The sequence below is a fragment of the Myotis myotis genome, unplaced genomic scaffold, assembly GCF_014108235.1.
Source record: "Myotis myotis isolate mMyoMyo1 unplaced genomic scaffold, mMyoMyo1.p scaffold_m19_p_1, whole genome shotgun sequence".
Taxonomy (NCBI): Eukaryota; Metazoa; Chordata; class Mammalia; order Chiroptera; family Vespertilionidae; genus Myotis; species Myotis myotis.
Window position 1 is genome coordinate 210,736,356 of NW_023416313.1, and position 144,179 is coordinate 210,880,534.

The 144,179-nt window shown below is 37.2% G+C and overlaps 1 long non-coding RNA gene and 1 pseudogene across 14 annotated transcripts; both read right to left on the reverse strand.

The window, feature by feature from the left end:
- Window positions 1-8,591: 8,591 nt before the first annotated feature.
- LOC118658860 lies at window positions 8,592-115,773 on the reverse strand. Of its 14 annotated transcripts, none has more exons than XR_004968396.1 (13): window positions 112,596-112,738; window positions 102,840-103,027; window positions 100,546-100,742; window positions 98,972-99,055; window positions 77,892-77,973; window positions 75,576-75,682; window positions 49,573-49,696; window positions 48,254-48,400; window positions 35,601-35,662; window positions 32,412-32,467; window positions 32,185-32,237; window positions 30,836-30,875; window positions 8,592-8,717 (listed from the first exon to the last, which is right to left on the reverse strand). It is a non-coding gene; the product is annotated as an uncharacterized LOC118658860 (long non-coding RNA). The 14 variants fall into 14 exon arrangements; XR_004968400.1 differs by having other exon boundaries at window positions 48,293-48,400; window positions 112,596-112,731; XR_004968392.1 differs by lacking the exon at window positions 32,412-32,467 and having other exon boundaries at window positions 48,293-48,400; window positions 112,596-112,727.
- Window positions 115,774-141,038: 25,265 nt separating this feature from the next.
- The window catches only part of LOC118649105, a 20,235-nt pseudogene continuing 17,094 nt past the window's right edge, over window positions 141,039-144,179 (reverse strand).

Sequence of the window (144,179 nt, forward strand, 5' to 3'; positions counted from 1 at the left end):
AAAAAAACCCAGAAACCTGCTTTACTCAGCCGGGCTTCAGTCAGCTGGACTGCAACATTGTATCAAATACAGACGGTAAACAAAGGCCAGAAACCTGTTTTCAGCAGCCGAGGCCTCAGAGCTAAAGCTGGCCCAGACTAAAAGAAAAGAAAAAGAAAAAAAGGAGCGGTTGGGAGCTTCAGTCCCAGCCTGAAAACAGCCCTCAGTCCCTCACCCAGACTGGCCAGGCACCCCAGTGGGGACCCCCACCCTGAAGGGTGTGTGACCAGCTGCAAACAGCCATCATCCCCTCACCCAGGCTGGCCAGGCACCCCAGTGGGGACCCCCACCCTGATCCAGGACACCCTTCAGGGCAAACCAGCCGGCCCCCACCCGTGCACCAGGCCTCTACCCTATATAGTAAAACGATAATATGCCTCCCAGCACCGGGATCAGTGTGACAGGGGCAGTGCCCAAACCCCCTGATCGCCCTGCGGCTCTGTGTGTGACAGGGGGCGGGGCCCCAACACCCCCACCCCCCACGGGCCCTGCTCTGTGTGTGACGGGGTAGAGCCATAACCTCCCCATCTGCCCTGCCCTGAGTGTGACAGTGGCGGTGCCCCAACCCCCTGATCGGCCCTGCTCTGTGGGTGATAGAGGGCAGTGCCCCAACCCCCTGATTGGCCCTGCTCTGTGCATGACAGGATACGGAGCCCCAATCCCCCTGATGGGCCCTGCTCTGTGCCTGACAGGGGGTGGCACCGCAACCTCCCCCGACCCTGCCTTGAGTGTGACAGGGGGAGGTGCCCCAACCCCCCAATCGGCCCTGAGCGTGACTGAGGGTGGCATCACAACCTCCTAATCTGCCCTGCTCTGTGCATGACAGGGGAAGGCGCCCCAACTCCCCAATCGGCCCTGCTCTGAGCCCGACCAGGGGCTGCACCTAGGGATTGGGCCTGCCCTCTGCCACTCGGGAGCAGGCCTAAGCCAGCAGGTTGTTATCTCCCGAGGGGTCCCAGACTGCGAGAGGGCACAGGCCGGGCTGAGGGACCCCCCCTTCCCCCGAGTGCACAAATTTTTGTGCACCGGGCCTCTAGTATATAGATAATTGTAGCAGATTATAGCTATCAGAGAAAAAGATCATGTAGAATTTTGCTTTCAGAGAAAATTTGTTACCTACAGGTAAAACAAGTTCCAATGGTAGATTCTTGTTTACAAAAGCTATGAAATAATGAAAATTTTGCCTAATATAAGAATATATAAACAGAACAAGTTTAGTAAAGAAAAAATTATCTCAATAGTAATAGGAGATATAAGTTCTAGAGGCCCAGTGCACAAATTCGTGCATGGGTGGGGTCCCTCAACCTGGCTGGTGATCGGGGCTGATCAGGGTTGGCCAGCGGGGGTGGGGACTGCAGGAGATTGGCTGGCCATGAAAAGTTGGCTGTGGGAGTGCACTGACCACCTGGGGGAAGCTCCTGCATTGAGCATCTGCCCCCTGGTAGTCAGTGCATCATCATAGTAACTGGTCGACCAGTAGTAATGGTTGCTTAGGCTTTTATATATATACTAGAGGCCCGGTGCACAAAAATTTGTGCACTGGAGGAGGGTGTTCCTCAGCCCAGCTTGCCCCCTATCACATACTGGGAGCCCTAGGGGATGTCCTACTACCTGCTCCCTGCTCCCCTTGGGGAGTGGGCCTAAGCCACAGTCTGGCTTCCCTTTGTGGGAGTCGACCAGGCTGATCAGGGGAAGGCCGCAGCCCCATCACTGCACTGTTGCAGCCACTGCCAGTCACGGCAGCCACCAAGGTGTTTTCATCAACACCGACTCCAGTCCCTTTACCATGAAAAAATGACAACTTTCTTTAGGCATTTTCAAGAAGTGTCTTTCATAGGATATGACCTTCCTTCCTTTCTTCCTTCCTTCCTTCCTTCCTTCCTTCCTTCCTTCCTTCCTTCCTTCCTTCCTTCCTTCCTTCTTCCTTCCTTCCTCCTTCCTTCCTTCCTTCCTTCCTCCCTCCTCCTTCCTTCCTTCCTTCCTTCCTCCCTCCCTCCCTCCCTCCCTCCCTCCCTCCCTCCCTCCCTTCCTTCCTTCCTTCCTTCCTTCCTTCCTTCCTTCCTTCCTTCCTTCCTTCCTTCCTTCTTCTTTCTTCTTTCTTTCTTTCTTTCTTTCTTTCTTTCTTTCTTTCTTTCTTTCTTTCTTTCTTCTTTCTTTCTTTCTTTCTCCTCACCTGAGGATATGTTTCCACTGATTTTTAGAGAATGTGGAAGAGAAAGGGAAAGACAGAGAGAAACATCAAAGTGAGAGGAACACTTTGATTGGTTGCCTCCTGCATGAGCCCTGACCTGGGCCCGGGCCAGGGAGGAACCTTCAACATAGGTACATGCCCTTGGTCAGAATTAAACCCAGAATCTGCGTTGGGCAGGCCGAGGCATTACCCACTGAGCCAAACCAGCTAGGGCAGGATATGACATTTCTTAACCCTCCAGCAGCAGACCTTCCTTTTTTTCTCCAAGAGTGTAGTAAAAAAAACCCTAGATCACCTATTTGGACTCTCATTACCCAAGTTACTAAGAATATTACCAGTGGCATACAGGGAGCTTAGCCAATCAGCAGTCAGAAAAGGTGTTTCCTCTGTAGTTCACACCAATTGCCGGTATGGCCCCTGCCTGGGCCTAACGCCTCTGGAGAGTCATTAGCCCTGGGCCGGGGCACCCCCAGCTCCCCGCCGCTGCCACCATCAACGATCACTGGCTGGCTCCTCCTTGGCCCAAGCTTAAAGCCTCAGGCTGCAGTGTTAGGCCTGGGCCGCCATCAATGATCGCTGGCTCAATGATCGCTGGCTGGCTCCTCCCTGGCCCAGGCCTAAAGCCTCTGGCTGAGGTGTTAGGCCTGGGCCAGGGCACCCCCAGTTCCCTGCCGCTGCCGCCATCAAGCATAGCTGGCTGGCTCCGCCCGGTTCCCCGCCGCTGCTGCCATCAATGATCTCTGGCTGGCTCCTCTCTGGCCCAAGCCTAAAGCCTCTGGCTGAGGCGTTAGGCCTGGGCCGGGGCACCCCCAGTTCCCCCCGGCCGATCGCTGGCTGGCTCTGCCCAGGCCACAGCCTAAAGCCTCAGTCCAAGGCTTGGGGCTGACATATGCAAATTAACCGCCATCTTGGCTGTCAATTAATTTGCATATCTCACTGATTAGCCTATGGGAAGGGTAGCGGTCATACGCCCAATTACCATGTTTCTCTTTTATTAGATAGGAATAGAGGCACATTGTACGAAGAGATTTGTGCAATAGGCCTTCCCTTCCCCTGGCTGCTGGCACCAGTTTTCCTCCGGCAAACGGGACCCAGGCCTTCGCTCCGGCCAGAGCTTTCAGTCTTCGTGACTCTGGATGGAGCCTTTAGTCTTCGTGGCTCCAGACGGAGCCTTCAGTCTTTGCTCCACTGCTTCCCTCCTACTTCCGCAAATTAACTGCCATCTTTGTTGGGTTAATTTGCATACTCTCCTGATTGGCTGGTGAGCATAGTGGAGGGACAGTTAATTTACATGTTTGTCTATTATTAGGTAGGACTAGAGGCCCAGTGCAAGAATTTGTGCATGGGTGGGGTCCAGACAGCCTGGCCCCAAACAGGGCGTACTGGGGCTGGGCCTGTTGTGAGGAGGAAATGGCTGGAGGTTGGCCAGCCAGCCTGCCCAGATCAGGACACAATCAGGGCCCCCAATCAGGGCCGGGCTGGCTGGGAAAAGGGGCCGTGGGCGATTGGCCAGCAGTCCCTGCCCCCGATTGGGGTTGGGGGGCCAATTGGGGGCAGGGCCGGCCATGGGAAGGGGCTGTGGGCAGTGGGTTGGCTAGCCCCGCCCCCAAATGGGGTGGGTGAGGGGTGCCAATCAGGGGCAAGCTGCCTGGGGGAGGGGCCATAGGTGGTTGGCCAGCTGGCCCTACCCTGATCGGCGTGGGGGGGCCGGTCTGGGGTGGGACCAGGGTGGGAAGGGTTTCAGGAGATTGACCAGTCAGCCTCGCCCCCTATTGAGGTGAGGTGGCGATCAGGGGTGGAGCTGGCCAGGGGGAGGGTCTGCGGGCTGATCAGGGTGGCTGGGGCCCATCGGGGGCATGGCTAGATGGGGGGAGGGACTGCAGGAGGTTGGTGGCCAGCCCTTCCTCCTATTGGGGTGGGAAGTGTGATCAGGGGTGGGGAGGCCAGGGGGAGGGGCTACAGGGGGTTGGCCACCCAGCCCCACCTCCTATTTGGGTGGGGAGGGGGCAATCAGGAGCAGGCCGGCTGGGGAGAGGGGCTACGGGACTATTGTGGTGGGGCGGGCTGATCAGAGGTGTGGCTTGCCAGTGGAGGGGGGGAAGGAGGGGGTAAGGCCCTGATCTTGATTGGGGTGGGAGAGTCCGATCAGGGGAAGGCTGGCAGAGGGGAGAGGCCAAAGGTTGGCCCCCGCCCCCACCCCTGATCGGGCTGGTTTGCTGCCATAGTGGACATCATAGCGACTGATTGTTAGGTTATTATGGCCATTATGGCCATTATGGTAGCTGCCTTTTCATATATATAGATTATATATATAGATAGATATGCATAGCCTATGGACACAGACAAAGGCCTGGGGCTGGTGGGGGAGGTGGGTTGAAGGGGGTCAATGGGGAAAAAGGGTATATCTGTATAACTTTCAATAATAAAGATAAATTAAAAATAAATAAATAAATAGTGAACTTTAGGGGCATTCACTAAGGCCAGTGTCACAAAACATACTAAGGAAAGAGTAGCCCATCCAAGCACATATTTTACAGAAGTAGAACAGAGACCATATTCACCTATTCCTAACTGGAGAATTGCTATCATCTTCTTTATGATGTCACATCAGTAGTATAAACTAAGATTGACAATATTTTTTATTTCTAACTTTTATATACAATTCTAATAAATCATGAATCTATATATGTATATATAATATGTAATTCTAATTCTGGCAAATATATTTTAAGGGCTTCTCAAGCAATTTATACCTGAAATCATGTGCTCAATGGATTAGCCCATGGTTAATTTTCCTTGAACATCTCTCCAAGGAATATCATTTTACTCAAGGTCCTTGCAGGCAAAGTGAGGCTATATATTTGAAATAGACACAGTATCTTTGATTTAAATGTACATTTAGTTTAATCACCTTTTCAATGATTACATTTGTTTTAATTGCCTTTGCAATAATTATATTTAATAGGCAAAATGATAAAAAATCGGGATCCTTTGAATCAAATTGTCTATATTTTTCTGTGTGCTTTAGAGATATTCTTAATTTTCTACTACAAAGATTAAGCAGTTACAGAACAATCAATTTCAGAAGAATACAAGAATCTGGTGAAAAATAAAAACAAACTTTTATCCATTTGACACACTCAGGGGCAAAGTCAGATGATTGACAAGAAAAGGAGTACTTATCATGGTTTTAAAGAAGCTTCGTATTTTGAAATGTTTATAGCACACCTTATATTTTTGTAATAAATCATAAAAATATAATTAATGAATCACAGGAAACATGACCTTTTTTAAAGGACTTGTAAATATCACTCTATTTATCTCTGTCACTTTTCTCTAATTTAGAAAGATAAATAGAACATAAATATTGCTGGGATGTTAAATCAACTAGTCATTAGTATTTAGAGTGTTATTGGTTTTTCTCCTAGGATAGCAATACAGTCCAATAATTTTACATATCTATCAATTGCTTCCAAATATTATATTTACTTTTTAAATTTGTGTAATGAGATTCTAATTTGAATTAAATGTGCCTATTTTTGATGATTGTGTCTGAAATTTGGAGAGCATTTAGTATATTTTTTCTGTGATATGCCATGCAAGTTGTCAAATTTAGAAACTATAGAAACACTCTCTCTGTTCCCTATTTTTATGTACATATGTACATTTGTACTATCTATGACCAGGAGTAACCTTAAAACATAGATGAATCAATTGATTGTTTTTCTCTGGACCAGCAGTTTATAAAATTATGCCCATGTAAAACTCTATCTTGCAGAAGTATTATTCTGTACCTACTTTAACATACCCAAATACCTCCTTCCCAATGACAAAACAGTTGTTCAGTTCTGTTTATGGTAACCAAAACTTCCCAGCAGGTCTGTCAAGATGCTCTTAGATTAAAAGAAGATAACAGCCCTAGCTGGTCTTGCTCAGTGGATAGAGCATCAGCCTGCAGACTGAAGGGTCCCAGGTTCGATTCCGGTCAAGGACACACATGCCCACATTGCGGGCTTGATCCCTAGTAGGGGGCGTGCAGGAGGCAGCCAATCAATGATTCTCTCTCATCATTGATGTTTCTATCCCTCTCTCCCTCTCTGAAATATATATATATTTCTTAAAACGAAGATAACATATACTGAGATCTTTAAGATAATATGGATTTCAACTGCTCGTAAGTTTCATGAATACTTTCAAGTTAATCTTCTTCTTTCATGATGAATGTCAAAGAAGATAGGGTTTATCTATGTGATTGACAAGATACTAACTTCTATATACATAAAAGCCTGATATGCAAAGTGTCCCCTCAGGAGTTCGACCAACTGGGAGTTCGATCGCTCGCTATGATGTGCGCTGGCCACCAGGGCGTTGTGTGGAATGAAGGGAGGCCCCAGCTGGCAGCCGGCAGCCTCTAGGGCCCCTACTGGTGCATAAATTTTGTGCACTGGGCCTCTAGTATTTTATAAGAAAACCATTCTCTTTATGTATACCTCTCTTTCTCACCCATGAGCTAATTCTTTTTAGAGCAAAGAGTCAAGTCCGATAGAAAACCATGCATAACTGAGTAAGAACATCATCCTATGTATGTCTGGGATCACAAATATAAAACTGGCACTTAATCCAATAGCTAATATCTGCACAGCAAACATTTGTACCATAAATAAGACATTGTTGGTAGACAACAATTTTGCTGTTTTTGTTATGGAGTTATGTTACTCGGTATGTTTCCCAATCCTGCTTTAATTTCCAGGAGACAATTAATAGCAAATTAAGATCCAGATTGCTGGTAGCATTTATTCCTTATGTATGTCCTTATTGTTATAGTTCTGTTTTTATCTTTAATTATTCTTTCTTACATTGTATTTATATGTCTAGACACCCTTAAATCATTTTGGGTGTTGATTTTTAAAAATTAATTATTAATATATTCTCTCGGAAACACTCAAGGTAAAAATATACTCAATGTTGGAAGAAAATAAGCCTACTGAGAAGATGTCTTTCCTCCATATCTTTGCAAATGGACATATTAATCACTGTAAGAATGAAAGTCATAAGGGAGGAAAAAGTGGTTTGGAAACTAAAATGGGAGATGACAAGGATCATTATAAAAATCAATATGTTTAAATGATGAAAAATCAAAGCATTATACTTCTAAGAAATGTACAAATATCAAATAGAGTAGTTTAGTTTTCAAAGTGCAGTCTTATTCTACTCTAGGGGAAAACATAAGATTAGGTTATAAACATGATAATAAGGGACCTGAAATGAAATTTAGTATTTGCAGAGTGGAAATGATGTTGCGTTCCAGGAAAGAGAGAAAATTGTGATGGATTACAACCTTCCATTTCAGAGTTTAGCTGATAGCAATGCATTATAAAATCTGTATCAGTATGTATTTTTGTACATGTGTGTGCTTATACATGTGCTTATACAGAAGAAAGAGGTAGACAGATCTAATTATGTGAGTCTACACAACCCTGTTTTTTTAAAAAATCAACAAACTTTAACATACATGAATTCTAAACCACATTTGTTTCTGGCCATATTTTGGGGGCTCCCAACCTCATGGTCGCAAGTCAAGTTCCCACGACAGAAAAGAAGACAAACAAGAAGGCAATAATTGTCACCGGAAGAGAAAGGTCTGACAGCAAGTGGGTTCCTGAGAGGTAATCCATGTCACCATTCAAAGACCTAATTCTTAAAAATGTTTTTGCTTGCCAATCTGAATTTGGAAAGGAAGGGACAGTGAAATTTTACGTTCCTCTCTTGACCAGGCACCACAGGTAGAGACCTGGGGGTGCTGACTTTGGTAAGAATACTCATTCACCCATTGCTCTTTTTTGCCAATTTTCCCAGGATGCTGACTTGTATCCCTGGTTACCAGCAACTGTAGTTGGAAAATGGAATTTTCCCTCTGTTCTCCATGGGGAGTGCTTGGCTCTGACCCCTTTTGTGAGTATCTCATAATAGACAAGCTTATCTAGTTTAAATGTAGTCCACACGACCACTGTAATTCAAGATTAATTTTGTAAGGTTAACTGTTCGCCATTAAAACAAAATGTTATTCACCTCAGGCCTCACACTGGACCCAGAACAGCTTAAATCAGACCCAGTCTCAATATGATCCAGCCCACCTCTAAATCAGTCGTAGTCCAAACAGACCTGGTCCTCTTTCTAAATCCAACCTAGTCCAAACCTGGCCCAGGCTGGTTTCTAAATAGGATCCATTTTGACCCTGGACTGATCTCCCAGTCTGAGTCAGCTTGCTTCCAGTCCCATTCTGGGGAGAAGCATGCTCAAAGTCTGAAAGCTTCTAATGCAAAAAACGCCAGGGCTAGGATCAGAAAGCAACTTACCCACCACCTCCAGAGGCAGGCAGAGGCAGAGAGCTCAAGGGGCTGTGCAAGTACCTAGGCCTCAGGTTACTCTTTACACTCAGGGACCATGGTAGGTGTGTGGGGGTCTCCTTCAGTTCCCTCTTGTGGCACTAGAAATGTTAAAAGAAAGATCGAGGCATATTAAAAATTTTAAGACTTTATTTGAGCAAAACTCAGTTAGAATTAGGTATCATCCAATTAAATAGATAGGATCTTTGAGGAGCTGTACAAAATGAAAGACTTTTATAGGCAGAAGGGGCGGAGAAAAAGAAGTTTATACTAGACAATTCCTGATTGACTGGTTTAAAATTCCATTTCTAGGAAAGCTGAAACTACACTTAAGTCTCAGCTTGCTGATATAGAAATTAGCATAAGGGACTCTTTTTTGGGTCTGTTGTCTTTTTTGTTTATTTCTAGCAGAGTAAACAATCAAAATCAGTAAATGAGAAGAATGATTGTACTGTTTGACACTGCGCTAAGTGCTGTGAAAGATACAGAAGGAAGTATTGTAAAGAGCTTCCATTCCAGTTGAGCATGAGGCCTAAGAAATTTGAAATAACAAGTACAAACCATAATTTTATAATGTGTTCATTAGTGTTGGGAGGAGAACCCATAAATGTAAATACGCATGGCTTATTAGGCTCTCGATAACTTGGCCTCTACTCAATCCAACATCCTCAGTCCACAGACTTCCACTGTGTTTTTTCTATGCTACTATATTAATGAATCGTTTAATGTCACCTCCATGAATAATCTGTACCTTGTTAAGGCCACAAGTTCTCTCTTATAGGAATGCTTAACTTGTCCCAACCTGGTCTTCCCAGAAATTCTTAACTATCCCTTCAGTTCTAATTTAAATGTCACCTCCACTACTAACCTTTTTTAAATCTGTTTATAATTTTGATCTATCATTTCTTTGGATACCTACACTAAATTAAGAAACTTTGTTCTATTTACTATCATATTGAATTGGGAGATAGAACTCTACAATTGAAATTCTTGTTTTAATCATTGCTCTAAAACTAGCCAAATGTAGGCAAGTTTGTTAAACTTTTCATGTCTTTGTTAAATCATCTATAAAATGAATTAAAAAGTTTTACCAAAATCTTAGTTCTATCATTCGTGTTATTCTTATCTGCAAAATACTGAGAAATCTGAGATCCAAGGAATTAATAAAATTATGTAGCCAAGTCATGATTTTAAGGCAGATAGTGTTACTGCAAAGCCTATACCCTTAGCCTGCACAGAAATTCCCATTTTCTAAATATAAAATAAGATACACAGATATCTATAAAATAAAGTAAAAAGGGCCATACTTTAACTTTTTGTAATCCACTGTCAGACAGTTAACTTAAAGTTAGTATATTGTTGTTTCCTTCTTTTGGTTTTCATGAATGAGAAAATACTGCCTTCCATTTAAAGAACCAACATTTATTTCTAATTCTCTTCTGAGATCATGAAATTGCATTATGTCCCACTAGTTAGAAAATAGACACACTCTTATGCTTGAACATGATCAGGCTTGAAAAGTCAAATTTCTTATTTCTTAATAGGCATCACTGAATGATTTAAAAATTCACTCAACTGTAATGAATTCACTGAGGAAAATTAAGTCCTTTAATATTATCTAACCTGAACTAAAAGAAATTCATCAACAGAGTTATTTTGCACATCAATTATGCCATGTTTTACATGATCATGCAAATTACTGTTTTATCTATCCATTCTATGTAGTGAATGCTATTTAAAGTAATTCTGCGCTTGTTGTTAAGGTTTAAATTACAAGGGCATGTGGTATTATTCTTATGGTAGATATCAAATTAACAAAGTTATCAGGCACATTTAGAAAATGCATATACTAAACCATTTAGTCTCTTCTTAAGGTAAACTTAATTTCATAAGCCATGATAGAGAATACTTACCCTCGAGCACAGAAATTGATGTGGGAAGACACTGATTACTTTCTGAGACATGTGATTCATTTTACCATGCTTAGATTGTCAAACAAATAAATAATACTAAAATCTCTGTCACTTTCTAGAAACATATATTAGACTGGAGTTTAACACCCCTCTAGAGATGTCAAATATATGTATGTGTACATAATATTTAAGCTAAATGAGATGGTATATTTATTTAACATAATTACCCTGTAGTCTAAATTTTAGAATAAATAAGATATAGTCATGGATCATAATTTTTATTGTCTCTGTATCTCCCCCTCCCTCCCACTCTCTCTAAAATTTAATGTAAAAATATCCTCAGTGAGGATGGACAACAAAAACAAAGAAAATATAAAATTAAAAGGACTTTCAGTAGGCAAAGACTAATTTGCTGAAACGGATACTCATCACATGTGTAAATGTTTCTTTTCATCTCCCACAAAGCTTTCTCAGAGATCTTTGCAAATGTTGGAGTATTGAGCAGATGCTTTCCTAGCAAGAGATAGAAGCTTTCATTATTTTAGTAAGCCAAAGCCAGTGGTAGGTTTTAAATATAATATATGCAACTCTGCATTGAAAAACAATTATTTTAAGCATGAAATTTATTCACAATCTAACCAAGAAGAAGATGATTGAAAAAAATAAGATGAGAGACTTTTCCTGAGAAAGATTTATGGCATGTGCTTGCACTTTTCCTATCAAATTAATTTACTCTCCTCTCAAGGGGTTCTGGTGGGGGGAGGGGAGAAATTTTATGTATACAATTGCCTAATGCATATCCTGGCTTTATCCTATATATTTGAAATTGTGTGACCCAGTAAAATAAGAAGAAACAATATTAAAGTATAAGGAAATAGGACAATAAAAATATCCACATGTAAATAAGATTTTTTAAAAACAGTTTTTGTCATCTCTGTACACTACATTTTTATTCTTTCCAAAGCCAGAATATAGAGATTAGGAAAAAATTAAATGACAACCTCAGAATAAGAAAAAAAAACAATAGGAATATAGGAGAAAGTGTAATTGTGTATAGCAATTAAAGAGAAGGAAGATGGGTGAGGAAATAGTGAAAGAAAAACCAAGTCAAGAAAAAAAAGGTGTCAGGAAACTTGGGGTCAAGGGGTCAAACTGCACATGTGAAACATATAAAACTGACTTTTTGTTATTAAATGTAAGAAAATTTGGGTATGGTTTTGTATATATTGAATTCTGTGGCAGGACATTGGAATTCATTTCATTGTATGTGAACTGTAGGACTTTTCACTGTTGTCATAGACTAGAGTTACTATTTTAAATTTCTGGCAAATTTTTGTGACCACCATAAGTTCCAAGAATTTTACCCCCCCCCCCCCCCAGAAGGAAAAACTACACCTTGTTGGTCGTTTGTAAAAAACCGCTGCAGAAATTAGAAAGGTATACACACAGGTATTTCTGATATGATAAAGACAGCTACATCCAAAAATATCAATAACATTTGTCAATTACATTGATTTTAAAACTTTTGACAAGAGGTTGTGCCCAATTATATTAAATGGATAAATGGATCTGAAGAAACATATTTGTTTCATCTTGATTGGAACGGGATGTTTCAGTTATGTTTTAAAGAATATAGTTTAAAAGCTTTCGAAGGGTTAAACATGAACTCTCAGAAGAAGAAAAATTATAGCAAAGTGATGAACCTAATGAAAGATAGGCCAGAACCTTTCTCATCATTCATGCTGCAGTTGTTAAATGGAACCCCATATTTTGATTTGTGCTCCAAGTTCATTTCCTTATTTAAGTGAAACCTCCTGACACAAATGCAACTCCGAGTTCATCTGCACACCAAAGCCACGGAGGAGTAAAAAGTGGTCTGTCACATTCCCGACAGTGCTGATTTAAGGTCTGTGTGCTGGTGCTCTTTCTTCCTTTCTCTCTCTCTTTCTTTCTCTCTCTTCTTTCTTTCTTTCTTCCTTTCTCTCTTTTCCCTTCCTTCCTTCCTTCCTTCCTTCCTTCCTTCCTTCCTTCCTTCCTTCCTTCCTTCCTTCCTTCCTTCCTTCCTTCCTTTCTCTCTCTCTCTCTCTCTCTCTCTCTCTCTCTCTCTCTCTCTCTCTCTCTCTCTTTTAATTTCCTGGCTAAAAACTGGCTTTTTCTTCTTACTTCATTCTTTCTGAGGTTGGAACATATAATATGCAAAACAGTAGCCACAGCATTAAGGCATCAATCTTTATTTAAGCTTCCAGCAAACAAAAGCCCGGGGCCAGGCGGCTTCACAGGGGAGTTTTACCAAACATTCAAAGAAGAACTAAAACCTATCCTCCTCAGGCTATTCCAAAAAATTCAAGAAGAAGGAACACTTCCAAGCTCATTCTATGAAGCCAGCATTACCCTAATACCAAAACCAGATAAAGACAACACAATGGAAAAGAATTACAGGCCAATATCCCTCATGAACATAGATGCCAAAATCCTCAACAAAATTCTAGCAAATCGGATCCAGCAGTATATCAGAAAGATCATAAACCATGACCAAGTAGGATTAACCCCGGGGATGCAAAGATGATACAAAATCCTCAAATCAATAAATGTGACACATCACATAAACAAATTGAGAGAAAAAAAAAAAAACGCATAGTCATATCAATTGATGCAGAAAAAGCATTTGACAAAATCCAACACCCATTTTAATAAAAACTCTCAGCAAGGTGGGACTAGAAGGATCATACCTCAACATAATAAAAGCCATGTATGACAAACCCACAGACAACACCACACTCAATGGGCAAAAACTAAAACCATTTCTCCTAAGAACAGGAACAAGACAGGGATGCCCACTCTCACCACTCCTGTTCAACATAGTACTGGAGGTACTAGCCATTGTGATCAGACAAGAAGAAGAAATAAAAGGCATCCAAATTGGAAAAGAAGAAGTAAAACTGTCCTTATTTGCAGATGACATGATACTGTACATAGAAAACCCTAAAGACTCCATCAAAAATTATTAGACTTAATAAATGAATTTGACAATGTAGCAGGATATAAAATTAATGCCAAGAAATCTATGGCATTTTATATACCAATAGTGAACTTATAGAGAGAGAGACTAAAAAAGCAATCCCATTTACCATTGCACCAAAAAAATTAAGATATCTAGGCATAAACTTAACTAAAAAGGTAAAAGACCTATATGCAGAAAACTATAGGACACTGAAAAAAGAGATAGAGGAAGACATAAACAGATGGAAGAACATACCGTGTTCATGGATTGGTAGAATCAACATCATTAAAATGTCCTGTCCATACTACTCAATCTTTATTTAACACTAAATCTTTAAGAGTAGATATTTGTTCCAAATTTACTCAAGAATAAATGACACAAATGATATCTTTTAAATTTGATAGCTAGAATAATTTTACAAATTTTGTAAGTATACTAGAGTCTCAGTGCATGAAAAGTCATGCGCTGGTGGGGGGGTGGGGGGGGGTCCCTCAGCCCGGCCTGCCCCCTCTCACAGTCCGGGAGCCCTCAGGGGCAGGAGGCTAACAGGCGATCAGGGGAAGGTGACACCCCATCACACCTCTGCTGCTGCCACTGTTGGCAGAGCAAGCCTTAGCTGGCCCTGGTTACCAGAGCCTCGGGTGGCCCTGGGCGGCTGGGCAGCTGACATCCGAGACTTGCCTGTGCCTCAGGCATTAGCTGGGCAGTCGACATCCGAGGCTTGCCTGCACCTCGGGCCAGCCCTGGGTGGCTGGGTAGCTGAGGGCAGATTCAGCCGTACCATGCGCCTGCTGCCCCCTCCAGCTGGAATCAAACCTGGGACCTTTCAGTCTGCAGGCCGATGCTGAAAGGACTGTGGGAATCTGACAGCAAGTGTTAGGAGTGGGTGTGGCTGCACTGCGTGCCTGCCACAGCCCCCCCCCCCCCCCCACACACACACACACCCTCCCCCGCCCCGGTGGGGCTGAAAGGACTGGAGGACTCTGGTGGGGCTGAGGGGATTGGGTGCTGCCATCTTGTGGCTATGGGCGCTGCAATTTGCATATTCCCTCTTTATTAGATAGGATCTGTTACTTTGAAAAATAAGAGTAATCTTAAGGCAAAACTCAATTTTTTTTCTCTCTTTCTTCCATATGAGTATCCCAACAACATTGTAAGAAACTACCTATCTCACCTTGCCACTTAAATTTAAAACACAAAGGTGAGGAGTAATGTAAATAATGTCATTTATAATATTGTGTGTGTGTTGTTTTTTTCTAACTTCCTAGGAAAAGGCAATTTACATTTACACTTACTGGAGTGCTAATGATCAGTAAATAGGGATGCCTCTCTACAGAGACAATATTATGTGTCCCAATTTCTTTTTTTATATATATATTTTATTGATTTCTTACAGAGAAGAAGGGAGAGGGATAGAGAGTTAGAAACATCAATGAGAGAGACACACCGATCAGCTGCTTCCTGCACACCTCCTACTGGGGATGTACCCACAACCAAGGTACATGCCCTTGACCGGAATCAAACCGGGACCTTTCAGTCTGCAGGCCGACACTCTATCCACTGAGCCAAACCGGTTAGGGCTGTCCCAATTTCTATTAGTTAATGTTTCCATTAACAAATATTCTTACTATTTCTTATTATGAAGAATTAACCTGAGCCATTATAGATTCTATATGTTTCACTGGACAGATACTGCAAACTTTTTCAAATATATGTTAGTTAGTAATATTTCCAAATTGCCTTTTAAAAGTTTTTTAGATATATAAACTTACGCCATAATTTCCAACTTTTCCCCTGATGAGTATCTAGAGGTCTTATTTTCCCCATTGTATTATCCTACGATCTCTACTAATGATGGCAATGTTTTTTTATCAAGATCTTTGATAATGTCCACATATTACAGAAATTCTGTATTCTTGAGATATAAATAAATTGGGGTGTGATGTCTCCTAGTTCCTGGCTGACAATCTCATCCAGTTTCTTTATAGCAGCTCAGTTTTAACGAATGACAATGTATATCACTATTTTAAAGATTTTTAGAGCAATTTTAGGTTCATAGTAAAATGAAAAGAAAGATACAGGAATTCCCATATACCCTTTACTCCCACAAATGCATAGCATCCACTATTATCAATATCCTCCATGAGAATGGTATATTGATTACAATTGATGAACTTACATTGGGTCACCATAACCACCCAATGTCTACAGTTTACCTTAAGATTCACTCTTGGTGTTCTGCATTCTATAGGTTTAAACAAATGTAAATGAATGACATGTACCCATTATGACAGTACCATGCAGAATAGTTTCACTGCCCTAAAAATGTTCAGTGCTCCATCGATTTCATACCTCCCAACCCTCCCAGCCACTGATCTTTTTTGTTGTTTTCATAGCTTTTTCCAGAATGTAATATCATTGAGACCCTACAGTATGCTGCCTTTCCAGATTGGCTTTTTTCACTTAGTAATATGCATTTAAGGTTCTTCTGTGATTAATATATAAGTACTATCCCTACTAATGTAAGGTTTATTATAGAAAATTAAATGGCATGACCTCTGTAGAGGCAGAGTTATGTATCTGCAAGTGAGGGTGAATAACTAACTTTATTTATACTAGTATAACTTGGAGAAGTATGTGTCTTACTTTGTTCCAGCTGCTATAATAGACTACGGTAGATTGAGTGGCCTATAAACACAGAATTTTGTTGGGAAGTTGAAGATAAAGGTGCTTGCAGATTTAGTGTCTGGTGAGGGCTGGCTCCTGGTTCATAGGCTACCATCTTATTGCTATATGCTCCCCTGACAAAGGGTCAAGGGCATTCTCTGGGGTCTCTTTCATCAGAATACTAATCCCATTCATGAAGGTTCCATCCTGATGACCTCCTCATCTTCCAAAGGCCCCGCTTCCATATACCGTCACACTGGGATGAGGTCTCAACATATGAATTTTACGGGGACACAAATATTCTATCTATAATAATATGTAAGAATGTTATGTTAAATGCTATCTTATTTTCCTTTAATGACACTCATTTTAAGAAGTTTCAGGTAAGTTAGATTAATCTAATTTACCTTGAAACCATTCATTGTTTTCTTGGGGTTTTAAAAATGAGATTTAAATCTGTGGAAAACTAACCATATTTCTAAAGTTTCTAAAGATTTCTCAACAAGTTAATAAATCTGATAAAACTATGGTTTTATGTCAAAAATTTTATTACAAATATAAAAAATTTGGATGCTGGTAAACTTTCAGAAAACCACCACAAATGTCATTCTGTCATTGCTACTTTGTTTAAGAAGGGAGGGAATTTTCTTCGTTTAGAATATCTCCACAGAATATAGCATGGCATTTATGATTTACATGCACTATTTCATTTAATGTTCTTTAGAACAATGCTCTTTATAATAGCTATTAAAATATGATACAATGTCTCAGGTTGCAGTTTCTTCCTGTTAGAGGCAGAGTTTGAAATTATTTTAATGAGATTCTAAATTTGAAATGTTTTCCAGTAAAAACAATTTTGTTTTGTAATTCACTCATTTTTTTCTTCCCTCCTTCCCTTCTGCTCTTTGTATTTTCTTTCAACAAATGTCTGTTGAGTGCCAATGAGGACCAGGCATTTATGCTAGGTAATAGTATAAAGCAATAACAACAACAAAATAGAAGCACCTGATTTCATAAAACAAGAGTTCAACCTAATGGAGGAAAGAGATGGTGATTTAAAATTTAAAAAAAAACTACAAAGTGCAATAAGTACCTGGCTATGTCAAGCAAGGTCATAAAAGATGTGCCCTAACCTTTGAATACACGAAAAAACATTCCTGTGGAAGCATGATAAAGTAGGGAAATGGTGTGTGGTGGGCATGGTGGCAATCCAGGAAGATGAACTGGAAAAGGCAGAGCCCTTGAAGCAGTCAACGAAAATCACACTTCAAATTCTAAGCATCAGCGTGGGTGTCACAAAGGAACGGGTGATGAGTCATGAGGGTGGAGGAGGCAGTATATGGCATGGTAAGGATTTTGCCTTGATCTTGTGAAAAGTGGTATATTTTAAGTGGATGAAGCTGGAGAAGAATTTGGTTTTGAAACTGCTGCATTTTAGATACCTTTGAGATATCTGAATAGAGGTATAGTTAGATATGTTTTTCAGAGATCAGAAAATAATCATGGAATGGAACACTCACAGAGAGTTAATGTAAATGTATATGACCAGAAACGTATTTAATATACAAATATCATACTGTTATGGTGCGTATGCATGTTGTGTGCTAAGAGACATAATTAGGAAGGTTTCATAGCAAAACAAATAAAGAAAAAAAACACACCCAGAAATAAAACAAACAAAACAAGCCAACAAAATAACCCACCCACTCTTCTCATCTGACAAATGAATCAATAATTAATTTTAATAGTTGTTGCTGTTTGATATTCTTGAGGCAAGATCCTAGAATTTAATGGGTTTTTATACATACTAATACATTTCTAATCTATATATATAAAAGGCTAGGCGACCATTCGACATCCAACTGGTAGCTATGATGCACAATAACCATCAGGGGACAGATATTCTGACCGGTAGTCATGATGTACACTGACCACCAGGGGGCAGATGCTCGATGCAGGAGCTGGCAAGCTGCGATGACTTGGCAGTGGCGATTCTCGGGTGACACTTCCCAGAACCAGAGAAGAGGGAGCCTGATCTGGGTGTGTCACCCGAGAACTGCCCTCTCGTAATCCGGGACCCCTCAGAGGATGTTGGAGAGCTGGTTTCAGCCCAATCTCCACAGGCCAGGCTGAGGGACCCCACCAGTGCATGAATCCATGCACCAGATCTCTAGTATATGATAATTCTATATCTTATACAAAGTGTTGTTTGTTATTGAAAAGGAATGTTTGGAACCAGTTTCACAGAATACTTGTCTATATGGGAATAGTTTAAAATCCCTATGCTTATTTTACTATTATAAAATTGTTAGTTAATACATAAACATATGTGAGATCTATCTATCATCTATTGTATATCTATATTTAGATTCCATAAATGGACCTACCTTATCAAATATCTGCTGTGGAAAATGTGCATGAAAATGAAAAAAAACAACTTTAGCTCCATACACACAAAGCTAGGTACGAGTATTCAAAACTGCTTAAAAGCATGCTTTCCCTTGATAAGTACTACCAGAAATATTATAATAGTGGCAACTAACTTATCCTACACATAGTAACAATATCAATTTAGAAAAGTATATTGTCAGAAGCTTCCATTTCCAGAATGTAATAGATTATAGTAGGCTAATGCTTCTGCCCCATGGGCTAGAAAAAAGGTGGATGAATTTGATGTACATACATATTTAAAGGTGTTAAGTTCTCTGGATGAGCAACCTTCCAGAAAGGGTAAGGCTTCACAAAGTGAGCAGAAGATCGCTGACAATTTTCTCACCTTTGAGTGCCAGAGACCAATTCCAGCATGTCATAATTTCAAGAGTTTCATCAAAAGGTTGATGAGACTTGGGGACTCAACAGGGTTGAGTCACACATGTAGTCACCTGTTGGGAATGGCTAAAGGCATTTCCCCAAACCTGAATAGGATACATTAAATTAATTGTGGCTGCCAGACAGTTAAAGGGCATCTTAATCTATATATTACTGCCTCCTACTAGCCAAACACCTGAACAGCTGTAGGCTAATTCTCCCATTCTGACAATGGACTCTGTACTAAACCCTGACCCTTTGAAGTGTATATCTCTGCCTCGCCTCAGGACAAGTTGTGTTAATAAAAAGCATGGAGTCCTGGGAACAGAGAGAACCTAAGACCTTAGACTTAAGATCTTGGATCTTAGCTCTTTAGCTAAGCTACTCTGACCCCCAATGCCTTTTAAAATTATATTTCATCCCCGGACTCTTTATTAGTCTCTGGATTCCTATGTCATCTATGCACAGCCCCTTCTCCAGATTCCTGAACCCTTCTTGATACTGGGACAGGAACCCCGGCATTTGAGGCATTTGTGATAGTAGATCCAGGGAGTGAGCTGCTTTCTGAAATTGCTGCTTCAGTCAGAACTTCATGCTTTCATTGTACCTTTTGAGTAACCTTTGCTAACTTTATATCTAGTTAGCAGATGCTTTAATTTCTCTCTGTTAAAATCATCGCTATAATTTATATTTCCTAACCGGACTCTGACTAGCACAAGGGTGAATTTAAGACATTGTATATAAAATTAGGAATTGTATATAGTGAGGAGAGACTAAAGGTAGAATCCTGGTAAATTTCTGCAGCTGTACGTATCCCCTACTGAGAACATTGTATGTCTATGAAGGCAACCATACGGGATAATTAGTATACATACACTCATGAGTTTTCTTCTGTTAATATTAACCTAAATGTTAGTATTATCACTCATATCAAAGGCTGCTTTAGAAGACATACATTTTCAGGTGTGTTTGAAAAAACAGTGGTGATGGTATCAGCAGATGCCCTGTTTTGTGGTTCCCTGGGTATGAGGGAAAGAAACAGGAAGTAGGAGAAGTAATTATAAGGTTTAATAAATGTGTTAATTAATGTAAATGCCTTTTGAATCATATGCAAATGAGCATTATAACTATTTTAATGATTATAAATGGCAACACTATTTATTGGTTAATAATATGATCCACAATGAGCATATTAAAAAATATCCTGATATAGCAGGTGTCAGGATTGTAAGCTTAAGGATAAATACTTACATTAAGGAAAATATAAAGGATTTTATAAACTAGGAAAACATAAAGGATTTTTATTGCATTGTATTTAACTTTTCTTAGAAATAGTTTAAATAGATTTCTGAAAGCTTATTTTAAGTCATATATTATTGATTTTATTGTATCTGCATACTCAATCTTTTCAACCAAGAACAATTCATCAATTTCTTCTCCATATTTAAAGTGGTCAGAGTTTTTTGTCACCTCTCTATTTTCTCCATAAAGTAATAAAAATCGTATTAAAGCAGCAGAAATGTATGAACTAGAAATAAAATATGTTTAGCTGTGAAGACAGAGCAAAGTAGCCACTTTTGGCATCCAAGTCACTGAGCTTTTCAACATATGTTCCAACATCTCATGACTTGTTACTTACAGCGCAATTCACTTCACTTTCCCCATCATAAAAATGAAAACATATAAATCATTCATCTTTCCAGATTTCAGACATAAACCTGGAAACATCTGTGGCTTTTTGGTTCACTATGCAATGTTCAGACTAGTCATTCAGTGTTTGACTTTTTTTTCAATTCTGAAATCTGTTTTCATAAGAACTATTACGTGCAACAAACCTGAATATTTTGACGAGAGTTTTCAGTTACTTTTTTAGTTTTTCCTTGGTAAGTTTTACTTTTCCTAAGCATTATTTTTTTTTTTAGCTCTTGACAACTCTGACCTAGCTGAGGTGAAGAACACCAGGATAATATTTGAGGTTGATGCATCTAATACAGAAAATATGAAATATCTTACCATTGAAAAAAATGCAAGATCTGAAATTATAAACTGTGCTAATAGTATAAGGTGACTTTAGTTCTAGTTGTGTTACTTTTTATTAGTGATGACCCTATTCACTATTCACTGTCCCAAAGTCAATGACTGAATCGATTCATAGAAACTTTTTGTATTATGGCAATGAGGTAGAAAATTATATCAGAAGCATTGAGGATAGAGGCAGAAGAAGCTATAAAAAAATGATAAAAATCCTATTACCAGCATTTTCTTTTCAAGAAGATAGCCTTAAAGTTGAGATCTTAGTGTGATGAAGATACCATGTTACCTTAGGGACTGAATAGGTTTTCAGAGCCCTTTGTTGTAATCAGTTATTTATTTCGAAAGTGCAAGTCTGTACAAAATAAGAAAAGGCTTTCAGATTTTTTCATTATTTCTCTTCTCATCACCATAGCTGTAAATCTGGGTGTCTCTCTTAATGAGGCACCCTGCAGCTTCAAATTTTCATAAAGAATATCTAGAAAAAAAAATAGATAGCCACAGGCACATTTTTTTTTCCCTCCTGAGTCTCAAATGGAAACATTTCCTCCAAAAATGCAAATCAGAAAGACCAAACTTCCAGAAAGGTATGGTGCATATTTCATTTATACATTCATTTATTTAATCCTTCAACAAAAACAAAACAAAATAGTTTCAAGAATCACATGAGAAGAGCTAAATTTAAAACATGATATCTCCCATCCCTAAAGAAAATTACATTGCTACAGAGAGAAGTGATATGCAGATGGCCAATAAATTATATTCATTAAAAGAAAGGTCATTGCAAGGTAAAACATGAGAATGAAGAACATATTGATGAAGGCCCCCTGATATAAAAGTATGGTAACAAGGCTTCACTTCTAAGATAATACTTTCTCTGGGTCTTTGATGATGTTTTATAAGTTGACTAGAAGTTTACCAGCCAAACAAACTAAAAAGATATTGATTTAGAGGACAAGATATATGAATAAAACCAGAAGCATGAACTAAAGGAACTAAATACTATTTCAAACTTTTGTTAGAGTAGGGGTCAGAAAACTACACTTTTAGCATAATCCAGACCTCCACCACATTATACATTAATTGGAATGTAGCCACACCCACCCATTACTACTATCTATGGCTGCTTTCTTGTTATGAAGGCCGAGTGAAGTAGTTGAGATAGAAGACATATGGCCCTCAAAGCCTTAAATATTTACTATCTGGCCCTTCACATAAAAAAAAAAAAAGCTATACTTAAGTTAGAGAAGTCATTCATAAAAAGAAGACAAAGAGAAATTGATATGGATTTAATGATGCATTGAGGGCATTTCAACCTTTGAGTAATTTGAGCAGCAATGGATTTCCAAGTGATGAGTGGCAGGTGTGTGGAGACTTGTTGGGAAAGGAATGAGACCAGTGTCTTGAAACCATTGAAGTGACTGTCACCACAGCCTCAGATAAAGATAAATTATACTGATTGTCTGAGTTAGAGTCCAGTCCAAAAAAACAGAAATTATACCGTGCTTCAATAGAGAGAATTTAGGGTAAGAACTTCACTAAAAAATGTTGGGGACCTAAAAAGCCAAAATATTTCAAAAAATGAAATATTGAGGTAATTCAAGAATAGTTATTGCATGAAGCAACACACCTCTGCAGCCCTCCACCACCCTCCTAGAGTGATTGATGTTGGGATGGAAGAGAAGAGGATGAATATATTAGAACCTAGCAGCACTGAGGAGGGATCCCCAAATCTGAGACACAGACTTCTACAGAGGGGGGCTGCCTAACGGGTGCTCGTGGCACCTCAGTAACTCAGAAGAGAGACCATAGAGAGTTAGGGTTCTGAAGAAGCGCCCAACCCAGGTGATGAAGTGCCTGTGAGGGGCACAGTGAGGCTGGTTCTACCACTTTCCAAGTAAGACCTGATTTCTCTCTTTCTATTGCTTATTATATGCATTTTGCACTTAGCACATTTAGGCACTAATAGCTAGTAGCTTGTCAATGGTGTATTATTTCATTCATTCAACTGATTCTCTTCCTCTGTCTCTCTATCTCTGAAAAATCACACATAGTACGTTATGCTTCTCAAAACTCTCCTCCAGTGGGATCAAAGTGAGAACATTTTTGATATAATTCATCTTCTATTGGTTGATGGATGTTAATGCTCCATATTTTCCAGTTACACATTGAAAAGGGTTGGGAATTTACCTCACTGCCTCTCCCTACTTTTGGGGTTTGAATAGGAATTTGATAGGTGTCTACACCTCTATATTTTACAAAATGCAGATGGTGGTGTTAATTGCCTACCACCCCCCCCTGCCCCCTGGTTTATATGGTTTATAATTGACTGTCATATCAAAGGGGTAGAGGAGTCAGCTTCATTGTACTCCACTTAGCTTTTTTGGCCAAAATCAATGTTGTATTTTTCCAAGTTACTATACCAATTATATACCTGGGTACTGGAAAGTAGCCACAGGGTGAGTCCATAAATACATTAGAGCTACTGTATTAGGGACTTGAGCTATACCCCATTTATAACCTGTACTCCCAATTCTACCTGGAAAACTACATTGGCACTTTTAGTCCCTTGGTATCAGTGTCAATTCAGATGCCATGTCCAACAGTCTTCAAAGAGTTGGAATATTTCACTTTCATCCAATACATTGTAAGGCATTTCCTCCAGCAACTCAACCTCCCCTTAGGCCGATGGGCTCAGAAGCAGGGAAACTTACATTTACAAACAGGTTGAAGGGTTGCTATTTTTCACCATGATCACAGATGTCAGCTTTCTACTCAATAGCTCTCATTTCTTTTCCCTAGTTACTCAAGTCAAACAACACCTATTTAGCTGTCTATCTTTCTCACACTTGGAAACACTGGAACCTATTAATCATCTTCACAGATCTCTGCAGGCTATAGCAACCCAATTACCATTTGACCTTGTGAGCCCTTCTGGTCATTAGTGCATCTCACTTCTGCCCATGGAGTGCTGCCACCTGGTCTCTGACATTCCAGAGCCTACCACCTCCAATTCCACTCAATCGGTATAGCCCTACAGGTAACCTTGCCCTGAAGAAGAGTGCCTCCAAGCTTATTAAAGATGCCACCTCACATATACATTTCTCAGTGCATTAGCAAAGAGTATTTTCTGTTCCCTTCCAAGGAAACTGACTCCTTCCTCATACTTTAAGTCATCTCCACTTCATCTGCTATAGGGCAATATTTCTTAAATATGTTACTAATTATTTGGGGTTTGATAAAATACAAATTCTGGTTCAGTATATCTGATGAGAAATAAAAATTTATATCTATATATATAAAAGACAAGGGACCAAATCGAGGGAACAACCAGAACAACCGGAATGGCCAGTCGCTATGATGTGCACTGCAGTGACCAACCGATGGGATCAAGGCCCCAGTCAGCTCCCCCAACCACCCACAGCCCCTGCCCCCAGCCGACCTGGCCACTGACCAGCCCCCTCCACCCTGATTGGGGGCAGGACTGGCCAGACAACTGCCTGTGGCCACTCGCCCTGGCTGGACCCACCCCCATTCATCCCCCACCCCAATCAGGGGTGGGGCCAGCGGCCAACCTCCCACATTCCCTCCCCCCTAAGAGCCTGGCGCCAATCGACCCTCATTGGGATGGGTGTCTGGACCCCACCCATGCACGAATTCGTGCACCAGGCCTCTATTTTATAACATGCTTCTGGGCAATATTGAAGTCACTAATCAGTATATGACCCTTTCAGTGACAATGCTACATCTAACCTGCAAAAATGTGTTCCATGAAAAACACGATTCAAGTGCTTCGAAGTCAATAAAATTCTCTTTTACTTATGACCCACTGGACTAATACTTTATATTTTTCCTTCCCATATTTTTCCTTGTTTCTTTCTGGTACCTATTGGTGGTCCTATAATTTCTTCATTTGTAAACAGTGTTCTACCAGAACAGAGACAAATTTTACTGCTGGACTCTGCTGAGCCCTGGTCCCTTAAAACAAGAGCGGAGAACAAAGAGAATCAAACAGAGAAAGAAGAAAAACCAAACTGGTCGTCTGTGATCTTTGGAGGAGATTTATGAAATGCTGCTCAACCTTCGCACTCAAAGAAATAAATGATTTCGTCCTAAATGTGTGAATGATGGCTTCACCAGTTAGAACTCCCCTGAACTTCTGAGTTGTGCATGTATAAAGAAAGGCTGAGGGACTTTTAGTGGACATCCTATGTAGGGGTTCAGGTAAACAGTGGGGTGGGAAGCAAGGGGCTTTCACATTGCACAGGGCTTGTATGAAACTCTTTATTGTAGTTCTGGCTAACAAAAGGGGTGGGGCCAAAAGAATCTGAAATGGCACAAAGGAGTTGTCCATTATATCTTCTATCCAACTTTCTGATCTCACCTCCTTGTAATCTTTCCTCCCCATTCTTTCTTCTACCCACTGCCATCTGCCAGCAGTAACTACTTCTGTGGTTCTCAACCTTCCTAATGCTGCAACCCTTTATTACAGTTCCTCATGTTGTGGTGACCCCAACCATAAAATTATTTTTGTTGCTACTTCATAACTAATTTTGCTACTGTTATGAATCATAATGTAAATATCTGATATGCAGGGTATATTTTCATTGTTACAAATTGAACATAATTAAAGCATAGTGATTAATCACAAAAACAATATGTAATTATATATGTGTTTTCCAATGGTCTTAGGCAACCCCTGTGAAAGGGTCGTTCGACCCCCAAAGGGGTCGCGACCCACAGGTTGAGAACTGCTGAACTGCTTGATTACTAGATATAGCCTCTCAATACTTGCTTTTTCTGATAACAGCCTGTCTCTTCCAGACCCTGCACTGTGAAAACAGTTCTTAACTAGTCCTGCTGGATTAGAGTTCTAGAAATCAGAACCCACATTGAAGTCAAACTCTTCCTCTCTCTACCCTTATATATCATTGTTTTCTCATCTGAAAAGCAGTGGTAGCAATAGTACTTGCTAATGTGCAGAAATTCAATTGTGATAAAATGAACAAAACTGCTCTGAAAACAATAGATCTCTAAACAGAATATCATTCATTGTTTTACATAGTAATTAATTTGTAATATGTAATGAGGAGAAAGTTCTATTAAATGCTTACAATATGAATACCTCAGGATTATTTGCATTTAAAAGGAAAAAATATAAAAGGAGAAATAAAAATGCTTAAAATTAGAAATTCTAACATTCAGATGACATATGTGCATTGTAGTGCTGGAGAGCTGCTTCTCAAAATCTTTTAATCCAGACCCGGCCAGTGTTCCTCAGTGGTTGAGTGTTGACCTATGAACCAGGAGGTCACAGTTTGATTCCTGGTCAGGGCACATGCCTGGGTTGTGGGCTGGATCCCCAGTGTGGGGCGTGCAGGAGGCAGCTGATCAATGATTCTCTCTCATCATTGATGTTTCCATCTCTCTCTCCCTTTCCCTTTCTCCCTGATTCAATAAAAATATATTAAAAATATTTTAATCCAGGTTATTTGCCTCATATTTTGCCTCTTTTTTTGTTGTTGTTTCTTAATAACTTCCAAGTAACAGTAGACACATACAACCACCGTTTTCTGAGCATTCACTTGGTGCCAGCTATCTTGCTATATTTATTACTCATAATAAACTTGAGATAAAGGTATCATTATGATTCTATTTGTCATGTAATGCCATATAATGGTATTATGATTCTATTTTCCATAGTTTTTAATATCTTAAATTATCTCCTAGTTAAAGCAGAGTTAGTAAGTGGGACAACCAACTCTTGAATCCAGGTCTGTATGAAAAGTCTCCTAAGCTCTTTATTTTTCTCGTTAGATATTGATCATTAACATGATCATACTTCTTGAATTGCTTTGGTCAAATCCAGTTTGTCTATTATCCTGATCTGAATATTAATAGTCCTTTCACTTCCTAAATTACCCCAGTTTTCATGGTACATTATTTGGTTACCCTACTGTTAAGAATTTTCATTTATGGAACTCTTGCCTTTTGCAACAGCATGGATGGAACTGGAGAGCATTATGCTAAGTGAAATAAGCCAGTCAGAGAAAGATAAATACCACATGATCTCACTCATTTGTGGATTATAGAGAACAACATAGACTGATGAAAAGGGACAGACTCAAAGACTGAGAAACAGCAATCAGGCTATCAATCCCCAGAAGGAAAGTAGGGGAGGGCGGGGGTAAGGGGAAGAGATCAACCGAAGGACTTGTATACATGTATATAAGCCATACCAATGGACATGGACAACAGGGGGATGGGAGCATGAGTTTGGGGTGGGGGGAGGTTGGGGGTTAATGGGGGGGATGAGGACACATTTGTAATACCTTAACTAATAAAAAAAAAATGTTAAAAAAAAGAGAAAAAAAAAAAAGAATTTTCATTTATTATTATTATTTTTTTAATCCTCACCCAAGGATATTTTTTCATTTATTTCTTAAGAATGGAAGAGAGAGGGGGAAAGATAGAGAGGAATATTGATTTTAGAGAAACACATTGATTGGTTGCCTCCTGCACACACCCTGACTAGGGCTGGGGCCAGGGAGGAGCCTGCAATCGAGATAAGTGCTCTTGACCAGATTCAAACTTGGGAGTCTGATTTGCAGGCCAATGCTCTATCCATTGAGCCAAATAGCTAGGGAAAGCATTCTTTTTTGCCTTGATTTTAAATAAAGTTTATCAGTATATAAATACTTCATATTTTTCAATTTGTTTTGTCAGATAATAACATAGTTTGATTCTCTAAATATTAAATACTACACCTCATTACCAATTTGGCTTCTTTTTTCTCAATGGCCATTATAATGAAACTAGAAGCCTGGTACACAAATTCATGCACTGATGGGGTCCCTCAGACTGGCCTGCTCCCTCTTGCAATCCAGGACCCCTAGAGGGGTGTCAGACTGCCACTTTCAGCCTGAAGGGATCAGCCCGAAACCGGCAGTCTGACATCCCCCAAGAGATGTAGTAGTGGAGTTGAGCTGCTTCTGTTCATCCTGGCCCCACTGCACCTGCTGCCTCTGCTCAGTAGCATGCTGCCTGTGGCGGTGGGAGAGGCTTGCACCACTGCAGCAGCGCTGACCAGCCCTGAGCCTGGGGTCTGGCGCCCATCAGTCAGCTGAGTGGTGTTCCCACTGTGGGAGCGCATTGACCATCTGGGGGCAGCTCCTCTGTTGAGTGTCTGCCCCTGTTGGTCAGTGCACATCATAGTGATCCGTCAACTGGTTGTTTGGTCTTTCGGTAGCTTGGGCTTTTATATATATAGATGGTACAGTCATAAATTGGGGTTCAGAAACCCTGATTACTGCTTCTTACTCTCCCAATCCCACTTATTGGATGTGTAACTATAAACAAATTACTTTAAGGCTCTGAGGTTCAATTTTATTTCCTTTATAAAAAGACATGAAGTTCTTCTAGATTCTTGGTACTGATTTTTCTAGTGCTAAAATTTCAACTCTCTCCTCCATATCTTAGAAAATGGGTCAAGTCTGATTATAGCTGATGCTCCATTCCACACAAATTTATGTTAGGAATATATTAAAGGGGCCGAGACTTCAGAAATGAACGTTTCTACTCTCTCCAAGGTTTAGGGGTAATTTGGCATCTAATCTATATTCTAAAAGCCACATTTGTTAAGAATCCATCTTAAGTTTTTAACCTCTGTTTATAATTGGTGTTAAAAAGATAAATTATATATAGTTAACATAAAGCTCAATTTGCTTATTGTGGGCAGGAATATCATGACTCAGTTAAATAAAATGCAAACCTATATCAAATTTTCATGGCCTTAACAGAAGAATGGCCTTGCAAAGATATCCATAACTAATCTGCAGAACCTATTACTATGTTATGGTACATGGCAAAGGGAAATTAAGGTTGCAGATGCAATTAAATTGCTAATCAGATGATGTGAAAATGTGGAGATTTTGCTGGATTATCTGGGTGGGGACAGTGTTATCACAAGCATTCTTAAATGTGGAAGGGGGAGGCAGAATAGTCAGTGTAAAGTGGCGACATGTGAGAAAGATTTGAAAGCAATTGTGATCTTTGAAGATGAAAGGAAACCATGAGCAAAGGAGGTTGGGCAGCCTCTAAAAACTGGAAAAAGCAAAACAAGGAATTGCCCCCTACATTCTCCAAATTGGAACGTCCTCCTGACAACAACTTGTTTATAGTCTATGAGATCCATATAGACTCTGACCTCCAAAATTACAAAACAATAAATGTCTGTTGTTTTAATCCAATATATTTATAGTAATTTGTTACAGCAGCCATAAGAAATTAATATAGTCATTAAAAAAACAAATAGACTCATTACTGAGCAAATACTCTGGGAGACAAGTGACTACACGCTTAATTGTTAACGTTATTCTTAAATAATTTCCCAATGTCATAATAATCTTTTTTAAATTATGACACATCTCATTATAAAATATTGTATGTACAGTAGAATGATAATCATGAGACATGAGAAACATAAAAATGTAATATACTCATCAAAATAATTCAAAATAGCATGTATTATTATTGCAATTATAAAATGTGAATGCATGTGGAAAAGTTCTGGCAAATAACATGAAACAAAAGGTTATAGTAGGGTTGAAATATTAGTTTTTATATTGTATATATTTTTATTATTGTCATGTGTTTGTGGTTATTGATGTTGTTGCTTGTACAGTTGGTGCAAAAATAAACAGGTGGGTCCCGCAGGGAGCTGAGCCTCCCCAGTCACCCAACAGCAGGGTGAGGTGGTGCAGGGTTAGGTGGTACTCTGATGATCCTTTCCCCAGTGTCAGTTTGGCCCAGTAGGCAGCTGATCTTTCACTGAACCCAGTATCAACAGATGGAATGAGTTTGTCCAAGGTGAATGTAGTTGGCACACCACTTTTCCCTCCCATTACACTTTGTCATAGTTCACCTCTGGTGTCAGATGGATTCCAATCCAGTAGCAACAAAACAATGAAAATTGTTGTAAGAAGGCCCAGAGTGAAGCTGAGTTTATATCTCAACCTGTACACAATGAGGAGCTAGAAATAGGTTCCTCACTTTCTCTGGTAAAGTGTCAGCAGAGCTGAGGGGGAGGTGAACTTACAACCACATCCATCTGCAAAGAGCCAGTGTGCAATGCTCCGCTTTTGTTGTGTGTAGAAGCACAGCGGGAACCTAAACATATGCATCCACCTGACACACCCTGTACCCCTCCACAAGGAAACACTGATTAACAATAAAGATGAAATAGGATACAGAGTCTCATATTATCAATCCAAATGTTCAAATATAATTGAGAAAGCACTCATGAGATCAAGAGTCATGAAAACCACAATGTAAAGGAGAAAAGAGGTCAACAGATACCAGTAGAGACACAAATCAGATGTTAGAATTATTGGACAAGTATTTTAAAAGATCCATCATAGCCCTAACTGGTTTGGCTCAGTGGATAGAGCATCGGCCTGCAGACTCAAGGGTTTCAGGTTCGATTCCGGTCAAGGGCATTTACCTTGGTTGCGGGCACATCCCCAGTAGGGAGTGTGCAGGAGGCAGCTGATCGATGTTTCTCTCACATTGATGTTTCTAACTCTCTATCCCTCTCCCTTCCTCTCTGTAAAAAAAAATCAATAAAGTATATTTAAAAAATTAAAAGATCCATAATAAAAAAAAACTTCAATTAGCAATTTAAATTCTTTTGAAACAAAAAATAGAAAATCTCGGCAAATAAGTAGAAGTTATATTGAAGGGGGACCAAATAAAACACATATAACTTGACAACAAATCACTGAAGGAGAATAAAACTCACCAATTGGACTTCACTGATGACCGAGGATATAATTCATGAACTGGAGGACAAAGTAATAGAATTTGCTTAATCTGAATATTTGAAAGAAAAATAGTCTAAAAATATCAACAGATTCTCAGGGACCAGTGGAATAGTAACAAAAGAGTCCACATTCTTTTTTTTATATATATATTTTATTGATTTTTTATAGAGAGGAAGGGAGAGGAATAGAGAGCTAGAAACATCGATGAGAGAGAAACATCGATCAGCTGCCTCCTGCAACACCCCTCACTGGGGACGTGCCCGCAATCAAGGCACATGCCCTTGACCAGAATCGAACCTGGGACCCTTCAGTCCACAGGCCAAAGCTCTATCCACTGAGCCAAACCTTTCAGGGCGAGTCCACATTCTTATCATTGGAGTCCCAGAAGGAGAGAATGGAGAGAGTAGAGCTGAATAAGTGTTAAAAAAAAAAAAAAATTCTGGCTGAAAACTTCCCAAATTTGCCAACACACAAAAACTTACAGATTCAAATGCTGAATGAATTCAAATAGGATAAATACAAAATAACTCAAGCCAAGATACATTATAATTAAACTCCTGAAATTAAAAAAAAAAAATCTTAAAACAGCCATAGATAACCAAAACATTACTAATAAGTGAAGAAACACCTGTTCAAAGGACACCAGATTTTACATCTGAAACCTTGGCAGCTAGAAAAAAAAAAAAAAAAAAAAAAAAGACACAACATTTTTGAAATACTGAAAAAAAAATGTCAACCATAATTTCCATATCTGGAGATAATGACATCAAGAATGATGGTGAAATAAAGACATGTTCAGGTGGAATATTATGTTGGGGTTATTTCCCATCACACACACAAAAAAGAACAATTACAGTACAGTTTCCCATTTAATTCTAAGTTTCTAAGGAGCAATCCTGGCAAAATGAAGAGAATGGTCCTGAATTCTTGCTGTTAGCAGTTGTTAATACCTTTTTGGAAAACACATTTAACGTGTTTAGAACATAACTATTAATTTTTGTCTATTGAACCAGTTCCTCATACCTTCTTCCTACCTCAGTAAATGACAAGCCTATCCTTCCATTTGCTCCTATCAAAATCCCTGGACTTGTCTTGATTTCTCCCTTTCTCTCACTTCCACAATATAACCAAATCCATATGTCTATCTTTAAAACCACCTTTTCCCACCAATTGTGCACTTGAGTCCAAGCCATCATCATCTCCCACGTACTCTCCTAGCATCGTTGCTCAATATGTTTCAAGTGTACCAAGATAACAACTCCTCTCACATTCAACGAGGCCTGAAGGAATTAGAGTAGCTGGGAAGTAATAATGTGCATTGACCCACCTCTTATTTTCCTAATGTGCCATACGGTCATTCTTAATTTCTGTGTGAGCTTCCTAGAGTGAAAGATATTGATAGAGAATTAGGTTTAAACTATGGCAATAACCTACAATAGTTTTCCTGTTCTACTTTCTGCCTTGCTTTAGTGAATTTCTCACAGAGAAAAAAAATGATTTTTCAAAAATATGTCACATAATGTCTACACCTACTCAAATACACCAAAGCCTTACCATCTGGTATGGCTACTCAAAACTTGGTTCTGATGTCAACACTGACGTTCTCATACCTATTAAGAGGGATGGAAAAGATATGTTACTCACATAAGAAGGTTTTATGGGGTCCAGCTGGCATGTCTCAGTGGTTGAGCATCGACCTATGAACCAGGAGGTCCCAGTTTGATTCCTGGTTAGGACACATGCCTGGGTTGTGGGCTCGATCCCCAATGTGGGGCATGTAGGAGGCAGCCGATCAATGATTCTCTCTCATCATTGATGTTTCTATCTCTCTTTCCCTCTCCATTCCTTTCTGAAATCAATACAAAATATATTTTTATAAAAAGAAGGAGGTTTTCTGGGAATAACAGAAAACTGCCAAGGAAATCTAAAAATGCCTTAAAAGAGGAGAAAGATGCTGGCTTGAGGCTTTACTGTGGCTAGGCCTTTGGCCTGGGTTGAGGATTTCTGCTTGCAGATAGAAGCTTGGGTAGTTTGAACTCCTGCTGGCACCAAAGAGAAAAGCACAAGGATGTCTTAGCTTGTCCAGATGGGAAGCACAAGGGGAACAGAAAAGGGTGAGGCCTAAAAGCTCTTAGCTGTCATGTCACATAGCAAAAAGATGGAGTCATTACATCATCTTACTGAAATCATGCCACATCTCTTTACCATGACCTAGAATATCCTACAGGTCTACATCCCTGAATAACCTTCACCACCTCCCACCGCCATCATCCACTTTGCTTCACTCACAGTGGCCTCCTGTTTCTCTGACAGTCCAAGCAAACCCTAAGAACTAGAACAGAGCTTAGTAAATATATGTTGACTGACTACTAATTATACCAAGAAATAAAATATTAGCAGAATTCTAGATGTTTCCCTCATTTCCCCGCCTAGTTAGTAACTATGTCTTTCTCCCAAAAGCTATCCTGACTTTTTGCAATATAGGTGATAGAGCTATTCAATTCCATCTTTTTAGATTTTCTCTATCAATGTTATTAATGAATTTGCAGCAGAAGTAGGCAGGGATTTAAAGTGTTACTACCTCTCTGGGATGTAGATCCAGATGAACATTTCCTAGACCAGTGGTTGTCTGCGTACCACTGGTGAGGTCCGAAAGGTTGGCAACCATTGGTCTAGGATGGAGGACAGCTTAGGAAGAGCTGCCCTGGGCTAAGTAGTCTACATGGAGGGACAGCTGAGGCAGAGGTGGCCTGGGCTGAGTGGTCAAGATGGAGGACAGCTGAGGGCAGAGCTGGGCTGGGGGTGAGTGTTCTAGATAAAGCATGTCAAACCCGAGGCCCGAGGGCTACAGGACTCATTTATCTGGCCCGTATTAGCTTTGATTTAGATCAGTGGTTCTCAACCTTGGCTGCACATTAGAATCACCTGGGAATCATTTTAAAATTCTGATTTCTGGGCCTCATCCTCCAGAAATTCTGTTTCTTTATTACTAATGTTGTGGCCCCATCCCATAACAAAGAAACAGAATTTCTGGAGGATGAGGCCCAGAAATCAGGATTTTAAAATGATTCCCAGGTGATTCTAATGTGCAGCCAAGGTTGAGAACCACTGCTCTAGATGGAGGACATCTGAGGCAGAGCTGGGCTGGGCTGAGTGATCTAGATGGAGGACAGCTGAGGCAGTGCTGGGCTGGGCTGAGTGGTCTAGATCAGTGGTCGCCAACCAGTGGTCTGCAGACCACTGGTGGTCCATGAGGTCCAAAAGGTTGGCAACCGCTGTCCTAGCCAATACTTGTTTTCGGAGCCCTCTGCTGGAAGATTCATGACCAAATCACAGCCCTCAAGCCTGTGTGCTTTCACTTGTCTAAAGTGGTACCTTGGAACCAGTCTTGGATAACAGCAGCCAATAAACCTGACATTAACTGTTGTCGTGTTTATATGGACTGACAGTATCAGGTTTAAAAGCATTTACATCAACATGAATCACGACGACATGATTGGCTATTAATTGTTCACACATGCTATTTTAACTTTCACCACGAAACTTCCTTTGGCCTCATTTTCAGAGATATACTAGAGGTAGGGAGATCGATTGGAGTCTTCTGTGTGTTTTGCAGGTTAGCCCTGTCAGTCTAAATGGATGCCATTTCTGTTTTCCAGAATACTATTATAATAAGTGACTTGGGACATTGCACATGTGTCTGTGTGTGTTTTAAAAGAAATCTAAAACGGGTAAAAATCATTTTGATTCGACTTTTTTTTTTCTATGTAAACCCTAAATGGGGCTCATGAGAAGTGTCAGGTGAACGTGGCCCAAGTTTCCAGGAGAACTCACTCCTTCCCAAAGGATATAAATAAAAGATTTATGACTCCAGGTGAAAAGCAGAAGAAAGCTGGTGACTGTAGATGGCTTTAGCTTTGGGTTTCTGGTTCATTGGGAGTCTAAAATGAAACTTGGCCATTGCAGAGGGCATGCCTTTATAAATGAGAAGAAAGCCCTTGCAGAATCTGCACAAAACGGGCCTCAGTCTGTGGCTGTCAATTCACATGCACTATGTCTCCAAAGACTCTTGCGTTAACTTGTAGAAAGTAGACTCCATTTTCATCTTGAGCTAGAATGTTGTCAACGACATTTTATGAATAGTTTGCAATTCCAAGTTTCCTCAATTAAAACAAACCTTGATAACATTTTGTGTGACTCACAGAGGCGACTGAAACACTACCCTGAAATGGACTTGGTCCACTTGGCAGTATGCTCTCCAGTATTCGGAACGGGAAATCAAGTTATGTCTGTCTGTGTATCTTGCACCACGTACCTAATTCATTAAGGAATTAGAGCTCTGAGTTTTCAGAGTATTTTTCCCTGCTATGGAATTTTTAATATGTAAGCTGAATCAGAGTGTCTGTTTGTGATTTTAAAAAACCCCAAATTGAAGACTTTTGCAGGTGCATATTGGCATGTGGGTGGGATCTAGACCATGGACGAGCTCACATTTCAGCACCAAAGTAGAAAATGGGCATGGAATGAATCCTCTCTTGCCCCATTAACAACTAGCTTCATAGGCAACATCTGGAGTTTGCATAGGTATTTTATGACTTAAAAATAGCAGAAGTCACACCACCATTGGCTATAGTACTCCTGACCTAAGAACCACAACAGTCATTGAAAGAACAGTCTTCTCATTGATTAAAAAGGCTCAACCATTTTTCACTTCTAATTTTTGAGGAATTATGCAAAACTTACTTTTACAAAATGGGGTCCACCTTCTGTTTCTAATTTAGTGCATCATAGTGCTTGATTGTCTCCTGCCAGGAGGGAAAGAGAAATGCTTAATGCTTCTAAGAAACATCCTCCTTTAGTTGGCCCCTGGTTCTGCCACCCTCCCACAGAGATCTCCCAACACATGGACCATCCAGCAAAGTTAAAAGATGGTCAAGATATGGCTTTTCTGCTCCCCCAAGATATGGATTTTCAGAAGGTAGGCAAATTGACTTTAAGACAATATTTAACACTGTGTAGGTTCCTACATTAATGTTCTTAAAAGAACTAGAGACCCCTTTTCTCTATTACTCAGATCAATTGGGTTGGGTGAGTAGAGTATCCATTTCTCAAAAGAGATTTTAATCCTTGAATACAAGAAACTGATGACAATTAATATATACATTATATGTTAGCATTTTTAAAAACTTTCCATGATACGTGTTGACCTGATTTTGGAACACTACAAAATCTATGTGGGAACTAGAGGACTGGTTTCCCCTGGTATTGTCTAAAGTTTAGACTCTTCTAAACCAATGTATGGGATGAAATTTCCTTTTTGTGAAATTCAGAAACAGGTAAAAGTAATAGTGGCTGCCTTTGACAGAGAAGGATTGATTGGAAAGGGAAATAAGGGCTGTTTGGGGTGATATAAAATGTCCGTATACAGAAAAAAACAACAACAACTTTGTGTTTGGGTTCCCAGGAGATTTTAATGCATGATCAGATTTGAAAGTCACAGTTATGAAGAGAATACCTTGGTCAAGCAGGTGACTAGGAATCACAGAAACAAAGTAAACAAAAGAAATAACAAAACCATTGTGTGTAGGACTATTTGGTCAAGTTTAATTATCTAGGCAGAAAGTGCTAAAACCAGTGCTATACACATTTTAGAGCTCATAAAAATATCTGGGAAAATGTTAAAAGGGTGTGTTCCTGGTTTCCACACACAATGATCCTGACTGATTTAGTAAGTGCCGGGAGCCGGTCCATCCTTGCTGTTTCAAGGGACCTGGCATATATGGCATACTGTTCTTAATATGTTTGCTCACTTTCTTGGCACTATGTGTTTTAACCAAGATTACCTCTCTGAGAAAGTTTGTTTCCCCAGGTAGGGATTTTCCCCTGAAGTTAGGGAGGGAATAAAACCCCTCAACTAAGTGCCAGGCGGGTAATTAATCACTTTAACTACGAACAATCATGCTTAAGCTACATAATCTTTACTCCCTGGAATGGAGATAAGAAACGCCCTAACCTTTGGAATAGAGATTGATAGGATTGAATCAACTGGTATAAATACAGATGTAACAAGACAGCAAAAGACAGAACTTAGAAGACAGAACCTACACAGAACCTAGAGACAGAAGAACTTCGCTGGAGAGAACATGGCAAAAGATCCTGGACTGAACCTGACTACAGAAATTGGCAAGAGAACCTGACTAGAACCTGGTGACTGAACCTGGCTGGAGAACCTGGACAGAACCTGGCTGGAGAACCTAGTGAGGGAACATGGCTACAGAACCTGGCTGGAGAACCTGGAGAACCTGGTTGGAGAACCTAGCAAGAGAATATGGACACAGAACCTGGCTGGAGATCCTAACCAGAACTTCGCTGGAGATCCTGACCAGAACTTGGCTAGAGATCCTGGCTAGGCTGCTGATCAACTGAATGCTGTCTCCATGTCATTCCTTCTTTGCCGACTCCGTCCACACCTTTGGGAACCCCTGGACCTGCTGGGGTTGGACCCCAGCAAGTAAGCATGAGGATTGCTGCCTTTTGTGATTGTGAGATTGCAAATATATTGATTTAAACCTTTATTATAGCTCAGGCTCTGCCCCAAATGAAATTGCAAGCTTAAAAAAAATATTTTATGCTTTTCAGATATTGAATACATGGATAATAACTATCAGAAGTTTAGAAATTAAGATATGTATACTATTGAATGCATACATATTTGATTTTTCTGTGTATTGATTTATTTACATGTGTCACCTGTCATGTGGGAGTTGTGAAAAGTACATTTGTCCTGAACAAAGAGAGTTCACAGAGTAGAGAATTTAATTGTCTTAATATGACACTTGTAATAATTACCAGAACTAAAGACTACTGTCTCACATATCCACTAGAAATCTGTTAATATTGCAAATATAATTTAGTTATTTAAAGCTTTTAACAATATACTGGAAAATTGTTATTGAATTTTATACTCAACCAGTACATTTCTAATGCTTTTCTAATTGGTTCCTTTTAAAAAAATGTATTTTTATTGATTTCAGAGAGGAAAGGAAGAGAGAGGGATAGAGACATCAGTGATGAGAGAGAATCATTGACCAGCTGCCTCCTGCATGCCCCACACTGGGGATCAAGCCCACAACCCAGGCGTGTGCCTTGACAGGGAATCCAACTGTGATCTGCTGGCTCATAGGTGGACACTTAATCACTGAGCCATACTGGCTGGGCTCCTAATTGGTTTTTAAAAACCATTTGATTATTTTTAAAATGCTCCTACTATTTAACAGTAATAAATCCCTTAGATATCCCACTTTTTAACAGTGGCACAGCATGTACTACTTAGAGTAAAACTATAAGTGGGAAGAAAACAGTTCAATAATCTCAAATCCATTTTGAAATCAGAAGTTGTTCTGACTGTACTTGTCGGTGCATGTGCGCCTCTAGGCTCATTTGTCTGTGTTCTATCTCACCGACTTTCATCCAGAGAGCTTCAAAACTCAGGTGTTTTATTAATTACTCATTTTAGAGCCTAAAGAAGTTCTAATCTTCAATTCTGAACAATTAATAGAGAGAGAAAAAGGAGTCATGCAAGACATGTTTAAAATGCTCATAAATGTAGGACACAAAACAAATTTGTTCCTTTAGTGTAAACCTGGTAGTGCTTCCTCTGTAGATCTTTGTGGTCTCTGCTCTTCTGAAATAGCAGGAAATGTTTTAACAATTAGAGTGAGCAAATTGTAAAGGGAAATATGGTAGAGAGTTACCAGCCGGGTCCTTAAATAAAACATTCCTTTCCTAATGTAGTCCTGATGCCGCTCCGTCTTCTGTTAGTCTGGGCCCACTGCGCTGCCATAGGCAAGAATCAAATATACAGTAGTTTGATAGTGGGAATGCATGCAGCAATAGAACAGAAGCACAATTATGATAGGAGCAAAGAAGGCATGAACTGCATTTACCTTGAGGCATCTTTTTAGTTTCCCTTGAACAAATTAAAATGCAGACTAATTTCAGTGATGTGTGTTTGTCTCATTTGCATTCTTTACAAAAGTTCTAACTTGTCTAAAATCAGATATTATTTTTATTTATTGTACCAAGCTTAGAAAAAGAAATGTTGGTGCATGAGTTACCCATTTGTTTTTAATTCTGGAGGAAAATAAGTGTATGTATTTGAAAAAAAAAAAAAAAAGCTCAATGAATAGAAAGAAGGTTCAGGGAATATATATATTTTAAAATTTCTACTAAAATAATAGAAATAATTTAAAATTAATTTTCATATTAAGGTGAATTAATTCTTCAAAGCTTCATTCCATGTAAGACCTTAAGAATTTATTTTCTATGGTATCCCCCTATATCTACCATATATAAATAGTGATGTTATACATGGTGTTAGATGAACAAGCCAAAGACTTAATCCAAAAGTTTTAGTTGAGGTATTTTTGCAATATATTGGAGGAATTTAATTGTAGGAAAGCATACAATCCCCTTTGAAAGTTATTCTATATGGTGCTCTTAGATATTAGATTTTATTAAGAACATTTTTAATACTTGATAAAATTTAATGTGTTATTTTGACTGACAATTATGAGAGAGAGAGAGAGAGAGAGAGAGAGAGAGAGAGAGAGAGAAAGAAAGATTGAGAGAGAGAAAGAATGTGTGAGTATACAGAAAGATCAAAGTTAGTAGTGAACTTGAATTCAAATATGCCCCATACTCACATCCCATTATAGAGTATTTGTTAAAACCTGAGCCTGGTGTCAAATATCATTGGTTCAGGGTTGTACTCCATCATTTCACTATCTCTGTGACCTCCAGCAAATGTTTATATTACTAAGGCTCAATTCTTTAATTTAAAAAATCTAGAATAATAATATGATCTATTTTATTGGATTGTATTAGGTGGGTATGAGAAAATTATTCTAAAGCATTACATAATGTATTTGCTTTCATATCATAGCCAGTTAATGTTCAATTACTTAAGAGCAAGGAGTTATGCATTTTGTACTATCAAATCTACCACACTCTTCTCTAGCCTTCATTTTAAATTATTTTTCTAATTTGAGCATGTTAACCAATTTCTTTCTTCCTCTGGTATTTTTCTCACCAGGCTGCTTTTCTCCATAACCCTGTTTCTTTATTATCAGTAGCATAAATTAAGTACTAATATATTTTTTATTGCTAATTATAAATGTGCATTCTGTTTTAATTTCTACTTTTTAACTCTTTGAATCCATGGCATTTGCACCATTCCAGGCATATATTTTGCACTAAATAAATATTTATTACTAGTAATAGGTATGTGATCATAGTAATATATATGTGATGATAATGCTTTAGACTGAGCATTACATTTATACGGTGTCTCAAATATAGCATTCAGAATGCTAACATGTTTTAAAGATTTTAGTTATAGGGACTTTCTAGACACCTATAAATAATTTGATTAGGAGTAGGGCATAAGTATCTCTGGAGAGACAGCTACTTTGGACCATTTACTTGAAACACATAACTGTATTCATCAGCAAACAGTGAATTTATCGAGAGTTAAGGGTGCATTTAAAATAGTGTTAGAAAAAAAGGATGAAATAAAAAGTGCATTAGAAGTTTAACCAATCTGACTCCAAGATCTGAACTTATTCTACATGTGGAATCCATCAGGCTGACTTTAGTGGCACTTGCAAACTTCCCTTTTCTATAACTGTTCCTCATTAAACTTGGAGGGATCGAGGATAACTTTTTTTTCAGTAACTTATGACATTTGTGTCTATTTGCAACAGTTGTAAAAATATAGTATGACCAGGAAACATCATAAAACACTCATAAACTCTTCTAAAGGCAGCCAAAGAACTGGAGTTTCCACAGCAGTTAATGATGCAAATGTGAGTGAATTATCCCTCGGCAGTGGCTGTGTGAAATCTGTGAACTATGTAATGCATTTTAGCAAATATTTAAGGCATAAAAATACAAACAGAACAGTTTTGTATAAAACAAAACCTATATAAAAGAAAATTCCTCAACTGCTCTGTCAACCTCAAGAATGAATTACTGTGGGAGAAAGATCCATTTTACTGTAGAATATCTATTCTTATCACATTATTTTAAAATGTAATGTTCTCTGAGAGGTTATAATTTACTTCTTAAAACCAATGACTTCAGTTTATTACAGGTGGAAAGTGAACTGTTTTCCATATGGAAAATGCAGAGTAATATTCTACAAATGGACAATTTCAGAAGAAAATGAAAATACAAGAAATATATGTTTATAAAATTACTGATACATGGGTATATGCATATATCACCTTCTTTTAATTTTATTATAAATGATACATACATATTATAACTTTTTAAAATAATATCTAAAGAATTTTGGTGCTATGAGAATTCACACATTTTATAGTTCCTTGCAATGCTCCATGTGGCCATAATTCCAAAGTAATGTTAGCAAAGAACTTTTGATAGCAATTAATAATGCTGGCTGAATTCAATTTATTTATTTTCTTTTTATTTTCTGAGTTCCTGATAGGTCTTTGCCATTATTAGAATATGTGAGACCTGTTCTTTCCAAACCATAGAAGAAGCATCTTAGAGTTGGATTTCCATCACAAGACTGATCTTTTTCCCAGAAACTAGACTGTTGGGAAGATTAAAAAGACATGAAGTTTTAACAGTTATGCTACCTGTTTGAATCATTCCAAGACTAAAAAGAATTAAAATCATGTCACATTCTAGGTTAGCTTGGCATAAGCAGCACATTTCCCACTTTTATTATTAGCTGAATCTCTTGGGGGTGCCTCTTTCTGGAATTCAGAGAGTGTTCAAGCCCAATGATGAAACTCTTTTGGCACAGAGAAGCTCCCTAGTTCTAATCAGAAAAAGGAAGAAAAAAACACACAAAAGGATGGTGATGATAACTTGGAATGGCCACTAGCCAGACTAACTTGTTCTGGAAGATTCCGTTCCCAAGAGATTCAGAAAAATGAAATATTAGAAGGAGATTTAAGCATACTGTCAACACTATCTGGCAGTCTGCTAAACATAGCAATAGTAGTATGATCAGTCTCAGAGATAGGACAGCAAGATAAAATAGGCACTTGAGGACAATGGCCCTGATACAGAGTTATGGACAATGAAATACATTTAGTTGACCCATATCCTCTTCACAACTCCCACACCCAACAAATGCTTAGTCTTTGAGCTTACACCTCTATCACTGATGATTTTAAGATGTGAATTGTAGAGTCAAAGAAACACACAGAGCAGTGTAATAGAGATGGAAATTTCCCAGAAGTGACAAGTATAGGAAAAAATAAAAGACAAAAAAGATAATAATGCTAATTACTCTTTTTTTTCCTAAATAGGAGTTACTCAATGTAGAGATGGCATATTTTCCCATGATTACTTCATCACAAATATTTAGATCAACAGATATATTTAATACACACACAACACATAGCCCTACATACATGTATCTGTGTCACTTGAGTTTTAAAATTTGATTTTATTGAAAAAATGAATGAGAAAACTAATTGAAAATGAGGATGCACACAATCCAAATGTCCTCTGTAAACTTGGTTTCTTTGTTCAGGCACCAGCAATATAGAGTATTGACATTAGACAATGTAAACACATTCATGACACTTACATCATTATGTCACATGCTGTTAATCACCTAGCATGCTGTGAAATCTGCTAACCTGTTATAAAATACACACATTTCCTTATTTGGAAATGTTTCAACTTATTGCCTTTCTTTCTAAAAATGACCTGAAATTGATGTTTTCAAGACATGGCTAAACATTTATAACATCAGTCACAGAGGAACACCATAATTGTGTACATGCTCACTCACTAGTACATCCATTTAATAACTTTCTGCTTGCCTATATGGCGTACCTTCAAACTGGTTGCAAACTGGGAACTCTAGTATAATGGACTAAGAAAGTTCTTTACCCTGATTAATCAAAAATATGTTGAACATTTCAAAGACAAAGAGACAAGGAGGAGGTTGTCAATGGTGAGATCTGTGTTGCCGATTTTGCTAATAGTAGCTTGCATGCCACTCTTTGCTGTTGTTGTTGTTTAAACAATTCTTCATTGTTCAAAGTATTACATATAGTATTACATATTCCTCCTTTCCCTTCTACCCCCCATTGACCTCTCCCCAGCCACTCCCACCCCCAGCAATATAAAGTGAAAATAGGATAACAGCTAAGGTATTTTACTAGCTCTGAAGGCGGTTTATTTTCTTGATTCTTTGTGTTATTTCCCTAGAGTCATCTTGTTTCTAAACTTTAAAACATGAAAGTGCCCAAGGAAATCGTTTAGATGGATATTGTGTTTGCAATATCCTGATATTCAAAAGCAGGTTTGATGTGACCAGGACACTGCCAGTGGTCGGCAAACTCATTAGTCAACAGAGCCAAATATCAACAGTACAACGATTGAAATTTCTTTTGAGAGACAAATTTTTAAAACTTAAACTATATACGTAGGTACATTGTTAATAACTTAATTAGGGTACTCCTAAGGCTTAGGAAGAGCCACACTCAAGGGGCCAAAGAGCCGCATGTGGCTTGCGAGCCGCAGTTTGCCAACCACGGCACCATTCCTCTTGTCTTTCTAGCTTTCCTGAGCTACCATAGAAAGTATATAATAAGGGTGATTTCTGATGATATCCTATTGAATGAAATGAGTTCTCACCCACCTCCTCAATCTCATCCTCACCCCTCTCCCTCTGCCTCTTTATTTATTATATGAAAAAAAAATCATATGCTTATTCTCATGCCAACTCAAATACCATATTTTCTTTGAAGTCTTTTCTAACTTTCCTAAGCAAAGTAATCTCACTCCCTAATCTTCCCATTGCATTTTGTACATAAATATTGCAACACTTATTACATGGTCTTGTTGATTTTAGATCTGTTTCTTTGACTAATTTATGGCTACCCAATGGCATGGTTAGTCCCTTTTATCTCTCTCTCTCTTTTTTTTTTTTTCTTTTAAGTCTTTGGAAACTTGCAACAAGAAAGTACTACACAAATGCTTGTTAGTCTCCTATTTTAGATATTAAAGTCATTTCTTTTCCCAACCACTATTTACTTAAATACTGTCTAATAAAAATGCAGTGACATAAGATGGTTGGTTTTAAACACCATTTTGTGTTAGTGGAACAGTGAAAATGAAGCACTCAGACACTGGGGCACAGTCTTCAGACTTTTAAAAAGTCTGTTCCATGGGATTTCAGGAAATGCTGTAAATGATATATGAGTCAGTCTCCTATTTGATGCCTCTTCTGCTTTTTTCTTCTATGATTACTTCTATCTGGGATGGAAAATTGAAAATATAAGGAAGTAGGAGATCACATAACTTTATTTTGGCATAAAGAGAGAATTTCCTTTTGGGAACAGAATGTTTAAAGGCAATATTTGTGTTTCTTTGTCTCCAATAGGCTAATTCTGCTCTGTACTGACCCACGTGGGGTGACAGACTCCATTACTTGGATATAAGCCATCCGTCCTATGATGATGAGTAGGGAAAGAAAGCAATTAAATAAACAATATCAACTTATATTTAAAGCCTATATTCCAACTTAATTAGAGGAGAAACTTGGTGACATATACTTGAAAGATAATTGAAGAAGCACATAAAGACATTGAAACTATTTTAAGTCAATTAAAGAAATTTATTTGTAAAATTTACTGTTCTCAATAAGCTGGCTCTTAAAAAAGGGAATAAAAATGTGCCAAGTATAATTTTTAAAATTTAAAAATTTAATATGAAAAGGTAATATTATGATTTCAATAAAATGTACTATAATTGTCCTTAAGTTATATCTCAGGTATGATGGCAAAACCATGGTATAGATATTTTCACATCCCTTTTATAACAGCATAGATATATAAGTAGTACAAATTTAAAGAAATCCAAAAGGATTATTGTAATTTTTAACTGTCATTTTGATAAGCTTAAATTGTATTTTATGCAGGATCTAGGTTCTAAAGTGAATAACTTTTTAAAAAATGCTCTTTACTTTTTGTCTAACCTGAGTGTATACATTTGAATTATTTAATAGGAGCTTAAATTAACCTTTTGAATGCAGTAAGTGGGATTGATATCCCTTTAAGGTTTTAATTTAGAAAGAATACACACATATTGATGGAGAAGCAAATAAAAAATAATAGCAATGGATAGAAAATTAACTCAGTTGAAAAAAGTATGTAGAGCATTTTATTTTATAAAGAAAGACAAAGTAATAAGGGAAGTTAAAAAGTTTATTGTATACTATTTCTTCATTAACAAATGGGAGGAAGACAGAATAACAAGGTTTAAACTGAATAAATCACATTTAAATGGGAATAACATTAACGCATGTCCCTGGGCAGAAATACTCACAAATGCCCTCTTGCCCTCCATGAGAATAAAAGTCATTTTGAGGTCATTCCATACTACCTGAATAGATGGAGCATATTTGCTGGAATCAATGCTTCCCAGTGTAGGTAAATTTAAAACTTTGATGTAGTGGATAGCATGCAGGGCCAGGTCAGACAGATTTGCTTACAATGTATCTCTTGCTACTTACTACCCGAGTGAACTCCAGAAAGACACATATTGAATATGTGTCCTTACTATATTTTTAAAAGTTATCTTTATTATTGAAACTATTACAGATGTCCCCCCCCCCACATTGACCCCTTCTAGCCCACACCCATGCCCCTTCCTCAGGCCTTCACCACACTGTTGTCTGTGTCTATGGGCTATGCATATATACATATATTTACTTTGGTTAATCTCTTCCTGTGTCATTATTTTTAACTGTAAAATATGAACAGTAATTCTTTAAAATCGGGGCTTGGTTAAAGATAAAGTGAGATTAAATGAGATATACAATATAAACCATTTCAGATTCTCATAAATCACTAGCCCTCTTCCTAACCCCCTCTGGTATCTCCTGAGACATAAAACTTTAACCATTTAAATTGATTTAGGACCTTTTGTTTCTATCAGAGTAGTAAGATAAAAAAAAATCGCTTTAGAAACAACTGGAAAAGCTAGATAATATGTGAGAAAAATCCGTTTTAAACCATCTGAGGGCTCCTGAGACAGCCAGAGTTTAGAGGTTAAGACCATGGAGCAGAGAAAACTGTAAAGAGATGCGTCCATATTCTTCAACTGTATTTCTCATTGCAGCATTGGTGATTTCGGTGCAGGGCCAATATTTAAGAATCCAGGCACAGTGTAAAGATCCAGCAGACATTCCCTCTATGTTGTTGACGTGGCTTACAGAAAGCAGAAAATTTGAAACATCAAGATATATACCACATGAGTGCCCATTGTTCTGGGGGGAAGGGAACTGTAACAAAGTGTGTAAAGTATCAACTCTTTTTACTTTCTTTTTTTTTCCTGAGGCACTTTGAATTCTTAAGCTTTACAAAGCTAGAGGCTAAGATGTCAACCAAAAAGCCACTGAAAGCACAGTCAGGCTTTCTTCTGTTTCATGCTTAGACTAATTTGTAATTCAGGAACTCCTGGGAAGAAAAAGGTCTTAGTCTACTTCTCAGTCCTTCAACTGAGAAGCCTTGCAGGCTATACCTCAACAGCAATGCATAGTTTAGCCTATATTGAAAGAATGCACCTAGACTCAAATAAATTCAGTGTTCGTTTAAATTCAGGTGATGTTCCCGTATCCCCATTTTGGAGAAGCACACTTCCAAAGAAAGATAGTATTAGTGTCATTCAGAGGTGCTTCACTTTTTGACACATGGAAAGTAGCATCCCATCAAGAATAACCAGGCATATCACAAAATAAAAGGGACCAAGTGGAGAGTGAAAATAAATAAATAAATTTAAAAAATGCAACCCATTTATTACACAGATTTGATGTTATGAAACACAGATTTGAAAGTGTAATTAATACAACCAAAATACAGATGGCAAGATGATATTTCTAAACAAATTAGTCTGAAAGAGCTTTCCTGTAATCTTTCTATGTTGTTTCCTAAATTTATAACAGGCTGACCTTATCCTAACAAATGTATTATTTCAAATATGCTGAGGTTAGAAAATTATGAGAAAACCAGCAAATAAAAATTTGAGAATCATACAATGGAGTACATGAAATTAAGAACTAAATAGATGATGTTCTTAGGAAAACTAAATTACAGTTAGAGGGCTGTCATTAAATGATGCAACGCTTGCCCTGCTGGCATGGGTCAGCAGTTGAGCATGGACATTTAAGCCAGGAAGTCACAGTATGAACCAGTAGGGGGCGTGTAGGAGTCAGTGGAGCAATGATTCTCATCATTGATATTTCTATCCTCCCCCCCACCCCCCGCTTCTTCTCTGCAATCAATCAATCTATATATATATTAAATGGTACAAAGCTTTTCTCTTGGTCACCTACTATGGCTTGTTTCTGTACCTGATTGCTGATTGTCCTTTCAAAACTTCTGAGTTTAAAACAATGCTTGTAAATGTGTAATTGCTTTTTACTTCATATATATAGAAAGTATTACAGATGCATTATATATTTTAAATTTAACTTTGTGTTTTTAAATAATAGAAAACAAAGGTAATCTATCAGTTACTTTGTAAGAGTATACTTAAATTAACCCCAAAGTTAATGGTACCAATGGACAGTATTTGGAATATGTTTAGACATTGGGTACTTTAAAATATGAAATGCAGCCAATATTTCTCTACTCTCATCTGTAATTCTTTTCTTAGAGTTAGTTCAATTTGACACTTAGCATTAACATTTCAGGTTACAAAATATAAATATATGAAAGTAAACATAAACACAAAACAAGAGTTGGTATAAAACGATGTATTCCAAAAATATATCACTGTCAAAAAGAAAGTGCTGGAGGGAGACCTACTGCATGAAATATACAATACATTGCATCATTGTGGAATTTCTTCCAGTTGCATTTCGGTAAAATACTTACTTTATCTTTGCTTCCCACTACTTCTCTTTCCCTAAGAAATGCAAAGCCCTTAATGTTTTTGGTCCTTGTAAAAGTCATGTTTTCCTCTTATATTCTCTGCTTTGCCTCCCTCCAGGAGTCTCTAATTTAGTATAACTTAGTAGGGAACATATACATGAATGTAGGAGCTAACTCTGGAAATGCAGCCAGATCAGTGCTTAAAGCACATGAAAGTGATCAGGTTATGAGATATTCCCCCCCATGATAAATGTCCTTATGGCCTGAAATATCAATGAGATATAAACCACTTCTTTGGATCCTGCTGACTCTCATCTAATGCTTGAAAGACTAAACTTTGCACAGCATTTTCTAGATCTAGAGCAGTAATATTAAAAAGGGATTTGCCTTAATATTTTTAATTACATAATTGATGATTCCCCACTCATTCCATACAAAACATTACTTCTACTAAAAGTTAGAACTTACTGAGTTTACATTTCCTTTTGTTCATTGTAAACATCTTACCAGCAGATACTACTGTCTTAGAAGACGGAGCTTTCATTTGAACCTCATTAACAAGAAAGGACTTAGAACATTCCGTTTGGTAAATAGAAAACTATCGACATCTTCCATCTGGAAAACAAACCAAGGCAGATACTGATTATTTTCAAATGAGTTTCATAAAAGATAGTACATTAGTCAGGGTTATCCAGAGAAATAGAATTTAAAGAACATAGACATAGATATATAGAAAGTTTATTATGTTGGGTTGGCTCCTATGATTATATAGGCTGCTAAGTTCTACAATTTTCCATCTTCACCTGAATGTCCAGGAAAACAAGTATAGTTCTAGTCTCCAAGGCCTGAGAACCAGAAGTGCTAGCTAAAGCAGAAAGCAATTCTGTCTTCCTCTGTCTTTTTGTTCTACTCATGCCCTCAATTGATTGGTTGGTGTCTACTGGAATTGGTGAAGGCAATCTTTATTCAGTCTACCAATTAAAATGCCAATCTCTTTCAGAAACACTCAGCAACACAGCCACAAATTATGTTTTATCATCTACCTGGGCACCCTTTGCATAATCAAGTTGATGCATAAAATTAAACATCATATTCAAAAAGTTTGAAATTTGCTTTTACAATATATATTTTGGGGGGCATGGAGGGATTCAATACTCAAGAGGAAAACTTTCCACAGGATAGTGATAGCTTGAGAGACATGGAAATGAAAGCATCTATAATAATAAAAGTGTAAAATGATAATTAGACCAGGCAGCCAAATGACCTTCTGGATGTCCTTCTGGTTGACCTTCCAGATGACCAAACTATGACACCCAAGGTGGGTGTGATGCAGTTGGTTGGGGGCCCGGCTGTCGCCCCATGATCACCCTGCAGAGGGAGGCGCAGGCCACCGGCCAGCAGGGTGATTGATCAATCAAGGGGCTCCACAATTGCCCCAAAGAGAGAGGATCAGGCCACTGACCAGCAGGCTGCGACAGGTGGGCGGAGCCTCCCTCTGCAAGGGCGATCCATCAAGGAACCCCAGCTGGGTTGATTGATCATGGGATTCCCGGACTGTGAGATGGCACAGGCTGGCTAAGGGACACCCCTCCAGTGGACAGATTTTGTGCACCAGGCCTCTAGTGATATCTATAAAACAACAAATAAAAATGCTACTGAGGTTTTAGGTGGGAGAGGTAGTTATGAAAAATAGCACATCCAAGAATAAAAATAATTCCTTAATGTTTAACCTGGTTGGTATAATTAAAACATTTGAACACAGAGCAAGAACATGTGACAGTGTTTACCTGAAGCAGAAAAGCAGAGGCTGACCTTATCCAAAATGAGTACAAGCAAATATCTCTAGCCTCCTTTTAGATCTTGGTAGGGTTTTGCTTGTTTGTTTGTTTGATACAGGATGCATTCTTGGCACTGCATGAGGTAAGGATAAATTTTAAAATATATAGTTAAAGAATCATATTAAATAAAAAAGCTAAATGTTAAAGGATTAATTCTTGCTTGAAAGAAAAAAAAGCAATTAATTCTTATTTTCTAATTTCTCAGTAAAACTTTTGTCCTTTAAAAGTGGTGTGCCTTTAGATGATCTTAAGGTTAAATAAATCTAATAAGTCATTCATACTGAAATAATAAGTACTGCACATGGTATGTTCATTGCTAATGGGACCAACACTTATTTTGAAATTATTTTTCCAGCTTATTAATACTATCATGTAAAGTTTAGAAAAATATGAGTAGTTATAATTTTGGAATATAACTGATCAAGTCCTGCTAACATAAATCCAAGAGAGTTATCATTGCATATTCAAGGAACTAAATGCTTGACAAAACTTAGTATGTTAATGTAATCTCTTCTTACTTTTCTCCCTTAAATGTTGGTAGATATATTACATCCAAATGACCACAATTTTCTTATTCTTTACCTACTTCCTAGGGGATAGTGCTTGTTAAATATATCATATACATTCTTTTATAAACTTGCATGTTAGATATATTACCAATACCTCTGGGGTGAATAAAAGCTCTGCTGATCAAATGTAAAAATCCACAGCTGCTCTTCCATAGCCCCCAGTTTTCTCATATTTTTTCTGTTATTGTTAAGTCTAATTGTTTGCACATTAGCTTTTAATATAAAACTAGCCAGATACAGAAAAGTAAGACTTAGTAATAATGGTTGGATTTATAAGCCCTTCAAGAGCCAAGGAACTCTATGGCATTCACAGTCCCAAAACTGTGTAAATGTGGATTCTGGGAATGATTGCAGGTCATGTAGCAAGTTGATGGCAAATCTACATGACAATGGCAATTTAAATGTCTATAATGTTTTACAATTCTCTGTTACTTTCCCAAAATTATGTCACTATATTCTCACTATAACTCTAGGAAATAAGTAGTACAAGCATTATATCTTCATCTTTTCTCTTTTTATAGAAGAGTAATTTTGGGAATAGAAGGCCCATAAGACTTTACCAAAATCACAAGGTTAGTAAGAAAATTAACCAGTAGAAAACTTGGGAATAATTTCCTTGAGAATAGTCAGTATTCCTTTCAAATAATTTCTGAATACCACTATGGGTCAAACATTATTTTAAGAATTACTGTAATGACTAAAACAGACTAGATGTCTGTTCCTTTATATTTTAGGGAGGAAGATATATAGTAAACACACTGATAATAGAATATGTATTAATTTTTCTTATAGCAATAAATGTTATAAAAATTAAAATACAGTAATGGGGTAGATTGTGACAGTGACAAAGGTGATAGAACGATCAGGGACAAATTCCCTGCTAAGCTAACAAAGGCATAATGAACTAAATGATGAAAATAAACAAGTGATTGCAAAATTTGTCAGAAGTGCTTCTAGGCAGAGGGAACAGCATTCGTACTGGAGAAGGATGTATTTGATATCAATTGGCCAATGTGGCCTCAGACCACTGAGTTAGTGGGAGAGTAGAAAATATGAGGTCAGAAAGTCTGCAGACAGATGGTTCAGGTAAGTGCTTAGGGTTTATTAAAAAGTGATCGAGAGTCATTGCAGGTTTCAGTAGGAAGGGGTGCATTTAAAGAGGTTGTCTTAACTGCTATTTCACTTTTTTGTCTAAAACATAATTTGCATATCTATAATAATAAAAGCATAATATGCAAATCGACCAAACAGCAGAACGACCATCTAGATGACCATGCTATGACAGCACTGGTGCCGGGCCAGCCAAGGCAGGTGCGAAGTGATTGGTTGGGGGTCGCCATCAACCCACAATCACCCCAAAGAGGGAGGTCCAGGCCACCCTCTGTGGGGCGATCAATTGGAGGGGGTTGGCTCCATGATCGATCAGCCTGCAGAGGGAGGCCCCGTCCACCAGCTGAGGAGTTGATTAATGGGGGGGACTCCACCATCGCCCCAAAGAGGGAGGCCCAGGCCATTTCTGCAGGGCGATTGATTGCGGAGGGAGAGGCTGCGGGCTCCGCGGAACCAGGGAACAGCGGTATGTGGTGGCAGAAGCAAGCAGCTCCAGGCCAAGGCGGGTGCGGGCAGGGTGCAGGGCCCGAGCTGCTGCTGGGGCTGCGAAAGCCTACCCTTACACAAATATCCTGCATCAGGTCTCCAGTTATTTTATAAAATCAAAACACATTGTATTTATTATTTATTATTTATTGAATTTATTGTGGTGACATTGGTTAATAAAATTATATAGGTTTCAGTTATACAATTTACATTACATAATCTGTCTATTGTATTTTGTGTTCACTACCCCAAGTCAACAGTATCATCTTCAGGATCAGTTCTACATTCAAATCTTATCTGCACCTTTATATGCCATGCAAAGTTATAGATTCCATTTTTCATCAGAAACATGGATAAATATTGAGTATCTTAAAAGACTAGTACAACGCATGAATTTATGACATCTCTATCAGACAACTATATATCTATTTTAATGAAGTCCCATTACCAGTTTAGAAAAATTCTGTTAAAATTATGTTTCACCTGCCCTGGCTAGCATTGCTCAGTGGTTAGAGTGTCTGCCTGCACATCAGAGGGTCCTGAGCTTGATTTCCAGTGAAGGGTATCGGGTTGTCTGTTCATCTCCAGCCTTGGTCGGGATTGAGGTGTGTGTTGGAGGCAACCAATCGATGTATCTATCTCAATGATGTTTCTCTCTCTCCTGTCTCTCTTTCTTCTTTGCCTTCCCCCCCTTTCCACTCTTTCTAAAAATCAATGGAAAAATATTATTGGGTGAGGTTTAACAAAACCAAAAAATTATGTTTTACCAGTTAAACTTGCCCAAAATAATATATAATGATTAACTATCCTGAAAGTTTATTTTTTAATATAGATGTACAAAAGTAAACTACACAAAATTTTTCTTTATATTCTGGTCTTTAAACTTTAAATGCAACGAAAAGTTTTATGCTGTAGAAAAGACAAATTTATAGCAGAAGACAATAACATATGGATGCATCCCGAAGAGCAGAGGAAATAACACTTATTACATATGCAAATTGTCCAAGAGAAAATATGGCATTTATTTAGATTGTCAGTAGATTTGGTTATAAACTGATATACACTTGGATGTTTATAAAAGGTTGTTAATAAAGAGCTGGTGAGAGATGATATCAGTGGGAGGTGGCATTTATAAAAGGTTTTAGAAGATAATGGTAAAAGTACTGGACCTAAAATTAGGATTTTTTACAACTTTTAAATGTCAATGAGTATTCTAAACCTTATCCACAATGTTCTGTAAAATACTGGTTCCCTTTCTAAATTTTTCTTCTCTTATAAAAATATGTAAAAATAATCTTCTTTAAAAAAAGAAAAAAGATCACTCCCCAAAATCAATAGCAGCAAAGACAGATATCTTAGAAGATGTATACCATTCTTAAGGTCTAAAATAGTATAGACAAATGCAGATTTATATTGGAAGGTAAAGAGAAGCAATTTTTAGGAGTACAAATATTTATGAGCCCAGATGAGCTAAATTCCATAATGAGAATCATTAATCAAAGAAAAAAAATCCTAGGCTGTATACAAAAGATAACTTTATTTTATATAACTTGTTTCATATAAACTGCATTTCAAAAATATTTTACAGTTAAATTACATAAGACCTTGAACAGTACATCTATATTATGTGTGATATAAATTATAGAAGCATGTAAATACATTGATTTGCAACTAAGTTAAACATTCAACTATAGAGCCAAGAGATAAGGAAGAAGGAAAGTAAGAATTATAGACAAAAGTAGGAAATATAAGGGAGACATTTTGTATACTACCTACAGCTAAAGAAAAGATGCCTAGAAATGCTCAAAGATAGGAAACTGTGGACTGAGGACTGAAAAAAGTAATAATAAAAATGCAGCCCTAACCGGTATGGCTCAGTGGATAGAGTGTCTGCCTGTGGACTGAAAGGTCCCAGGTTCGATTCCGGTCAAGGGCATGTGCCTTGGTTGCGGGCACATTCCCAGTAGGGGGTGTGCAGGAGGCAGCTGATCGATGTTTCTCTCTCATCGATGTTTCTAACTCTCTATCCCTCTTCCTTCCTCTCTGTAAAAAAATCAATAAAATATATTAAAAAAATAATAAAAATGCAAATAATAATAAAAAGAAAATAATAATAGCTTCTAATGATAGGTTTTCAATAATGTACTGGGCAATTCGTGGAAGTTGGTTCAAACTTCAGCACATCCACTTATTATCAAAGACATTGCAATGACAAAGGTCAAAAGATAACATCTCTGCAATTAGATTCACAGATTTGTGGAATAAGAATTCAAACCAGGATGCTGAAACAAATTTGAGGTCTATTGAATTTTGGAGGAATTGTCCGGAATCTCAGTATTTGTGGGGTAAAATCAGGTATTTGAGAATTAATGATTCTACAAAAGATGATGACAGCAGAAGACACAAAACTTGAAGCCAAGGGTTTAAGTGGGACTTCTAAGCATGTGGATTGAAGGTAAAAAAAGAAGAAAAAAAAAGGCTGTTCATTGGGTCTTAATTTTCAATTTTCAGTCAACTGAGAACATAGAAAAAAAGAGAAGAAAATACATAGCCTGATGACAAAAACTGTATCCAAATATTTCCCTAGTTATGTAACTAGACCTGTGGTAGCCTCAATATTATCATTTGAGTAGAAAATATTGGTCATAAGAGGTGTTTGTTTACACTAAATAGGAAGGGAAGGTAGTAGGTTAACTACTAGTCCTGAAAGAATTTAAGGTGGTAAAGTCAAAAGTTCTTTTGGTCAGCAACCTCTCATGACAAGAAAGGAAAACAAACAAACAAACAGTATACCAACCAATCACTATCTACCAAAGAGACAGCAAGCAGAATCATTAATAGTTTACATTCTTTAAACCTAAAGATTGAAGGAACACAAAAGCATTATGAGAAACTGAAGAGCAAACTTTTAGTTTTAATCAAAGCTACACAAGTCAATTCTAATCAATACTACATTTTATCATAACTTTACCTTTTGTTAATAATATTATAATAGGGTTTTTAAAAAGCCATAATGTAAATAACAGTAATTAGCACTTAACCTGCCCCTTTTACCTTAGGGGGGGCGGGGTATCTAAAGAGGACTTGTGTTTTTGACACCCCAAAATTAAAAAGTCACCAGGGCTAATTAGACATTCAGAATAATTTCATACTGCTACTCTATTTATTATTTTGCTGACTGAGTACAGTCAATGGAGCTAAATCATATGATCTCTAGTCTACTCTGGTATCACTGCATGGGAAAAAAACCCACAGAAGTCCAATCACATGGATTGCTCCCCTGCATTTATCATTCCGCCAAAGGGTTAGAATTACTAGTATTTAGTAAAGGTACTGCAACAGGAATCTAAGGTTGCTGTAGAGGATAAAATTTAAAGGCTGTCATATGACCTTTTTATGGTCTGGGAAATCAATTATTCAGACTGAGGCAACTGCAACATTTAGACAAAGAAGTGAGATTAAAAACAAACAAACAAAACCTACCAACTAACCAGAAAAAAAACACTTAAACTGAGGTTTAAAACCAAAATTTTTTAAGTGGACTTAATGTTAACAAAATCAGCCTACAGAATCAGTTAAGCAGCCTACAGAATCAGTTAGAACATAAATTTATTTTAAATAAAAAGTAAGTATATAAAACTCAATAATAAACACATTCTAATAAACTCATAATACAGAGAGGCACATACTAGGTGAAATAAACTTTAGCTTGAACACAGTGGGGAGAGAAGTGGTGAATTTCAAGAAATTGTTTGCTGTACCTGTTACCATTATAACTAGCTAACGAATATTAATAACTAGAGACCCAGTGCACGAATTCATGTTCGGTGGGATCCGGCTGGCCTGGCCCCAATTGGGGAGGATTGGGGCCAGGCCTGTCAAGAGGAGGAGATAGTGGGAGGTTGGCTGGCTGGCCCACCCCAATCAGAGCCCAATCAGGGTTGGGATGGAAGTGGAGAGGGGCCATGGGCAATTGGCTGGTGGGCCCTGACCCCAATTGGGGTGGGGGGGCTATTTTGGGGGTGAGTGGCTGGGAAAGGGGCCATGGGAGGTTGGCCAGCCAGCCCCACCCCCAATTGGGGGGGGGGGCAATCAGAGGTGCAGCGACTGGGGGGAGGGGCCATGGGAGGTTGGCCGGCCAGCCCCAACCCCTAGTCATGCCTGTTCACTGGCCACAGTGGGCGTCATAGCAGCGACCGGTCATTCTGGTGTTACTGCGTTATGGTGGCTGACTTTTTATATAGAGAGATAATAAGAAAGGAAAGGGAAGGCCAGACATTATAAGCATTGTCATCTGGGCAGCTTTACCAGGAAGCTGCAATTTCATGCTCCATAGGGAACCAATGGTCCATTCCCTGAAAATCACTGGGGGAAGGGATCCAACAAAGAGAGAAATAGATGCATGTGCAGTGAAGTCAGGGTGACATAGGGAAGGTGTTTCTCTGTCATTCTAAGTTGGGAACAAAGGTAATTGTCTAGGGCAGCCGTGGGCAAACTATGGCCCGCGGCCGGATCCGGCCTGTTTGAAATGAATAAAACTAAAAAAAAAAAAAAAGAAGACCGTACCCTTTTATGTAATGATGTTTACTTTGAATTTATATTAGTTCACACAAACACTCCATCCATGCTTTTGTTCCGGCCCTCCGGTCCAGTTTAAGAACCCATTGTGGCCCTTGAGTCAAAAAGTTTGCCCACCCCTGGCTAGGGGGTGGAGCCACTGCAAGCATGGGGAATCTTGGAAGGGTAAAATCCCCAAGACAAAGAATTCTTTCTTCCTTCCTTCCTTTCTTTCTTTCTTTCTTTCTTTCTTTCTTTCTTTCTTTCTTTCTTTCTTTCTTTCTTTCTTTCTTTCTTTCTTTCTTTCTTTCTTCCTTCCTTCCTTCCTTCCTTCCTTCCTTCCTTCCTTTCTTTCTTTCTTTCTTTCTTTCTTTCTTTCTTTCTTTCTTTCTTTCTTTCTGCGTGTGCTCCTGAAATATTCTTGTGGTCATCTATACCAGATTTGTCATTTCTAAATTGCCTTTACAGTATTTTTTAAAGTATAAAGTGCTGTCTTCGAATTTTGAAATTACTTAGAAAATTATCTAGCTTTAGTCCCCTCTTGAATGTGTACCCATGGGACCAAAGAGGGCATGTAATTTCAATGTTAGAAATAATCTTTTGGCTCTAGCTGGTTTGTCTCAGTGGATAAGTGCATCAGGTTTTATGTTCAATTCCGATCAAGAGCATGTACCTTGGTTGCAGGTTCCCTGGTCCTGGTCAGGGTGCGTGCAGGAGGCAACCAATCAATGTGTCTCTTTCAAATCAATGTTTCTCTCTGTCTCTTCCCCTCCCTTTCACTCTCTCTAAAAATCAATGGAAAAATATTTTTGGGTGAGGATTAACAACCACTACAAAAAAGTCTTTGTTTTTCTTTTTAATTTAAGTTATGTTCTCTAGCCGAAACCGGTTTGGCTCAGTGAATAGAGCGTCGGTCTGCGGACTGAAAGGTCCCAGGTTCGATTCCGGTCAGGGGCATGTACCTTGGTTGTGGGCACATCCCTCGTGGGAGATGTGCAGGAGGCAGCTGATCGATGTTTCTCTCTCATTGATGTCTATCTCTCTATCTCTCTCCCTTCCTCTCTGTAAAAATCAATAAAATATATTTAAAAAAAATAAGTTATGTTCTCTTAATTTTTTAAAAGAAAAATTATGTGCTATATACATAAATAAAATTGACATTTTACTAAGCATCTGCTATGTGCTATAATAATCAATGTTGAGTTCCAAAGCAATATTTAGGTAGATATTATTATCCTTATCATATACTTCATTCAGTAAATTGAAACATAAATCCAGTAACTTAATAAATAGCATAGGATAAATGGCAGCATAAGAATTCAAACCTGAAATTGACTATTTCAGTGCTGATTACACCGTTACAAATCTTTTTGATAATGGCTTAAAAATTATTTCCGGATATGGCAAAAAAAAATTTAAAAAAAGAAAAAAACTAGCATTCTGAAAAAATAAACAAAAACCTTCCTTAAGTATCATTTACTACCATATATATGAACCCTTCTCAGAATTACTTCTTTAAGTAGTCATTTATCTAGTGGTCTACACTTATTAATATTTTATTTACTCTTCAACCTACTTCAAATTGCCTGCATTACCTAACACTCTATTAAAAAATTTCTTGAATGTCTATGTTCAAATGCAATGGATAATTCTTGGTCTTCATTTACAATTTCCCATATTTTGAACATTCTTTGTTCTCCAGTTATATGATACCACATTTTGCCTCATTTATTTTCTTAGCAACTTCTTTTATTTTCACAAAAACAAATGTTGCTTTCTTCACCAAAACTTTAGACATTTGATGACTCAGGCTTCAGACCTACAGATTATATTTCTATTTATACTATTTCCCTGGGTGAACTCATCCAGTGCTAGAAATTTAAAAACTCTTTATAAACCAATCACCAGAAATTTACATCTCTGGTATCCAAACATCATCTTTGGATACCAGACTGGAGTACCCAATTACTTGCTTGATATTGCTACTTAAATAATAATAGACATCTTAAAATGCACTTGACCCCAAAGCAATGCAGAATTCATTATTGATCAGTGTTCTCTATAAATGTAAAATCTACCATTTTATTTTTTCAGTTGTGCAAGCCCCAAACTCAGGAGTCTTCCTTAATGTTATTCTTTCCTTCATCCCTCATACCCAAGTTGTCAAGAAATCATGTTAATTTTTATTTTCATGCCAGGGTCCAACCCCAGCAGGTCCAGGGGTTCCCAAAGGCGTAGACGGAGTCGGCGAAGAAGGAAGGACACGGAGACAGTGTTCAGTTGATCAGCAGCCTAGCCAGGATCTCCAGCCAAGTTCTGGTCTGGATCTCCAGAGAGGTTCTGCTGTTTATTGTCTTGTTACATCCGAATTTATACCAGTTGATTTTAAGCCTGTCAATTTCTATTACAAAGGTTAGGGCGTTTCTTATCTCCATTCCAGGGAGTAAAGATTATGTAGCTTAAGCATGATTGTTTGTAGTTAAAGTGATTAACTACCCGCCTGGCACTTAGTTAAGGAGTTTCATCCCCTCCCTAACTTCAGGGGAAAATCCCTACCTGTGGAAACAACCTTTCTCAGAGACCTTGGTTAAAACACATAGTGCCAAGAAGGTGAGCAAACGTATTAAGAACAGTATGCTATATACAGCAGGTCCCTTGAAACATATGCTGTGCAGATGTTTCTATCCTGCAGCGACTGTCAAGCAGCAAGGATGGACCGGCTTCCAGCATTTTCAGAATATATCACAAAACTTTACACTTCATTTTCAGTGCTACTGCCATGTTTTTATTCAAACTCTGATCATATTTGTCCACAATTACTGTAATTGACAGTAATTGGTCCTTCTGTTTTTCTGCTTTATTTTTTAACACTGCTGCAACAGATAACCATAGACTTATGATTTGAAACAACATCCATTAATTAGCTTACAGATCTGTGGGTCAGATGTGCGGGCAGGGCTAAAGTGTCTGTAAAATTGGGTTATTATGTCAAGGCTGTGTGGAAGAATATACTTCTAAGCACATTCAGCTTTACAGAATTCAGTTCCTGGTTGCAGGACTGTTATCCCTGTTTTCTTACTGGCTGTCAGTCATGGGCTGCTTTCAGCTCCTGAAAGACTCATCTGTATCACTTGTCACATGGCCCACTTCATCTTTAATCCAGCAAAAAACTAGTCAAATCCTTCTCATACTTTATATATATGTGTGTGTAAATCACCTTTGTGCGTATGTGGTGAACCAGATAAAACTCTGTTTTTACTTTTTTTTTTTTTTTAGAAAACTCTATTTTTAAAGGGTTCATATAAATAGGTTAGGCTCACCTGGATAACATCCTTATGTCAAAGAGGATTTATTAATAACTTCAATCACAACTGGAAATCTTTGCCATGTGACAGTACAATCACAGTAATAATGACCAAGGGGCAAAGGATATGGGGCCATCTAGATTTTTGCTTACCATTATTCTATTCTTGCCTCTGCACTAAACTATTTGCATAGCCAAAATTATAATTTTTAAATAAAACATATGCACCATTCTCCTGCTTTAAACTCATTGACTCAGTTTTTAATTTATTGTCTCCCAATCATTGTATCCTCTTCCCAACTTCACTTAACCAGTTGATAGCAGTCTGACAGTGACCATTGTTTGTCTTTCAATACTTTGTTCTGGTGGCTGTCTATAATGAGCTGTCTAAATAGTAAGTATAATAGTATAGTAAAAGCCAGGTATTCATTTCAGTAAACACATAGTGATTATTCTCCAAAGCACTGTTCAAAGTCCTATGAAAAGCAGAAAGAGAACATAGATGTGCCTTTCAAGAGTTTAGACTCCAGAATAATGAAGGGAATTAGACATGTCATGAAATAAAAGTTACATCTCAGTTATAAACAGAACCAAGGTCTAGTTTCAGGCAATGGGCATGTCTGTTTACACAGGATGCCTTCTCAGATTTAGCCATTTATTTATTTTTGATTTGTGGTGGTAGAGATTTCTGAAATGATATTTATTAGAGATGTAATAGAATAAGCAAAGTAATATGACTGTGCCCTACTGTTCTCCAAAAAGAAAAATGTCAAATGATCTTACACATCCATTGTAGATAGTCATTTGAAAATGGTGAATCTAATTCTTTGAATATGTTTCTCATAAATGCTATGTAGTCAACAACTGCAGTTAAATAAGATGATACCATAACACATGACATAGTATATATTCATAATTTAAAACATATGTTTTAAGAGTAAGCAGTTATAAAACAAGCTATTCACCTCTTCATTTTAAATAAATAGAACCATTGCCCTGGCCAGGTAGCTTAGTTGGCTAGACCATCATCCCAATCAGCTAAGGTTGAGGGTTCCTTGGTCAGGGTGCATACAAGAAGCAACCAATGGATGCATAAATAAGTGGACAACAAATCCCTTTCTCTCTTCTCTCTCTCTCTCTCTCTCTCTCTCTCTCTCTCTCTCTCTCTCTCTCCTCTCAAAACAAATGAATAAATTTCAAAAATACTAAAATAAATAAAAACTATAATAATTCACGTGTTCATAATTAACAAACAATAATTACTTTTTTGTAAGCCTTTATTATAAGGTCAAGCTACTAAAAATAATAAACAAAACTTGCTGTGTTCAATTTCCTAGCTGTTATATATAATTTCCAATTTTTTTCATTGAATTCAACATAAAATAGGACGAACTCTATTGTGATTGACACTTTTAAATTGAACACAAGAACTACACTTACTCACAAAAGTAGCTCTTAAAACTGATGCTAAATAGATACATGTAATTCAGAGATTTAGTCTTTGAGTGCTTATTCCTCACGGTCATTTCTGTTCATTCTTAAATTAAGGGATAAAAATGTTAGCAAAGTTGGTTCTTGAACATAGTTATTTGAGAGACAAAATTTAGTTTGTATTCATTCCGTAAGTGTCAAGTAAACTTGTTACCATGTACTTCTTTCATGGCCATGAACTTTATCATGAATGTAGGTGCTTCCTTTTAAAGGAAGTGCTATTACTACCATAGTTAAATTCTTTGAAGCCTTCAGAAAATGATTATCATGTGCAGCAAAATGCTTTTGTAATAATGTGTAGTATAATGGAAAAGAGAACCATTGTTCCTAATGAGCTCAGACTACAACATAACCTTCCCCCGATTTGTGCTCTCCTAGTATGTTGGTTTATCCTTATATTAGAAACTAGTGGCCCGGTGCATGAAATTTGTGCATGGGGGAGGGGGTGTACCTCAGCCCGGCCTGCACCTTCTCCAAGCTGGGACCCCTCGAAGGATGTTCTACTGCCGATTTACAGGGATCGGGCCTAAACCGGCAGTAGGACATCCCTCTCGCAATCCAGGACTGCTGTCTCCTAACCGCTCACCCGTCTGCCTGCCTGCCTGATTGCCCCTAACCACTCTCCTGCTGGTCTGCTCGCCCCCAAATGACCCCCCGCTAGCCTGATCACCCCCAACTGCCCCCCTGATGGCCTGCTCACTCCAAACTGCCCCACCCCCACTGTCCTTATCACCTCCAACTGACCCCCACTGATGGCCTGCTTGTCCCCAACTGGGCCCCCTGCTGGTCTGCTTACCCCCAACATCCCCACCCCCCACCAGCCTGATCACCCACAACTGCCCTCCCCTCTTGGCCTCTAACTGCCTCTACCTCGGCCTCCCCACCATGGCTTTGTCCAGAAGAATGTCCAGAAGGTCTCCTGGAAGGTCTCCCAGTCTTATTAGCATATTAGCCTTTTATTAGTATAGATAATTATTATACTATGATTTCATCATTAATTGTTTATATTAAAGTGTAGGTGCAAGAGCCATATTTTGCTTTGATATATAATTTTAGTGCCTTAAAATGCATTGTTGGAGTTTTAGCAGGTACAAAATGAGTGTTTACTGAATGAAACTTTGAATGAAGCACATAATCTTCTAATTTGGAAAAAAGCAAATAATTGAAGCTAGTGTCTCAGTTTCAGCATCTATTAAAGAGGGTAGTTAAATCAGTAAACTTTAACTTAATGTACCTAGAGTTAGACAATTTCATAAAGTCACATAATTTTATTAATTCTCTAGCATTAAATTTGATATTTCTTAATTTTATTTATTCATATTTCTAATGCTCTTGCATTTTGGGTTTTCTCATTATTTCACATACTCAAAAGATTACATCTGTATATTCACAATTGAAAAAGCTTGTCCTTTGTAGGATATTTAGATTATGAAAAAATAAAATGACCAGGGTATTTTCATGAGAAAAGTGATAGGCAGATTGAGAATTTCTATTGTTTTAATGGAAATATCTATAAAAATTCACAGTTTTTTCTATGTTGCTCATAGGGTTGACAGTTTTAAAAAGAAAACAATAATTTAGGGGAGAAATCTTTGTTCTGCATTTTTGAAACCTGAACATAGCATGGAGTCAAATCAATTTCATATTTAAATACCTGTTATTACTCTAATTGTTGACAGGAAGATACAGAACAAACTGCAACATAATAACTTGGTCTATCATTATACTCTCTGAGCTAAATATCTTCATTTGTCTGCTTCCAGAATTCTTCCCAATGAAATTGATAACTAATTTAAGCAGTTACCCTCTTAAGAAATCTCAGTTGCTCCCATTCACTAAAGATTAATTTAAAACTCCTCTGCTAATTTTTAAGTTTTTGTAACTAATGCTTTTTCATAAACCCCAAGTTTATTTTCCACAGTGTGCAGTAAACACCATTTTCTTACATTTGAATGAGCCTAATTACAATTATGTTGCTTGATCCAGTCTTCATGTATTCACTTATATTATTTATTTCCTTAATTTTAAATATTCTCTTTCCTCCCTTCTACACACTGAACTCTCACCAAGTCAAGAGTAACCTATTCAAATTCAACTGTACCTTTAAATCATTTCTCTGTCTGTAGCAGTTGAATTCTTTTTAAAATGAAATTATATTCATAGCCAGATGGTTGACACTTAATATTTCTCAATGTACTAGGGACTCTTCTGGAAGATATAGATCTAGTCTTACAATTTTTTGTCTCTTCCCGATTTCTTCTAGATACTCGTGAAACAGAGTAGACACTTGAATAATATGAGCTTAAACTATGCAGGCCCACTTACATGTGAATTTGTTTCAATAAATATACTTAGTCCTCTGTATCCATGTGTGTGAAATCCTGGGATTAGGCCAAATTGCAGATTAAAACCAATGTTTCCAGTCCATGGTTGGGAACCCACGGATGTGGAGGGCTGACTGTATGTGTTGTTTTAGGCCATTTTACATAATGAACTTGAGCAGTGGTTGGCAAACCGTGGCTCCAGAGTCACATGCGGCTCTTTGGCCCCTTAAGTGTGGCTCTTCCACAAAATACCACGTGCGGGTGCGCATGTACAGTGCTATTGAAACTTCGTGACCCATGCTCAGAAGTCAGTTTTTGGCCTGGGCAAGTCTATTTTGAAGAAGTGGCATTAGAAGAAGTGGGGGGTGTCGGTTGGTCAGGCTATGGGAGACGTGGTGCAGGCGGGCCACGGGATACACGCCACAGCACAGGGGAGGCATGCATGATTCATGGAGGAGTTGAGTCAGCCAGTCAGTCAGCAGTGTCATTGGGCAGTGGTTAGTGCTATTCGCATCCGCAAATCGCGCGGGTGACAAAAGTAGTTTATTAAGTTAATTTTAGGGAACGTTGTGGAGTGAAAGAAGATGTAGTGTTGAGGATTGAGAAAGGTATGTTGAGATGGTTTGGACATATAGAGAGGATGAACGAAAGGAGATAGACGAAACAAGTCTACAAGACGAGTGTGGATGGGAGAGTTGGAAGGGGTCGACCTCAGCGAACGTACCTCAATCAGATTGAGGATGTTTTTAGCAAAGGCCAGTTTAGGAGTACCCTAATTAAGTTAATAACCTATATAGTTTAAGTTTAAAAAATTTGGCTCTCAAAAGAAATTTCAATCGTTGTACTGTTAATATTTGGCTCTGTTGACTAATGAGTTTGCCGACCGCTGAACTTGAGCATTCTGTGCATTTTGCTATCTGGAGGGGTCCTGAAACCTACATACTGTGGATACGTAGGGCCGGCTATAATTAAGCTTTTGGGAAATCAAACGTTATATGTGGATAGTTGGCTGTGAGGAAGAGTTTTGGTTGTCACCCCTAACCTAGCATAGTTGAAGGTTTGGGTGTACTTTCCAATGATTGATGATTAGCAGATTTCATAATAACCCCATCAAAGAATCAGTCATTATTAGCATTAGTAACTAAACAGAAATGGGAAAAGATTCTGGTGTAAAACTGACTGGTGCTTATTAATGCTAAAATCCCTATTTTTTAAGGTAAGAAACAAATATGTTTATTGTCATTGCTACATCAGTCAAAATAATTAAGGAATATTTTTGTTCAAAAATAAATTTTCATCATTCCAAATGTTCCGGAGACTCGTGGCTTTTCTCATTTAATTAAAATTTTGTTTTCATATAGTATTGCTTTTTGATAGATTCAGCTAATGATGCTTTTATTAACATGAACCTTGTTACAGACTCACACATACATACTACATATTCACAATTTAAAAGGAAAGAAACTTTAAAGATGCTTTAAGAATTTTTTTCCTTACATTTGAAGTAAGTGGAAAATCAAAAATTTAAGTAGATATGTTAGCATATCATCAGCATGTTGTGATTATCACATCATAATAATCATCAAAGCTAATGTTTATTGTAGGCTTATAGTCCTCATTGTTTTACATACATACCATCTTATTTAATTTTCTTATCTTGCTTATGAGGGAGACAACATTACTATATTTCTTTGAGATAAAAAATATGAGAATAAGAAGTTCAGCTTAGGGTCACAGAGTCAGTAAGTGATGCATATGGATTCAAACTAAAAAGCAGTTTTAAATGATAGATATTTTTATTATTATTGTTATTGCTTTTTATTTTTTTTATTTTTTTTAAATATATTTTATTGATTTTTTACAGAGAGGAAGGGAGAGAGATAGAGAGTCAGAAACATCAATGAGAGAGAAACATCGATCAGCTGCCTCCTGCATATCTCCTACTGGGGATATGCCCGCAACCCAGGTACATGCCCTTGACCGGAATCGAACCTGGGACCTTTCAGTCCGCAGGCCGACACTCTATCCACTGAGCCAAACCGGTTTCGGCATTATTGCTTTTTAATATTAAAAATGTCATTGCTACAGTTCCCAGAGGCATCACCTTAAGGGACCAGACTTATTCTGTATATCTGTCTCATGAACACATTTGCTGCATATGTTGATATGATGCAAAGAATGAGAGCTAATACTTAGAATTATCTTTATAGTATTAATTATCATCAGGGCTGGGAAGCATATTGTTATGGCAAAATTTGGTTATTTAAGAAAAAGTCATCCCTAATTATTGCTTTGATTGATTCTGCAATTTTTTTTCAACTGAACCTAATTTCAGATTATATCTCAAATAGGTTTTAAGTTGGACCACTAATCTTTTAACTACTCATGAATACCTATTATTTTATGCTGTAACAATCTAGGCAACCCAAAATTTCTCCTTCAGAAAGGAAACACCCCATTCTACTCTCAACCATCACTTCCCCATAGGAGCTGTGTTGTTTTTGCTTGATTTCCTTTCCCTTGACTTATATTTTAAGGGCACCAGAACATAGATAAGCTAATCAATCCCTCCGGGGGACACTGAAGCCTTACAGGTAAACCTGGAAAGGAGTCAAAACATTGTTTTCTCCTCTTTCGAGGATGTTGGTCTGCAAAGAGAGACCAAAAAACCTAGCATAGAGAAGCAGGAAGGAGAAATAAAATTCTACAGGCATTCAAATTTCTCAGGGCATTCTTTTACATCAAAGCAACATCTTGGTCTTCACCAGCCTTCCCTATTGAACTCAAACTCATAGTCTGTGAACCTCTCAGTATCCTGATTCTATTTTTCTCATTTTGACTTCGCTTCTGTTTTAGTCTAATTCAGTTGATTTATTTTCCTGAAATAGTCCTGATTTTTTTTAAAGCTTAAATGAAAGATTATATTTTATGCTTATTTAAGCCCCAGGTATCAAGCATTTAATAAAAGCTTGTTAAATTGAATTTTATCAAAATGATTGAATTTAAGACTGTGAGAATAACTAGGGTTGAAGGGGCTGAAGGAAGAAGACCTAATAGTTTCCTTTGATTTATAACTCTCTTTTCTTTCCAAAATAACCTCAGAGAAGAGGAAATTACAAGGTTGTACAGAAAGACACATGCCTATTTTTACTGGATTGTGTTGCTATAGCTCAGCAGTAAAAAGGAGCCGTTCAATCTATTAGGAAAAAAAAAAAATTATAAAAAACTGTTTGAACCTGAGCAGTTATACAAAACAGAAATTGGCTTGGCCAGTCCACTTAAACCCTGTTGCTTTTATTGGAAACGGTTTCTTTTTTAGTAAGTGCTTCTTTTCAGTTGCTGAGCCTGGCTGGACCTGCAGGTACAGATCCTTGGGTGAAAAAAATGGTCATGCAGAGACTGCCAGGGAATTTTTCCTAGGAGGGAATCTGGGGAGGAAAACATGAGTATGGTGCAGTGGGATTGTTTATATAAAAATCCATGTGCTCTGCTGTATGCTGGTAGTGGTGGAAAGCTTTCTCCATAAGAAAACCCATGCCTTTTGAGCCCAGTCTTCTTTTTATAATGTCACTGTTAGTTAAAAAAAAAAAAAAAAAAAAAAAAAAAAAAAAAAAAAGAAAGAAAGAAAGAAAGAAACCCAGAATCTTGGCTCATTTTCATATGTATTCTGGTGAGCTCCTCACTGAACTAGTTTGAATGGTAACCCACCCTTGGACTACAAAAAGCCATCAGGAACTGATCATATTGAATTATTCATGAAACAGTCAACCTTGACATTCTGAAGACTGTGTTTGAGAATAGAGGAACTGAACAAGAGACCTGCAATGATCATTATTAAGAAGCAATAGCTGCTGTTCACATGATGACTAGCACCCAGAAGGAGTAATCGGGTCTAAAAATGGAACTCCTTTAAATTTTACATTTGAAAGAGTTCTATTTCAATGTTGTTGAGAAATATAACTAGTTTAGGTAGGATTTATTTTCCTCCTTGTTTAATTTTTTTGGATATTTTACAGTAGATTTTATCATGCTACATTCCAGGCAGACCTTTGGGGTGAGGTCACAGATGTATTTTAGAAGCTATATACTAGAATGAGGGACATGTAACTCAATTAACTTCTAATTGTCCTACATGGAGATTTGTGAATGTCTTTTTCTCTCCCTGTACTTTATTCATAGGGTTTCAAATGAGAGATATGAGAGAGGGTATGCTATATGAAGAATAGCATTCCTAGCAAGAAATCTCTAAACTGCTGAGTTAGAGACATTTCAGCAAATTACTAAGGACTTTGGACTCAGCAGCATACAGATCTAAATAGCATTGGATTGTGTGATATGTAATCTAAATGACTGTGGCTTGAATTAAACACACACAGTTTTTCTTACTCACAAATCTCAAAGTCCCTCAGTAATTTACTCAAATAACTCTTTCAGTGTAAGGTGACTTTTGGTTAGATGCCAGGTTGTATCAAATAGTATCTCCCAGGGGCCGAAGTGTTAATTTAGCTTTGTAAAAAGATTCAGAGATTGAGGAACTCTACCAAATCTTCTATATTTCTACTGTCATCTGAAAAAACTAAAAGCTTAATTATGGCCACAGACAATAGGGTGGTGAAAGTCTGGGGCGGGGGTTGGAGGTGGGTTAGAAGAGGTCAGTGGGAGGAAAAAGGAGACATATGTAATACTTTCAACAATAAATATTTAATAAATAAAATAAATACAAAAATAAAGTACAATTATTTGAGACAGCTCTGATGACAATTTAGTGCAGTTCTGGAATGTGTTAAAATGTATAAAAATCTATGCTTTTGCATTTAATTTTTTTAACTAAAATGCAAAGGAGGCCTTAATAAGCAAAATTGAATACACAGGCACTGTAAAAAATACATGATTACTTTAATGTTCATATTTATTATGACCCAAGATGACATGGATTAACTCCATGCTCATAGCAGACATTGTCTCTATAAATATTCAGGTCTCTGACTCAACAGGCAGATTTAAAAAAATCAAAAGGCTCCCATGGATTAACAGGAAAAAAATAAAGGAAAGACTAGGTATTTTAGACATGCCATTCTTACAACTTTTCCAAAAGCTATAGATTAACACTCTCCCACTGATCTGGGAGAGACCGGATAATGGCAGTTGGGATGCATGCTAAGTAAGGTCTCAGATACGTGGGAAGATGCCTACCAGTCTGTCAGTAACACCGGGAGCAAGGTTGGAAAACCTGAATATTTAAACTTCTGAAAAAGGAGCACTACCTCTTGGCCTTTAGCCCTTTGGTCCTCTTGTCACTACTGCTGCAAGGGATCCACACAATGGACTAATGCACTTTATTGAACCTGACAATGGCCTTGCTTTAGGCTCTACTGCAATTCCAGCTGCACTTCTTTCAGGACTGAATTAAGGGACATGGGACTTGGCAACCAGAGGAATATAACTCCATGCAAATAAAGCCTTTTACCACATCTCATTTTCCTTTGGGGGCTTTTGAAAGTGCTCATTTTAGTGGTACCCCAAGAACTTCATGCCACTTGTGTCTGGGAAATCTGGCCTATTACTTCCTCCAGCAACACCATCACTCAGAAGACATGCATGATTTTCTACCAAAAGAGTAATTTTTCTTCAGTTTAAATATTTCTTTTTTAAATATATATATATATATATATATATATATATATATATATAATTGATTTTTACAGAGAGGAAGGGAGAGGGATAGAGAGTTAGAAACCTCGACCAGCTGCCTCCTGCACACCTTTTATTGGGGGTGTGCCCGCAACCAAGGTACATGCCCTTGACCGGAATCGAACCTGGGACCTTTCAGTCCCCAAGCTGACGCTGTATCCACTGAGCCAAACCTGTCAGGGCTTCAGTTTATATTTTAGAATTTTATTAAGACATATATACTAAGAGTAAATGTATTTCAAGAAGGTATTGATCATTTATTTATACTTTACTTAAAATGAGCTCTTGTATTTCCCCCCAAATAAATGTTTATAATGGAAAACCATAGAGAGGTGTTAATGGGAGAGGAAAATGATAATTTAATGTGATACAAAAAACTATAATGGAGGATTAGGAAAATACCCTAAATCATAGTTGTTTCTTTTTGGAAACTACACAAAAGTACTCATAAATCAATTGTGTGTGTGTGTGTGTGTTTTTTTTAAATGTAAAATAGTAGGGATGTAATGGTGAAAACAAATGAAAAAGAACACCTCATTTGAAAATGGAAGTATATTAATATTTTACTCTACAGAGGCTGGGACTGGAAAGATAATATTTGATTATCTCACCCCGGTCTTAAAGACCTTAGATAGTTTCCTCCCTTCACAGAGCTCATCTCCCACCACTCTTTCCTCATTTGCTTTCCAGTTCAACCTTCCCTTTTTCTGTCCTTCAAATGTTCTAGCATCATTCTCATGTACGGGCCTTTGCAGTTGCTTGGCTATCTGCTTCAAAAACTGTAACTCCATATTACTGTATTACTTACATCATTTTTAGCATTTACATATCAAGTATCATCTCCATATTACCATATTACTTGTATCATTTTTAGCATTTATATGTCCAATCCAATATCATCTTTTTATAACTATTCTAATTTTAAAAAAATAACCCCAATTTCTCACTTCTAATAAATTGAATTTATATTTTTAGAAATTGTATCACCACTTTGAAATGAATCACTTATTTATGTAAAGAATGAAAACATAATGAGAACACTATTAAAAGATAAATTGAGGCATATTAAATTTTTGAGTTTATTTGAGTGAAAGTCAGTTCAAATGAAAGGCAGTGTCAAAGTGGAAGTGGCTAGGAGTGCTCTGCCCATTGGGCCTAGGGAAGAACTTTATAGAGAAGAGACAGGGCAAGGCAAGAACTTTATTGAACTGGCTATATCTTAAGTAGTTGACTTATTTGGAAAAGTCTAGGTGGATGTTTTTGATTGGTTTTCCTTAACTTTTGATTTCTTAACCTGGAGACATACAGGCTTAGTTTCTGGTTTGCTTAGGCTAGCCCTGAAGTCATTAAAGTCATCACAGCATAATGGTTTCCTTGCTTAATTAATTTAGCAGCATGGACTTTGCCTTGCCCATTACTATATTTCTAGTATCTGAAAAAATACCAGTCTGATATCAGGATTCAATAAATGTTTGATAATGGACAAATGATTGTGTTCATATTCATGGCTCTATAATAAGATACAGAAAAACTTATGGATGTGTTTGTGGTCAGCATTAATTCGTCATCTTGCTCTATTTATTTAATCTTATCTTTTATTCTAAAATTGTTAACCTAGAACTAAGTAGCATGAATTATGCCATAGAGAACCACAGAAAGACTTAAAGAAATTAAAGTTATAAAAGTGTATATACATGCATATATATTGGGGCAAAAGTAGATTTACAGTTGTTCATATGGAAAATAATACAATCATTAATAAATAATATAAGAATAAATCCTGTTTCACATACTCACACCTGTAAACCTACTTTGACACACACTGTAGGTATATATATATATAGATGGATAGATAGATAGATGATAGATAGATAGATATAGATATAGATATAGATATAGATATATAGATAGATAGATATGTGTATATATATATATATATATATATATATATATATATATACTCATTTATGTGCTTATCTTAGGAGATAATCCTATGATCTGATAGAAGATGGATTGGAAAGAGTAAAGTGCAACTATTGTGTTTCAGGGATTGATAATGACTGATTAAGTGAACAGAAGTTGAGAGATCCCAGATATACTTAGAGGTAAAGCTAACAGGACTTGTTAATTGATTGAAGAGGGGTGGGTTTGGGGGCATGTTGGAAGCTTTATAGGTGGTTCCCAAGGTTTAAATGACTGTATCAATGATGCTTAAATTGATTAAGTGGATGCAGGTGTTTGATAGGGAAAAAGGTATGTATGAGTTTAGTGTTTAACAAGATGAGTTGAGGTCTTATGTTGAGATGTCCACCATACAGTTGGATACAGTGGTTTGAGGTTCAGAAAAATTGCCTTATTAGAAAATACACATTTAGAAATAATTTATTGAAATTATGAGAGTATAAAAAAACAGAGCAATTTTGAAAAAAATAGACATGGAAAGTCAAGAGAGATAAACTATGTTAATGTAGTTTCAAGAAAGAGGACTTGATTGACCCTATAAATGTAGTAAAAGTCAACTGTGAAAAATAAAAATTATTAGAAGATGGAATAATTTTATTTCAGCTACTGCAGAATCAATAATTCATTATAGAAAATATTAATGTGAGGCATTTTACAGAATACTATTTTACCAGAGATTTTGAAAAAATGCTTCTATGAATTTTCATTCCCTATAAAAGGGATGATAACTTAGGATGAATATGGTATAGTTATTGTGAGGTAGAATGTATCTCAGATATGAAAATTTTCTGCTTGGGTAAAGGGTTAAAAATAGGATAAGGCTGTGAATAACAATATCTTCCAAACAACTATCTAGTTTGATACCTTCTTCTGCGATGTGCACTATTGCACTGTACACAGAGATTTCATTTATTTGGCCAACTCTACAGGGAAAAGCTTTTAAGTATTCTCAACAGTGAAACAATTACTGATGTCACCATTTACAACTAGCCTCAAACTTGTTATAGGTCTACTCTTTCCCATTGCATTGTCTACTCAAAGCAAATAATATTCTCCTTTAAATCTAGATCATTCCAACATTAAAAAAAGTTAAGTCAGAGTTGTTTTGAAATAGAACAAAGTATTAAACCCAAATGCAAACAAGGAGGAGAGAAATAGCAATGGTAAGAGTGGAACTCAATGGGATGGAAAATAGAAATTGAGAAAGTTAACAAGCTAATAAGAAATGGCTATAATAAATTATATGAAGCTCCTAATTCACCTTTGTTTTCTATATTCATAGACTGTTCAACATATTCAACAACTGTAGTTGCTATTCCCACATTCCCTGTTTCACCAAAGTCAAAAATATTCCATCCTTTGGCTCACCACCAACGTGGGACTAGCCACCAAATCCTAATCCCTCCTTAATAATGCTTATGCCTGTACTTGTCTCAGTTTCCACAGACTTGATTTTAGTAGAATTTGGTTCCTGCTGCACATAGATTATTACTGTGACTTCCTGCTCTCTAGTCCCCTTACTCAAACAGTTCTAATATAAATCATAGTTTACACTTCTCTCAGAATAATCTTTTAAAAAGTAAAATATTTGCTCCTACTTCCCTGTTTAGAATCCTGCAATGATTCCCTAGGGAATTCAGTATAAAATTCAAACTACCTACCTGCATACCTGGCTTCCTTTCTAATCTGGAATCTGCATATTTACTGATTTCATATCTTTTTTAGTCTTTTCATAAGCCCTCCCTCTGGAAATTTGAGTCACTGATTTTAAGCCTTTCTTCTTTCCTAATCGAAGCATTAAAGTCATGCATTACCTTCAAAGCACCACTTTTACTATATCTTAAAAAACTGGATGTGCTAAGTTTGATCCGTTAGTAAAAAGTAGCCTCTAATTCCTTTGAGATTTCTACAGATTTCACTATTTTTAAAAATGTGCAAATATTGCAAATAGATTGTTTACTATTTTATTTCTAATTTAATTCTATTGATATTAGAGAACATGATACATGTGATTCTAACTCTTTGAAATTTATTGGAAATACTTTTTATGGGCCTGCATACACTTTATCTTAGAGAATATGCCATGTGCAATTGCAAAAAAAAAAAATGTAATCTGCAATTGTATGCATTGCTCTATAAGTATTAATTAAGTCATGGTTGTAGGAAAATGTTGCTCAGATCTATGTCTTTTCAGATATTTTTTGTCTAGTTCTATATATTATTGAAAGAGGCATGTTAAACATTTTAATGATGTTTGTGGAATTGTCTCTTTCTTGTTTTACTTCTGTCAGTCTTTGATTTATGATTTTAAAGCTCTATTATCTTGTGAATATAGATTTCTGATTGCTTTGTGTTCCTGACTCTTTTGTCAGTATTAAATGACCCCTTACATCTGATAATTCTTGTGCTCTAAGCCTATTTTATCTGATATTGAAATAATCAAGTTAGACTTCTATTTGTATATGTATTTTTCATCAGTTAAATTTTTAATCAATCCTGACCTTTTTATCTCTGAATTAGAATGCTTAGTTTATTAAAATTTAATTTAATTATTAATATAGTTGGAGTTATGTCAATCATTATTTATTTTCTGTTTGTCCCTTTTATTTTTTGTTCTTCTGATTCTAATTTCCTGGCTGTTTTTGTATTGTTTGCATATTTTTTGGTATTGCACTTTAAGTTATCTATTGAATTAATATTTGCATTTTTTTAACTAGTTCCTTGGGGATAACACATCCTAAACTTTTCAGTGTATTTTGGATTAATATAAGTTCATGTAAAATGCAGAAACTTTGTAGCTGTTTACATCCCTTAATATTTATGCTATTGTGTCATATTACTACATATATATGTATATATAATATAAAAACTAGAACTCAAAGCTACATTTTTCTCAAATACTCATATGTATTGTCATACTGAAGAATAAAGATACTATTTTATGTTAATTAAAATATTTAGCTTTTCTGATGTTCATTCATTCCTGAGAATGCTTTTCTATGTCACCTCATATCCTTTCATTCTGAAGAATATATTTCAAAATCCCTTAATTTGGGGTTCCACAGATTATTCATGTATATTATGTATATTTCTTTTCTCTGAAAAATATCACATTATCATTTGTTTAGATATGACGTACCAGGTAGTCAGTGTTTTTCTTTCAGCACTTTAATATATTGTTTTGCTATATCTGTTTTTTATATTAGAAGTCTTTGGCCATTCTAATTGTTTTCTCCCTGTATATGAGTTGTTATTTTTCTCCAACTTCTTTCAAAATGACTATGACATACCCAGTTATATTTTTTCTCATATTTTTTCTGCTTGAATTTGACTAAGCCTTTTGAATCTGTAACTGTATGTCTTTTTATCTAATTTGGAAACTTTAAGGCCAATATTTCTTCAAGTATTTTCTGGTCACTTATCTATCAACTCTCTGGAATTCTAATAACACATTTGCAAGAGATTTTTATTTTGTTATCACACTTGTTCCTGAATCTCTGTTTATTTTTTCTCATTATTTTATTGATTTCAGAGAGGAAGGGAGAGGGGGAGATAATGCTGGTGGTCTTGATCCGGCATCAAGAGTTCAGAAATCTGGAGAAGGGACTGTGTGCAAATTAAGAATCCAGAGACAAAACATAATTTTGGAAGGCATATAGGGAGTTAGAGAAGCCTTAGCTAAAGGAACTAAGAAGTTCTCCTCGTCTCAGGACCCCTTGCTTTTTGTTAACACAATTTCTCCTAAGGCGAGGTAGAGATACACACTTCAAAGTGTAGGATTTCTTACAGAATCCATTGTCAGATTGGAAGAATTTGCCTAGACTGTTCAGCTATTTGGCCAGTAGGGGGCAATAACATGTAGATTAAGATGCCCTGAGCTGTCTGTCAGCAAGCAAGCAATTTAATGCATCCTTTTCAGGTTTGGGGAAATGCCTTTAGCCATTCCCAATAGGTGACAACATATGTGACTCAGCCCTTGTTAAGTCCCCAGGTTCCATCAACCTTCTGATAAAACTCTTGCAATTATGACATGCTGGAATTGGCTTCCGGCAGGGAGAGAGATAGAAACATTAATGATGAGAGAGAATCATTGATCAGCTATCTCCTGCATACTCCACACTGGGGCTCAAGCCCACAACCCGAGCATGTGCCCTGACCAGGAATCGAACACTGACCTCCTGGCTCATAGGTCGATGCTCAACCACTGAGCCACAGCCGCCAGGCCATGCTATGTTTTTAAATGGCTGTCAGTGAAGTAAGCTTGTTTACATCAGCATCGACACAAACATGTATGTAATGCCTTGTGCTGTGATGTAGGTGATAGGAATTTTTTGGTTCCATTATAATCCTATGGGGCTACTATACTATATGTAATTGGTCATTGAGTGATATTTTGTGGTGCGTGACTGGTGAATGACATGCAATTTGTACAAAACAGGTGTAGGTGTGGAGACAAACCTTATTTTTTTGTATCAGGCAACTTCTCTTTGTTCTTGAGTTTCCCTTTGACTTTCCTTCTCCTTTTATATTTCCATATAATCAGAGCTAAACACCTTGTGGAGAGCCTTAAGAAAAGAAAACCAAGATTGCTGTTGGAAAGTAATGAAGGCGATTGTCCCTATTCTAAGTTAGAAATAAGCAAATTTGGAATTGCAGTTTAGAATTTAATTCTGAAAATACCTTCTCTGATATTTACAATTATTTCCTTTCCCATTTAAAGACTTAGCTGAATGCCTTTATTTAAACAAATCAAGTAATATATAGTGTTATCTATATTGATAAATACAGCCACGGACTTGGTGAATAGGTTGACTTAAAGTGGATTCTGTTCTGAGGATTTTAGTGTAGCCAATACATTATCACCAGAACATTAGCTTGCCTCCTTTCCCTAAATAGGGCTTGAGGGAGAAATTTTACATTTTTTTGCCAGATCTTTACAAAGTAACAAGACAGGTGACCCAGCACAAGCTGCTGTGTAAGGTGATGGGGCTTTGTAGGCCCGTCTGTCTGTCTTTTGGGAATGGTTTGGCTATCTCTGTGCTGAAGCTTATTTCTGTTTTTCACATTGAATGAAAAGACTTCCAATTTCACTGTGTCATTTACGTCATCTAATAGACATCTCATTGTTAAGTAAATTTATACAAACTCTATCTCAGCTTTAGATTTCTTGGACTTTAATTAGAGGATGAAACATAAATCAGGATTTCATGACATAGTAGTTAATAGATCTGTCCCCTTGCTTTCTATTAGACTAACAGTGCAAATCACAATGTTCACACATAAGTATGCCGAATTCCTCTGGCTTGTCCTCAGCAAATACTTTGCATACATGTACTCCTTTGTTAAAAAGGAGATTTTCAGCATTTACACATTCTGCAGTACAGTGTGCATTGAAGTGTCCCACTAAAAATAAATTCAAAATAGCTTGCCTATCTTGCTTCCTCCTTTATTCCTTTCATATTTCATATGTGGCCTAGTGAGGAAACCAAGAAACATGACTTGTGGTATCGATACATTTAGCCACTGTATTTTTAGAGACTTAAAACATTTGTTTGGCTTTTACAATGCTTTTAACCGCTCACAAATATATGAAAATATGCCTACATGTAGCAGTTTTTAAATTTAATGGTATACTTTCAGAGAACCGGGGAAAATGTGGAACACCTGCATCTAGAACAGCCTGCTAATGTTTTCAGTTATATTCTCAGGCAGCTAGAGAGCCACCAAATGCAGTAATGTACAAAGAACCACACTACATCTAGAATTAACCACAAAAGAAGTACAGCATCCAACCAGGTAGCCAAAGTTTAATGTGAATCGTTTATCTCATACATATTTTCAGTCTGTTGTGGTTAAGAAAGCCATGCCCTGTGGCAACGTTAAACTCCAAAGCACAATTAGTGTGAATACACACATGATTTTCTGCCATCCAAGTAAAAATGCCAATAGTACCTTCCTTATATTAGTGCATTCTATTTTGTTTGGTATAAAATGTCCTGAAAATCATGTTAGAGACAGTTTCGCTGTATTGTTAATGTCGGTGAACTTTGAGGGGTGGTGTAGAAGAATAGAGAGAAGCACAGGTTGCTACTTCATATACACATATCTTTGTATATTTAAGTTTTTTAAATCCAATGAGCACTTACCCACAAATAAACATGGTATAAAGAAAGAATGCATGCATTAATTTCAACAAATCAGAAAAGGTAATTTTAATTAATTATTTAAATCAACATTTTATACACCTAGATTTTTTTTCTAGATGCTGGAGAATGGGATTGGCACCAAAGATGTATAGTTAAAAAAAAAAAACAACAACAACACAGAGGGCAGTCATAACCAGTAACCTTTTAGTCTGGCAAAGAAGACTGACAAGTAACAATGGACTAATAGTCGTGTCAGAACTGCATCGCTAGAGGATGCCAAGAAGAGATAGTGGCATCATATAAGTTGCTGAGCATTGTGGAATAAACAAAAAGAGCTAGACTGAATACAGAAAGGAAGGAAATCTGGACTGAAGGCAGAGCATATGTGAAGCATGCATTGAAAACAATACAGCGATTCTTTCAAGAGTAATTTGCCCATCACAGAATAAACTAGTGCATTTTCAGTAAAGTGACATGGAATGGGCGGCACACATAGACTAGAATCTTTGCATACTAACTGAGGATCTTATATTTAATCCTGGGCCAGAGTGTGAGAAATTGAAAAAAAAAAATCCACAAAAAAAAAACAACAGAAAGTTTAAGCAGATAAATAATTAGATTTACATACCACAGTGCCTGAAGATGACAAACAACTGATCTCCCAGTGTCTGTCTGTACTTCAACATTTCTGTTGTATGTTGATCACTTAACTGGAAGAATATTCAAGTAGTCAAATATGATTAAATTAAATGCAATTAAAGATTTGTCCATACAGCTGAGCCACTCCGATCTATAATATGATAATGCGCAAGGTACTCCTTCAGTGGGGGATAGAACAGGCAGTATTCTTAAATGTATCTGAATACTAGGCTCCTTTTTAGAGTTTAAGTTGAAAAACTATTTGGGAGCTATTAGTCCATTTGCTTTGGTATATTAAATACCAATTCTGGGGAAAAAAAGTCATTCAAATACAACTTTACATTATTTCTGATTGATCTACTTATTTACTTACTATAAAAAGTCATATGCAAGAGTGACCATATTTAAGAAACTCACCTTTATCTGCCTTAGTTTGCCCCTTGCATCACAGAAGACATCTCCTCATTAACCAAAGTTCATTAGTTCATTGGTAATGTTATGGTTTTATCAAAAACTATACGTATGTTCATCATTTCCCAGTTTGATTTGAAACTATATTTGTAAAAACTTTAAAATTACAAATCTGTCTTTTGCAAAAACTCAATTCTTTCACTTCTGAGCTAGGGTTAAACATTCTGACTCCCTCTCCTTTATTTCTCTACTGTTAACATTTGTCTTTTAATAGAAAAATATCCTTGACATTTAACTGCAAATGAGCTACCTAAGAACAAATATCATGGTTTAATTTTCTGAATGTGGTGGTAGAATCCCTTAGGTGTTTCCTAGTGATTGTTTCTTCAAAATCTCAAGTGTGGGTTATCTCTTATTTTCTTTTCCAGAGAAACAGTCCATTCTTGTAGTCTGAGTGTTCTTAATTGAGGAACTTGTACACTCATTGTACTTTTCATTATAGTTTGAGCTTTTCAACATCAGGAGAAAATTTGAAATGCAAATTATGATGGAAGAAAATAAGGGATTCAAGGAAGCTATGAAATTAAGTGCAATAATTTCATATAGTTGACAAGTCATTATGACATTACATTGCAAAATATTTTGGAAATTTAAATAAAATACCTACATTGATGGTATGATTTATGAAAGATTAGTTGGTCTGTTTGGTCAATGATGGGCACACTTACATTTTTGCAACTATAGCTTGATTTGAGGTCTTGAGATCACTTGTAGGTGTGCAAAAGAATGTGAGCATTATGTCCTCAATCCTCTTACTCTTTTTGTCATTCTCTTGTTCTACTTCTCTTATGAAATTACTAGTGGCCCAATGCATGGAGTCATGCACATTGAAAGGAAATTAATTAGAATAAATATTTTAATATTGCTATTCGCCCTTTCTTCTATAATAGAAGTGTCAGAAGTGAAAGAAAATTAGTAAAATATATATATAAAAATAACATATAAATTGATTAATAAATAAACAATAACAACATGATATAAGAACAACAAAGACATGATATAAAAACAACAAAAATAAGATATGAAAGCAATAAAAACATGATATAAACACAACAAAAACATGATATAAAGACAACATTGATAAAAACAATGACTGATAAATTGCTTAAACTTATTCTAATATCTACCTGTATACCATATTAAGAGTAAAAACACTTTCAGAGTGCTTGACTAATTTCCCTTCTGATGCAGTATTTCAACTTTAACTTTAATATCACACAATCTTCGAACTTGAGAGAAAGCAATGTATAACTGACCATATCCAAAAATGGGTTCAGGAAAGAATATTGCTAGTCTGTGTAGAGTTTGTCTTTGTGATTTATGAATATTCATTGCAAATGCTGGCATCAAGGGAAACTGTCTTCAAATTAATTTAAATGGGAGGCCAGTGTCAGACATGGACAAATCAATTCTTGGAATCAGAACAGCCTCTCCTTCCCTAGATCCTGTTAATACTGCAGCTTTGATTATGTTAGGTCGCAATCTTTTGATAATAAATCTAGTACCATTATGAAGACCCCATTTATTATTAAGATTTCTCAGTAGCATGATGATTGCACCTACTTTCAATTTTAATTTATGACACGGCATTCCCAAAGGAGTAATACTAATAAGAAATTCATTGGGAAATTTTTCCTTTTCCGCATCATCCATTGAATCGATAGAATTATCACTCAAATGTTACATTGTGCCAATAGTTGGTCTTCATACATATTCTGTTGATGATGCGACTTTCAGCTTCAGAATGTCAACAAAAACAACCAAATTCACAACTGACAATGACAGACTGAAACATGCAAATGCGATTGGCGCCTGGGAGAGCTTTTTATGTACCTTGCATGTGTGAATCAATGTTTATTTTTAAATTGTCAGTGTGCGTCATATGTATAGGCCAGTTGGTGGGTTGGACAGATGTATGGTCAGTCACTAAGCCTTTTATATATATAGATAGATACAGATAGATATAGATATAGATATAGATATTAAGTAAATAAGATGATTTACTTAATTTGAAGCAATATGCATTCATATACTTAAATTTTGATGTAGATGTTCATTCTACCAATAAATGAAATATTATATATATATATTTTATTTTTTGATGGTATAGCTGGTTTAAATTAAAAAGGTAGGGTCAAGAACAATAGATTATTTATTTTGAAGTTTAAAGCACATGTCATAGTACTTGGAATACAGAAATATTAATTAAATTTAAAAAAATATTCCTGTTTGTAATTTTGTTTGTCACATATAAAAAAAGAAAATCTTAATAAATAGGGAAAGACAGTCTAATATCACTCATTTCTATGTATCATTTCAACGTTTAGTATTTACAAGAAGGTATAGTATTTAGCAATGTTGGTAGAAAAACGTTTGAATTGCTCAAAAGGTAGAATGTTATTATAAAGGATGGTGCATCTGTAACTGAAACAGATTACTTCATGGAAGTGTCTTATCATTTATGATGCATGAATTTTACAAAACTAAACTATTGAGTCATCAATCCTCATTTGAGTATTTTGAATTCAAGTCACTGATGGAAGGAATCATGGTGATGTGCTTCTATAAATAAAATGGTTTGGGTATGTCACATACCAAGTAATTTTAGCAAGAGTCATAATACATGGCAGTGTTCCAGATGATGGAATGGTTCCTTGGAAACTTCATTTTTGACAAATTCACTTGAAGAACATTTTCATAACACATTAATTAATAAAACAATGTAAAATATTATATAGTTGCAGTCCTATTAGTTTTTGCTTTTAAAGAATATTTTTCATTGGAACATGTTAGAAAATAATTATATTAAAGCTTTGAATGTTTATATAAGAATGTGTGCACATGTGTAAAAAGTATATTGCCTCTATCCAGTGTAAATCAATCATTTTTTATGATAAATATTGCTGCTATGCTTTTGGTGTGAAAATGAGAATGTCATTCTTGATTTGGTTTTATAATGCATTAAAATCTCCTGTAGGCTATGGTCAACCCACAGTATGAAAGAATGCCTCAAGCACATCAAAAATTGCAATCAAAGCTCTTTCTCCAGCCATTTCTATTCTAGAAAGAAAAACATCAAACTAAAATGGTCTGTGGGCACCTGCTCTCCATGTGAGAACAAAATCAACGCCATTGCTTTGGCACATACTTAAGTTCAATTTTGCAATGGGAAACACTAGAGGAGTAAGAGTATTTGTTTCATAGATTCCTCAATTCAGCCTGAAGATATACATGTATATAACTTTCATATCCAGATAATTAAATATTAATTAAGAAATGGCTGAGCAAGGGTCCTGGCTGGGTAACTCAGTTGGTTAGAGCATGGTCCTGGTATGCCAAGTTTGTGGGTTTGATCTCTAATCAGGGTACATACAAGAAGCAATACATAAATAAGTGGAACAACAAATCACTCTCTCTCTCTCTCTCTTTCTCTCTCTCTCTCCCTCTCTCCCTCTCTCTCTCTCTCTCTCTCTCTCTCTCTCTCTCTCTCTCGCTCTCTCTCTCTCCCTCTCGCTCTCTCTCTCTCCCTCTTCTTCTCTCTAAAATTCAATTAGAAAAAGAAATGGTTGATCAAAATGTTTAATTTCCATATATTTTATGAGTAAATGAACATGGCTATCAATGATGGTGATCATTGGAGTCAGAAAAATGTGTACTTTAATAGAAATTTACATAATATTGATGCATTAGTGTTATCCTAAAATGTTAACCAGGTATGAATGATGTCTATGGGTGGAGTGATATACTAAAGGTCTTATGGACATGATCACACACAATCCTCATAGCGACATGATGAGGAATTTCACATACCATAAAAATGAGACAGAGAACAGTTACATATTACTAGTAGATAGTGAGAAAAAAAATATAATTGAAACTCAAGCCTGTCCAAGTATTAGGTTTGTACCCACAATAACCGTGTTCTACATCCTTCCAAATTACAAAAAGTTTCTGAACTTGTTTCCTCATCTATAAAATGAAAACAATTATTTCTGCCTGCAAAGCTTATTTGAGGATTAGAAACCATACACATAACATCCTTTGCATATATTCTGGGGCATAATGGTCTATTAAAAGAAATTCTATCTATTATTACTTTGACATATTTTAAAAGGATATTTTCTTATAAATAATTAGAATATGATATTATTATTTTGTTGTGATTTTTGTATTGCCAATTTATTCTCCTTTAAATTGGACATGGTATTCTCCACAAAGATAGTAATAATTTTCCATCATCCCCTCTCTTTCTGCAAGAAAAGGCAAGGTGTTTATATTTTTTCCCTGAATGCTTTGCTGCAGAATGATGGCATTCTAAGTAACTTAGATAATGAATCATAAAAATGATAAATAGAATACCAGATTGACTATTAAATTTGAGATTAAGGTGTGAATTATAAATAAATTATAATGCATCAATTGTAAATTTTTTCATTAAAAACTTCAATTTTTAACTGATTTTGGAATGGAGATATTTAGAAAGAAAGTGATCTGGATAGTAGCAGAAAATAGTGGCCCAATAATAAGGGCTAACCAAGTGATTCTTTAGTGCCAGGTGCTGTTTGAAGCACTTTTTATGTATAAACTCTTTAATCAACAGAGATCCTTTGAGATAGGTACAGTGATTATCACCGTTTAACAGAGGTGGAAACTGAGGTGCATATAATTTAAATAATTGACTCAATATTAGATACAAGATTGAATAGGGCTGGGTGACTATATAATCCATAATTTAAAGCAATAAATAATCAAACATATATATTTATATACCTTTTGCATTTAAATTGGCAGCGTGACTTAAAATGCGAGGTTATTTGGCAAAATCTATATATATAAAAGCCTAAATGTTGGGCCGACTGGCCAGTGGCTATGATGCACAATGACCACCAAGGGGCAGACGCTCAATGCAGGAGCTTCTGAGCAACAGCAACTTTGCAAAGCACCCTCTTGCACTCTGGGACCGCTTATGGGGCAGGGCGGGGGGGGGGGGATGTCAGACTTCTGGTTTTGGCCCCGTCCCCACAGGCCAGGCCAAGGGACCCCACCTGCCAGAGAGACCCTGCTCACTCCATAGACACCCTTGTGTCCCGGCACTGCCGCAGGTGCAGCCACCAGGGGAGGGACAGCTAGAGGTTGGCTCCAGGGTGTGTCCGCCCATCTCACCCAGTCCCGCCCGCCCCGCTGGCCACTTTCTAATTAATTTCCTTTCCATGTGCACGAATCCATGCACTGGGCCTCTAGTAAAATATAAAGGAGAAAAGCACTGGCTTTAGAATTTTTTAGAAAATCATTAAAATGCCAGCAATTGAATGCATTAGCCATGTGGCTTTTTTTTTTAGCCATTAGCCATGCAAGCTACTCTGAACCTTAGTCTCTTTATCTACTAGTATAAGCTCACATGATAATATTGACTTCTATAGCTTATAATAATCACTTAGAGATCAGCATATAAAATATCCTCAACAACTATTCACTGAATATAAAATTAGAAAGCATCTTAAATTTTAAATCTAGAATACTATTTAAATATACTTGTGATTTAATCTATTTTTAATTTCAAAATTTTAATGCAGTATTAAAATAGAATTAAAACAGTTTTAAAATATAAACTAACAATATTATTGAATAGCTGTCATAGACTATTTGAATCAAATGAAAAAATAAGTTACTTTTTTAATCAGCTTTTCTCCTTCCAAATGAATATTTCAATACGTATATTTATGTATTTATTTATGTATTTATTTACTTATGTCTCCTTTTAAGTTTTATTTTATTTTAAAATCTATATTTTTAAAGAATTATCATGCAATTATAAAAATACCTCATTTACCATATACAAAATACTTCCATACACATGATCATAACTTGTATTCTGTGAGAGGTAATCAGTGAGAACTAATAAATATTTCCCCATTTTTATTAAAAAGCTCCTGGGCTTCAAAGGAGTAAAGCTACCTTCTCTTAGCTAGAGAAATCTAGCAATGTAGGTTCTAAATTTAGGTTTGTCCACTGAAACAAATTGGTGCTTATTATTAGTACACATTTAACAGCCCCTGATTATTATTTTTGGTCATCTGCAAATGTAGCATCTGATTCATTATCATCATATAGATCTGGCCTTACATTTCAGGTAGCAAAGTGATTTATGATCAATCATTAACTAAATGTCTGGAGAGATACATGCATGTCCTTTCACTAGCATGACTTTACAATTGACTAATTGCATTAATGTTCAGGAACCAGAAACCCCAAGTCTGCTTTCTGCTTAGTGTATCTGTTTTCAATTATGATGTTATCTGGATGTTCTGTTCAAATCAACGTGCTGATCTTTTTCTCTTTCTTCCTTCCTTCCTTTCTTTCTTTCTTTCTTTCTTTCTTTCTTTCTTTCTTTCTTTCTTTCTTTCTTTCTTCCTTTCTTTTTTTTTTTTTTAACAATGCTGTAGTTACCATCCTCTTGAATTACTTCTCTCTGAAATAATAGTTTCATAAAGTCGTAATTCCTTGAAAAAGGCTTAAACCACATCTATGCTATTAAACCGGATTGATGACAAGTGAATTTATGCTATTCCCATAACTAGTGATTGAAACAATTAATGTATGATTATGATCTTATATTAGTCGGTTTGGCTACAAGTTCAACTACAATACTGTGATCTACAGTATATGCCCATTGGTCATCTCAGTACAGCGTGAAGCACACTGTAGGAATATGTGTTATTTAACCTGTTTCAGATTTTAATGAGCTACACGGCAGGCTCATGTTGCATTTGGTGATAGACATTTATTGTGAGACTGTATTAAGGTCATGTAGCAGTACAGGAAATCCATTTTGAAAATCCATCATGAAAGAGTAATATGTTAATTAGACTGAATGTCCTCCGGACATCCTTCCTTCTAGACAATGCCATAGCAGCCGCCGCCAAGGCCATGGTGGGCAGGGGCCAGGGCCAAGGTCCTTGCAGGAATATAATGCATCAGGCCTCTAGTAGATAAAATAAAGTTTGTCTTAACTTTGGAGATGTGGGAATCTATTTTCTGCCCTCTGACATAACAGGGGAGGGGAGACGGTTAAAAGCTTCTAGATAATGACAAAGATTCTCTCCTCAACCAAACTTTAGCCAGGTTCCTCTGAGCCCTCTTCTGGACTAGGCCTCCACTTTGGCCTAAAAGTATATCAACTAACACTAATATTGTTTCTAACAGCTCAAGGCAGCATTCCTACGATGATCTAGACCCCTTAAAGTTTCTGCCTGAGAAAACTCAAGGCTGCCAAAACATTTTAGTGTTTTTTTCCAGCCAACACCCAATTGTTTTTCAGTCTCTGGGTGTTGGGGTTATGGTGAGGGGCAGGCGCTTTACTTTGACATGCAGCAGTTAGCAAACCCAGAGGAGTTTCACATGGAACAACCTTCCTACCCACTCACTTTTTGTAAATTGTCCCTTTTCTGATACTGCTGAGTCCCAGCTTGCTCCCTTTCTAACTTCTTAATTCTCCACTTAAAAGTCCCAGTCACCTCTATACTAATTGAAGTTGAGTTCAGTTTACTCTGAACTCTTTTCCATGTTGCAATAGTATATTAATGATTAAAATCTGCCATTATTATTTGACCTAATGTCTGGTTTTGTTTATTGGTGAGCATAATTAAAACAGAGACTTTTACCTCAGAATTTCTGGCAATCATATTATGCCATATAGATACAGAAAGAGAAAAAATTCAGGCTTTTAAGTAATTAAACTTAGAATTTCTCTGTTAAAATAGAGAAAAATATATCTGGAAACAGAAAGAAATTAGCCTTTAGGTCTCCCACATAATTTTGGTCCTTGCTCCAGAACAACTTGCTTCCTATGAGTTGGCCCACGATTTCACACACACACACACACACACACACACACACACACACATTTTTTTTTCTAAACAAGTTAATGCCTGATTCAATTACTTGAACCAAAGGTCCTTATGATATTGAAAACATTGTAAAAAGTTAAAAATGAGAATTTTAACAAGAAAACTTAGCAATATATATTTTAAATTAAGATCATTTTAAAAATGAGAAATTTATATAATAACTTCCCAATACAATCAAACTTTATTAAAATTTAGTCTATAATAATATATACATACAATGGCAAAATCTTTAGATCAGAGATTGTGAAAATATTGTGGAGATATTTCTTAAAATTAGTATTTGAAATATTTAGCCAGTATTCTTATTATTTCCAACTTTTAATATATTTTTATGGCTATCATTGCCCAAAAGAAAGTCTTCATCAGTATTTACTTTGCTTCTATACAAAACTTGGAGGGTAGGTGATTACACTATAGCTATTAGAGTATTGCAAAAGTGAACTACTATATTCAGGGTGTTAAAAAATAGAGAACTACTGTTATATGCTACTTAAAAAAGTGCAAGAAACAATAATCTCAATAAAAATAATGCAATAGAAACAACAACACTATCAATACAGGGTGAATAAGCAAAGAAATCTAATCACTGTTCAGAGGAAAATGTAATTTTAATGTTTAGACCAGGTAATATGATGGATTTCCAGCATGAGCAGTTGATTTAAGGTAGTCCCTATAAAATTTGAAAACTAAAGTCATCTTCCTGTATTCTTTTTACCATCTGCTATGAAATTGCATCAGTCTTTTTCAGTAAAAAAGTCAGCACAAATAAATCTAAATTCACTGGATAAAGTGTTTGTGTTTACGACAGTGCCTAGCATGCTGATATTGCTTAATAAATGCCAAATCTGATGGATACTATTCATTTAGATGTGCCATAGCTGCTTTTATATTTTTCATTGCAAAGCCTGAGTTATAGACAGAGCTGTTAAATGTCCTCATTCTAATCTAATTTCACAATACCTAATTAATGTAGCTCACCCTTTTCAGCTAAAGTGTTTTAGGACTAGGGAACTGTTACTCATTCTTTTCTTTCATATGTACATGTAGTCAACTGATATTTATCAGGTCCTCTTAGGAGCCAGGCATGAAGATGCATGAGATACAATCTCTAGCCTATATAATAAAAGGCTAATATGCAAATTGTCCCCTCAAGAGTTCTACTCACCAGGAGTTCAACTGCCCTCTATGACATGTGCTGACCACCAGGGGGCAGTGTGGAATGAAGGAAGGCCCCAGCCAGCAGTTGACAGCCAGGGGAAGGAAGGCCCCGATTGGCCCTGATTACTGGCCAGGCCTACGGACCCTGCCTGTGCATGAATTTCATGCACCGGGCATCTAATCTTCAATAATATTCAAACCTAGTAGAAGAAACAGACACAAAAGTAATTAACTACAGCACAATGTATTAAATACAGTTGTCCCCATCTTATCTTGGGTCTTACTTTCTGCTGATTCAGTTATCTGAATCAATTGCAGACTGCAAATATTAAATGGAAAATTCTAGAAAGAAGCAATTCATAAATTTTAAAATGTGCACCACTCTGAGTAATGTGATGAAATCCCATGCCAACCTGCTCTGTGCCATAAAGGAAGTGAATCATCTTTGTCCAGTGTATCCACACTGAATAAGCTACCTGCATCTGAATCACTCAGCCTTCTTGGATATCAGATCCACTGTCATATTATTTCTGTGGTTGAGTTCCAGTGACCCTTCTTTTCCTTAATAATGACCCCAAAACCACCCACATAACTTTTACTACAATTTATTGTTATAATTGTTGTTAATCTCTACTATGCCTTATTAAAAATTTATAAACTTTGTCATAGATATGTATGTACAGGAAAAAAAAAACACATAGTACTTATAAAGTTTAGTTCTAGCCATAGTTTCAGGCATGTCCTGAAAGTCTTGGAAGATATCCTGTACCAATAAGGGGGGGTAATGTATTACTTTAGAGCACACATTTTGAACATTTATTCACTTTTGTTCCATCTGCCTTAAATAATTATTTCTCTTTTTAATTCTAGGTTTTTTTTTTCCTCATGCTACATTGTTATTTTGTAATTTACGACTCTTTTTAAGTCATAGCAAAATCCTCTTTTGAAATAAGTTTGGCTATATTAAATAAAAACAGAATTGATAATTGAGTAAGAAAATAAAGTATAGTAATTTATCATATGTAATAATAGCTATTAATGTGTTGTGAATGAAAAAGAAAAGCATACTTTGTGTATTATAAATGAGGATGGCTGAGTGAAATGAATAAATTTTGAGTTATATTCAAAGATGAGTGCCATTCCAAGTTAAAGAAAATGGATTATTGATGTAAATAGTACCAGTTCTTTACCTATGAATCTTGATTTTTCAACAACCTTGATACCTTTTCTCATTTTACCATTTAATAAGATTGCTTGGAAATAATAAATAAACTGATTTGAAATACGTGGCTTTTTGGTCTGTGTTTCAATGTTCATTTTTGGTACAAACTGTTAAACAGTAGAATGCCCTCATGAAAGGAGAAAGAAAAAAACACACAAATGTCTATAACATTGGCTATGGAAGTTTTAATGGGTTCAGTTTTTTTTATCATGAGTAATGTGGAGAAACAAGAAAATAAAAGTTTTCACAGATTTTTATATGCTTTAGGACAAAGGCAAAGTCTCTTCAAATTCAAGAGAATAGAAATCATAACAAGCATCTTCTCAGATCACAATGGCATAAAACTAGAAATCAACTACAATAAAAACATTGAAAAAAATCAAACACTTGGAGGCTAAATAGCATGCTATTAAACAATAACTGGGTTACCAGAGAGATCGAAGAAGAAATAAAAAGCAACCTGGAAACAAATGACAATGAAAACACAACAATCTAAAATCTGTGGGACACAATGAAAGCAGTCCTGAGCGGGAAGTTCGTAGCTCTACAGCAGGGGTCCTCAAACTTTGTAAATAGGGGGCCAGTTCACTGTCTCTCAGACTGTTGGAGGGCTGGACTATAGTTTTAAAAAAAACAAGTATGAACAAATTCCTATGCACGCTGCACATATCTTATTTTGAAGTAAAAAAACAAAATGGGAACAAATACAATATTTGTATTTGCATGTGGCCCGCTGGCCATAGTTTGAGGACCCCTGCTCTACAGGCCTACCTCAAAAAACAAGAAAAACTGGTAATAAATGATCTAATCCTACAACTCAAAGAGTTAGAGAGAGCAACAAGAAAATCCCACAGTATGCAGAAGGAAAGAAATAATAAAGATCGGAGCAGAAATAAATGACATAGAGACCAAAAAAAAACAATACAAAAATCAATGAAACCAAGAACTGGTTCTTTGAAAGGATTAACAAGATTGATGAACCTCTCACCAGGTTCACCATGAAAAAAAGAGCGAGGACCCAAATAAACAAAATCAGAAATGAAAGAGGTGAAGTAACAACTGACCCTACTGATATACAAAGGATTGTCAAAAAATACTACGAACAGCTCTACTCCAACAAACTGGACAACCTCGATGAAATGGACACATTCCTAGAAAAATACAAGCTTCCAAAACTCAATCAGGAAGAATCAAAAAATCTGAATAGGCCAATAACTACTGATGAAATTGAAACAGTAATCTAAAAGCTTCCAGCAAACAAAAGCCCTGGACCAGATGGCTTCACAGGGGAGTTTTACCAAACATTCAAAAAAGAACTAAAGCCAATCCTTCTTAGACTATTCCAAAAAATTCAAGAGGAAGGCATACTTCCAAATCTTTCTATGAAGCCAGCATTACCCTAATCCCAAAACCAGATAAAGACACCACAAAGAAAGAGAATTACAGGCCAATATCCCTGATGAACATAGATGCTAAAACCTTTAACAAAATTCTAGCAAACCGGATTCAGCATTACATTAGAAAGATCATACAGCATGACCAAGTGGGATTTATTCCAGAAATACAAGGCTGGTACAATATCCGCAAATCAATAAATGTGATACATGACATAAACAAATTGAGAGAAAAAAATCACATGATCATATCGATTGATGCAGAAAGGCATTTGACAAAGTCCAACACTCTTTTCTGATAAAAACGCTCAGCAAAGTGGGAATAGAGGGATCATATCTCAACATAATAAATGTTGATAATAAAGGCTTGCCTTATATGACAAGCCTACAGCCAACATCATACTCAATGGGCAAAAACTAAAACCATTTCCCTTAAGAACAGGAACAAGACAGGGATGCCCACTTTCACCATTCCTGTTTGACACGGTGAAAGTACTGGAAGTGCAAGCTAAAGCGATCAGACAAGAAGAAGAAATAAAAGGCATCCAAATTGGAAAAGAAGAAGTAAAATTGTCATTATTCGTAGATGACATGATACTGTACTTAGAAAACTCTAAAGACTCCATCAAAAAATTATTAGACCTAATAAATGAATTTGGCAATGTAGGAGGATACAAAATTAACACCAAGAAATCTATGGCATTTTTATACACCAATAGTGAACATACAGAAAGAAAAATTAAAAAAACAATCCCATTTACCATTGCACCAAAAAAATTAAGATACCTAGGAATAAACTTAACTAAGGAGCTAAAAGACCTCTACCGAGAAAACTACAGGACATTGAAAAAAGAGATAGAGGAAGACATAAACAGATGGTGGGAAATTTGGTCAGACACATGCAAAAAGATCAAACCAGACCACCAACTTACACCATACATAAAAATAGACTCAAAATGGATAAAGGACTTAAACGTAAGACAGGAAACCATAAAAATATTAGAGGAATCCACAGACAGCAAAATCTCAGATATATGCTGAAGGAATTTCTTCACTGACACAACTCCTAGGGCAATGGAAACTAAAGGGAAAATAAACAAATGGGACTATATCAAAATAAAAAGCTTCTGCACAGCAAAAGAAACCATCAACAAAACAACAACAAAACCCACTGCGTGGGAGAACATATTTGCCAATGATATCTCTGATAAAGGTTTAATCTCCAACATTTAGAGGGAACTCATACAACTTAACAAAAGGAAGATAAACATCCCAATCAAAAAATGGGCAACAGACCTAAATAGACACTTTTTGAAAGAGGACATACATAAGGCTGAGAGATATATGAAAACATGCTCAAAGTCACTAATCATCTGAGAGATGCAAATCAAAAAAACAATGAGGTACCATCTCATACCTGTCAGAATGGCTATCATCAACAAATCAACAAATGACAAATTCTGGCGAGGATGCGGAGAAAAAGGAACCCTCGTTCACTGCTGGTGGGAATGCAAACTGGTGCAGCTACTGTGGAGAACAGTATGGACTTTCCTCAAAAAACTAAAAATGGAACTCCCATTTCACCCAGTGATCCCACTTCTAGGAATAAAGGGTGTCCCAAAATTCAATCAAGAAGTAATTTTGATAGAAAACACAGGTTTATAATTAAAAATGGTAAATTTTTTATTGATTCCTAAAGTATACAGTATAGGGTAAAGTATGGAATAGCATATCAGGTAAATGGCCTCCACGGCTTTGCTGGCACATACACACTCTTTTGTTATTGCCTGAGCAGCCACATTTTCGAAGAAGTATGGTCCAATGATGCCTCCAGCTCGAAATCCACACCAAACAGTGACACGTTGTGGATGCATTTGTTTCTCAACAATCACTCGTGGATTTTCTGAACCCCAAATGGGAAAATTTTGTCGATTAACCAAGCCATCAAGATGAAAATGAGCCTCATCAAAATTCAGCCACATTTATGCAAAACGGTCATGGAAAATTTCAATGAAAGAGTGCGTATGTGCCAGCAAAGCCGTGGAGGCCATTTACCCAATATACTATTCCATACATAACCTTATACTGTACACTTTATGAATCAACAAAAAATTTACAATTTTTAATTATAAACCTGTGTTTTCTATCAAAATTACTTCTTGCGTAAATTGTGGGACACCCTTTATATCCCAAGAAACCAGAAACACCAATTAGAAAGGATATATGCATCCCTATGTTCATAGCAGCACAATTTACAATAGCTAAGATTTGGATTCAACCTAAGTGCCCATCATCAGATGAATGGATTAAAAAACTTTGGCACATTCTACACAATGGAATACTATGCTGCTGTAAAAAGGAAGGAACTCCTACCATTTGCAACAGTATGGATGGAGCTGGAGAGCATTATGCTAAGTGAAATAAGTCAGTCAGAGAAAGATAAATATCAAGTGATCTCACTCGTTTGTGGATTATAATGAACAACATAAACCGATGAACAAAAACAGATGTAGAGACAGAGAAGCATTGATCAGAAGCTCAAAACTCAGAGGGAAGATAGGGGAGGGGAGGGGTGATGGGGGAGATCAACCAAAGGACTTATATTCATGCATAAAAGCATAAGTGATGGATGTGGACAACAGGGGGTGAGAGTGCCAGCAGGGTTGGGAGGGTGAAGGGACATTGGAGGGATAAGGACACATTTGTAATACCTTAATCAATAAAGGGAAAAATTTAAAAAAAAGAAATAAAAAGCAATAAGGAAATTTTTAATGAAACTGTTATCTACACTAATAAAAGAGAAAGATGGAAGTTGACCATACCTTCATGACACCTACCAGCCAATCAGGAATGAGTATGCAAATTAACCCAACAAAGATGGCAGGTTAATTTGCATACACAGGCTCCAATCGGCCAAGGGTGGGACAGTGGTGCCAGGGTGACAACGCCAGCGTCCTGCCCCCAGGCCATGGGAGAATGGAGGGCTTCAGACACAACATGGGGCTGCTGGGCTAGGGGCGTGCTCCCAGCAACCACTGTGCAGCTCAGGGCATGCCCCCGGCCCAGCAGACACAACATGGGGCTGCTCAGCTGGGAGCGTGCTCCCACGCCCCCAGCCCCGCAGACACAAAACCTGGCTGCTGGGCGGGTGGCGTGCCCCCTTGGTGGCTTCCTTCGTGCAGCAGTGGCGATGAAGCCCCCATGCCCAGCAGACAGAGAGTGGACAGCAGGGCATAGTGGCATCCTTGGCACAGAGGCAGCAGCGAAACCCCCAGGCCAAGCTGACAGAGAGCGGACAGCAGGGCGTGGCAGCTTTGTTCTTGTGGTGGCAGCAGCGAAGCTCCCAGTCCCCGAAGACAGAGGACAGCAGGGAAAAGCAGCCAGGCCCCACAGAGAGCAGAGAACCACAGGGAGTGGGCCTAAGGCCTCAGTAGGACATCTTCTGACAGCTCTTGGATTGGAGAGGGTGCAGGTTGGGCTAAGGGACACCCCCACCCTGTGCACAAATTTCATGCACCAGGCCTCTAGTGTTTAAATAAGATTAGAATATTATTATAACTAATGATATTAGAATATGAATATAACTGGTGATAGGAATACAGTGTGAATATTTCAGATAAAGAGATTTGCTTGTGTTATAATGAACACAATTGACAAAAAATGCATTCAATTTTGGATGTTCTATAGCATGAATATTAGCATTATGGTACACATATAGGGCATAAAAACATCCCGGGACCTCCAAAATTCTTTTAAAAATGGTAAAATAAGAGAGGCTAGATTTACACTATGACCTGGTTTAACAAAATTAATTACAAGACTGGGCCAAATAATGAAACTGGTGCCTTTTGTCTCAAGAATAGCCTGACCTGTGTGACTCAGTGGTTGAATGTCAACCTATGCACCAGGAGGTCACAGTTTGATACTTGGTCAGGGTACATGTCTGGGTGTGGGCTCCCTCCTCAGTGTGAGGCATGCAGGAGGCAGCCGATCAATGATTCTCTCTCATCTTTGATGTTTCAATCTTTCTCTCCCTCTCCCTCTCTCTCTCTGAAATCAATAAAAATATATTTAAAAATAATAGGCTATTAATGGCAACTGGCAAATAGTGTCTTTGCTCATGTCATATACATTAATGTGCAAGCACTTGATGAGCTGATAAACAAACAAGCATCATAAGATCTCACTCATATGTGGAATCTAAAGAACAAGAAATACTTTCAACAATAAAGGTAGATTAAAAAAATCACACAACCTCTGCAATATCTCAGCTGTTTTCCTTTGGTTATTGTCTTGTATATATAATATCAGAATATCCTTATTTCATAAATATTTATCAGTTTTTCCTGGGTTGGTAGAGTTTATTAAATTTTTTTCTTCAAGAAAACATAGGCTGCATTTACTTTACCTCTTCTTCCAACTTACTTTGGAATGCATTCAAAACAGAGCCTAAGTTGTTTTTATTTATTTGGCATAATTATATGGTTTAAAATAAACAGGTGTTAATATGCCAACATCAAATGTTTGAGTGAAAATTTTAATGCTACAAGAAAAAGAATAACAGGCATTCAGATGATCAAAGTGTTACTACGCTGATGATCAAGGAGAAACCAAGTGAAGATACACTAAATGCAGGTGTTTTTGTTCCTATGATTATACATTGAGAAAATGTTAAAGCCAGATGGTATTTTTCAAAATGACTAGAGAGCTAGTATAATTTTTAAATAATATGAATATTTTTCCTCAATTAAAAAACCCTAGATCTCAAGTCTTTTCAATCTAAAAAAAACCAAAAAAAACCAAACAAATCAAAGCATGTGAATATATAGAAAATCATAATGTGGAAAAGATACATTGGCATTTAGCTCAATAATATGCCCATACATCATTTAACACATTGTTTGTGGGTAGTTTTTATCACGCGCTAACAGGTGGCACGGGCCATTTTTGCTAATTTTTTGCGCAAATGGCAGCATTCAGTAAAATTATGACAACTTTAGTTTACGTCTTTATACGTTACCCGCATTCTACCGCTAGTTTATAAAAAACGTATTAATACGCGTCCCGCGCTCTACTACCAGTCAACGTAAAATGTATAAGTAAAACGTATAAAGACGTTTCCCGCATACAATGTGTTAATAATCATTTTATTTTAAAAACTAGTGGCCTGGTACATGAAATTCGTGCACGGGGGGTGTCCCTCAGCCCGGCCTGCACTCTCTCCAATCTGGGACCCCTCGGGGGGTGTCTGACTGCTGGTTTAGGCCTGATCCTTTTGGGAGAGATCTGAGTGTACTGGATCTGCACCTGCAGCTCAGCAATCTCCTCTTTGTGCACCTTCTTCAGAAAGGCGATTTTGTCCATCATGTCAATGTGCTTTTCGAGCTCAGCGCAGGCAAGAGCTGCCTCGTCTGCACCTTTGCGCACCTCCAGCAGCCGGCCCACTGCGTCCTGGAGGTTCAGCACCTCTTCCTCATAGCATGCCTGCAGGTTTCTCCCAGCCCCTACGAAGCCCCAGTGCCTCCTAACTGGGTCCCAAGGCTGCACCCTCGATCCCGCTGCTTTCTCCTTGCTGGGGACTGGGGTGGGGTGGGGCAGAATGCAGGCGTCCCATTTTCATTAAAATGTTCAACCTGCACCTGCTCCACTGGTGTCCACAGGCAGCCTGGGGGCAGACAGTGATCCCAGAGGCACTCACCACCCCTGCTAGAGCTCAGCCACAATGGTCCAGGGTGAGACAGCCCCGCCTGGCCTCGTGGCTGTGACGTGGACCCGCTTCCTTAACCAGTGACCTGGTGCTGGGCGGGTGGCAGCAGTGCTTCCTCTCCAGCCCACGCTGGAGCGGGTCCCTGCGGTTTCAGAACTGAAGTCTGAGGGCCTCCTCAGGCGGCAGCGGCCGTGAGCCCGCTGGCTCTCCCTCGATCTCGCCAAAGCTTGCTTCTCACACTTGCTGAAAACCTTCTAGGTCCACTTGCCATAGTAATAAGTTCAGGCTGAAAGGATGGACTCCAGAGGGCTGAGGGGACTGGGCACCGCCATCTTGTGGGTATGGATGCCACCATCTTTGTGATGGAGTGATGGTTAATTTGCATATTACCCTTTTATTAGATAGGATGACTCATTTTGAGTCATAAAGAGAGAGGATAAAATAACAATGTAACCTTACTATTACTAATAATATATACCAAAGACAATCTTAGTTATGAGTAATTGTATATGTTATCTTATTCAGTGCACAGAACGACTGGGTTGGATGTATGTACAGTAGCCAAAATCTGTCTTTATTACTGTTTCACACATACTCCTTAATCCTTCTTGAGTATCTGTTGATAACTCATCTACTCACATATATCCTCATACTCTTAACTTGTCACCACACTGTCTTATATTGTGATTTGTTTGAATTTTTTCTCTAGATCCATTTCCTTAGCATCCTGTGTCTTTATATAAGAACATGAAACTAATCGGATGAAATAATATCCAGATAAGAATATGAAGAGTGACAAATTATATTTTCTTAAGTGGACTGCAACTATACAAAAACTTTCATGGCATAGATAATACAAAACTAATATAAATTAAACAAATATTTGCTGAACTCTTGGGAAATCAAAGATAAAGAGATGTGGTTTTAGTGTTCATAGAAAAGAACATTTCTTTGGAACTTTAATGGTGGTTAGACTATCTACAGCAAGTTATTCAAGGCAGAAAAAATATGGTAAATAGAAATCTGAGACAAGAAAATGCAGAATATCTAAGAAAACATAACTAATTTGATATTAACAGAACATGGTTCACCTGGGGAAGGTTGTGTTAGATGATGAAAAACAAGTTTTTATATGATGGCTAAAGCTAAAATTGATATCAGTTTAACAATTATTTATTGAACTTTGGGGAATTCAAAGATGAAGAGAAGTAGGTTTTGGTATTCATGAAGACATTGCTATATATAGCACATAAGTACAGAATCTAGAACACTAAATATTTTTTTCTTCCAGAAATGTTTGTTAAAATAATTCAGTCTCTTATTCCCTGAAAGCAGTGTTTCCATTCTTCAAAATTTTGAAAATACCCTGGCTGGGTGGCTCAGGTGGCTAGAGCATCATCCTGTATACCAGAAGGTTGCCAGTCTGATCCCTGGTCAGGGCACATACCTGTACTTAGGCAACAAATTGATGTTTCTCTTTCACATTGATATTTCTCCCTCTTCATCTCTCTCTAAAAAATATTAAAATTGAAAAAGAACACAATATTTTTCTTATTTCTATATACTTTATTCCAAGTTATGAAAATCTATTGATTTATTTTAGTTTTTAAAGATACCTTTGTTAATCAAACACTGATTATTAGAAATATTTTAATAGGCAGCAGTGTAATAAATAAATATGGTTAATTTATAAAAGCTACCAGAATGCTATGTATAGTATTTCTACAAAACACATTTCATTGAGTAAATTAATACATCACTGAAATAAAAGAAAACCTTCACTATAGATCCTGAGTACCAGATAGCTGGGTGGTGGAAATGATTGAAATTACCGGGGTCTGTAGCAAATGGTTTTTGATTTTTTTTAGAGAAAGAGCATTAGGAGGTATTGTGTATCCATGCCATGTATGATGGATAGACACAGGTATGGAGACATCCTTATGTGAGTGATTTATGTTACAAAATTCTTGGATGATGTGAAGAGCTGCTCTCTTCTCTTCCCTCTCACTACCAAGGGCTAAAAAAAAGTACTGCTTCACCTCAGAATCCCAAAATAACTAACTTTAGAAGTATTTTTTCTATTTTAGATTATTCAAGACACCTTTTCCCTTTTTTTCTTTCCATTTTGCACACAGAGGAACACAGCAACCATTTTCTGCACTGTTTCCTTTTGTACAGGATCAAAGCTTTAGATCTTACAACCAGGAGAGGTAAATCTGTGAGGCTAAACTCAAGGCCCCCCATCTTTATAGTTCAGTGTGATTCATGTTTCTGGCAATACATACAGCCTTCAAGATGTGGAGGCTTAATTTATTCACCAGGTGTTTCTGCATTCAAATTATACCTGGCTAACTGCATTCCTTGAGGATACTGATGAGTCTGCCTGCCAACCAAGTCAGCACCAACAGCTTTCCCACAGGACCCCAAAGAACCCTGTTCTGGACTTATTCATATGTGTATCATATTTTAACACATTTTAAAAATGTGTTTTTACATTTATTTTTCTTCCTAGACTCTAATATTCATGAAAGGGACATTTGGAATCAATTTGTTAGTAGATCGACAATTCTCAGCATTCTGCTATGAAAGTATTTGGTGATTAAAATTTTGTTGGAAGAATGTTTTAGTAAATGGATGCATGAATGGTTGATGTAGTTTTTTCTAGATCTCTCCATGTAGATATCCTATACTTCCAAGTAAGTGATATTTGCAGGAGGGGTTATTCCTATTCCTAGAGAGAGTGCATTATAGTCTATGAGATCATAAATTCTGAGTCCTCATTGCCTGGATGCATATCTCCTCGCTACTTTAGACAACTTATTCTTTTGTTGCATGTAGGTGAATAGAAAAAATTCTGAATCATAGTATTTACCTTAATATTTTTGATGCTATGTAATACTAACACGTTGTAAATAAAATGCTTTTTAAGCATGTTCTTTTCACCAGTGATGTAATTGATCAGTAAGTTCGGGAGAAGACAAAATGAGCGCAGTTATAAGGTATATATTGCTTTATTTTTTTTACCTGCCTGACTTCCTATAATCTCTGATTTCATACTCACATTAAACCTACAAACAGACACCAAGGATGGTTCCCCTCACCCCGTCTCACAAATGGAATAACATTTAGCCTCAGTGCTTGCGCTGCTTGCAGAGAAGAGAAGGGCAAGGAACTCTTGGTTATGAGGTTGTTGAGAGTTTTGTAACTCACCAAAACAGCTTCACTATTCAGAGACGTTCTTTTTGTCTCCCCCTGTCTTCAACTGCCTTTTCTTTTTTTCTGTATGTCTGTAATCTGAAGGGGAAAGAGACACATAACTATCTTCTTTTTCTGTCCTGACACTTATCACTTTCTATAATCTCTATTCTTTGGATGGTCTGGCTTCCCTGATTGACTAAAACCCCATGAGGGCAGGGAGCATGCAGACCTATTTAATTTATAGGATATGGTAGAAAGTAGGCACATTTAATGAATGATTAGTGTAGGTAATTATCAACAAGTTGTAGTTATAAGTTATGCCTTGATAATATTCTTTTTTTCATGTTATACATATCTTAAATTGCATCAGATGTTTAGTTCACTTAGATTGGAATGTGTTCTGGTCATCAAGATATTATTTTTACCACAAAATTGTTAAGGCTTTTATGTAAAACTAGAGGCCCAGTGCACAAAATTGGTGCACTGATGGGGGGGTCCCTCAGCCTGGCCTGTGCCCTCTCGCAGTCCAGGACCCCTCGCTCCTTACTGCCTGCCTGCTTGCTGCTCCTTAGCGGTGCTGCAGAAACAGAGGCTGGAGAGGCTCCTGCCACCACTGCTGCATGAGCCCAGCTTCTGGCTGAGCCGCATATCCCCTGTGGGAGCACACTGACCACCAGGGGGTAGCTCCTGCGTTGAGCATCTGCCCCCTGGTGGTCAGTATGCATCACAGCAACTGGTCATTCTGCCGTTTGGTCAATTTGCATATTAGACTTTTATTATATAGGATTGTGACATTGACTGCATTCAATAGGTACTTGTAAACAAATGGTTTGGACTCTCAGGCAGGTGTTAAGTATTGAAAGGGGAAAGGAAAGTTGGGTAAGGATAGGGATAAGGAGATAGGAAAAATCTGACAGAAAAATAGAGCAATAATGATTCAACAAGACTTACCTGATTCTCACCTTTTCCCTGGGCCGTTATATGTCTTTCAGAAACTATTGATTAATGATAAATGATTTGCCTTTTCTACAATTCACTCACAACTAAGGAGGCAATTAATCTGTCGTTGTTCTGGAGTCACTTACAGATCTTAGAAGGTCTGGAAATTCTACCACTGGGTTTGTTTTTCTTTTATTTCTTCTCAAACTAAGAATGCATTTTAATAGTATAATTTTTTTGAGCAAATTACTTAACATGCCTAAGCCTCAGCTCTAAATTTCATTTAATAGTATGATTTATCTCAAAGTTATTATAAAGATTACATGAGATAATTTAAGTACCTGGACATGACTATAGTAGGAGCTTAATAAATTTGAGCTATTATTGTTTTTATTACTTTAATGAACATTGTGTGTCAAAATGTTAAATACATTATGATTATGAATTTAAAGTTTGAATAAAAAATGTCTCTTTTTAAATGGTATAAATACTAGGTAATTCCGTACAAGTGACATTAAATGGAATGCATGAGTGATTTGGAAGAAGAAAAGGATCTTTAAGGGCCAAAGGGATACAGAGAAGGAGAGACTACAAAGTTATTAACAATATCATTTTCCAGTTTATAACTAAGCCCTGCCTCATCTTACCATTCTCAGAAAGACTCTGGAATATTCCACCAGTCTCTCTAGCAAAATCTTGAATGGAAGTAGGTAGTTCAAATCAATGAAAATGAAGACAAATTTCCCTAAACTTTCATAATTCAATATTCTTATCTTAACTTTTCAAAAGTATTGTTATGAAGTTTGGGTTGGCTTTCACATTACAGTTTTCTTCATAAGTGTGCCTAAATGAACAATACAGACACTGTGAAAATCAAAATATTTTGAAAAGGAAATGGAATAAGTACATCAAAAGAAAAAACATTTGGGAAGCACAGTATGGTTAATACAGAACAATAGCAATGAAATGCATTATTAATTTCAGAATAGTTTTTTAAAGGGCATAAAAAGCTGTCTCAGGGATATAGAAAGCTACTTTTAAAAGCTTGGTTTTAAATAAAAAGAAAAATAAGTGAATATGAAGGCAAAAATCTTTAACAACATGTCACATAATGAGAAGAATTGACTGGGTAATACAGAACCAATTAAGGAGCTACAAGAAATAAAGCACTCATTGACATATACTAGACAATGATCATAAAGATATCCCATCTCAAATTTAGGGTAGTTATATGCAAGGATAATTGCTAATCTATAAGGCTTCTGTTGGGATTTATCATCTGTCAGTCACTGTATTGACATGACTTTCTTAAGAAAACTTAATATAAACTTGAGGGGGGAAAGGAGTATTGAATTTTCTGACAAATACATGATGATTTATATTGTTTAAAGACTCTCCAGTTCAGTAAAAAAAAAAAAAAATCATTGTGCTCAGGGAATAAAAGGAAGACATGAAGAAAAATTCAAGTTTTATATCTACTAAAGTAAATAGAATCTTGTCAGTATCTATGCTGTCTTTTTAAAATGAGAGACTTCCTTTTCCCTCTCCACTCCTTGTAAAAGCATATTTTCCACTCCTTTGAACACATCATAGCTTATATTTTTATTTTTCATTATTTAATCTTTAAAAGTATGTGTACTCTTACTTCTACAATCAATATTAATGCCTAATCATGAGGATTGTAATTATAATTAAATGCCATAATGTTTTTACTAGTAAAAGACTTCTTAAATAGCACCTTCTTCTGGTACTTGTTTCCCAATCTTTTCCTTTAAGAACTCATAGAATTATGTATGATATAATTGTATGCCCATATTGTTTTAGGTGTGCAAGTTGCTTGATAAATCTTATGCAGTTAAGAACTCAATTTTTGTCTTTTATTTACCAGCTATAACACAGAGGACTTGTTAGCTTGTTGGTATATTGATTTTCTGACAGAATTCAGGTATTTTTTTACTCACATAGTACATTCAGCAGATTATTGGAAATTTTATTGACTGTTGTTAGGAAAAGTATAAAGAACTTGAAAATAAGGCTAAAACTTAGTGTATCTTTTTAAGACCCTATGGTGCCAAACACAAGAAATAATTAAACAAGGGGATATGCTTTGCTCTATTTACTTGTTACCATTGATTAAAGTTATGATAACACTACATTTTAATATGCAGATTTTTATCTGTAATGATGCTGCTACTTTCTGTCCAGTAGAAAAATAACTTCAAAGGTGACATTTTATTGCCTTGCTGGACAACCAGTAACCAGTATTGCCTCTCATTCAACAATTTTATTCTAGGGTTAATTTGTGACCTGCCTGCAATTGTTTAGATCATCAAATGCTCTTTGAATTAGCATTATCATTTTATTTCTACACTCATTAATTAATGAATTGAATAATATGTTTCATATAAGCTGTTTATTTTTATGAAAGACATCACTGGTTAATGTTTTGAAAAGCATGCTTTCACACAGCTGTGGGCCCAGTGTTGAACTAGGTACAGGTTTTCAATTTCTTTGTACTTTTGTCCAGGGTTACAGATAACAGTAGAAAATGTCCTGTATCCCAAGGCATAAAAATCATTTGATCAGAGAGGATAGAGATTGTAAAGCTTGAGTAGGATTCTTAGAAACTATTTGTAAGGCTGCTGGAATTGCAGAAGGATCATTGGAATATGCCCGAATAAACTATGGAATAATTAATTGACAAAATATTTATATGTGCACCAAAGAATCTAATTTAGTTATGATCAGAGAATGACAAGTCATTTTTACCCAAAGGAATTTCATATGCTGTTTAGAGTAAAAAGAAAAATGCATAAGCTCTTAATGGTCTTGTTTTAAATTGATTTTTCTTAAAAAAAAAAAAAAACACACAAAAAAAAACCACCTCAAAAGAGGTGAGAAGACCTCCTGAGATGGAACACACATTCTTACTTGCTTTTACCTGCAGTTCTTGATAATGACAGCCTTAGTTCCACACATTGAAAGACTGTCTTTTCTTAGTCATGATGCTTTGGTAGGATGGGACTGAGAGAAACTTATGGTAGCGTATCTATTGATTTTGCCAAAGATTGAGTAGAAGAGCAACTGTACCATTCATTTTGATTTTGGTATTTTCTCCAATTTCAGATTCTGGTTAACATTAAAAGGTGAAATAAAATGATTATAATCATACAGAAAGAATCAGTTCCAACCTTCCCTGTTAAGTTATTCCTCTTTGTAATAGATTGGATTCATCCATTGTAAATGGTCCTATAACCTGAAGCTACTCGAACATCTGGAGAGAAAAGTCCTGACGACAGGCGCACATCCTGCTTCCACTAGGAAACAGTAAGTACAGTGATCTGAACAAGAATACTTTGCTTCAAGACAGGAAATTACTCTTTGGCACTCAGTAACATAAATGTAACATTCTGTAAGCTAGTATCGCTCTATGTGAAGATTATAGACTATATTCATATTAGAATATAATCTAGTTTTAGCATTTCTTTGGTACGCAGTAAAATAAATGTAACATTCTGTAAGCCAATATCACTTTATGTGAGGAATTATAGATTATATTCATAATAGAAGCATAACCATTAAGGGTTTCAGCATTTCCACAGGCATTCTCTTTTAATGTTATTTAGAAAACTAACAAAGAAGTGTTAACTAATTAAATGTGCTCCATTGCTTCTGTCCTAGGTTCTCTCTGTGTTATTTTTTAAAAAATGTCTACATGCAGATTAATATCGAGTCATTTTTTGACTTTTGAGGGGATAAAATTATCTTGCAATAACACATTTGCATTGATAAAGCACACAACTTTATTTTTTTAATAATATATAAAGCAACTTTAAATTACTTTTCACAATGGACATTTATTTCCATCTTTAGAAAAGAAGACGTTTATAATTTAAGCATATTTTATAAACCAGACAATTCTAGTATTTAGACAGAAACTATTATCTGTGATGGATCTTCTTATTTTATCTCCTATAACTAAATGTATGACTTACAGTCACATTCAAAGTTTATTGAGAATTGTCTTCATTTGTTAAAACTATTTTTTTTTAAGTTAACCACTTTTCTGATGTGATTAGCTGTTAAACTCCCTGAAGACAAATGACTAACCCAGTTGGTTTCTCAATGTCCCTTTCAGAGTTGGGTATACCATCCTTTAAGTCAGCCTTTGCAATTTAGAACAGTTGCTCACCTTTATTTATATTAGGTTAAAATTTAGTTGGAGAGCATAAAGAAGCCTCAATGTCCTTCAATTAAACTCTCCAACAACATACCTCAACTCTCTGCCATCAGATTCATACTTGACTCAGCTCTCCTCTCTCATCTCAATTTAAATATCTATCATTTCCAAGTGAAATTATATAACTAGATCTCTTAAATTACCTCTGTCATAAAGAGATAATCAATCACATCTGTGAAATTATATCATGGAATATAAAATCCTTTGAGAATTCCATTGATTAGAAAATTTTGTCAAAACCCTTTTATTTAGTCTCTATTTTAGATCTAGGTTAAATATTATAATGATTTGTATCCAAAACTATAATTTAATTTGGAAGGAAAAGGTTCCTTGAAAAGGGTTTCAAAGAATCATTTCACTGATAAAGAACTTAAAAAACAAATTACTTGTTTTCTGATTTCAGAAGAAAAAAATAGTTATGATAATTATTTAGCAATTATAGGTCTGCTGAGACCAAAAGAACAAACACAGTAGAAAAGTGATTTGATAGAACAATAGATAATAACAACTCAACATTCATTGCCCCATTCAACCAAAGAATTAAGTACATACAATATGTCAGACATTATTCATTTATAAATTCATTATGTAAATATGTACTGAGTGAGGGCAGTGCCGTAGACAGTACTTGCTTCTGGGAAAACAGAGTTATAAAGCTGACAGACTAGCAAAAAGCACAAACAGTTACACAACTAACTCTAGTAAAATGCAAAGGCTGTTACGATAAAAATGTCATGAGAGCACGTGTCTCTAGTGGAGGCTTTTAACCCAGTGATAAGGTCAGAAAAGGCCTCTATATAGTGAGAAGACTTTCACTCTTGAAGTTGAAGAACATGTAGGATGAATCCAGGGAAAGTGAAGAGGAACATGAATTCCACAGATAGGAAATAGTAAATGATATTGTGCAGAAAATGAGAGCTTTTTTTTTCTCTTCACAGATACAGTGAATGCTCAGAATAAACTAATAAGAGGCAGCTAGAGAGATATTCAAGACCAGATGTTAGCACATTTTGAAGGTCATATTTATGAATTGGCACATTAAGTTCCTAGAGCAAATTAAGCCTGAAACATCGCTGGAGGCAAAGCCGATAAAAGTAAAGTTGTTCTACTTCAAGCATATCATGAGAAGGCAGTGTTCTTTGGGTGGGGGGGAGGGGGAGGGAAATGCCAGAACAAAACTAGCATGCATCAGAAAAAAAAGGAATATTGGACACGAGATGGATTAATTCTATAGAACAAGCCATAGGCATGAATCTACAGGAAGTGAGCAGGACTCTTGAGGACAGGACATTGTGGACATCACTCATCATAAAGTTTCCTGGAGTCAGAACCAACTCAAGGGCATGTAGCATACATTCTTTTATATCATGGTAGGGTGTTAGCCAATTCATGTCAGAAAAGACTCTCCAAAAATAGTGCAGAATGAATTTAATAGGAACTAGAATAAAGGTAATAAGACAAATTAGAAGGTTATTGCAATAGTACATGAGAGTGAAAGCAATGTGGATAGAGTAAGAGGGGGAGATTGTAGTGTAGTTTAATGCAGAAATGACAGGTTTGATTATTCACTGAATGTGGAAGATAAAGTAGATGAAGGAGTTGAGGATTGTACTCGAATTTCTGAATTTGATAACTGAGGGGATGGTTGTATTATTTATTGAAAATGGAAGCAGGTTCAATAGGATTAATGGAAAGTAAGCTTAGTATTATATATAGATATTGAGTTTAAGATATGTATTTGATACCCATTTGAAATAAGCATGGAAAAAAAGAATGTATTGCTGTGCATTTTAAAGAAAATGATTCTGGAGACAGCAATATATAATATTGGTATTTAAAACTATGGAAGTGAATTAAATTGGCCAGATGGAGTATAGGAAGAAAGGAGGATTTAGGACAGATGCTTGTGAAATGTTATAATTTAATTATGAGTAAGAGAAAAGGAAATGAAATAAAGTGAGAAAGAGAACGTAAGTAGTGTGGATGCAAGAAAGTCAGAGAAAGAGTCTCAAGGGAGGTTTTCAAAAGTGTCAAATGTACTCAAAGAAATAGTATGTAAGGATGAGAACTGTGCATGATGATGGTCAATAGTGCTGAGTGGAGTTTAGTGAATAGATAATGAAAATTGTGAAATTAGTAATAAATAATATTTGAGAAAGCAAACACAATAAATATAAAATATATACCTTACAATAATTAGGCTATTTTAAAAAGTGGTAAATGGCACTGTGATATTTAGAAGCAAAACACAATATCAAAGCAGGATTATGTGCATGTGTGTATGTATATATGAACTTATTTATTTTTATTGGAAATGACAAAAAGGTTATGCATAATTACAGCATTATAGAATAAGCTAAAAAGTATTGAACACACAAATCAGCTGGTATAATTGATATTAGACATGTATGGTAAGAAAATGGAAAGCTATGTAATACAGATAGGAGGTACTAAGAGTTAATAATATCCTAAATATGGTGTGGGTAAGCATTAAAGAGATTCCAGCAGGATAAAGAAATAAACAAATATGTGTTTTAAGTATACCATTCTGGCCTCCCTACGAATATGGATGGCAGAGGGACCAGCCTTGAAGCACAGAAGCAAGGTATTAGTGATGCAAAAGTTCAACCAAAAATGATCAGACATAAACAGAGCAGATAAAAATATAAGCAGGGATAGGAAAATAATACAGAAGTTATTGAGGAAGTTAGAGGAATATAAGGGACTTTGTTTCTGACTAGAAATGATGAGAGATGTGGTGATTGAGGTAAATAAATGGAATGTTTTGAAAATTTCCAATTTCTATTATTAGAAGACTAGAGGCCCAGTGCACAAAAATTTGTGCACTCGGTGGGGGGGGTGGGGGGGGAGGGGGAGGGTGTTCCCTCAGCCTGGCCTGTGCCCTCTCGCAGTCTGGGACCCCTTGGGAGATAATGACCTGCTGGCTTAGGCCTGCTCCCGGGTGGCAGAGGGCAGGCTAAATCCCTAGGTGCAGCCCATGGTCGGGCTCAGAGCAGGGCCGATTGGGGAGTTGGGGCGCCGCCCCATCATGCACAGAGCAGGGCAGATCGGGAGGTTGCGATGCCACCCACAGTCACGCTCAGGGTAGGGCCATTTAGGGGGTTGGAGCACCGCCCCCTATCACACTCAAGGCAGGGTTGATGGGGAGGTTGCGGCGCCACCCCCTGTCACGCACAGAGCAGGGCCCATCAGGGGGTTGGGGAGCTCCCCCCTGCCATGCACAGAGCAGGGCCAATCAGGGGGTTGGGGTGCCGCCACTGTCACACTCAGGGCAGGGCCGATGGGGAGGTTATGGCTCTACCCCATCACACACAGAGCAGGGACCATGGAGAGGGGGTTGGGGCGCCGTCCTCTATCACCCACAGAGCAGGGCCAATCAGGGGGTTGAGGAGCTCCCCCCTGTCACTCACAGAGTAGGGCCGATAGGGGAGTTGGGGCACCACCCCCTGTCACAAACAGAGCAGGGCCGATCAGGGGGTTGGGGTGCCGGGCCCTGTCACACACAAAGACGCAGGGCAATCAGGGGGTTGGGGAGCTCCCCCCTATCAGGCACAGAGCAGGGCTGATCAGGGGGTTGGGGCGCCTTCCCCTGTCACGAACAGAGGAGGGCAGATAGGAAGGTTGTGGCCCTGCCCCCTGTCACACACAGAGCCGCAGGGCGATCAGGGGGTTTGGGCGTGCCCCCTGTCACACTGATCCTGGTGCCGGGAGGCCTCGTGGCTCCGCTGATCCCGGTGCTGGGAGGCATATTACTCTTTTACTATATAGGATAGAGGCCTGGTGCACAGGTGGGGGCCGGCTGGTTTGCCCTGAAGGGTGTCCTGGATCAGGGTGGGGGTCCCCACTGGGGTGCCTGGCCAGCCTGGGTGAGGGGATGATGGCTGTTTGCAGCTGGTCACACACCCTTCAGGGTGGGGGTCCCCACTGGGGTGCCTGGCCAGTCTGGGTGAGGGGCTGAGGGCTGTTTTCAGGCTGGTGGGTGACTGAAGCTCCCAACTGCTCCTTTTTTTCTTTTTCTTTTTCTTTTTTATTCTGGGCCAGCTTTAGCCCTGGCTCCAGCTCTGAGGCCTCTGCTGCTGATAGCAGGTATCTGGTTTGTTTGGGTTCTATAATCGAAACTCTGTATCAACTCCAGCTCTGAGATCCCAGCGGGCTGAAAGCAGGTTTCTGGGGTTTTGTTTAGCTTCTATATTTGTAACAATGTTTCAGACTGCAAGCTCAGAGGCCAGCAAAGCAGGCGGGGAACGTTGGTTTCCTCCGACACTGAAGCAAGCAAGCCTCATGTTAGTTTCAAGCTGCCTGGATTCTGGCCACCATCTCAGCTGGCAGTTAATTTGCATATCTCGCTGATTAGCCAATGGTAAGGGTAGAGGACGTATGCTAATTACCATGTTTCTCTTTTATTAGATAGGATAGTATGTATTGAGTGCCAACTATAGTATATACTATTTTAGGGCTGGTGTTTCAAAGCTAAACTGAGGGATACTACACAAGTACTTTGGGTATTGTTTAGTATTTTAAAGGCATGAATAGGGATTAGGAAAACTACTAGAAACAATACCCTAACAAGAAGGAGAAGTTTAGGAGAAATAGAGTAAACTGTGTGTACAGGGTCACCTGACAAGAACATTGACCTTTGGTGGAGGAACCAGCCAGCCAGTGGCAAACCCACAAGGAGGAAGCAAGGGTTTCAAAGAGGGCAGAAGTGGAGTTCCTCAACCTTACTTTCCTACCCCCTTTGATGTTTTTTGCTAGTGGTTCCCACTTAGACTGAAATTCATAGGAGCTAGACAACTTATTGGCAGTTAATGACACTGTCCATATATATCAACTATCCTGGGCATGCTCAGGCTTATAAAGTGTGGATCTAGTTTATGGGTAATACAAGATATCTAGCAAAAAAATATTCAGTATTGGAGGTACTAAGCTTGGTTAATTATAAGACACCTAAGAAGAACTCTCTAGCATTATTATATACCCGGATCAGAAGTCAGCTGTACTTTCTGTCTGTAGAAACTATACCTAGTAAGTTGATGGTTTCTAAGAGATAGCTTAACAAAGAACAATTGTCAATTTATTGAACGCATATTGCATTACAGAATTTGATATACATTTAAATATTTATATATTTACATAACTTATCTCTATCACAAAAACTGCATTGTACATATAGAGTAATTTAGTTTAAAAAAACAACTACTTAAAATCCATGCACATAAGTGGCATTCTAGGTCTATTTAACACCAAAGTTTTATGGCTTTTGATTTATAATCTTAATCCATTCAAACCATGTGATAGCTAATATTATAATTTTCTCCATATTAGAAATTTGGTTATTCAGAAAGAACCCACAGGGATGATATATTTACATTTTTAAAAGAGAAAATATCTTGAGATTTGAGTATATAATAGTAGCATTATAAATATGTCTTTAACTAGTTAAATGAAGATCTTACACCTAATAAGGAGTGGGGCCAGATTGCTACCTCATATCTTTTCCTTTATTTTGAAAAATAGTGATTTTTAAAAGGATATGAATAACAGCGGAGAAATATAGGGGAAATGAAATATCTGAGAAAGGGATATGTCACATATATATCCCAGGAAAGGAGACCTAAGCAGTCATATTGTGAGAGCAGTGATGTCTTTGCTCTCCTATCACTGAGACATTGTGCCAGAGACAGGGTTTCCAGCTGAATTCTCTGAAAGCATGTGGAGCTGGCATTATAAGGAATTTTTATTCTTAAGTCAAGAAATTGTAATGTGGAAATAAATCAGAAAGCATGAAAACACAAAGTTATACTAGCATTTCCTTTCTCTACTAGTTCTAAAGACTTAAGACCCTCTAATCTCTTTGACAATTCATAGTTGTAATAATGTGAGAAAATATGAGTCAAGAGTCATATTTTGACTACATTTTCCTTAGTCAACTTTTAAGTGTCAATAGTTATTTTCTGAAATTTGTCAAGTTTTGGCACATTCTATATCTTCTCTCTAAATATGTGTTACTTTTAAATTGTCATATATGAGCAGCAGTCTGACATATTATATAATAAAATATGCTAATGAAAACGACAGTACCTAACATAGAATCTGTTGTTCCTTTGATAACATACATGTACATGGTCTAGAAGGTATTCTCAAATGTTTCCATGTCCAAATTACCTAAAATAGTATTCTAGGAAAATTCTATATCCCCTTCTGCTGTCTCTGACTTTTTTATTCTTTAGAGAACTTTCCTTTATTTGACATCATATATTATTTAGTTTGTTAACAGTTATTCTTCAAACTAGAATGTAAAATTATTGAGGAATAAGCACTTTTTAAACTAGTTTCTAGGTGCACTTTAAATACTTGTTGATTGAATAAATGAAAGCCTGGATTCCTACATAATCTCTCTTATGCCATTTTGTGTCATTATCATGTTCATTGTGATGTAAGGTAAAATTTTAGAACAACCGGACTGAATAGTGAATTTGGGTTTATAGTCAAAATTCACATCTACCAGATGGAAATTTAGCATTCAGATGTTCAGGCTGAAATTTTCCACTTCCCCCATCCTTACCCTACTGTTGCAAATAAGATCATTCAAACTTCCTGCAAACAGGGAACTTGCTTTTTGGTGTGTTAAGGCACACTTAGTGTGAATTAGGTACATGGTCCCACCCAGCTCTATTAATAATCCTCAGAAGATTTATGATTAACTGGTTTGCATAGTATAGTGTTGGCCATGTTGTATGTGGTCAAGAAATTTTGCCCAAACAAATAACCCTGCCTGCTTTATGATCATCAAATTATGTAGATACAGTAAATAACAATGAGCCATTATTTATTGCATATTCATTATGTTCAAGGTATACATTGCATTATGTGGTTGTATTAGTATATTCATAATAACCCTACTAGATTGAAAATAGTATCTTCATTTGTAAAAAGAAAAGTTGTTTTGAGAGATTAATCAACTACTCACTTTGTAAAACTCTTTGACAGTGTCCAGTAAAAGTAAACATACACATATCTCCTGACCCAGAAATACCATTCTTAAGAATATACCAAACAATAATATACAACTCTTTCTATAAATATACAACTATTCATAGCAACACTGTTAGCAACAACCCCCATATGGAAACAAACCAAATGTTCACTATTGATAGAAGAGAAAAATATCTTGTGATCTACTCATGCAATGGAATAACATATAGCAATTAGAATAAAGCCGTTGCAAGCGTACACAGAACAAGCCGACTCTCATGAGAGTCGCTGTGGAGTAAAAGGAATCAGATAAATGTGCACATTATGAGTCCGTTTATACAAAGTACAGTACAGACTTCATCTTCATTGTTAGAAGGTAACAGAATGGGAGATGTGGTGAATGGATAGGGCCAAGGGTGGGGTGGGTGGGGAAACTTCTAAGATTCTCATTTATTGGATTGTGCAACGTTAACTTGACTAAACTATAGGAATATATTGCTATCCCCTGTTGATATATTTCCATGTTAAATTTCAACAAAAGAGAAACTTAAACCAGCAGTCAGTCACTTTTATTCTTGTTCAGTCCTCCCGGTAGGATTTGCGATTAGACAGAAACAGTGGTGCCCTGCAGGTCTTAGACTATCTTTCCTCTCATCCACTTTATATTCAGCTCATCTTTCTGGCTGCTTAGCTCTAATGGCAAACAGAGGCCCTAGGTTCCCTACCAGATACTTGGTTATGGACCATATGGTTGCATCTGCTCTAAAGCAACTGTATCTCAAAAAGCTCTTTACAAGATTCCCATTCACAACCTCTCTCTGGAAGCAGACTATGCCATTAAGAAATTATTACCCAGAAAACTATAAGTTACTTGTTCTCACTAGTTTATTAGCCAGGTTAACTAGTTACTCTTTCTATTATCATCGATTGTTTATTTTAGACCTTCATTTTCCCAGCTCCTCACACATGTCTCTTAACTATAATCTCACAATAGGTTTTTATTCACATATTTCTTATATTGAGTCTATTTCCTTGAGTAAATTTTGACTGAATCGTTACTAACTTTCCATTTCTTGATGTTGTTAGATATGTATGTTCACTTTTTGCAAAATTCAGTAAGCCTTACATTTATGTTTTTTGTATTTTTCTGACTATATATTTTTTTATATTCTATTTAAATGTTCACTTATGAACTGCTTCCAAGAATTAAAGAAAGCATTTTTAACATGTCAGATCAAATTTAATTTTATTTTCAAAAGAGCTATGCACAAACTATGTATTCTTCCAGGGGAATAACTATTTTTACCTTTTTATCTAAGACAACCATATGTCATATATCAAAAATTCTGAAGTAAGAAATTATTGCAAAATCTTGTCTAATGTGGCTCTCTCAAACCTCATTCAACGTTTTCTGCAATGTCACCTGTAGAAGGTTTTCTTCAATTTGAAAGAATGTATTACCTGAAAATGCCATGTGCTTTAAGAAATCAGATACTTTCATGAGTTCTCATCTGATGATAAATGGAGATGGCTGGACAGAACTCCAGACGCTTCACCCAGCTCTTTTCAAAACATCAAGGAAATATAAAGATGAAGCAAGATGCATTTTTTAAAATAATAGTTATTGACCAAATGAAAGATCAGAGTGGGCATCTGTTCCGTAGGTGTATTTTAGGCCAAATTATAACCATCAAAGGAATCCAGTTTCCTATTCTTCTATCCTGTGAATATTACTTTATAGGGCAAAATGGACTTTGCAGATGTGATTAAGTTAAGGGATCTGTAATGGGGAGATTATCCTGCATTATCAGGGTGCCCCTAAATGCAATCACAAGTGTCTTTATAAGAGGGAGGCCGAGGAAGATTTGACAGACAGAGAGGTGGAAGAAATGATACAATAATGGAAGCAAGAGCAGAAAGGCAATGTCACATCTGGCCATGAGCCAATGAAATTATCCAGTCCATACAAACTAGAAAAAGAAAAAAAGGATTCTCCCCTAGAGTTTCCCAAGAGCCCATGACTCTTTTGACACTTTGGTTTAGTCCTAATGGAATTCATCTCCGACTTCTGACCACCAGTATAAGAAGAAAATACATGTATATTGTGTTAAACCACACAGTTCATGATAATTTGTTAAAGCAGCCATAGAAAATTAATGCAAGAAGAAAGGAAAGGCTTCAAGAGTTAAATAAGTACATGCACGGGGAATAAGCAGGCCTTGTAAGCAGAGAGAAAATATGGAATAAAGAAGCCCAAAGAGAAATAATGATAGAATAATTTGTATTCTTCTAACTTAAAGAGAGATGTGATCCAAAAATATTATGAGACTTTATCCACATAGAATTAAAGGTTTCAATTGTTATCGTATTCCCCATATAAGACTCCAGATAACTTTGACATAGGATGCTTCTTTCACAAAATACAATAATATTACAGTTAAAAAAATTAAAATGTGCCCAGGCAGGGTGACTTAGTTGGTTGGAGAGTCATCCTTGACACCAAAAGGTTGTGGGTTTGATTCCCTATCATGACACGTACCTGGGTCATGGGTTTGATCCCCAGTCAGGCCCTAACAGGAGGCATCAAACAATGTTTCTCACATCAATGTTTCTTTCTCTTTATCTCCCTTCCCCTCTCTCTAAAATCAATGCACATGTCCTAAAGTGAGGATAAAAACAAAATCCAAGTGCAATTTAATCAAGCTATAATCAGAGGCAAGGCCACACTTAGCATAATAACTTTTCCATGAGAAAGATCTGCATTGAAGTTTGCTAATTATTTTAATCACTGAACACAATGAGGTCAACCTGAGAAATATTTTAGATGGCATATACTTATATATTATTACAAATATGATGTGTGCTAATAACTGCTTATGCGCACATCAAGAAATTGGTTTGAGCTTGTGCACTATGGCTTAGAGCTGTTATTGTAAGCCACCAGAAGTTGGTGATTCCTATGAACCATCTCATTTAACTTGTATGAGATAACAATGGTCTCTAGAACCTCTCATTTGTGTAGAACATCAATTAAATATTCTTCCCTGGACTTTTCCTACGCTCTCAGTTTTCCTAGCTTCTAACTCTTACTTATTCTTACTGATAGACCTGATTCAATTTTCAGAATGTTTCACCTCACTCATTTTTCTTGATTTTCTCTGGATTATTGCTAAGACCATTGCTTAGACTCATTCTCTGTAATACAGGGTCTGAGGCAGGAAAAATTTAACTCAACAGGACTGTGCTGCCCTTCACCCTGAACATTTAAAATAAGAAAAGTTTGAAAACGACTACAATTTAGATCTTAGAATGTCCTGTCTGGCACATGCTAGAGGCCTTGTGGCATGCTGTACTGGTGTGTCCAGATAGTTTAAACTAATAAAGTTATTTACCATGAACACCTGCTGTCAGTCTGGAGCTGTAGTGACTGAGGTCACACAGGTACTTTAAGACTCTATGACTGTGACTGACCCCAACAGATCAAGGACAGCTGGGCCTCAGTTGAACTTTCCTGGTTGGCAACATTTCCCACTTGTTACCAAATGTCATTGCTGGAAGAATTAAGCTCATTCTATGCTATTCCCTAGGATGGGATGCTTAGAAGCTCAGGTCTGGTTTACTCTGTCCTTTGCTCCATGGGACTTTTTCCTTTGCTGGTTTTTCTCTGTATTTTGTTATTGTAATCAACTGCAATGGTGATAAAACTGTATTTGGAAATAGGGTCTTTAAAGAGATAATTAAGGTTAAACAAGGTCATTAGGGAAGGCCTCATTCAACCTGCCCATATAAAAGGAGATTAGAACATAAGGAGGAAAGACCATGGGAGGACATAGTGAGAAGGCAAGAAAGGGCAACTCAGGAGAAAGCAACTCTTCTGATGCTTTGATCTTGAGCTTCCGGCCTCTGAAATGTTAGAAAAGAAATTTGTTGTTTAACCACCCAGTCAGTACTTCTTTGCGTTGGCATCCTTAGAAAAATAATATACCCCCAAACCCTTATACTGCTGTTGCACCTTTAGAATAAATTGCAAATTGTATTGATTATCTGATAGATGCATTTATTGAGGGCACAGTTATCAATCTAATTTAAATTTAAGTATTGCCAAAATAATTTCTTTTGTAGTGTCTTAATGACAAAAAGATATATCTGCTTTAGAATTTTCTATAACCCAAATCTCTGATTCCCAACCATGATCCATAGACTAGGTGACGGAAAATCGAATAGAGTGAATTTATGAATTCATTTATATAACAAGTAATAATTCTAGATCAAATACTATAATCCTTGTACACAATAATATTCTAAACTTTCAAATTTATGTAGAGGATATTCTGATTTCAAGATACAACAATATGTATAAGTATTTCTAAATGCATCATAGTGCTGTGTCATTAATTAATAAATTGTAAGAGAAATGTTTCCATGTAGGAGTTCAGATGTTTTTCATTTTACAAAGAAATTATTATATTGAGCATACAGAACCTGCATAAGGATATCATCATTAATTTTAAGTAAGTCTAGGAAATGCATGTTCTTTACGTTGGAAAAACAGCACAGTAACTTACCTAGGAAAAGGTAACTTCTGTATAACTGATTCTGAAGTCTTTATTTTGCACATGAAGAAAAAAGAAGCCCAGAGCTTTTTTATTATTTCTCATAGTCAAAGACTTAATTATTACTTAACTGAGCAAAAACCTGTGCCATTCCATCTAGTAAAAGCAATATAGAATAGTTGCTTGTGACCTCTGAAATTGTCTTAAATGTGTTCAAATTCCAACTTCAAAACTCACTAGCTGTGTGATACTGGATACTCTCTCTCTCTCCCTCCCTCTCTCTCTAAAAATCAATAAAAACATCTTATATAATAAAAGGGTAATATGCAAATTACCATCTACATCTCAACTTTCAAACCCACAAAATAGAGATGATGAGTTTCTTCATGGGACCATTTTGAAAGTTAAAGGAGAAAAAGCAAGCAAAATGCTTGGTTACATGTTCAACTAAAAAACCCAACCAACCAACCAACAAACAAAAAAACACAAATAAACACTGCAAAGGATGATCTAACACATTTTTTCTAGCATTAACCCAACGTTTCTCTGTAATCCATCTACCCAGTCACTTTCACCAGAAGAAACAAACAGGATGTGATACAGAAAATATTCTTGAGACTTAGCAAAGAAAAAGTCCCAGCTCCCAGCCAGAAGCAAATCAATTTAAACCCTGCTAATTTCCCTAAAACTAAGCAATTGGATGGATAGCTACAGGATATCTTCTTTCTCTGATGCACTTCAATAACCCTTGTGAAATTCCTAATTTTTTACTGAATCCAAAACCTTTCGTGAAGTCAAAACATGACAATTGAAAAGCATTCTGGCATTGACTTCAAATATGTTTGTCTTTATTCCAACCATGCCTGTGATTGTTTCCTTTTAAACAACACAGTGGTAAATATCAAAAGAATTGATGTGTGTAAAACTCTACAAACGATCACTGGTCTTTTCCATCATTAAATGAGACATAACACTGTTGGAAGTGAAGAGAATGTCACCAGGTTAACAATTTAATTTATGGGAGGACATACACAATTGTAAATTGCAAAGAGGCTGTGCTTACTCTCATCTTCAGCTAAATCATTGTAAAATGATATGGAAATCAGCCCTTTAAAAACTACCAGGCAAATTATTACCCAATCCATCACGCATAGAACCTTTCTTTATTAATTCCCACTCTGAAAATTCAGCAGAATGCTTTGCATGATTTAAAAACCAGTTACTTATTAATATATTTGCAGTTATTTTTTCCCAATGTACAGCAGCATATTTTATCTTGTTTTATTGTTTCTGCCTTTCCCACCACCCCATCAAAATATTTGGGAATACACAAATATTTTTATGATCTCTTGATTCCAATTAATGAGTGTACTCATTTGTGGGGACAATGTCTATTAAACTCATAAAACTAGATAGAAATCCAAAAAATGAGTAAGATAACTATAGAACATTATTTCAACTGTGTAGTGCAGAACTTCTGAGTGTGTCTCTTAAATTCCACTGAGTACTGAGACAATTGATATATTCTTAAAAGAAAACAGTGCAGCTCTACCCGGTTTGGCTCTGTGGATAGAGTGTCTGTCTGCGGACTGAAGGGTCCCAGGTTCAATTTTGGCCAAGGACACATACCTTGGTTGCAGGCTTGATCCCCGGTAGGGGCCGTGCAGGGTGCAGGAAGCATCAGATCCATGATGTTCCTTTCTCATAGATGTTTCTGTCTCTCCATCTCTCTCCCTTCCTCTCTCTCCAAAAATCAATAAAAACATATTTTTTTAAAAAGTACAAACTGGCCATAACCGGTTTGGCTCAGTGGATAGAGCGTTGGCCTGCAGACTGAAAGGCCCCAGGTTCGATTCCATTCAATGGCATGGACCTTGGTTGCGGGCACATCCCCAGTGGGAAATGTGCAGGAGGCGGCTGATCGATGTTTCTCTCTCATCGATGTTTCTAACTCTCTATCTCTCTCCCTTCCTCTCTGTAAAAAATCAATAAAATATATATATATATATATTTTTTTTTTTTTAAAGTACAAACTGACAATATAGTAGCAAGACTTCTAGTTTTTCTTGTTTGTCTTATTTTTAATTTTTATTTACTTTTTACAAGGAGAATTTTGTAACAGTAATGGAGGTGTTAAAATTATGCAAAACTTAAAAATAAAGGCAAACAAAACCTGTATGTATCTCAGTGTCATGGTGCAGCATTGCCCAATAGGACCACCCAACAACAGTTTACTTTTCCAGGTTTACCATTCTGCTGTTTCCTTCACTAATGACTTAAATCTTTGACATATGTGTTCACTTCATATTGGGAAATATGTTATAAATATTAACATTTCAAAAAATGTGCTTTTGTTACTCTTATTTTTACTACAAATACTATCAATGTTAAATTATTGTTATACTTTGAAAATTATATTTTTATTAAGAATACAATAATCATTTGTAAAGTAAAGTAGTTCCTATTACTAATGAAGAAAAACAATAAAAAGAGGGCAATAGCCACTTATATCAAAGGAATGCATTGCATTTAAGACATACTATGCTTCCTTGCAGCTGTACAGTTTTAAAGCACCAAGCATTTAATCTCTATCTAAAATAGCTTCATATCATCCCTAGTAAAATAGAGCTACTCTTAGTAACTACTTGGTGTGAAATCTTTTCCTCATTCTTCCTTCAGTGACAAGTAAATGGTGTAGCTGTGGAAGGGGCATAAAGAGGAAGTAGAGATGATGAAATTCCTATCAGTAATTGATGGGCCTGTGCATCAGAAACGCCACCATTTTGAGTGATGCCTCACAGAAATGGGTTGGGAGGGTATATCTAAAGAACAGATGAAATGGAGGTTGGGAAGGCAATCAAGATCATTGCCAATGGTCCAACTTTCTAGCTAAAGACCTCCCTGCCTTCTGTTTCACTTATCATGTGGAGGTTAGCTGAGTTACTAAGCGAGAAATTAGCCACAAAAGAGCACTTCTATCTGAAAGCTCTCTGTCTTAGCTGGCCTCCCCCTGGCCTTTGTTGGAGTGCTAGGTCCAGATTCACTCATGACTCTTTGGGAAAGGAGATTATTGACTTGTCTAAGGGGAAGAAAATAGATCCAGGAAAATAGTTTTATGAGATGCTTTTGGTTTTTAATTTGCTCTGGTTTGCTTTTTGTTTGGAATATTTATTTTTCTGTTTGTTTTTGTTTTTAGCTTATTAGAGCATGAGAAATAATTTAATTACTCTCAGCATGTAAACAGTAAGGAGTCATTTGAACAATGTTCTATTTTTCTTATATCAATGAAGGGACACTCAATAGCTTGAGAAAAAATTCTGAAAGACGAATTATTATAGATTCTTGTCTTTCAGAGCTGGAATGGCATTTGACATTTGAAAACAATTTGTCTCTTCTGACATTTCTTCAAAGGAAGAAACACAAAATCACAATGAACAGTGACTTACACAAGGCCAAACAGTTAGTAAGGAGATGAAGAAAGGGCAGCATATCTATAATAATAAAAGCATAATATGCTAATTAGACTGGATGACCTTCAGGATGAGGCCGCAATGGCAGGGACCATGGCAGAGACAGCTGCCGCAGTGGTGAGGACTGAGCCCCTTGCACAAATTTCATGCATTGGCTCTCTAGTCCTATATTATAAAAGGGTAATATGCAACTTGACCCAACAGCAGAACGACCAGTTGCTATGATGTGCACTGACCACTGGGGGGCAGACGCTCAATGCAGGAGCTGCCCCCTGGTGGTCAGTCCACTCCCACAAGGGGAGTGCTGCTCAGCCACAAGCCAGGCTGACAGCTGGCAAGCACAGTGGCCCACCTCAGTGGCAGTGCTAAGGATGTCTGACTGGCTTAGGCCCGCTCCCATGGGCCAAAGAGAACAGGCCTAAGCCATCATTCGGACATCCCCCAAGGGCAGGTCAGGCTGAGGGACCTCCCCTCTCCCTCTGAGTGCATAAATGTCATGCACTGGGCCTCTAGTTTCACATAAAGGAACATTTTACTGAAAATATTAATGGAAGAAACCTGATTTCTAGAGTTCATTTTACCTTCAAAATTTCTCAAATCATCAGGAATGACATTGAGGCAACTAGTTCAACTATTTATTCTATAAAGCCAAATGTGGCCTAATGCTATATCTCAATCTTGATATCCAACATTTAAAAATATATATTTTTTATAGATTTAGAAAGAAGGGAGAGGGAGAGAGAAAGAGAAACACTAATGTGAGGACAGAACATTAATCAACTGCTTCCTGCCTGCCCCGCTCCTCTTATGGGGGCCTGAGCTTGCAACCTGGGCTTGTACCCTGACCAGGAATCTAACTAGCAACCTTTTGGTGCAATGAACAATGCCCAACCAACTGAGCCACACTGGCTAGGGTGCTACCAAATATTTTTATATTCAACAATTCTGACAGCTACATAAAGAAGAACAAAGCACTTTCAAGTAGTATAACTATGATTGTTTTTTATCTTATGTTTGGAATACACTGAACATGAATTTATCATATTTATGTGTCCCATAGCTCTTGGTATGAGGTTCAGTCAAGGTGTACATTAATAACTAAAATTAATTTTCCTGGTCTATTCTGTGACAGCAATTTTGAAGTACTGTAAATTCCAGGACATGTTCATCAACTATAAGTAATAAGTGACAAGTAAGTATTTTATTTTGTGTCTTTAATTAGTAATTGCAAAGTAATTGATTTTCTAAGGCATACAATGATAAAAACAAGTAGTTTACATCATTTTAAGATTGATAGTTTAAATTTTTGTTTCCAATGAAAATTAAGAATAAGAATTAAAAAATGATAGCATGCAATACAATTAATAGATGTTTCCTGGAACGATGGCATTTTAATTGAAAATAAGAAAACTCAACCAGCATTCAATTTCACCAAGCCACATTATACTACCACATCTCTCAAAAGATTTCAGCTTTTTTATGCTTTAATAATGCATTTCACTTTTTTAACCCCAGTAATCATAACTTTGTTTTGAAAACAAACCATTTATTACTTGGTATGTGACTGTTTATTACTTCTCAGTTATGCTTTGCAGTCATGAAATAGAAATGGCAGTTAACAGATGATTTGTCTAGGAATCTTGAGTGAATTGTCATACCTTTGAAAGTAGAGTGTAAGAACAATTAATTGTTTCCAAAAGTATGTTAGTAAATCTGCACTACAAATAGATATATATAGATATATAGATATATAGATATATAGATATATAGATATATAGATATATATATAGATATATAGATATATAGATATATAGATATATAGATATATAGATATATAGATATATAGATATATAGATATATAGATATATAGATATAGATATATATATATATAGATATATATATATATCTGTATTAGCTATATGTGTATATTATCCATGTTTTTCCATAGGACATCTGAACTTAAAAAACAAAAACACAAAAAAACCTGAAGATTTGAAAAGAAGTGAAATGGGTCAATGTTCTCATCTTTCATATATATGTGTCAATATTTAAGTTAAATTTGAAAAATCAAGAATGATAAATATAGTTGCATCATGAAAATCATGCTGCTGAGCAGTAACAGGACTCATCTATATATACTAGAGGCCCAGTGCACAAATTCATGCACCAGTGGGGTCCTTTGGCCTGGCCTGGGGGATCGGGCCAAAACCAGCTTTCCGACATCCCCCAAGGGGTCCTGGATTACGAGAGAGTGCAGGTCAGGCTGAGGTACCTAACTGGTGCATGATTGGGGCTGGGGAGGGATGCTGGAGTGCTCCACGGTGTTTCTGCTCATCTCACTCAGTCCCAATTGGCCAGACACCAGCAGCGAGCTAACTTATCAGTCAGAGCATCTGTCTGCTGATAGTCAGTGCATGTCATAGCAAGTGGTTGACTGGACTCAGCATATCATTAGCATATTACGCTTTGCTTGGTTGAACGGACGACCAAAAAACCAGACACTTAGCATATTAGGCTTTTATTATATAGAATAAAAGCCTAAGCGACCGTTTGAATGTTCGACCAGTAGCTATGATGTGCATTGACCACCAGGGGGCAGAAGTTCTGACTGGTAGGTTAGTTTGCTGCTGGGGGCTAGCAAATCAGGACTGGGCAAGATGGGCTGGACACACCCTTGATCCCTCCTGCAGTGCCTTCCTGGCCCCAACCATGCACCAGTGCAAGGGACCCCACCGGTGCATGAATCAATGTTAAATCACAACATTTAATGACAGAAAGTCTTACTGTTGATTCTTGACTCTATCATTGATGAAATTATTTTATCTATTAGGTCTTCAGTCTCTGATTTGTAAACTGGTGAAAATAACTACTTTGATTTACAATGTTTGGAATTAAAGAGCCAAGGAATATAAAGCAGATGACAGTGTGCAGCACAGATTGGGAGATAACATACTAGTGAATAACTTTATTATCATTAGTGATTTTTAAATATATCCCCCTCAAAATGACCCTATCATTTACTCAACTATGTTTTCTATACTTATCCACATTTTAAGACCTTTAATTTGGACTACTTATCAGAAACTCCTTACATTTATGTATAGTTCTATAATACACTAGAGGCCCAGTGCATGAAAATTCATGCACTGGAGGGGGTCCCTCAGCCCAGCCTGCCCCCTCTCACAGTCCAGGAGCCCTCAGGGGTGGGAGGCATATCTTGGAGATCAGGAGAAGGCGATGCCCTCATCACACTTCTGCTACTGCCACTGCCTGCAGCACAAGCCTCATCCAGCCCTGGTTACCTGATCCTTGGGCAGCTCTGGGCAATTGGGGGGCTAAGGACACTGGGGAACTCTGGAGGCAGGTGCCCCAGCAGCGTTGAGGAGACTGGGCACCACCATCTTGTGACTGTGGGCACCGCTATCTTTGAGGTTGTGGCAGTCAATTAGCATATTCCCTCCTTATTGGCTGTGTATGCTGCCATCTTTGAGGGTGGGACAGTAAACTAGCATATTCCCTCCTTATTGGCTTTGGGCACTGCCATCTTTGAGAGCGGGGCAGTATTAGTATATTCCCTCCTTATTGGCTGTGGGTACCGCCTTCTTTGCGACAACATGAGGGTCAATTAGCATATACCCTCTTTATTAGATAGCATAAGAGTCTAGGGCAGTGATGGCGAACCTTTTGAGCTCGGCGTGTCAGCGTTTTAAAAAACCCTAACTTAACTCTGGTGCCGTGTCATATATAGAAATTTTTTGATATTTGCAACCATAGTAAACCAAAGATTTATATTTTTGATATTTATTTTATATATTTAAATGCCAAATCAACCAAAAAAATGAGTTCGCTTGTCACCTCTGACACGCGTGTCATAGGGTTGTCATCACTGGTTTAGGGTGAGGATTTGATTCAGTGATATGTGTTCAGACAAGTTTGATGTCAAGGGCAGTTATAACATATTATAATAGATACTGGTAGTGCCCTCACACACCTATGTTTCTTGAGCCTTCTTCAATAAACTAATTTTTTCTCAGGATAACTCTTAGGTATTAGAGATCCTGATGGTTATTAAGCAATTGTTGGAGAAGATATTCCAGAAAACAAAAGAGCTAGAAAAATGAGAGGTGTTATTCAAAAGGTCTCTTAAAACTGCTACTTCAATTTGGTAGAGTTAGTGAAAAGAATGTAATCGTGGGTTTTTCTAATCAAAATGTTGTTGACCAGTTAGCACCAGCATCATCTGAGATTCTTTTTTTACATGTACAACCTCAAATCCCACAATATACTAAATAAAATCTCTAGGTAATTAGTCTGAGAAGCATTAGTCTAGAGTAGTTGTTTTCAGTATAAATTGCTAGATAATTAATATTTTACACTTCTGAGGTCAAATAGACTCTGTCACAATTATTTAGTTATGACAGTGTGGTACAAAAGTAAACATAGATTGTACATACACAAATGAACATGGCAATGGCAATAAAATTTTATTTAAATAAATAGGTGTTGGACTGAATTTGGCTTATGAGCCAAAGTTTGGTGCCCTTTGGTTTAGGGTTTGACTGCTATGATGGGCCTGCTATGATAAGTTCATGTTGAAGAAAAATATAAAGAAAATAACTTGAAGAACCAGATGTTGATTAAATCATTTGAATTGATATTGAAATAACCAAGAACACGAATCAAATGATAGAAATGAAAACTATTGGTGAAACATCTGTACTTTTAACCAAGAGGTATATGAGGTGTAGAGAAAAACATTCACAACTTGGGAAGTATCAGAGTCACAAGGTGAAAATAATCAAAGTAGAGCTTCAAGATAGAGATTATTTTTCTGATGGCATACTATAAATCCTAGAGGGTATGGTGGTAAAAAAACTAAGCCAAGTTAGCGCTATGTAGGTATACATGGGAATAATAGTACAGGTTATAAAGCGTTGTCTGCAGTACTTGGGCATCTTGAGGTGACTGTGAAAACAAAACAAAACAAATGTAAACCATGATTGTCACCCAGGAGGAGGTGGATAATCAGTTCCACTTTTTCCTTTTTTGTCTTGATCTTTTAGCTGTGAGTAGTTACTAAGCAGACAATGTTGTACAGAAAGAGAAGCAGAGTGGGAGTGGAGTGTTTATAGGAGGATTTTAAGGACCTATCTTAAATCCCACAGAGCAGTGACTGTTCCACTTCTATGGGAACGTACGCACAGGTGACCCAGTTCGCCTCATTTGGATATACCAATACAGACATCAAAGGGTACTTTATTATTTAGTCCGAGCTTAAACCAAAACTAAGAAGAGTGGAGACACAGGAGACAAACCGAATGCAAGAATCACACAGGTTTATTTACCAGAGAGCTGATGGGTTTCAGTCCTTGGCAGGCCACCCGGAGACACTCGCTGACAGAGACACACGGAGGTCGTCAGATGCGCAGCTGCAGGCGGGTCTCTTGACACGAAGAGAGGCCTCTAACAATCTGGGCTCAGGGCAGAGCAGGAGTGGCAGAAGTTCCAGGGCTAAGGAGGATGTCTCCTCTGTGGAGGGCAGACAGGCGTCTGGTTGCTGGTGTGAGAGTTCTTTTATACCCGATGGATGGGCTTCTTCAGTGTCTCTTATCAGTGTGTTCCGGTGGTGCCTTCTGGGCTTATCGGGGTACACAGGCAGGGGTTTGCAAAGTACTTATCTGGGTACACACACATAGGTTAAGTTTTATTTCTAATACAAAAAGGAGTTACTTATGCTAACCAAACTTATTACTATAACAGTGACAAAACCAGGAAGTTAAAATGTTTCTTGCAACCGAGAAGAAAGAATCATATTTTAAAATATGCCTTAATAAATGTGGCAAAGAGGCTTCTTTTGACCCTTCACCTCTACATCTTTCTTATTTCACCTTTGGTAATGAGTGATTTTTATAACAATTACTCTTTGAAATGGTGATATGAAAGCAGTATAAATTAGTTTAAGAATTTTATCTTCTAGTTGCTTCACCCAGAGAAATTGAAAAGATAGGTGTCCTCATTCCAAGGATTTCATGGATCCATATATTGTTGAGAACAAAATGTAGCCAAAGGTCTGATATTTTGCAAGGCCTCTGTCTCTAGAAAATAGAACATCTTGTAAGTGGCTATAAACCACTTGAGAGAGGAAGAGAAATGAGAATGAACATCTTCCTAAGCATTTCATTATTGCTGGACCTTGTAGTGGAACATAGAATTGCAAGATGTGAGATAAGATGGTGGGTAGAAATGAACTAATCAAATTCCTGAACTCTATTCTGGAAATGAAAAGAAAAGTTGGATGATTTACACAGAAGAGTTATAATAGTTCCTTGGTTAAGAGATAGGCACTTATATTGAGGGAGGAAAAAAATAAAATATATGAAATTAGATTGTGGAACTTTTGCAGTAGTTTGGTAAGAGCTTTTAAGGACATGACCTGGGGAAATAGTGATTAAAATGTAGTACTTGCATATCATTTGGGGAGCCATTTAGAAGATTAAATTAGCCGGAATCGATGTTAGATTAGAATGACATAGTGAGTTACAAAGAAATGAATGCTTTCAGATCTTCTGGAAGAAGCTACTGTCATAAATAGTGGTTAAAATCTGAAATAGAGAATACATGAGGAGAATGAGGAAATATGTTGTGTTTATTTTAGATTGAACAGCTGTAGAGGTTCTCAAGCAAAAAGTAGACATGCAAATTCAAAGCTTAGTGTACACCCCTAACCATGAGATCTAGGGTGACAAATGAAACAATGAAACTAGACGCCCTACTGATGCAGAATGTGCAAAACTATGGCAGTATTGATAAATACATAGAACTATAGAAAAGATGATATCACTGGGTCAAAGAGCAGTTCCATTTTTAATATTTTTGAGGAACCTCCATAATGTTTTCCATAGTGGTTGCACCAATCTGCATTCCCATCCCATGGCTTCCTTATCTCCCCATCCTCACCAACACATAATTGTTGACTTCCTAATGATAACTTTTCTAACAGGTGTGAGATGGTAACTCATTGGAGCTTTATTTTGTATTTCTCTGAAGATTAGTCAAGTTGAGCATCTTTGCATATGACAACTGGCTGTTTGTGTGTCTTCTTTGAAAAGTGTCTACTCAGGTCCTCTGCCCACTTCTTTAATTGGAATTTTTGCTTTTTTGGGTGTTGTCTGAGTTTTAGTTCTTTAAAATTTTTGGATATTAATGCCTTATCAGATGTATCATTGGTAGATATCTCATTGGGTTGTCTTTTTTATGTTTTTGATGATTTCTTGCTGTGCAAAAATGTTTTAGTTTGATATAGTTCCATTTATTCATTTTGTGTTTTTCATTCTCCGAAGAGATATATCAGAAAAAATATTGCTAAACGAAGTGTTTGAGACTTAACTGCCTATGTTTTCTTCTAAGAGTTTTATGGTTTCGGGTCTTACATTTAAGTCTTTAATCCATTTTTAGTTAATTTATTCCTACAAATGGAGTAAAAGTGTGGTCTAGTTTTATTTTTACATGTTTCTGTCCAATTTTTGTAACACCATTTATTGAATATACTGTCTTTACCCCACTGTCTGTTCTTGCTGCCTTTGTCATAGATTAATTGACCATATCTGTTGTGTTATAACCTGAAACTAATACAAATGAGTGTTAAATGCAAACTAAATGAACATAAAAGTTAAAAATAAAGAAAGATAAGACTGAGGAAGTGGTCCAGATTGAAGAAAGCTAAAGAGTCAAGACTGCAAAATGCAATGTGGGATCTTAGACTATTTATTGGACTAGGGGAAAATAACCACAATGATTATTCTTGGAACAACTGTTGAAATTTAAATAGGAGCTGTAGATTAGATTAAAATTAAAAATGTATAAAAATTAACATAAAATATTCTCTGAACTAAACTTGTATCAACAGCAACCATGAATAACAGTATGATGGTTCCTCAAAAAATTAAGAATAGAATTACCCTATGACCCAGAAATTCCTCTTCTGGATGTCTACCTGAAAAACTCAAAAACATGAGTTCACAATATATGCACCTTTATATTCATTGAGCATTCATTATTCACAGTGTCCAAGACTCAGAGACAACCAAAGTGTCCTTCGATAGAGGATTGGATAAAGAAGATGTGGTACATTAATACAGTGGATACTACTCCACCTTAAGAAAAGATGGAATACTATAATTTGCAACAAGAAAGGACCTAGAGAATATTATGCTGAGTGAAATAAGTCTGTCAGAAAAAGCTAAAAACCACATGACTTCACTCATATATGGAATATAAACCCAAAACTCACATACACAGACAATAGTGTGGTGGTTACCAGAAAGAAGGAGGTGGGGAGGGTTAGTAAAGAGTAAAGGGGGACAAATATATGGTGATGGAAAATGATTTGACTGGGTGATAGGCACACAATGCAATATACAGATCATGTATCATAGAAATGTATACTTAAAACCTATGTGATCTTATTAATCAGTGTCACCCCAATACATTCAATAAAATAAATAAAAAAAATGTATCGAGTTGAAAAAAGTTTCAATATACTAATGATTGAGGAAATGGTAAATAATATAAAATCCAAAACCCGAAACAAAAAACTCCCATGGTTAATATATGGAATGAGCTGGGAGAGAGGGGTTTGGAGGATGCATTTATGAGTAAGAAAATCAATCAAAGCATATTTAACCTCTGTATCACTGTCCTTAGGAAGGTAATAAAATTAAAATTACAAATGTGAGTGATGTACATGATTGAAAACAATTTATCTAAAAGAGAGGGCACATGTCAAATTTGTCTTTGCTTAGCACTGCTTGATATTCTTCAAGAATAATTGAGGGCACAACCTAAAACATTATTCTCATATATTTTCTGATTAAACCACCTTGAGAGGATTATATGGTAACTACTATAACAGGATTAAAGTGTGACTATGACTTTATCACATTGATAAAATGTAGAAAAAATGAGATATTTCAACACATATAAATATATATGTAAATAGTTGAGCATGACTGAATATGCAAAAATATTCTGAAATATTCTACTTTTTCATTCACACTAGTCCATGTGCCTTTAAATATTATCTTCATAATGCCTTCAGAATTGTGTGTTTATATATTGCTCATCCCTTTCCTTGCTTTTCTCATTTTCTGTTTCTTCTGAAGAGATTATACCTATTTCTCCATAATGTGTTTTTTCCCTGTTTACTGACTTCACTTACTTAGCTTTCAAGACAAGATCAGAGTTATCACTACTGAGCTCAGTGTGTCACTAATATCCATATCTGATACCACATGCATATTAGAAATTTTATTTTATCTCAGTCATATATCAGATTCATCTTCTCTATCTCCTTTCCACTGGCATTGCTTTGGACGTGACTTTTCTTTTTTTTTTTTTAACAAAAATTCTCTAACTTTTCTTCCTCTATTTCCATGCTTACTGGGTATAAACCACGTGACTGATAAATATATAATTTTAATAAGACACAATTCTTATCCTTAATAAGTATACAGTCTAATTGTAAAGCAGGTAAGGATATTCATTATATATGTTTTCTTATGCATTTGTGCAAGTCATCAGCCTACAGAACTCTTCATTTAGTCTTTGGTTATATAAAATAACCTTCAAATATGACTCATTGAAGGTGATGGGTGGCACTACTAATGATTACTCCAAATTTCTTTCAAATATACATTTTGTGATTTATCAATATTTGCATACAGGAAGTAATGAGAGGCATTAACCACAAGGTGGAGGCAAGGACTCCCAGGTGTCATCTGTGAAACATCATTTTTAGGGTTTTCCATTTGTAGATATATGGAAACCAAGATCTCCTCTCTTCTCCCTTCCTCCCTTACTTTTTATGAATTGTTCTATTACCCTTTTGCTTACACATAAACCAATATCTAAAACGGATAATATTACCACTGAAAATAATTTTGTATGCTTTTGAAGACAAGGGTACAAATTAATAATTTAAAATATACATTTGACAAGAAATAAAGTGTAAGTTATGAAAAAGTATAATTGATAAACAAAAGAAAATACACAAGAGGGATTTAAATTGTCATTTTGATAAAGAGAAAAATCACAATTTCACTTCAGAAGAGCTAAGAAGAGGATATCATTGATGAATGAACATATTATGGATTGTTTTTAGATTGGTTGACTTTTTTACTTTTATATTTCTGACATTTTTTTTTTAATCACAACAGGACAAAAAATTTTAGTCAAAATAATTATATAAACATTTTAAAGCAATGCCTCTCAGTAGCCAGATCTTATTTGCAATACAGTAAGTCAATCTTCCAATGATGGGAAATAATTTTAAGAAAAAGAGACTCAAGAGTTAGAAAACATATTGCACTAATTATCAAATTCAATCATTATTATTCAACACAGTCCTTTATTTATAAATATAAATAATCAACACATACAATACAAGAGAATCCCAAGATGTATAAGAGGCCCTCAAGATTCACAGAACACATTTCAGAGACAAAAAGAAACTGAAACAGTTTTGGTTTTTTTAATGTATTTGTATTCATTTCAGAGAGCAAATTAGAGGGAGAGAGAGATAGACATATCAATGATGAGAGAGAATCATTGATTGGTTGCCTCCCTATTGCCCCACACTGGGGATGGAGCCTGCAACCCGGGCACGTGCCCTGACCCAGAATCAAACAGTGACCTCTTAGTTCATAGGTTGATGCTCAACCACTGAGCCATGCCGGCTGGGCTGAAACAGTTTTTAATACCAGTAAAGATAAAATAACAGGCTACTATTAAAAGGTAGAATCTAAAACAAAAGGAAGGATCTAAGCAAATGATCCTTTGCCCACACCCACTATATCCCACCTGCAAAAGTAAAAATTAAAAATGGTCCAGAAGGCAAGAACAATCATAGCATTGAGTATATATTTAACTGCCTGTATCTATATATTATATGTATATATACACAGCTTGTACACATACACATACCTCTGAGTATTTGTATGAATGCTATTTATATCACCCCAATCAAAACTTGGTTCCCTTTGTATTTACCCCTTTGCTAAAGCTGAGAGCACACAGAATGGATTTTCAGAATTGCACACCCATACCACAGCATAAAGAAAAGTTACTAAACAGGGTCCAATATTTCTATGATCTGTTTTATTATAATATAAAAGCACATTTTATAAAATTCATAAATTTTTCAATATTTGACAAATGCATACATGCATGTAATCAAGATTCTTAGAAAAATAAAGAATAATTCTCATCAAAAATTAAAAAGAACAAATTCTTAGACTCTCCCCACTCCCCCACCCTGTAATTCTCATTCCTGGTCCATTTAGTAAACTACTTTTCTAATTTTTCAACATATATTTGTTTTACCTCTTAGAATGTCTTCATGTTATAATATTTATATATTACATCTCAAATAAGAATATAATTCTTCACCTATATCTTGAATATTTTAGTTTCTACTAATTTTTACAATTTGTTTTTTAGACAGTAGTTTTGTTGGACTAATTTCAGACTAGTATCTTTTGTTTTCTAATTATGAAGGTAAACTAAACTGAGAGTAATTTTAACAAAGTTGTAGTCTTAGTTTGTGTGTGTCTATGTGCATGTGTGTGTTCAAAACCTTCAGAATTACCTATGTAGATATCAAGGTCAATTTATGTCAAGACTGAGTATGGTAGAGGTTTATTTGTGTGTTGTGTTGAAGTTATTAGGTGTATATGAATTTGTGATAAAATATCAGATTGGGTGATAAAATTGTGTATAATAACACCATGCACAGAAAATGCCCCCACAACTATGTAGATACCCCACCTTCTTCCATGCCCAAAAATCTGCAAACACTCATTTGTTTGATTTCACTGAATAGCAGAAAAATCTACTGAAAATGAAATCTGAATAATTATCTCCAGAATTCCAAAGACAAGTAGTGTAAGTCCTAGCTTTTCTTTGTTTCATGACCTCTGAGTACTGCTGACTGTACTGTTGACTTCTCTTCATTTCCAAGTTAAACAATTATCATGATGAATCAGAATACATCTTCAATAACTTTATTGCAAACGAAAGTGTATTATATTAGCAAGTTACTTTCATATTGGAGGCACTGAGTGCTTCCGTCTTTTAAATGCAAGCATGATGTTTTCTATTTATCATATTGAACATTTAGAAACTGTCCTCAGTATTCATGTAGCAAGAAGCATATACTACTCAACAAACACATCTCTAAATGTTCATCTCTGAATAAGAATATATCCTTAAAAAATAACTGAACAAGTGCACAAAGGTAGACATGATATTCTTCAATGCACTGTTTATATTAGTGAAAAATTGAAAATGATGTGAATGTATAATAGCCATAGATAGGTCAAGTAAGTTAAGAAAATAAATCATACATAAAGACTAAAAATGATGACAAATATCCTTGTTTAGCATGCATTAGTTTCACAATATATTGTTATATAACTAGAGATTATGGAGAACATGTAGAAGTGAATCATTTTTGTCATATTTCACACAGGTATATATTACACATACTTTAGATAAATGTATAGAGATTTTTTTGTTTCTTAGTATAGTAATTCAAATTATTACATTTTATTTCAGGCTATACTAATTTTTATTTACTTGTAAAATACGCAATGTATATTTAAAAATGTAGTTTATAATAATTTTTTTCCTCTACAATTCCATAAATAGGCCAGTGTTGTTGTTTTTATACAGTATAATGGAGTTTTCAGAATAGGACACATTCAATAGGTTAAAGGATATGCTAGTAGTATATAATAGTTAAGGATAAAAATATAATACAAAAGTACAAAGAATTTTAGGCAAAGATGACTTAATGGCACCATTTTAACTTAGACTGCCAGGAGCACCCACCACTCCAACTCTGAGTAATGACTTGTGATATTTAATGGCCACAGGTCACCAGAAACCTGTACAGAATAATCAAGAATTGCATTTCTAAGGAGTTCCTAGTAGGCATTTAATTTTTCATTCAAATTCTTCTGCCTACAATTAGCCATAGGGGTAGAAATTAGCCTGCAAGTAATTGCACTTGTAATGGGTTCCTTGAGTAATAACTTTGTTACCTGTTCCGTAAAATGAACGTACTTCTCTCCAATTGTATGTGCAATTACCTCATTATGAGGTTCATTATTTTCAGCCTCAACTTGGCAAGCGCCAAAGATTTTAGGGTCAAAATGGTGAATGTGTAAAGGGCAATCTCTAAGAATGTGCTCATCCCAGTTATCTAGCGCTGCTGCATGACAAAGTAGCCAAACTTAGAAACTTAAACAACTATCTACTATATAGTGTAACTGTGTGGCTGAGGGATTTGCCAGGAATAGGCTGTTTAATTCTTCTTTCCTACATGGCATTGACAATGGTTCCTTGGTTTCATCTAGTTTGTGAACGGGCTGGCCATGCTTTACTTGCATATCTGATGGAGATGGGTGAATAGTGAAACTCATCTGTGACTGTCAACCAGAACACCAGCATAGGGGTATTGGGGTGGTTGGAATTCTTACCTGGAGGTTCACTAAATCAAGATGAATGTTCCCAGAGAATAAGACAGGAACCCCATGTTCTTTTGGCTTCGGTTTGAAAGTCACTTAGCATCATTTCTATAATATTTTGAGTTACAAGCCTTCTCAGACTTAGTAGTGATATGGAATTTTTGGACTGGAACACACAGTTCCCCTGACTGGAACCTGGATTCCTTGTCTGCAGGAATTGAAGAATGAGTCCACAGAAAGAAGGTCATAGAGCAAAGATGGGAATTTATTAAAGAACAGTACAGACTCATATGTGGGGAGGGGGAAAGAGTCCCACAGAATGGACTCCCACATGGGGAGGGGGAAAGGGTCCCACTGAGTTCCTTTTCCCTATGGCTTATAAAAGCTGAAGATCCTTGTGCCTTGATATCCCCTCTGATTGGTCACTATTCCCTTACACTGGTTACTATAGTAACTTCTGAGCTCAAAGGTTGAAACTCACATAGGACATGTGAAGTTCTCTCCGCCTCCCCGACCCTGCGGACCCCCTCATGTCCTACTGTTTTTCAATTCCCTTTGGGCTTTCTTCTTCTCCTTTTGGATGAAGGGCTTACTTCCCTTTATTTTGTAAATATAGACCTTTTGCTATTCCCAGCTCCCTCATTCTATCTAAATGTACCTGTTGCAGCTTTTCAGCTCCCCTATTCTATGGAAATATACCTTCTGCTGCTCTGCAGCCCTGTGTTTATTCCATGGTCCCCTTAATTTCTAAAATTTCCTAAACCCTGTCTTTTTCACCCCCCAAAATTCCTGTTTCAGTAGGAAGGGAGAAGTGTCTTAAAACTGGCAAAATAGTTAAGATGGAAAGATGAAAAGTACAATAGAAGAGCAATGCATTTATAAGGAAGCACCGAATAAGGAGTGAGTTCTACTTAGAGATTACATGCCAAAATTGAAAATAGTATAAGCTACTTATAATAAATGACATGAATGAAATCTTTATCATGTAGAAAATACAGCTGCAGGAAAGTAAAATATCCTCTTGTTTCAAAAGTCAAAAATGCTTTTCTAAGTTTTCTATCATCTCATTAAGCATGATAGCTGCAATGTATAGCTCATGGGCTCTATGCCAGACACAACATTTTGTGCTTTGAATTCATTGTTACATTTAATTCTTGAAATAATGTGTTAGAGATCCATTTTTATCTCCATTTTATAGTTTCAAAAGCTGACATTTGAAGAGGTTAAGGAACATGCCAAAGATCATTTAACTTGCTAATACAAACAACCACAGTGCAACCCCAGGACACTGGAGTTTAAAACATTGTTCTAATGACTACATGACACTACCTTTAACCACTTAGAATAATGTTTAAGTGAAAATACCTTCAAGTTAAGCATTTTTAAAATATATGGTTACTAACGTGTCATGAAAAAAAACATTGAAGTGTTACCTTTTTTTGGAGTAATACAGAGTATTGAAGTTTTCTAGTAACTCATTAACACTCTATTCTCCTCACACTACTATCAACCTTTTTTTATTATTTTCTTGGGGTTAATGTTAGAGTTTAAAAACAAAATTAGATTTGTTCCTTGGCATGAGCAATGTAAAGTCTGATGTGGTAGCAGCTAGAGCTTCTGTGAACTCCATCTTCCAGAGAGCAACAGCAGAGAGTCAACTGGCTTTTAAACAGAATTTCATTTGCCAGTGGCCAGCAGACTGGAATGTAATCACAGCGAGTAAACACTTCACACGGGTTTTCTCTGTCAAATCTGGGAAGCTACTGCCATACATGCACCACTGTAAAATGATGGTCACACAATGCAATAGACACTCAAAACCTATATGATCTTACTAACCAATGTCACCCCAATAAATTTAATTAAAAGTTAAAGTGAACAATCCAAGTTGGTCTTGAGGGATGATCTTTTCTCCTGGCTATGAAGACTCTTTTCTGGACTCATTGAAAAAGGAGGACAAAGCCATATATATTAAAAGAGAAAGAAGTGTTCAACTTTTAGGACAGTTTGCAAGGCTTCCAGATATTTCTCAAAAATAATTGCACTTTGACTATCCTGCCTCAATCTCTCTTTCTCTGTGTTTCTGTTTATTTATTTTGTTTTTAACCTAGTTTCTCTCTTTCTTTAAAGGGAATAGCTAGGTAACATTTTGACTCAGCTTTTTGTGAAATTTACCTTTTCTTTTCAGAATGTGGTTAGGGTGAGAGGACCATGTCTGGGTTATATTGTCAATAATCTGTTTGTTACTTATGGGATGAATTCTAGTGTTTTAAAAGATAAAAATGAGTGTTAGAACAGTATTTACTTGTTTTAAATCTTATTTGTCTCTCTAAATTCCAAATGTTAGGGATTTCCTCTATGTTAGAATACCTGAGTGCTAAATGAAATAAAAAAAAAAAAGGTTAAACATATTTAATTGAATATTTATTAGATAAACACATGATTTACACTAAAACAAATTGAAACCAAAATATGGGGTACTGTCTTGCAAAACCAAAGAATGGATCCACTGACAAAAATGGTTAAAGGAGGCAAAGTTTATTGAGAGAAGCCAGTCCTGGAAAAGGTGCAGCTGGGGTTCCAGGAGCAGGCCAGTCTCCAGAGCTTCCTTTCCATGTTACAACTCAGTGTTAAAGTTTATTAGTCCAATAGGGGCCCAGTGCACAAAATTCGTGCACAGGTAGGATCCCTAAGCCTGGCCAGAGATCAGGGCAATCAGGTTCCCCACATTCCCGCCTCACCGCCTCCTCCTTCCCTTGCCACATGAGTGCCACCACTGTGCGGTTCCCCACCTCCCCCTTCCCTCGCTCCCCCACTGTTCACCTGCCATGTTCCATGCTGCCCCCTGGTGGTCTATGCACATCATAGCGAGCGATCGAACTCCCGGCTTCCCAGTCGAACTCCCGAGGGGACACTTTGCATATTAGCCTTTTATATATATATATAGATGTGTAGAGTCCCACATGGCCATAAACCATATGGGTGCAGGGAATGTGCTCCCCAGCCATAAATGTCAGGCACCCATTATGCACTGGGGAGAGAGAGATAGAGGGCAAGCAGAAGGACACATTTTTTAATTTGGGGGATGGATACAGTCTTGCTAGCTCCTGATTGGTCTTTTCAAAGAATTCTGCTTTAGCAACATTCTTGGGACTGGATTATATGCCTTATTGCTTGTTATTGGTTATCTGCACACTTCCTGTCAGTAATATCCATACATTTTAAAGTTCATACCTTGGGAGTACACCCTTCCTTTTCCTCTCACTTGGGGTGCCTTAGTAACTTCAGCCAGCTGAGTTTCCAGGGTCTATTTTCCCTTTCCATGGTCCCACCCTGTCTACCTAGCTTCCCTTTGTCTCCTCAAAGTCACCTACTATATGAAGCCAAACTCTCCCTTCAAAATGATTTGGCAAGGGCTGTGGATGATTTATGGACATTAGAGTATTCCTGGGAGAAGAAGGCTAACTAGGGCTATCAGTGTCAATAGGCATTTTGTTTTAAAAAAGCATGCTAATGCCATAATTGATTATTATTTTCAAAGAAGAAGCACTTCCTATATAACACTTCTCCAGAATTAGTATTCATTACACAAAAATATAGACCAAGTTGAAGAAAAATGTTTACTTCTGAAGTATAAAGTATAACTTAGAAATTGTTTAATTCATTTTTTAAAATAATTTTTCAACTTCTCTTACTACAATAAATCTTATTATATTGGAAATAAAATGGCATAAATGTAATTTATTTTTCTGACATTTATATGTTTGTTTTCTTTCCCCATTTATTTTTATAGGAACCAAAAAACTGATTTAGTTAGAAAACCACTCCTCTGTTTAAAAATGCTTTCTGTGCAGTTGATGTGTATTTTATTGATATGAGATCACCATTAGTGATACTATTTGTAGATGTGGGCCAGCGTTTATCTTTAAATGGTATCCCTTTAACATTATTCAATCACATATTTAGTGTGGATGAAAAAGGGGCCACATGCTAAACCTGACAAGCTCAGGGGAGGCCTGTAGGGCAGTCTTACAAACTCAGAGATGGAAAGTAACCATATAGGATGACATGAAATAAAAACTTTCTAACTAAAAGTGAATCATGGTGGGTTGTCACATGTTAGTCCAGTATCTTCCCTGATAAAGGTCTATCTTTACCTGAACTTGACCTGCCTATTGTTCTACTTATCCATGACTCATTGGTTGTTTCTTGTGTGTGACCCTACAGGAGGTCGAGCCTGCAACCTTGGTGTATCAGGACAGTGCTCTATCCAACTGAGCTACCAGGCCAGGGCAATACTTTATAGCTATTTTATAAATAGAAATAAGTGAAAAAATTAAATCGTTATTTTTTTTAAAATATATTTTATTGAGTTTTTACAGAGAGGAAAGGAGAGAGATAGAGAGTTAGAAACATCGATGAGAGAGAAACATCGATCAGCTGCCTCCTGCACACTCCCCACTGGGGATGTGCCCGCAACCCAGGTACATGCCCTTGACCGGAATCGAACCTGGGACCTTTTAGTCTGCAGGAAGATGCTCTATCCACTGAGCCAAACCGGTTTCGGCTTAAATCGTTATTTTTGTCTGATACAAAAATAAAATAAACACAGGTCTCAGTTTTGTCCCCCAAGATATGAGTATCCTCTAACACATAGTAAGGTTAGTTTTACATTTTTGCAAATATACATACTAGAGATGGTGTTTTCAAGTCTCGAAGGTCCCCCTCAGGATCAGTAATTTGCTAGGACAAAACTATATTGCAGGTATAGTGTATTACAGGAAAAAATACAGACTAATTCCAGCAGAGTTGAAAGATGTATAGGGAGAGACCAGGCATGAGCTTCCAGCTGTCCCTCCCAGTGGGGTCACAGGAACAATTCCTAGTAATCCCAGCAATAATCCCAGTATGATGACACACATGAAGTATTACCAGCTAAGGAAGCTGTATTAACCTTTGTGTCCAGGGTTTTTACTGGGGTTGGTCACATAGGCATGGCTGACTATGCCTGTGGCTGATATTAGTCTTTGTGGGCAACCCCTCCAAAGGTCAAACTGATACCATGTGGCCCAAGAGCACCACCATAAATCACTTGGCTAGTGTATAAACAATGCAACAAAGCCTGACTCCTCAGGTAAAACAAAGACACTCTTATCATTCAGGGCCTATAGGTTATCTCTAGGAGTCAGGCAGGGCCAGACGTTCAATGGCCTGTGGAAGCTGAGGACACCCAATCCTGCTGAACTGATTGTCCATGGCACACAGACAGAGCAATGGGTAATGAAAAACTGACCAGTGTTAATCTTACCTGTAAGATTTACAAGTATATCCAAGTTTAATATATGCTGGCATCAATCTGTGCACATTATCCAAATCATGAACTTCCCTCCCTGTCATTCTCTTCCTTTATTCCTACATTCCCACTGAAGTCTGATACTTCTTCCATGTATATTTGGGAGAACTGTGATGTGGCTCCCAGGCAAGGCAAGACAATTAGACAAAAAAAAAAACACCAAAAAAACATTCTGGGTAAAGATAATGACTTGGAGGTGTCAGCAAAAACCACAGTAGAAAAATATAGTAGAGACATTGAAATGCAATTCTAGAATCCTATCTAATAAAAGGGTGATATGCAAATTAACCGTCACTCCTCACTCTGTCAGTCCATCATCACAAAGATGGCTGCAGCCACAGAACTGGAGTGAGCAGGAGGCTTGCATTGCCCCTGGCGATGGAGAAAGCCAAGCTTCCCCCCTGCCCTGGTCAGCTCTGAGCTCCTCCGCTCAAGGCTACAAAGTTTCAATTATAGAAGATAAATAAATCCCAGATACCTGCTTCCAGCTGGCATGGCTTCTGCTCAAGGAGGGGCTGAGAGCCTCAGTTGCCAGGGTCAACTTGACCTTGGCTCTGCTTAAGGCTACAAAGTTTGAATTATAGAAGTTAAATAAATCCCAGATACCTGCTTCCAGCCCGTGGGCATGGCCAGCCTGAAAACAGCCATCAGTCCCTCACCCAGCCTGGCCAGGAACCCCAGCAAGACCCGCCCCCCAACCCTGAAGGGGGTGTGACCAGCTTGCTAACAGCCATCAGCCCCTCACCCAGGCTGGCCACACCCCCATGGGGTGAGGGTCCCCTCTTGGGGGCTTGACCAGCCTGCAAACAGCCATCAGCCTCTCACCCAGGCTGGCCTGGCACCCCAGCGGGACCCCCACCCTGACCCGGGACATCCTTCAGGGCAAACCAGATTGCCCCCACCCGTGCACCAGGCCTCTATCCTATATAATAAAAGGGTAATATGCAAATTGACCCTAACAGCAGAATGACTGGGAATGACTGGTCACTATGACACACACTGACCACCAGGGGGCAGATGCTCAATGCAGAAGATGCCCTCTGGTGGTCAATTCGTTCCCACAGGGGGAGCTCTGCTCAGCCACAAGCCAGGCTGATGGCTGCCAGTACAGCGGTGGTGGCGGGAGACTTTCCTGCTTCCTCAGCAGCGCTAATGATGTCCAACTGCAGCTTAGGCCTGCTCCCTGCAGGCAAGTGGACATCCCCTGAGGGCTCCCAGGCTGCCAGAGGGATGTCTGACTGCCAGTTCAGGCCCGATCTCCCCGGAAGTGGGCCTAAGCCAGCAAGTGGATATCCCCCGAAGGGTCCCAGACTGGGAGAGGGCACAGGCTGGGCTGAGGACCCCCCAGCCCCCGAGTGCACAAATTTTTGTGCACTGAGCCTCTAGTTTATAAATAAAAACAGATTTTTGAATAATTTGCACAAAGATGCAAACAGAAACTTTAAGCCACAGATTAAAATGGGTTGTCTAAAAGAGAAAGGGGGTTAGAAGTTATTGCTACTATTTTTCTTATGTGTATTCCTTATTTAGTTTATTTGAGTTAAACTTCAAGATTGAAATCTCCACAGCTTCTGTTCCAATAAAGGCCAGCCTTCTAGAGAATTCTCTGGACACATGTTGCTGTCTGTGGACCCCACAGGATTGAACCTGCCCTCCCTTGAGTTGTTTCCCATTGGGGATTTCTCCTATAACTTTGAAAATATTTATCTTGATTACGTAGACAAACCTATAGTGCTGAGAGAATATACATTACATGTGAAAATATGTGTTCTTAAGCAAGTATCTTCTGTAACAGTGAACTTTTTAATTTGTCTGCTATATGCATGGTGTAGTATCCTACTATGGTTTCCAAATGTTGGTTTCCTAGAGCAGCTTTGTAAAACACAATGGTATCAGTGACTTAACAGCTACTCTTATGGAGAAGTCACTTGTGCTAAGCACCAATTTAAGAGCAGAACTTATTTTCTCTCAGTGCTACAACTTGTGAAGTAGGTAATATTGACTGACATTTTTGCATGTGAGGAAATTGGACTTTAGATCAATTTAGCTGAGAGCTAAACTTGCAATTTAGTAGGAAGCTGAAATGGGACTTACACCCAGGTTTTCTGATTCCAAAGTCATTTTATGTCAATAACAATACTGTATTCAACAACGTTTCTCAGGCCAGAACCCCCCCCCCTTCACCCCCCCTCCCGCCCCACACACACATAAGAAATGTGCTGCCCTTCTGTGGGCTGATGCAATGCTGATGTTTCTACTAACAAGAATGTATCAAAAATAGGTCATTGTGAACAGACATGCGTGGTTTGCCTAATATAGATCAAAAGTCTCCAATATAATGTAACTATGATCCATAAGCTTTAGCTATTTGCTTACACTAATAATGTGCACAAATAATGTTTTGCTTGCTAGTTGATTCATGACAGTGCTTGTCCTAATATTATATGTTTATGCATTTTTCCTTCATGGAGTCATTTATTATGATTTCATCGTACAGGACAGGTGGGCGGGTGGCAGGGCACATGAACTCCACACCCCTACCAGATGTCTGCCTGGGGCACATGCAAATAGTGACATCATCAAGTTCATACAAGCAGCTGCTGACTACCAAGGAGATATGGGACACAGATGGGAAACAAATCTGGGGTGATGGTCCTAACTCTCGTGCAGGATGGAGAAAACATTCCCGTTTCTGTGTACTTTCTTAAAAAATAAACATGTGGAAAAAATCTTTTAAAAAGCAAAGGACTAAAACTTTAAGAGAATAAGAGATGGGAGGCTAGTGGAAGCCTTACCATAGTAGGTATATGTGACTCCTGCTTCTTGGCCTCCTCCCTTCTTGAAGGATTCAGTGGGATACTGAAACCCCATAGTTAGGCCCACAAAAGAAGGTCCTAGACTTGGACAGGGACTCTGGGAGGCCAGAAGTGGCACAAGTTGGGAGAGAGAAAAAATGCCCACTGGTGTAAGGTTTGAGCCCAGGGAGTGAGGGGGCAAGATCCTCAACCTATTGAGGCTGAGTCCTTACAGGCCCATGACCTGTGCCCTGGCAGTAACAGGGGCAGCTCCTGCAGGAGCCACAGGAAGGAGGGACACATGGTGGCTTCCAGCTGCCAGCAGTTCTTCAGGACCCTCAGCCTGCAGGGTGGGCATCCACTGGGACATCCATCTTTTAGTGTGCATCCCTTCTTCACCTAAGGGCCAATGTCCTTCAAGGTTAATCTTGAATAAAACACTGACCCAAAGGAGTAGATTCCCCAGAAAAGGAAACTACACCTCAGACTTGGAGAATATCTTCACTCTCATGGCCTCAGGTGCTGTGCACTTGACCTGCAGTCTGTCTTTGTCCCTGTGCTAGAGACTTCCTTGATGAGGTTGAAGTTGCTGTCATTGGCCACGTAGTTCCAGGACACTGGCAAATTGTGGAAAGACAGGTCTCAGTCCAGAAGTTGTTGCCCTCCAGATATTCCATGACCTTGAAGACATCCACTGAGAACTTGAGTAGACAGTCTCTGTGCAGCATCAATAGACTCTGCCCTTGCAGAAAATCCACCAGACTCCCCTCCTCCATGTCCTCAGTGACTAAAACAGAGCCCACCTCTTTCCTCCACAATCACACCCAGAAGCCACACGTGGCTCCATGCCAAAGTTGTGTCATGGCCAAGGCTTCAGCCAGAAAGGCCCGAGCAGTGGCGTCAATCCTAATCCTTAATGCATTGTAGAGAGAATGTGTTTTCTTCGGTCACTTCCAGCATCAGGTCCCCATATTTCCTCCTCCCAGTGGTCCTCAGTAGTTTCAGGTTCGTCATGGTCAGCGCCCAGCTCCTATGAGAGGCCTCATTCTGAGCCTGCACTGTGCCTTCTATGACCTTTGGCCTGATGAGGCTTGTACAGCATCTATGGTGTCTGAAGGGTAGTGAGGATCCACCAGCAGCATGAGTTTCTCCCAGGGCACCTCCTTGTCACTGCTGAGCTTGCTGTCCTGGTACCTTGGCACAGAATGGGCTAATGGAATAGTGCTCCACCTTGCTTCACAGCACACACAGTGTGTAATCCCGGGGGTAGCTGATGCTCTCCCTCACCAGGAACAGGCCTGGCTGCAGGGCGCATGGAAGTTTCCCCAACCAGGGAGCCTGCTGGTGCTGTCGCTGTCCGTGGTGCTGCCGCGGTGCTTCTCTCTGCTGAGAGCTCAACCTCCTCCACTGGGCACTGCTAGTCTGCTTGAGGGCAGGGCTGACACCCTATTTCTGAACCATCACTTGGAGGTGACCTTGTTGGTTTTGTTGTCTTTTAAACTATTTTCTAGTGATCCTCTCTCTCTCTCAGATATAGATATAGATATAGATATAGATATAGATATAGATATAGATATTTAAACTGAGTGCTGAGATACTACTGAGGTTTCTTTTGAGGGGGTGTTTTTTTAATTACAAAGTTCATTTCACTTTTTGAAATATTTTTATTGATTTTTAGAGTGAGAGGGAAGGAGAGGGAGAGAGAGAGAGAACATTGATGTGAGAGAGAAAAACATCAGTCAGGTGCCTCCTGCATGCTCCCTACCAGGGATTGAATTGGCAACCCTCAATGTCTGGGACAATGCCCAACCAACTGCACCACACTGGCCAGGGCCCTACTGAGGTATTATAATGGTTTTTACTTTCTTTCTCTCTTTATTTTATTTTATTTTTTTGGTGTCTTTGTGTGGGGAGGAGGGATATGGTTGTTTTTGTTTGTTTGTTTTGAGAAAATTAAATTTACAACACTTCTGGAGTCCTTACTGGCTAACCTGGCCTGTGTCGAGGCCTGGATGGAACTGCTCTCTGGCCCAGCCCACTTTGCAGAGGCTTGTCCCAGAGAAGGCACCTTCCTCTCCTGAGGTGGTCATAGGGACGGCAGTATGGGGAGTTAGGGTCACACCCCATGTCTGTGATACCCCTAGCAAAGAGAAAAGCTGATGAAATACATTTATGAGGGGTGGGAAGAGCACAATAAATGTTGGTTTCCCCCCAAAAAGCTACATATTGCATACCATTCACATATGTTTCTATTAGCCAAGTTTTTAGTATGGAAATATATATTTGAAGATATAATCTATATGTAACAAGATTATATATAATAGATAATACATATAATGGTTGTATATAGGTAGATAATATGATATATGACAAAAACTGTGTATGAAAGTGAATTGAATACCTTTAATTTTTTAAATTAAAATATGACAAAAACTTGGAAAGGTTACCACGTAAATTATGTACTTGGTCTTTAGATGTCTTCACGTGTAATTTATACCTCATAGTTCCATGATAATACAGATCTAATTCATCCACAGGCAGGAAAATTGAGATTTAAGCTAACTCTCAAGAATATTAAAACTTTTTTTCTTAAAAATGGTTATTATTAAATAAAAGCTAAACTCCCACTCAAAAAATACTGCAATTTTAAATGTGAAAATTTAACATTTATTAACTGAGTAATAGGGTTTTATTTATTTATTCAGAAAAAATGTTACTACTTACTATTGGAGAAGCCAACTACTTGGTTATGAGAACAAAATACTAGAGATAATCCCGGATTTCAGCCAGGTGATAGAAAATTCAAGGCAGCATACAGGTTCCCAGAAAATCTCATGGTAAGTATTGGGGATTTAATCAGTGCATTAATTAAGTTCAAAGAAGGGACATCAAAATAGACAATTTATTTCTTCCTAGGGTTGTTGGGATATAATCAACAAATTAAAATTATATATATTTAAGGCATACAATGCAATGATTTGATATATGTGTACATTATGAAATAATCACCGACATTCATCACCTTATGTAGTTACTGTGTGTGTGTGTTTGAGAACAGTTAAGATGTATTGTCTTAGCAAATTTTGTATATAGAATATAGTATTATTAATTAAGTCACCAAGCTATACATTAGATTTCCAGAATTATTCATCTTATAACTGAAAGCCTAAACCCTTTGATCAAGTTAAGTGGCTTTGTTATATGTTTTTGTTATATAGCCTTTGTACAGAGATTTTAAAAATATTTTATATCTAATTTGTATATGTCCACATTCTGAATTATTTTCTGTTTTTGTCCCCAAGAATTGTATCAAAAAAGAAGAGATAAGTTAACATTTCCCACATATCA